The sequence below is a fragment of the Dromiciops gliroides genome, chromosome 2 (genome assembly GCF_019393635.1).
Source record: "Dromiciops gliroides isolate mDroGli1 chromosome 2, mDroGli1.pri, whole genome shotgun sequence".
Lineage (NCBI taxonomy): Eukaryota > Metazoa > Chordata > Mammalia > Microbiotheria > Microbiotheriidae > Dromiciops > Dromiciops gliroides.
The window spans coordinates 546,958,674-547,101,966 of NC_057862.1; the positions used below are offsets into that span (position 1 = coordinate 546,958,674).

General features: G+C 41.1%; 4 protein-coding genes and 1 long non-coding RNA gene across 6 annotated transcripts; 3 read left to right on the top strand and 2 right to left on the bottom strand.

Annotated features, from left to right (window-relative positions):
- Positions 1 to 1,772: 1,772 nt before the first annotated feature.
- On the top strand, positions 1,773 to 41,931 carry SNRNP200 (small nuclear ribonucleoprotein U5 subunit 200). The gene is made up of 45 exons (XM_043985047.1): positions 1,773 to 1,975; positions 2,668 to 2,831; positions 6,067 to 6,238; positions 6,756 to 6,948; positions 8,854 to 8,909; positions 12,151 to 12,249; positions 12,655 to 12,807; positions 13,542 to 13,641; positions 13,794 to 13,930; positions 14,530 to 14,613; positions 14,719 to 14,892; positions 15,327 to 15,464; positions 15,900 to 16,055; positions 17,346 to 17,516; positions 18,517 to 18,710; positions 19,821 to 19,944; positions 20,573 to 20,722; positions 21,036 to 21,146; positions 21,730 to 21,861; positions 22,028 to 22,216; positions 22,514 to 22,711; positions 23,493 to 23,645; positions 23,767 to 23,847; positions 24,119 to 24,202; positions 24,813 to 24,919; positions 25,179 to 25,297; positions 25,615 to 25,769; positions 26,427 to 26,616; positions 26,866 to 27,039; positions 28,463 to 28,623; positions 29,075 to 29,302; positions 30,093 to 30,284; positions 30,379 to 30,557; positions 30,849 to 31,000; positions 31,464 to 31,572; positions 33,404 to 33,512; positions 34,011 to 34,200; positions 36,117 to 36,281; positions 36,487 to 36,608; positions 36,823 to 36,966; positions 37,053 to 37,229; positions 37,544 to 37,704; positions 37,840 to 37,921; positions 41,252 to 41,344; positions 41,486 to 41,931. Exons 1-45 carry the CDS (start codon positions 1,931 to 1,933, stop codon positions 41,627 to 41,629), a joined length of 6,411 nt encoding a protein of 2,136 aa, XP_043840982.1. The 5' UTR covers positions 1,773 to 1,930; the 3' UTR covers positions 41,630 to 41,931.
- Positions 41,932 to 43,204: 1,273 nt separating this feature from the next.
- CIAO1 (cytosolic iron-sulfur assembly component 1) lies at positions 43,205 to 46,777 on the bottom strand. 2 transcript variants are annotated; one of them, XM_043981820.1, is made up of 7 exons: positions 46,598 to 46,777; positions 45,877 to 46,025; positions 45,417 to 45,528; positions 45,215 to 45,303; positions 44,546 to 44,747; positions 44,335 to 44,422; positions 43,205 to 43,617 (listed from the first exon to the last, which is right to left on the bottom strand). In XM_043981820.1, the coding sequence occupies exons 1-7, from the start codon at positions 46,734 to 46,736 to the stop codon at positions 43,533 to 43,535; spliced, it is 864 nt and encodes a 287-aa protein (XP_043837755.1). In that variant the 5' UTR covers positions 46,737 to 46,777; the 3' UTR covers positions 43,205 to 43,532. The 2 variants fall into 2 exon arrangements, with proteins under 2 accessions (XP_043837755.1, XP_043837754.1); XM_043981819.1 differs by having other exon boundaries at positions 43,205 to 43,724.
- Positions 46,778 to 47,201: 424 nt separating this feature from the next.
- Positions 47,202 to 68,640, top strand: TMEM127 (transmembrane protein 127). The gene is made up of 5 exons (XM_043981821.1): positions 47,202 to 47,354; positions 47,569 to 47,898; positions 60,820 to 60,984; positions 61,272 to 64,130; positions 68,308 to 68,640. Exons 2-4 carry the CDS (start codon positions 47,655 to 47,657, stop codon positions 61,577 to 61,579), a joined length of 717 nt encoding a protein of 238 aa, XP_043837756.1. The 5' UTR covers positions 47,202 to 47,354; positions 47,569 to 47,654; the 3' UTR covers positions 61,580 to 64,130; positions 68,308 to 68,640.
- LOC122740046 lies at positions 51,879 to 59,820 on the bottom strand. Its single transcript, XR_006354705.1, has 3 exons — positions 59,694 to 59,820; positions 59,258 to 59,306; positions 51,879 to 52,058 (listed from the first exon to the last, which is right to left on the bottom strand). It is a non-coding gene; the product is annotated as an uncharacterized LOC122740046 (long non-coding RNA).
- Positions 68,641 to 83,674: 15,034 nt separating the features above from the next.
- STARD7 (StAR related lipid transfer domain containing 7) lies at positions 83,675 to 101,384 on the top strand. The gene is made up of 8 exons (XM_043981818.1): positions 83,675 to 85,184; positions 91,367 to 91,575; positions 91,913 to 91,962; positions 93,224 to 93,334; positions 93,419 to 93,501; positions 94,004 to 94,103; positions 97,673 to 97,757; positions 98,993 to 101,384. Exons 1-8 carry the CDS (start codon positions 84,757 to 84,759, stop codon positions 99,175 to 99,177), a joined length of 1,251 nt encoding a protein of 416 aa, XP_043837753.1. The 5' UTR covers positions 83,675 to 84,756; the 3' UTR covers positions 99,178 to 101,384.
- The last annotated feature ends 41,909 nt before the right edge of the window (positions 101,385 to 143,293 follow it).

Genomic DNA, 143,293 nt, shown 5'->3' on the forward strand with positions numbered 1-143,293 from the left:
GACTCATGATGGAAAATGCTCTCCACATCTAGAAAAAGAACTGTGGAATCTGAATGCAGATTGAATCATATTATTTTCACTTTTTTTTTCTTTTTTAAGGTTTTTCCTTTTTGTTCTGATTCTTCTTTCACGACATGACTAATTCGGAAACATGTTTAATGTGATTGTACAGATATAACCTACATCAGATTGTTTTCTGTCTTGGGGAGGGGAGGGGCAAAGGAGGGAGGGAGGGAGAATAAATCTTACAAATATAAATGTTTAAAACTATCTTTACATGTAACTGGAAAAAAATACTACTAAGATTAATAATTATTATTATCATTATAATTATAATGGGTGAGGCTGTTTTTTTTTAAATGATGAGATTATAGATAGAGACCTAGAATAGAGGTTATTTAGTACAGAGTCCTTTCCAGATTAAATCCTATGTCCCTAAATCTGGGCTTTTCCTTTTCCTTAGCACTCTACTGGCCATCACCCAGGTGAGCCCTGGAGCTTCCAACATGACTCACCAGGTTCCCTCTTATGCGTGCATTGATTTATTGAAGGTTACCTGGAAGCTCAAGCTGCACCTGGAATATTTCTCAGGTTGAAAGTACCCTACTGCCCTTGCAAGTTTCCTTATTTGGCTGTTTCCTCCCTGAACTTCCATTTTAAGGAGGAGGCCCAGGCCCATCAATCTTTATTCCTCTTCAGGAAGTTCTGCTGATTCATTTGCACAGGATTTTCTCTACCAAAGCAATTATCCCCCTCCTACCTCTAGTCCCCCTGGCCCCTACTCCTCCCCCTTAAACTCCCTGAGGGCAGGACCTTTCATTTGTATTACCAGGGTTTATAGCACTATGTGCCTAGCACCATAAATGACTGACCCCACCATCTAAAGCCACTGAACAAACTACCAAAATTCCAAACTTCCAGGGAAGCTCTAGCATCCTCTAACAGGCCACTGGAGGAAGACACAGGTACAAAAAGGTGACGTCAGACTAAATAGCTGCAATGCGGACACCTCATTACCTCATTACAGAGCTGGGACTGGGGGTACACACAGTTTATGAACTCTTTTCGATAAGAAACAAAACAAACAAACAAAAAAACCCCAGCCAATATTTACACTACCGTCCACTTTAGAGGGGAAACTGTGGCACAGAGAGGTTATCACTCGCCCTTCGTCGAGTAGCTATTGTATCTTTCAAGAATTCGAATTAAAATTTTTAGAATATTAAGAATTCAAACTGAGGTCTTCCTGATTCCAAGAGCAGCTCCCCCTAACCACTATAAGGAAATAGATAGATAGATAGATAGATAGATAGATAGATAGATAGATAGATAGATAGATAGATAGATCGATAGATAGATAGATAGATCGATCGATCGATCGATCTTAGTTGTCTCAGTCATAGAAAAATTTACGAGGTCGGTCTTGTATAATGACTTGGTTTTATTGGTGTGTTATTTTAAAATTTGCCTCCAAGGAGGAAGAAGAGAGAGAAGCACTCAACCTACTCCAATCTATTCGCGAAGCTACTAATGCATAGGCGCACCAGCACGCTACTCGTCAGGACGCAAACGAGGTTCCCGAACAGCGACAGCTCAGGGCTTAACAACCGACAATGACATCACGCCGGACACGTGACTCTCGCGGGAAATAAAAGAAGCCAGTTTTCCCCTTCCCCGGCTCTAGACTCGGGGTTTTGTGCACATGCGCATTTTCTCTCTCCTTCCTCTCCCGCCCCCGAACTGAGGCGGAAGAGTTAACCCGGAACCGGAAGTGAGCAGCTTTCGGCTCCTTCCTTCCTTCCCCGTTTCTATCGAGCGTTTCTGTGGTGTGTGCGTTGTACTAGAAGTGTGTCGTAAAGGCAAAGCGGGGCCTTGAGAAGATAGATTCTACCCTCGGGGCCTCGGCCGAGGCACTTGAGCAGGTGCAGCTATGGCAGATGTGACTGCCCGGAGCCTGCAGTATGAGTACAAGGCTGTGAGTGTCGGGCCCGGCTTGGCCTGGGAGGGGGGCGGGAAGAATCTCTCCTGGGGCTTGGAGAACCGAAGGAGGGAGGAGTAAAAGGAGGAGAGAGGGTTTTGGAGTCTACCACATCCCAAGGATCGTGAAGGGGCGTCCCTGAAGCAGCCTGAGCCATGGAGACTACTAGGGATACCCATAAATCCTAAAGGAATTGGGGAAAGAAGGAAAGGTGGAGACCTAAGGAAGGGACGAAGAGACAGGACTCTGTTAATACATCGTCTCCAGCCGTCAGAAACACCTCTGTTCTTAGATTCCAAGTTGGGTATTTACCGAAGGTGCTGTTTTCAGTAGCCATCCCCGAGAATAGAGAATCTTCTTATTTGGCAAATTACAACAAAACGGCTGGTGTATTGTTATGAAGTGCCCGCGTATAAGTGCATAGTTATTCTTTCTTTTTAAAAGTTTTTACTTCTCTGTCTTTAACATTCATTAAAAGAATTTTTTTGCGTTCCAAATTCTCTTCCTCTCAGCCCTCCCCAATCCATTGAGAAAGGCAAACAATGTGATACCCATCATATGTGTGAAGTCCGCGCATAGTTATTCTCTAGAATTATTAGCTAGGGAAAGGGAAACGTTTACAAGAGTTGGGTCTGCCTGTACCAGATCCCAGCCCTGTTCTAGCTCGGTTCATATTGTGATTATTCCAGAACTCCAACCTTGTCCTCCAAGCTGACCGCTCTCTTATTGACCGAACTCGCCGTGATGAGCCCACTGGGGAGGTACTTTCACTGGTGGGGAAACTGGAGGGCACCCGAATGGGTGATAAGGCACAAAGGACCAAACCCCAGATGCAGGAGGAGAGAAGAGCCAAGTGAGTATATAGAGAATTCTGTCTTTTTCCTTGTACCTGAAAGTACTGAAGTTCATCCACCCCCTGGTTGTCATATATCTTTTGTTCAAATGATTGAGGCAAGGTTCAATATAGAACCACTTAACTGGAAATTTCTAAAGGATTTTCCGGATCTTTCTAAACTTTGTCTCCTATAGGTACTTCATAAATGTTTTACAAATGAATGAATTCGAGATCATGTAGTCTATCCCCTTCAGTATGCAGAATCAACCAGTAAGCTTTTATTGCCTACTATAGGATAGGCACTGCTAGTATCTGCTTCTGCAGGTGTTGTACCTACTCCTGAAGACCCATAAAAGAAAGTTCTTTCCATCAAAGTCCTTGGTGTTATCAAATGATTTAACATCTAAAACTGATAGAATTTTATTGGTAGCTATGACATTACTTACCTGCTTTGCTGCTGCACCCAAAAGACCATGGCACCTTTTTATTTGACTTGAAGCTGAAACTTTCTAGATATTTTGTTTCCCTTATTAAACAGTTTTTCCGAGAGCAGGAACTGTCTTTTCTATTTGTATTCCCAGCATTTTACATAGTACTTTGCACATATTAAACCCTTGATAAATGCTTCTTAAAATTCACTTATTCATTCACTGGGGATATAAAAAAAATGAAACAGTCCCTACTTAAGTTTACAATCTGGCAGGTGATACAAGTACTTATATAAGTATATACAGAATAAATATAAAGATAATAAATAGGAAGTGGGAGGGAGGGCATTACTCGTTGGAAGCTCAGGAAAGGCTTCATATAGAAAGTGAGACTATATCTTGAAGAAGGAGAAAAATTCTATGAGGTCAGGAAGAGGTCCATTCCAGGGAGGGGGGAAAGTGGGTATCAAGGCAGGAAAATGCAATGTCTCTTGTGCGAGGAACAAAGAAAAGACTAGTTTGGATCTCAGAGTTCAGAAGAGGGAGTAAAGTTCAGTGAAGCTAGAAAAAGATAGGTTCAGGCCACTTTGTGAAGGGTTTTAAAAGCAAAACAGAAGTTTTTATATTTGAAAGTATAGGCAGTAGGGACTCCTACTAGAGATGGTTGAGCAGGTGAGTTATATGGTTAGATTGTGCTGAAGGAAAATCACTCTCCCAGCAATAGAGGATGGACTACAATTGGGAGAGATTTGAGGAGGCTGTTGGAATAATTTAGGTGAGGTGATGAAGGTGAACTAAGGTGATACCTGAGTGAGTAGAGAGAAGGGCCCAGATGCAAAAGTTGTTATGGAACTGGAAATTTCAAGGTTTGGTAACTGATTGGATATGTGAGCTAATAGAAAGTGAGTGGTCCAGGATTATTCCTATTATGAACCTGGAAGACTGGAAGAATGGTGGTATCTTCAACAGAAATAGGAAAATTTGAAGGCAGGAAGTATTGGGAGTAATATAAGTTCAGTTTTGGACATGTTGAATATGACGTAGCTCCAGGACATACACTTGAAATGTCCACTAGGTACTACAAGACTGAAGCTCAGAGGAGAGGCTGCATCTGAATATATAAGGAGAAAAGAAGGCCCAGGACACAGCCTGGAGGAACACCCACCGTTAAGGTCTGTGATATGGGTGATGAGCCAGCACAGTAGACTTAGAACAAGTGATTAGACAATAAGAAAACCAGCCAGAGTGTGTCACCAAAACCCAGAGGAGACAGCATCCAGGAACATAGAGTGGGCAACAGTGTCAGACACAGCAGAAAGGTTGAGATGGATCAAGACTGAAAAAAGACTATTTGATTTGGCAATTAAGAGATTGATGGTAACTTGGAGAGAGCAGTTTCAGTTGTGTGAGTAGATGAGAAGCCAAATTGCAAAGGATTAAGAAGTGATTCAGAAGAGGAAGAAGAAAGAGGAGTTAGAAATATGGGGAGTGTTGCCGAACTATTTTATTTACTGGGGGGAAGAGGAAGATTGAGAAGCTTGTTTAAGAAGGGAGGCAATAGAGGATTGTAACTTGAGGGGATGGTAGAGTATAGCAAAGGATTTTTAATAATGGTGGAAACTTGAGACTTTGAAAGCAGTAGGGAAGGAACCAGTAGATAAAAAGAGATTGGAGATTTAAGAGAGCGGGGATATGATTTGAGATTACGGTCTGTTGTAGAAGATGGGAACTATTTGGATCTAGAGCAAATATAGAGAGGTCAACCTTGCCAAGGAGAAGTACCACCTTATTGTCAAACCAGGGGAAAGAAGTAGAGAGTTGGGGATGATGCCAAAGGGCTTTGAAAAGGAGAGAAAGAGAAACTGACATCAAATGGTCTCAGTTTACTTAGTAAAATGGGTGGGGTCCTCATCTTGGAGCAGGGAAGGAGGCAATATGGGAAGTTTATGAGAAGAGAATCTTTGGAGTAGTTTCTGTGGTGAATGAAATAGGGAACCAGTTAGGGAAGACTAGAAGGATTTTCTTGCTATAGTGAGGGCCCAGGTGAAGTTGGATAACACGAATCTATAAATATGTTCAACTTGTCTGCGTGACTTCCCCAAGCTCCTTTTCTTCTCAGCTTATCTTCCTCTCAGAAGATGTAACTGATAATAGTGACTTGATCATAGAGAGGGAAGTACTTAATGATGAGGCTGATATTAGAATCAATATCTTTATCTCTTTCCTGCTTCATATTTGGCAGTGAAATGATTTATCAAAAATGAAGACAAAACCGTACTTTCCTATAGCCAGTGTTCCTACAGAAAACAGTAACCCTTCATTAAATTTTTTTTTTAACATTAACATCTGTTTCTTTTGCAGAACTGGTTCTTTTTCCCAGCGCATTATCTTTAGGCTTTTTTTCCTTCCCAAAGAGACTTACTAGATCATTTATTTAATTTTCTTTTGCCCTCAAATTCTCTGATTATAAAAAGGAAATTCCTCACACATAGGAAAAAGTGATAAAAATAAGTTGCTTCATGCCACAGGGAAAAGGGACCAGAAAACATGATTCATAATCATGTGTTGAATCCTTAAGATTTTAAAGCATTTGGTGAAAAGCTGGCTTGGGAATTTTCCAGCTGTCATTACCATAACAGAAGGATGATTTCTGAAGTTAAATGAGACCAGTTGGATTCACATTGGGAAGACAAATTCTGTTGTTGTTTCCACAAAAAGAAGCTGAAATGGAGAAGGGTGTGTTTTTTAAATTGGTCTTATCATATGGGTGAGATTTGGTAGGGATAGGTCTTGATTAACTTCCTTTCTTGGTTCACCCTACTCAGACGAAGAAAGCGTGATGAGGACAGACATGACATCAATAAGATGAAAGGCTATACGCTGCTGTCAGAAGGCATTGACGAGATGGTGGGTATCATCTATAAACCCAAAACCAAGGAAACCCGTGAAACCTATGAGGTGCTACTCAGCTTTATCCAGGCAGCACTGGGGGATCAGGTAAGTTTCTAGACAAAGCAGCTGAAGAAAGATACCATGTTTTTGATAAGAGAGTCAAGGCATCTGAAATTCTGTTTTCTGATGTGAATGTCTTCCACATCAAACTGCTCCAAATTAACTGCTTAGGTTGGGGACCCTTACATGTTTTTAAGACAGTGCATTGAAGTAGATGGTGAAGTAATTGCTAATAAGTGCTTTGGAATTTTCTGGGGACTAAGTATACTTAATCCTCTGAAGACATGGGGTGGGTTGCTATGGGGAAGTTTCTGTACAACTTGTCAAGGTACTTTTGTGCTTTACTTTAAAACAGTGGTAGTCATATTTGTGTTTTGGAGCTGTAGTTGTATCTTTAATCAAAAGAACCACAACTCCCTTATATTTTATAAAATGTAGTTTAATCCAATAGAGAAATTAAAAGGTTTTGGTGGGCTCTAGGTTGCTTGTTAATATTTGTTGTGGCTTGGCTAGCTTAAATATTATGATTCTAAAACAACATGGTGTTTTTTTCTTTTGTCAGCCACGGGATATCCTTTGTGGTGCAGCAGATGAGGTCTTAGCTGTCTTGAAAAATGAGAAACTCCGTGACAAGGAAAGAAGAAAGGAGATTGATCTGCTGCTGGGCCAGACAGATGATACCCGATACCATGTGTTGGTGAATTTGGGCAAAAAGATCACAGATTATGGTGGAGACAAGGAAATTCAGAATATGGGTAATATAGTTCTTCAAAACCTCTGTTCCAGTCTTGTTGGCTTATTTGCTTGCTAACCCCCAGTACATTCCTGAGGTCACATATTTTCCTAGAACCTAGTAATGATTCTTTAGTCTAGTTGTTCTTGTAATTCATCTGTATTACAAAATCATTGACTCGTTTAGTGTCCTAGAAGTTTTAATACGATTAAGACTTCAAATATATCCAAGGTAGTTAGGAAAACAGCTTAAAAGCAACTCGGCTGGATGGTACTGTTTGGTTGCAATAGAAGTATTTGGGCATAAAAGAAGTCTTGCTTAATATATGTATGTAATAGCTATCTTCACATATTTAGAGTATTGTTATATGAAAGACTTGTTTTCCTTGGTCCTAGAGGTTGGAACTAGAAACACTGAATGTATACTGCAGAAAGGCAAATTTCACCTGGATAGAAGAAAAACATTTCCTAATTAGGAATTAGTGCTATGTAGGGCCTCTGCCTGGCTCACCAAACTGTAGGGCCTAAATTTAATATATGGAGTGTTAATTGGGTGACTTGCCAAAATATTGGGGTCCCGGAAATAATGAGGAACCTTAAGGTTCAAAGCTCCCTCCCCTCTGAACTGCCCTTTTAGGTATTTCTCCCAGACCAATAAAAAAGGAGCCTTGCAGCTTCTTTTCCACAAAAGGATCAGATTTTATTACTTGGGAATTAATTAAACAACAAAAGTGATATTAATAAAAATCAAAGATAAGGAAATAGGGAAAAAGAAATACAGATAAATTCTCCTAACTCTAACCTAAATCTATACAATCCCTAGATCGTTTCCAATTAAGCTAGTTCAAAGGAATGTAATGCTTTTGTGTTCACTCACCACACCTGGGACATCTGCTAGTTTCTGGCCCCACTGGGGAAAAGGGGGGGGGTGGTAGTAGGGGTAGGTAGGGAGAAAAACGAATTCCAGAAGCTACTCTCCCTCCCCTCACCGAGTATTCAATCTTTCTCTCCCAAAAGGGGAGGTCCTTCAAAAACTGCTCTATGGAGAGGTTTCTCCTTCTGACCTCAGTAGCATACATAACTTCAGGGTGGGCCACACCTCCCAAATGAGTCAGCTAAACTCCAATAATTTTTACCACAGCTAACCCAAAGTAGAATGGCTGCCTTGGAGGGTCATTAGACATCTTAGGCAAACATAGTGTAACCTCTTGTTGAGTCTGTCTTAGAGAGTCTTCTTACTCAGGTCAGGGTGAGACTTGATGGCCTTTTAGGCCTCTTTAAACCAGCAGTTCTTAGCCCTTCTTGTGTCTTTGGCAGATAGGTGAAGCTTTTTCAGAATAATGTATTGAAGGCATAAAATAATGTACATAGGTAGCATTACAGAGAAAACTAATTATATCAAAAGACAGTTATTAAAATATCTTTAAAGGCAATTAACTGAACTACAAGTTAAGAATCCCTGCTTTAAACCCTTAAAAAAGTATCATGGTATGGTGGAAGGAGCCTGGGAAGGAGCTGGATGAAATCTGGGTTCAATCCCGCCTTCACCACTTAGTAAAGCAAGTCACCTAACCTCTCGAAGCTTCAGTTTCCTTATCTACAAACTTGATAAAGTTATACCTGTAGCCTTTGCCTCAGAGGATTTGTGAAGGTTCAATGAGATTATGTATGTAAAATGTTTGAAAAACTTTAAGCTGGTATGTAAATTTTATTAAGAACATTTCTGAAATTCTGTGATTCTGCTATTTGATGAAGCTTAGTGACTTTTTTCTTCCTGATATCTATAGGGTTGAAGTGTTTACCATGAAATGATACATAGTGAATTCCCAACCATTGTTCTAGCATTCCAGAAGATAATTAGAGGTACCGAAGAGGGCAGTTCCCTGTATTTCCTTAGTCACTCTTAATTCCTTCATTTTCCTTTTTAGATGATAACATTGATGAGACATATGGTGTGAATGTGCAGTTTGAGTCAGATGAAGAGGTAAGTGATAAACTGTGAAATTGACCCATAATAATTCTGCACTGTTCTCTTTGATGTTATTGGCCTAATGAGGTGGCTAGGTGGCAGAATAGTTAGAGCGCTGGACCTGGAGGCAGGAAGACCTCGGTTCAAATTCACCCTTAGAAACTTAGTAGCTTTGTGACCCTGAAAAAGTCACTATCTATCTGCCTCAGTTTTCTCATCTACAAAGGAGGGATGATATTTTCACCTACCTTCCAGAGTTGTCGTGAGAATAAAGTGAGTATTTGTAAATTGTTTTGCAAAGCTTAAAGTGCTATATAAATCCTGACTGTTGTTATTATTTTAAAAGTGAAAATAGTATTCTTCAATTTGCATTCAGACTCCATAGTTCTTTTTCTGGATGTGGAGAGCATTTTCCATCCTGAGTCTTTTGACATTGTCTTGGATCGTTGTTTTGCTGAAAAGAGCTAAGTCTATCACAGTTGATCATCACACAATGTTGCTATTACTGTGTACAATGTTCTCCTGGTTCTGTTCATTTCACTCAGCATTAATTTATGTAAATCCAGGTTTTTCTGAAATCTGCCTGCTCATTATTTCTTACAATACAAATTTCATCACATTCATTTACCACAACTTATTTAGCCATTCCCCAATTGATGGGCATCCCCTCAATTTCCAATTCTTTATCACCACAAAAAAGAGCAGCTATAAATATTTTTGTACATGTACTTCCTTTTCCCTTTTTTATGATCTCTTTGGGATATAGACCTGGTAGTGGTATTGCTGGGTCAAAGGGTATGCACAGTTTTACAGCCTTTTGGATGGTTCCAAGTTGCTTTCCAGAATGGTTGAATCAGTTCACAACTCCAACAGTGCATTAGTGTTTCAGTTTTCCCACATTTTCTTCAACATTTATCATTTTCCTTTTTTGTCATATTAGCCAATTGGATAGGTGTGAGGTGGACTCAGAGTTGTTTTAATTTGAATTTCTCTAATCAGTAGTGATTAACAATTTTTAATATGACTGTAGATAGCTTTAATTTCTTCATCTGAAAACTGCCTGTTCATATCCTTTGACCATTTCTCAATTGGGGAATGACTTGTATTCTTATATATTTGATTCAGTTCTCTATATATTTTAGAATACTTCTTTTTTTTTTGGTGAGGCATTTGGGGTTAAGTGACTTGCTCAGGGTCACACAGCTAGTAAGTGTTAAGTGTCTGAGGCTGGATTTGAACTCAGGTCCTCCTGAATCCAGGGCTGATGCTCTATCCATAGAATACTTCTTGTAAAAATTGTTTCCCAGCTTTCTGCTTTCCTTCTAATCTTGGTTGCATTGGCTTTGTTTGTGCAAAAACCTCTAGCTATTATTATTTGATTCACCTGAAATTTTAAGACCTGAAATCATGGAGCTCCATGATTCAAAGCCCTAAGTATTGCCAGGAGAATACTATTGTTAAAAAGATAGGCTTTTGTGGCATGGAGGAGCTTGGAATCACCGAAGCACTGTGCTGTTAACTAGCTGACTTACCCAAATGCAGTTCATCTACTTCCTCTCCTGTCCCTATCCAGCTTGTTCTTTGGGAGTACTTTTCCAAGACATATGTTCTAATAGGATAATTCAGTGTGCTGCCTAGCCAACCACATTGTCATCTGTACAATGTGTTGTTCCATGGATTGCTAAGCCAGTGTTTTCTGAGTGACCATAGATCTCATTGAAGGAGTATCTGTAGTGTTCTAGAATTTGATGCAACTAGCATATTGTTATCTGCAAAAAAGAATATTAGGTGACTCTTACCATTTATAGGGAATCATATACTTTGTACTTTGCACAGGAAATGTTCCACAATACTCAAACGTACTTTTGACAAGTATATCCACCTCTTTAATGCTTCGCTTGTTGGTTGTACTCAGGCCCTTTGAATAAAGTTATCTCTGTATTATAGACATAAGAAGTACTGCATTGGAGGAAAGTTTTAAAGTCTGTGTTTGTTCTACTCAGTCTAGTGCTTTTGGGGTAACAAGCAGTAATAGTGGATATCCTTTATATTTTATAACTTTGAGAGTTCTGTGACTGAGAATGTCTATCTGCTATAGCAAAGCTTCTGTGAGGATTTGTTGGTTCTTTCTCCCATTGTTTCATGAAGTTTAACCTCAGTGTCTGCATAAAATATTCCCATAAGATTTAATAGCAAAAGGAAGGTAGATGAATATTAATAGTTGATGGTTTTGTTTTGTTTTTGTTGTTTTGTTTTTTTTGCTAATAATACTTTGCACAGCCCTATCCTGTTCCCTTGGAATCATCTCTTTGAAACTTTTGAAAATTGATTCCTATATTGCCTATATCCCAGGTTATTTTTCCTCTTCTTTGGTTAGTCTAACTACTATTCTCTAGTTAATCTTCGGCATCATTTTCACTTATCCACACCACTTGGGTTATACATCTGTTTTGTTTTTCCTTCCAGCTTCATATATAAAACCTACCAGGATTGATCTCTGACTTAGTGGGGTCTTCAAACTGTACATGACTTTGGATTTGTCTCCATTGCTTTCTTCAGTTTTGTGAGGCAGAACTACTAATAATCTTCCATCTTCCTTCACAATATTTAATAATGAAGCTTTTATTCCAAACTGGTGCTGCTCTTGACTGTCATCTCCTTCCTTGATGTGGCACCTTATGTCATGAAATGAGGGGCCATAATGTATAGTTCAAGAAGTGTGTAATCTTGAGTCTAGGGATTTGCCTCACACTAAATGTTGTGTGGGGCAGCAACCCCCAGACCTTCTCTTGGCTTCAGTTTCTTTCACCATACAATGAAGATGTTGAAGTAGATAATCTGCAATGTCCCTTACAACTTAAAGATTTTATGATTCTAAGATGAATTAGGCCAGAGGAATGCCATTGAATTCTAGTGTGATTGTTTTGCTCTTCCAAATGTATTACTGTATGACTTTTTATCTGCTTATTCTGAAAAACTTCATTAGTCCAAAATTTTAATATTGGAAGCCCCAGGCTATTAGGGACTTTGGCCCTTTGATGTGATTACTCCTTTGAGGAATGATACCCTATGGATTAAGTCCTTGGTGGGGAGTAAAAAAAAGAGGTGGAAAAATCAGATTAGTGAATTCGTAGGACCCTATCTTATATGCTTATGTAAAGATTCTGCTGTGAGAAGCTAATTTTGAGTGATTTAGGGTTGATATAGTTTTATAAAACTGCCAACATCTGCTCTGACTCATTAAATATGTCCATAGGAGGGTGATGAAGATGTGTACGGGGAGGTTCGAGAAGAAGCGTCTGATGATGACATGGAAGGGGATGAGGCTGTTGTACGTTGCACCCTCTCAGCCAACGTGAGTACAGTTTTTCTATCCTTACAATCTATGGACTAGATAGCTGAAGGTAGGGCTGATGACCAGTTTATTTCTTAGTTTAGTATAATGTTCTCAACCCCCTCCCTTCATCCCCCTCAAGGTGATAGAATTAAACTTGTAATGATAGGTATTTTCTGAGGGTGAACCCAAAGGTGAGCAGCTAATCTCTTGGTTCTCATAGGTTTTCAGGAAAGAAAGAAAAAACAAACTATGATTGCTTAGATCCTGGGATTGATGAATTCCTACTTCAGTTGACCAATAGAGAAAATTACATAACTGTTTTTGAAAAGATATCAAAGGCAAAGTTGGCTATGTGTTTGGTTTATGGCTTGATTTCAAACATATTAAGAAGTATTGAGTTAATGATCAAAGTTATTTTTATAGCTTGTGGCCTCAGGTGAGCTGATGAGCTCCAAAAAAAAGGATTTGCATCCTCGGGACATTGATGCCTTTTGGCTACAACGACAACTTAGTCGTTTCTACGATGACGCCATCGTATCTCAGAAGAAGGCAGATGAAGTGCTAGAGATCTTGAAGGTATGTTGGGGGTAGTTAAAGGATAGTGCCATTCCTTTATACAAGTGGCTACCTAGTCAATCATTTTAAATTCAATGACATGACTACATAGGGAAGGTGTATGAGATATGCAGGGAGGACTAGCACCTCTGGTGTTAGGGCTTGCCAAGCCCTTTTCAGAGCTGTTCATTTACCCTTGGTGTTCACCTGATTCACCTCATTCTCATCTGTGGTTCTAAGAAGCTATATAGTATGCTCAGCAGCCACTCTCTAGTAAAACCTTCTTGGCAGATGGGCTAAGTCAGGTTGAGGGTAACTGAAAGACCTCAAGCCCATTGGTTGAGTTTAGGGGGAATGTTTGTTCCAAGCATTTGAAGATTTCACTTGGTAGAATAGGTGCATGAGAACAGTTTGTTCCAATGGCCATTAAGATGGCTGAAGCAAGCACTGTGGAGAACTTAGAGCTTGGTTAGACATTGAAGACATCAGTCATTCACTGCATCCCAGGCCATCACCAGTAGTCTTGATTTTTGTCTTGCCACTGGACTTGGATGACTCTGGAAGAGAGAATGAGGCTAATGACTTTGTGCAACTCTGCGTCACTTAAACCCAGTTCATGTGTAAGTCAAGACATCACCCATAATGTCATTGGTCCTTTTTGAAAAATGAAGGCCCAAACAACAGCAACATAAGGAAAGCAGTGTGGTATGACGCAAGCTACTGTGTCAACTCTCATAGTACCTTTGTCTATGTAGACAGCCAGTGATGATCGAGAGTGCGAGAATCAACTGGTTCTGCTTCTGGGTTTCAACACATTCGATTTTATTAAAGTGCTGAGGCAACATAGGATGATGAGTGAGTATACATGTGGTTCTGTCTCATCATTTTGTATGTATGTTTGCATCTCTGTGGTTCCCATAACATGGTAACTTGGATTTCCCATTATCCTATTTTTCCTTCCCTGCCCCATTTTTTTGTTTTTTGTCTTTTTCTTTTCTGTCTGGCAGTCTTATATTGTACTTTGTTGGCAAGTGCACAAAGTGAAGCTGAAAAAGAGAGGATCATGGGAAAGATGGAGTCTGATCCAGAGCTCTCTAAGTTCCTCTACCAGCTCCATGAAACTGAAAAGGAGGATCTGATTCGGGTAAGGCTTGGGCTCAGATTTTTCATCTGTTTTCTGACTTTGGTGATTGCCTTTGAAAGAAAGAGAAATTGAAATATTAGATCATGAAATGCTTCCTAAAGAACTGAAGTGTGGAATAGAATGTTATTCTGTGCTATTTCAGTGCATGTTAGTGGGTCCAGATTAGAGCCAGTAAGTTAAAATTGACTGTAGTGGAATGACCACAAGTGCTTTACTGGCACTGTGTGGCTCCTTTTACTCCAGACTGCCATACTAGCTAGAGGCTGTCCACATGCTCTGATGCTTTTGAAGACGTGCTGTGGCAGGTGTCTAAAATCAGTACCTGTTTTGAATTGTTAGGGTTGAACCTTTCCAGGCTAAGTCTGGCTTAAACAGGTGCATTATAAAGAGCCTAAGTTTGGGGCACCTAGATGGTGCAGTGGATAGAGCACCGGCCCTGGATTCAGGAGTACCTGAGTTCAAGTCTGGCCTCAGACACTTAACACTTACTAGCCATGTGACCCTGGGCAAGTCACTTAACCCCAATTGCCTCACCAAAAAAATAAAATAAAATAAATAGCCTAAGTTTGTAGGTGATATTTGCATTTTTTCTAATCTAGGAGGAGCGGTCCCGGAGGGAGCGTGTACGGCAGTCCCGAATGGACACAGATCTGGAAACCATGGATCTAGATCAGAGTGGGGAGGTAGGTGAGCAAGACTGTTTCAGGCAGCTGACACAATGCAAGTATTGAAATTTAAGAGGGGAAAAGAACCTTTCTGGTGAGTTGTGCCTTCTTTGATCCTCCCAGGCACTGGCCCCAAGGCAGGTTCTGGACTTGGAGGATCTGGTCTTCACCCAGGGGAGCCATTTCATGGCCAATAAACGCTGTCAACTTCCTGATGGATCCTTCCGCCGCCAGCGCAAGGGCTATGAAGAGGTACATGTACCTGCTCTCAAGCCCAAACCCTTTGGCCCTGAAGAGGTGAGTTCTTTTATTAATAAGTTGTTACCTTGGCCCTACCTCATGTTTATTTTTCAGTTTGAGTGTTTGGGCCCTTTCTGTAATCTTAGTTTCGTACCAGAGTTGAAAAATCTTGACTCTGTCTGACCTGGGTTCAGATCAACAGGCTCTGAGTTGAGGAAACTATTAGGACTTATCCATAGTGACACCCCATTTTACTTACTTGGGCTCATCAATGTTTATGCTTTGACAGTAATGAAGTAATTTGAAATTCAAATATTAAATGCCATATCTCCTTTGTATATTTGACCATTTCAGCAAATTAATGTCTTTTCAGAAGCCAGTGGTTCTAGGAAATGCCGGCATTCTGCAGAGTCAGATTCTCTTTAACAAACTATACTACCAAGTATTTCAGACTTTGTCAATATGATGTGTCTGCCATTTTGTCTTTTTAGCAATTGCTGCCAGTTGAGAAGCTGCAAAAATATGCTCAGGCTGGATTTGAGGGCTTTAAAACACTCAATCGGATACAGAGCAAACTCTACCGTGCTGCCCTGGACACCGATGAGAATCTGTTGCTCTGTGCTCCTACGGTATGAGCCCTTTCTTCTTCCCCTTTCTTTTGAGATCAACTCTACCGTTTGGTCAAGGTGTATCTCCATTTTATTAATGGAGGGATTTTGAGCTAAAAAACAATAAGGGCAGCTAGGTGGAGCAGTAGATAGTGCACTGGGCCCAGGGTCAGGAAGACCTGAGTTCAAATGTGGCCTTAGACACTTAATTAGCTCTGGACCATGGGCAAGTCACTTAACCCTGTTTTCCTCAGTTCCCTCATTTGTAAAACGAGCTTGAGAAAGAAATAGCAAACCACTCTAGTATCTTTGCCAAGAAAACCCCAAATAGGGTCATGAAGAGTCAGACAGGACTGAAACAACTATGTTCTACGGACATGTGAGACGAGAACAAGGAATGTATTTAGCTTACTTTGTCATTTTACCTCACCTCATATTTTTTGCTATTTTTCCTAGGGTGCTGGCAAAACTAATGTAGCATTGATGTGTATGCTTCGGGAGATTGGGAAGCACATTAACGTGGATGGTACCATCAATGTGGATAACTTTAAGATCATCTATATTGCTCCCATGCGTTCCTTGGTACAGGAGATGGTGGGCAGCTTTGGAAAGGTAAGAGTATAGAGCCTTATAAAAGACTCTGGATTCTCCCACAGCCATTATTGTTAAGACTTAACTAGTGGTGCAGTGGATAGAGCACCGGCCCTGGATTCAGGAGGACCTGAGTTCAAATCTGGCCTCAGACACTTAACACTTACTAGCTGTGTGACCCTGGGCAAATCACTTAACCCCAATTGCCTCACCAAAAAAAAAGACTCAACTACAAATGTTAAGCCTTCAGAGTGACCTTCTGATTCATTTATTTACTAATAATAGTGAGATGTGACTTAGTATTGTTAACTCTGTTTCAAACTCATTGGCATGGATAGGGTAGGTCATGAAGCAAGTCTGATAGAAATTAGTTTTTAGCATTTAGATTCTTGTTTGAGGTTTTATAACTGCATCATGAGCTTGGTGTTCTGTGATATGGATTCTCACTTGGAAATTTTTGGATGTCAACAGTGAAAATTGCTTTGTGACTGTCTTTTGGAAAAGTTTTTCCCATTTTCTCATTCTCAGTCCTTTTTTCTTTACTAGTTAATTTATTCTCATCACCACCGTATTTGCTCATCACATAGCAGTGGAATAAATGTTATTAAACTATTTGCAAGTCCTCAATTTTTTTCTCCTTTTGATTGAAATTTATAGTGCTTCCAAAGGTCCTACCTTAGCTTAAATATGCCATATATAGATATAGATTTAATAGTATGAGGGTGTGGACAGGGTCAGGAAAACGGTTCATATTCTATATTAGGTGTGTGACCATGGACAACTCACTTAACCTTGAATTGCTAATCTGTGTTGGTGGAGGGGAATTTCCATGCTAAAAGAACCTGTACAGGTCTGGGCCAGAAATTTAGAGACAGTCTGCTTTCGCTGATGGCTTAGTCAGTGGATTAATTAAATGAGCTACAAGATTTGATTGGAGCTTCTTAAACTTTTTCCACTCATGACCCCTTTTCACCTGAGTAATTTGTATGCAACCTTGGGTATATAGGTATTTAAAATAGGTATACATAACCTTTTACTGTTGCCAAATTTTTCACAAGTCCCATATTCAGTTATGCAACCCCATGTGGGGTTGCTACCCACAGTTTAAGATGCTTTGATATGGATCGCCTCTAAACTTTCTGAGAGGGGGCAGCTGGGTGGCGCAGTGGATTCAGGAGGACCTGAGTTCAAATCCAGCCTCAGACACTTGACACTTACTAGCTGTATGACCCTGGGCAAGTCACTTAACCCTCATTGCCTGGCCAAAAATAAAATAAACTTTCTGAGATTCTTCAGTTCTTATTTCTTCAGCGCCTTGCAACATACGGTATTAATGTGGCTGAGCTGACAGGGGATCACCAACTGTGCAAGGAAGAAATTAATGCTACTCAGATTATTGTCTGCACCCCTGAGAAATGGGACATCATTACCCGAAAGGGTGGCGAGCGTACCTATACCCAGCTAGTACGCCTCATCATCTTGGTGAGTAGAAAACATTTTCTGGATTTGCCTACATTTATTATTTTTGAAGGAACAAGAAACAGTCCTTAGAGAAAATAAGTTGAGTCTAATATTGTAGCTGATACAAGCTTTATTCTATTTGTATGAGACTGAGGCTTAATAGAAAGTCTTGAACTAAAATTAGATCTTGACAAATGTTCAAGTTCAGGATAACTTCAGAAAATGACAAGGAGAATCAGGAAAAGAGCTCAAAATGAGGGTGTCTGAGTTGGAAGGGAGTCCTTTGCCTAATCCTTTCCTGAACCTGAATCTGTTCTTCAGCTTCTCTTGACAAGTGGTCATCCAGCCTTTGCTTAGAGAACTCCAGAGTAGAGAGCCACTCACTCCAGTGGTGTTCCAGTCTTAGAAAGCTGTTAGGGAGTTCTTTTGGATATCAGGCCTAAATCTGCTTCTTTGTAACTTTCCCCTCCAGTTGTCCTCTAGATCATGTAAACCTTTTGCTTCTGATGAGTCAGCTTCTATGTCCTTGGAAATACTAATTCCAGGAATGGAAACGTTTGAAAAAAACAAAATAAAATTTGGCAGCAAATTGCTTGATACCATATCCCCAGTTAAGAAATTTACCTTGTTAGATAAATTAAGAAATTGCCACGGGTATTGTCTTTCCTGTTGCGAAGTTTTCTTTCTTATAAATAAGTGGTAGCTTTATCTGTGCTTTTTCTAGCTTGTGTTGCTCTCTTTGGTTCAACAAAGATATATGTGAATACAGTTTATGTGCAAGACATTGTGCCTTGTACTATGTACATTCTTCCTCATGATCAAAGTGCAGGATTCCCTCTGATACTACACGATGATTGGTGCCTCTGCCTTTTAGTGAGAGATTGAGTAAGATGTCTCTTTTCTCCTTACAGACATTATAAACAATTGGTAGATATGAGATGTTTATTAAAGGGAAAAAATTGAGTCCAAGGAATTATTTCTCTTGTAATGACATTAACTCTTGTTTGCATCTCATCTCCAGGATGAAATCCATCTTCTCCACGATGACAGAGGTCCTGTCCTGGAAGCTTTGGTAGCCAGGGCTATCAGAAACATTGAGATGACCCAAGAACGTGTTCGGCTCATTGGGCTTAGTGCCACTCTCCCGAACTATGAGGATGTTGCTACTTTCCTTCGTGTAGACCCTGCCAAGGGCCTTTTTTATTTTGATAACAGGTATGGGATGGGAAAAGACCTTGAAGCTGTTGGCCAAGATTTTCCCCTCTACCATTTTCCATACAATCAGGTGTTTGCACAGGAGAATTCTTGGACTGGGTCTAGGGGGAGGAGTTTTGAGGAGAGTTGACTAAGCGTGGAAGGCATTTTGGGAAGTGGAGTTTTACATTTATTTTCTGAGAATGAGGGAAAAGACTTCACTATCTCTTCTCTCCGCTCCCCACAAAAAGCAAAACACTTATGTCACTATTGGTCTTTGTTTGTTACATCCTGTCTCCCTCCCTCCCTTCCCACCCTGTTATCAACGCTTTCTCTGGAGGTGGATAGCATCTTCCTTCATAGGTCCTTTGTAGTTGATTTGAGTATAATACTCATAATAACTTAGTCATTCACATTTACTCTTTGAACGATATTGCTGTTACTGTATAGAACATTCTCTTGGTTCTGCTCATTTCACTCTTCATTATTCATGCAAGTTGTTCCATGTTTTTCTAAAATCAACCAGTTTATCATTTCTTACAGCATAGTAATATTTTATTACAATCATATACCACAACTTGTTTAGTCATTCCCTAATGATGGGCATCCCCTCGATTTCCAGTTCTTTGCCACCACAAAGAGAGCTGTTTTAAATATTTTAAAATATAGGTTCTTTTCCTTTTTCCCTGATCACCTTGGGAAACAAACCTAGTAGTAGTATTGCTGGGTCAAAGGATATACACAGTTGTATAACTCTTGAGCCATAATTCCAAATTGCTCTCCAAAATGGTTGGATCAGTTCATAGTTTCATCAATGATGTGTCAGTGATCAAATTTTTCCATATCCCCTCCAATATATGTCATTTTCCCTTTCTACTTAGCCAATTGGATAGGTGTGAGAAGATAATTGAAAGTTGTTTTAATTTTCATTTCTCTATTCAATAATGATTTAGAACATTTTTTAATATGACTATAATTTTGATTTTTTTCATTGAAAAATTACCTGTTTGTATTCTTTGGCCATTTATCAATTGGGGAATGACTTGTAGTCTTATAAATTTGACAAAGTTCTCTGTATATTTGAGATGTGAGACCTTTATCTGAAAAAAACTGTCCACGCTCGTGTTTAAGTTTCCGTCCAGTGCCTCTTGAACAGACGTATGTGGGGATCACAGAGAAGAAGGCAATCAAACGTTTCCAGATCATGAATGAGATAGTTTATGAGAAGATTATGGAGCATGCTGGGAAAAACCAGGTCAGTTTCATGTCCCTTAGTTTTATTTCAGGTATCTTAAGCATCTTGAATTCTTTGGGTTTTCTGCAGACTTGTTAATAACTATAGAAGACTGAGATACATTTAATTTTCCTAAGTCCTAGATTTCTAACCCTGCTACATTCTAGGGGGCAACTCCTATTGAATTCATCTGGGCTGCCAGGATAGTAATTGGCAACTGAGACACCGTGGATGGAACGCTGATCCTAGAGTCAGGAAGACTTCTGTTCAGATCAGGCTTCAGACACTTAATAGTTGTTCTTGGGCAGCTAAGATTATTGCTTTTCCTTAGCTAGTCCTCAGAAAGCTTTGACTTCTTCTTTTTTTTTTTTTTTGGTGGGGCAGTGGGGGTTAAATGACTCGCCCAGGGTCACACAGCTAGTAAGTGTCAGGTGTCTGAGTCCAGATTTGAACTCAGGTCCTCCTGAATCCAGGGCTGGTGCTTTATCCACTGCACCACCTAGCTGCCCCTCAGAAAGCTTTGACTTCTTGACCTTTTACAGTATAGGATACTCTGGATACTGTGCTTCTCAGTAAGTTTTCTGGAAATGGTAAAGGTGGCCCTTGATACAGCAACTCTTGACATGGACATTATGTAATTTCCTTGCAGGTGTTAGTATTTGTTCACTCTCGAAAGGAGACAGGAAAGACAGCCAGGGCCATTCGGGATATGTGTCTAGAGAAGGATACGTTGGGCCTGTTCCTTCGAGAGGGCTCTGCCTCCACTGAGGTTCTTCGGACGGAAGCCGAACAGTGCAAGGTGAGAAGGGGAAATAGTCTCTATTCTTGGCTTTTGACTGCTGGGCCAGATCCTGGCTTCAGACAGCAGCAGTCAGCAGCTGTTCCATGTTGTGTCTGAAGAAATTGTTGAAGTGGTGACCCTGTCTTCCTTATGCTTGGGAGCTCGTCCTGAATATTGTTCTTTCCATATGTAAAGTTATTGTGTAGATGGGATTGTGCAGTGTGTGTTTGGAGATTGCAAAGACATTTTGGTGACATGAAAAGCATTAGGATTTCAAATCAAACTAGGACAAGAAGATGGAGATCACCTAAGTGTCTTTTTTGTGCCACAGAATTTGGAATTGAAAGACCTCTTACCTTATGGCTTTGCCATTCATCATGCTGGTATGACCAGAGTTGACCGTACACTTGTGGAAGATCTTTTTGCTGACAAACACATTCAGGTGAGGGAAAGTATGGCTGATATACGTACCTCAGTAGTGACCTAGCCAATTACTTTGTAAGAACTTGGGGGGGGGGCGGAATGGGTAGAATCACTTTTTTAAAGTATCTGACAACCTTATTTTAACTAGAAACTTGATTGCTCTGGTTCCAGAAGCCATCTATTACCTGGTCATTGTAGGGTATGTAAGATACCAGAAAAGTTGCTTCTTATACTTTTCTCTAGCATCATCTAGGCACATGTTGGAACCTGGCCGGCCTTATCCAGTGCAAAGCTCTATTCTAGCACTTATTAGCTGGGTGGTCATAGGCAAGTTACTTAACTTCTTTGACCTAAGTTTCCTCCTCAGTAAAATAGTGATGATGCTTGCATTATCTCAGAGGAATGATGTGAAGAAAGTGCTTTGTAAACCTTAAAGCACTATATAAAGGTAACACTGATACGTAACTTGATGTGATTATCCCTTTTCTAGGGCCAGTTCCTAGATACCTAGAGAAGTCAGAGCTATTTACCATCTGGTGTTGGTGCCTGTCACTGACAGAACAGTCTTTGATTCTTTTTAAAACCTTGTCTTGCCTCTGTAGGTTCTTGTCTCTACAGCAACTCTGGCGTGGGGTGTAAACCTCCCTGCACATACAGTCATCATTAAAGGCACACAGGTGTATAGCCCAGAAAAGGGACGCTGGACAGAATTGGGCGCATTGGACATTCTGCAGGTACTGGGACATTAACTTAGGAGTATTTCTGTTAGCACCCTTGCACAAAGTACTTTTTTCTAAGAGGATACCAAGATGGTAAAAACCCAGAGTTTTAAAACCTTTAAGCCAAACAAAGAAACTTTCTTGCCATCCTCAAATTAATTTCTTTTTCTGATTGGTACAGATGCTGGGTCGTGCTGGGCGGCCACAGTATGACACAAAAGGGGAAGGCATCCTCATTACGTCTCATGGGGAGCTGCAGTACTATTTGTCCCTACTCAATCAGCAGCTACCTATTGAGAGCCAGATGGTATCAAAGCTGCCTGACATGCTCAATGCTGAGATCGTCCTGGGGAATGTCCAGAATGCAAAGGTAGGAGTTGCTTTGCCCACTGGATTCCAGCTTCTCAGATTGATCCTGAACTCAAAATAAAGTGGTCAGAAGAATGAGCTAGCACCTTTAATCTTGGTCCTACTGATCACTCAGCATCCAGTGATGCTTTCTTCTTAACACCTCTTTCTTTTTTGTAAATGCTTACTTAGATTTTTTGAGGCTACTAATTCTCTTCATTACCACCTTCTTGGCCATTACCTTGTTAATGGTCTCAGTATCTTAACAACTGGTTGACAACTACTCCTTTTCCTAAAATCAGTGTTCTTCTCTTTGCAGGATGCAGTAAATTGGCTGGGTTATGCCTATTTATATATCCGAATGCTCCGTTCCCCAACCCTCTATGGCATTTCACACGATGACCTTAAGGGGGATCCTCTGCTAGATCAGCGCCGGCTAGATTTGGTGCACACTGCAGCTCTCATGCTGGACAAGAACAATTTGGTCAAATATGATAAGAAGACTGGCAACTTCCAAGTAAGTAGGATGGTTCTTAGGCCTAATGGCTTGGGCAAAGGTCCCTGACCTGGGGAAATTTTACTTTATTCAACATGGACTTTAACTTGGGTTGTACCCAATTCCTCTTATGAAAGTCTAGAAAGTATGGTAAAGTATAGAAGAGCATTTCAGTAGTGTGGTTGCTTCATTGAACCCAGAACCTCCTGACTCATTGTGATGACTCCTGAAAATCTTTCCTTTTATATCAGTTGAGTCGATCTGGAGAGCTTATCTATCTTTTCTTTCATGTGGGATTTCACCCCATTCTACCTCTCCCCTTCCCCCTCCCCCAGTGCATTCCTCTCACCCCTCAATTTTACCCTAAAGATGTCATCATGGAGCAGTTAGGTGACAAAGCACCCACCCTGGGCCCAAGAGAACGTGAGCCCCAGTCTGGCCCCAGTCACAAGATGCTCAACCACTGCTCAACCCCAGGCATGTCACCCAACTCCAACCACCCCGCCAAAAAAAAATATATATATATATGTGTGTATATATATATATATATATATAAACAAAAAATAAATGTTTTACAGATATCATTCCTTTATAATCAATTCCTACCTGTCCTCTGTGTCTAAATTTATTTGTCAACTTGTCTATCTTTTCACTGTGGGCACCAGAAATGTGTCCACTTTGTTGAGCTAGCTCAGGCACACTGGTGAACTCACTGTTGCCTGTGGCCCTCTCTGAAATAAACCTGCCACAAAAAGGGAATTGAACTATTTACTAAATTTAAATTGAACTTTCCTTGCCACAGGTGACAGAGCTTGGCCGTATTGCCAGTCATTATTATATCACCAATGATACGGTGCAGACCTATAACCAGCTGTTGAAACCAACTCTGAGTGAAATTGAGCTCTTTAGAGTGTTCTCACTCTCTTCAGAATTCAAAAACATCACTGTGAGAGAGGTGAGTCTCTAGAAGTCAATCTGAAAATGATGGGGATGTGATACTCTGTGCATTGGGGCCTAGAAGATTCCATTCTGTGAACATTGCTCTTCTTTCTGATTCATTTTCTGGCCTATAACAGGAAGAGAAGCTAGAGCTTCAGAAATTACTAGAGAGGGTTCCAATTCCTGTGAAGGAGAGCATTGAGGAACCCAGTGCAAAGGTAAGCCTCTTACCACTTAAACTAGAGCACTTAGCCAAGGGATAAAGAGCACATGGTGTTCATAGCTTCCAAAAGAAATGTTAAGATTTAGGATAACTGATTTTTGATAACCTGCTGAACTCTAACCTAATGCCTTCCACCTGTCCCTTTTGTACAAAGTAGCTACTACCTAGTATTGGGAGGGAAGCCCAGAGTAGGAGTGTAGTTCACTTGATACTATACATCAGACTGCGTGCCTTACATTGCTTTCCTCTACTTTTCCCTTTTATAGATCAATGTGCTTCTCCAGGCCTTCATTTCACAGCTAAAGCTGGAGGGTTTTGCACTGATGGCAGACATGGTGTATGTTACACAGGTGAGTTCAGAGTTTTGACTTGCCTGTAACAAGTAGAGTCAAGCACTTTCTAATTTCTTAATCTCCTGTGTTGGGAGGTAGGGGAGAGGATGGGGAGAAGTGTTAGAACTTCCTGGTTATGGTTCATTGTTGTTATCATAGTCTACTTTCTGATGCTTTATTGATCCTGAGCATCATGAGAAGGTGAGGCTGCTGGAGGGGATGGTGGGGGTGGGGGAAAGTCAGGGAGCTAGTTATATAGCTGTGCCTCTTGAGCAGAGGGCAATTCCTTCTTGCTAATGTCACAGCGTTTATTAATGATCAGAGGATGACAAAGAACCTCTCCAGTTTTATTGTTCTCATGTATTAAAGTCACTCAGTAGCCTCAGGCTGCTAGCAAGAGACATCTTTGCTGTATCGTGCAGTGAACCTTTAATTAAGCTACTGAGAGCTGCCCTTCAATAAGCATGGAACAGGAATAAGAACTATGTTATAGCACAGGAAGAAGAAAGAAGTGAGGTTTTTGGTGAGCAGATAAGGGTGGTTTGATGAGAGGATAAGCTCATCCACACATAAGCCAGCCAACTAGGTCTAGCACTAGTAAGAACTAACCATAATTTTCTTTTTCTAGTCGGCTGGTCGGTTAATGCGTGCCATCTTTGAAATCGTCTTAAATCGAGGTTGGGCACAGCTGACAGACAAGACTCTTAATCTGTGCAAGATGATTGACAAACGCATGTAAGGAGCTGGTGGGCTGGAAAGTTATTGCAGTAAAGAGTCTGAGGACTATGATTTCAGTCTATGAATCTGAAATCTGTTGGTTGGAATGGATATGAAGCAACACAGTTTACACCATCTTTGGCTTCTCTGGGCTCATTAGAACTTGTGGAATTAGGATTGACTGTTGGGTAGCAAGTATATTTGGCACAGTTTAGACTTTGTTAGTTTCTGTATATATCTTCTATAATCCAGTGACTTTCATTTCCTTTCTGGATAGGTGGCAGTCCATGTGTCCCCTGCGCCAGTTCCGGAAGCTCCCTGAGGAGGTGGTAAAGAAGATTGAGAAGAAAAACTTTCCCTTCGAGCGACTGTATGACCTGAATCATAATGAGATAGGTTTGTGGAATTCTGTTCTTTTTTGCCATGTTGGCAAATGGAAACTATGTTCTTACATCTCTGTCCATCCTAATTTCAAACCTCATTTCCTATACCCTAACTTAACTCAGTCCCTATTTACCTCTCATATGACTTCTAGGGCTTTATCTTTGAGCTTTTAAGTGATAGGAGTGCAAATTTGCATTGTGATCAAAAGAACCCAGTCAACCACTTCATAAAATATTGATAATCTACTGTAGTCCTTTGGTCCCTACTTAGTAGTGCATCAGGTTGACTAAGCCTTCAGCCACTGAACCACCTCTTGCCTCTTTTCATAGGTGAACTCATCCGCATGCCCAAGATGGGAAAGACTATCCACAAATATGTTCACCTGTTCCCCAAACTGGAACTCTCAGTACATTTGCAGCCCATCACTCGTTCTACCCTGAAAGTAGAGCTGACCATAACTCCTGATTTCCAGTGGGATGAAAAGGTGAGGTTTTATTTTATGAATGATTGTTCTCAGAGTGATTATGAGGAGACTGAATGAATACAAAAACATTTTTTAAGCACCTACTATGTGCCAGTCACTTTGCTAGGCTCTAGAAGTGCAAGGTGTCCCAAAAGTCCTACTACTGCTACTAAAACTTGGAATTGCACTAGGACTTTTGGAATGCCTTAAATAGCTACAAGAGTGAGTCATGTCCTGCCCTTGTGGTTAGAGCTTATGTTCTAAAGGAGGAGAAAACACATTGATTGGAAAAGAGAGGAGTGAACCAAGTTTTGATCTGAAGAGTCACAGGGGTTTATGAATGGAGCCATAGGGCTGTTGGTTGTCATCTTCTTTCCAGTAATAGTGTTATTATTGATTTGATTAGTGTACTTGGGGCAAAAAGCTTAAAAAAACAAAAAGGTGTGTGGGTGTGTTAGTGGCAGGGCATATGGCAAAATTTCAGGTTAAGTCAGCAAGATTTATTAAGTGCGTACTTTGTGTGAGGCACTGTGTTAACCAATGAGGTTCCAAAGGAAGGTCAAGACAATGTGTGCTCTAAAGGGAGGTTACAGTTTGCTGGAGTGGTGACTGAATAGGATGCCAGCCAGTGAGTGCAGGGAATTAACCTCTGCTGACCCTGTGCCCTTCTTTTGAAAGGTCCATGGTTCATCTGAGGCATTCTGGATTCTGGTAGAAGATGTTGACAGTGAAGTGATCCTACACCATGAATATTTCCTGCTCAAGGCCAAGTACGCACAGGATGAGCATCTCATTACATTCTTTGTTCCTGTGTTTGAGCCACTTCCTCCACAGTACTTTATTCGTGTGGTGTCAGACCGCTGGCTATGTGAGTATTGACTTCTCTTGAAAGCCAGCTCTTTCAACAAGAATATGTCCCCTTATGGCTACCGATCTTACAATTTCTTCTCCTTTTTTTCCCTTTTTTATACTGAGTTATGTTATGGGGAGGATGTGGTATTATGTAGTCTGTAGTGCAGGACTACATACCTGGAGTTTCTTTTGCTAACTACTAGCTTTGAAGGGGTATGTATTGGAGATTAATATGAATTCTAATTCCTGATTTCTTACATGGTAGCTTGTGAGACCCAGTTGCCTGTCTCCTTCCGTCATTTAATCTTGCCTGAGAAGTACCCACCTCCCACAGAACTTTTAGATTTACAGCCATTGCCTGTGTCTGCCCTGAGGAACGGTGCTTTTGAGAGTCTCTATCAGGACAAATTCCCATTCTTCAATCCCATCCAGACTCAAGGTGGGTATCAAATCACCAGGCAATACCTCCCCATTTGAACCTTGTCTTGAGATTAATTTAGTACTACACTTATCCTTGCCAAAGATAGAAGACATACTTCTCTTGAGACTTGTTATTCAGGAAAGCTAGCTATTGGGAAGACACAGAAAACTTTCCTTCACGGCAATGCTTGAATACAACATCAAAACTGAAGAGTTTCAGCAGCTTTGCCATCTCAACTGGTAGAACCCTCAAACTTTTGCTGCTTTCTGGGATTTATTAATTTGTTTGTTTTTTGTGAGGGGCAATAGGGGTTAAGTGACTTGCCCAGGGTCACACAGCTAGTAAGTGTCAAGTGTCTGAGGTCACATTTGAACTTAGGTCCTCCTGAATCCAGGGCCGGTGCTTTATCCACTGCGCCACCTAGCTGCCTCTCTGGGATTTATTACAGTAGAGCCAGTTTTTCTTCAGGTGCTTTGTTATTTCTTTGGTTCTCACAGCTAATGCCAAAGACATATGTAACAGTCATCAAATTTAGTGCTTGACTACATGCCCAGGGTGCCTGAATAGTTTATTTTGTAGGGTGACTGAGGGTTCCTTACCTCCCTATCCAGTGGTCACCAGAACCATTCTAAATGGTCCAGGGACTTAGAAATATTTCTAATGACCAGAGGTAGGGATGCAATTTCAAGCAACTTTTCCCTTTTTAGTCACTGACCTTTGGGATAAAAATAGTATCAAAAAAGCAGGATAGAAAATTGTTTGGTTTTTTGACTTGCTTTGGGGTTCATTGTTAAAACAGCAGAAATTCTCTTTGGATCTTCTCATCCATCCACTGTGCCTCAAGTTACCTGAGTTTTCTTCTCTTGTTCATTAACAACAACAAATAGCATTTATATGGCTATTTAAGGTTTGCAAAGCACTTTACATATGTTTTCTCATTTGATCCTCATAACGACCCTATGAAGTAGTTGCTATTATTATTCTCATTTTTCAGATGAGGAAACTGAGGTACCACAAAGAGGGCATGTGACTTGCCCAGTGTAACACAGCTAAAGTGTGTAAGGCATAATTCAAATTCAGGTCTTCCTGAGTCCAGCCCTGTATGTACTGTATCCCCTAGCTGCCTGGAGAGGGACAAAAGATGAGGGCAAAGTAGGTTGAAGTAAATTGAGTTCAATAATAATATAGTACGACATTGCCACTTGCCACTGAAATTTCTAGCCCATCAGTATTGGCAGTTTGCTCCCCCAGTTTTGTGTGCGTACAGGGAACTTAGTAACTTCTTGTTGAATGAATGAAATGACTGTTATACTACTAGTGATGATATAGCTTCATCTTGCCTCACATGGGCATATTTTTGTACAAATGTGATGGCCAGTAGTCTGCCTGGTCCTCCCTTCTTTTCTCTTGGCCTTAACACTGCCATTCTTTTGGCTTGTAGTGTTTAATACTGTATACAATAGTGATGACAACGTATTTGTGGGGGCCCCTACTGGCAGCGGGAAGACCATCTGTGCTGAATTTGCCATTTTAAGGATGCTCTTACAGAACTCTGAAGGTCGCTGTGTCTATATAACCCCCATGGAGGCTCTTGCAGAACAGGTAAAAGTACTGCCAGCCTTTCTCTGTCATCCCCTCCCCAGAAGCTATTCATAGGATCAGAGAAGGACCCTGGAGACCAACCCCAGAGCCTCAATTTGGATAGATACTCAGACATAACTGGCTCATGGTAGTTTGGTTAATAGGCATCAAGGTTGGATTTGAAACCAGGTCCCCAGATTCCAAATCCAGTCTTTCTTTTTCCCTTGTTAATTCATATAAAGGTTCCCTTGCCTCTGAAACCTTCTGCTGATAGAGTTTCTTCCTTTTGTTCATTTTCTTCATTTGTGCACTGTGGGAGAAGGGATTCTTCAGTGAATTGGTGAAGGTTTATAAAGTACTTAGACACCTGTAGCTAAAAAGGTAGTCTTATGACCTGTCTTCTGAACTTTCTCTCAGAATGATCGAAATGATGGCTTGAAGAGGCATATTTCTTCTTCTCTTCCCCTGCCAGGTATATATGGATTGGTATGAGAAGTTCCAGGAGCGACTCAACAAGAAGGTAGTATTGCTGACAGGAGAGACCAGCACAGACCTGAAGCTTTTGGGCAAAGGCAATATCATTATCAGCACTCCTGAAAAGTGGGACATCCTCTCTCGCCGCTGGAAGCAGCGCAAGAACGTCCAGAATGTCAACCTCTTTGTGGTGGATGAGGTCCACCTCATTGGGGGTGAGAATGGGGTATGTACATGATCTATTAGCAAAAATGAGGGGCTGGTACATCTCATTGGACTTTGTGGTTTGGGGATGCCCACAGGCATGGAGACAATTTCCTCATCTGATGGTCTCACTTAGGAGAATGTTATCTGCCATTTTACTTCTAAAAAATTCAATGGAGAGGGCAGCTAGGTGGTGCAGTGGATAAAGCACCAGCCATGGATTCAGGAGGACCTGAGTTCAAATCTGACCTCAGACACTTGACACTTACTAGCTGTGTGACCCTGGGCAAGTCACTTAACCCACATTGCCCCACCTAAACAAACAAACAAACAAATAAATAAATTCAATGGAGAGGAAAGGATCTAAGTGCTTTTTTATAGAAGTCATTCATGAAAAATGACCTGGATTATTTTCCTAGTGAAGATTGGCTGCTTTGGGGCATAAATAGTGGAAGAAATAAGACCCTTAGCTTTGAAGAAAGGATTAATAGTAATTGTAGCATATCTTTATTTATAAGCTTTATAAATATACTCATTCAAACCTGTGATTAGCATCATTTAGCTATTGGTAGACTTCTTTTGCAAGTGGGAAACTGCGGCTTGGGTTATAATTTGCTCCATATAGTATAGCTATTAAATGATGGAGACAGGACTGAAATCTAGCTCTTTGTGACTCTCAGGTGTCCATTGTTTTTTTCCCATTATGAATAGATTTGAAGCTGTTGGAAATGAAAAGTTGGGTTTCTAGAGGATTGACTAGGATAGTAAGTTGATAGCCTTTTCCTGAATTCATTCCCTTATTTCCTTTACAGCCTGTACTTGAAGTGATCTGCTCTCGTATGCGCTACATCTCCTCCCAGATAGAGCGACCCATCCGCATCGTGGCACTTAGTTCCTCCCTATCTAATGCTAAGGATGTTGCCCACTGGTTAGGCTGTAGTGCCACTTCCACCTTTAATTTTCACCCCAATGTACGTCCTGTCCCCCTGGAATTGCATATTCAGGTGAGAACTACTGTCATTCCCACCTTCCCTTTTGTGTACAGAAAGTAGCAGACTTTAGGACATCCATCTTTTCCCTTTTCCTTTTGGTTCTTAGGGCTTCAACATTAGCCACACACAGACTCGCCTGCTCTCTATGGCTAAGCCAGTGTATCACGCCATTACAAAGCATTCGCCCAAGAAGCCCGTCATTGTTTTTGTCCCATCACGCAAACAGACTCGCCTGACTGCCATCGACATCCTCACCACCTGTGCAGCAGACATTCAGAGGCAGAGGTATGCTACTTAAGTAGCAGAGCTCTTGCAGGCAGAGATTGCTTCTATAACCTTGCTTGGGGACAGCTCTGCATTTCCTCATAGGTGCAATCATGTCAGGTTCTATAGAACTCCCAAATTCTCAGGAAAGTTCTGTGTTCCTAGGTAGGTCCTTGTAGAGGTATAGGCACTCCTTGTATTCCTTTCTTGATGTTGGGCAAGACAAGTATACTGACCACCACCAGAGGCAGAAAGTATGAGGCTTCACATCTGAGAAATCCTTTGTTTTTTCCCCTTTGCTCCTCTGGGCAGATTTTTGCATTGCACAGAGAAGGATCTAATCCCATATCTGGAGAAGCTGAGCGACAGCACCCTCAAGGAGACACTGCTGAATGGTGTGGGCTACCTGCATGAGGGACTCAGCCCTGCAGAGCGGCGCCTGGTGGAGCAGCTCTTCAGCTCAGGTACAGAACAAGCAAAAACCGTCTTGGGACTTCATCAGCTTCCCTTTAAGCACTTCATTGCTGGCTTTGGTTTAACATTTGTTTTTCTTGTTTCTCCATCTGTAGTGCATATTATTTGTTCTTCACAATAGGCCTTCTAGCCTTTTAGGAAGCAGCCTGTTAAATCTTCCTTTTTCTTGTCTTTGGAATCTGTTGTAGGCCTCATTAAATTAAAAGATTTCCTCCTTTCTTTCCCTCTTCCCCCTCTCCCAAACCAAACCCCAGGGTAAGAGTGCCTTTGAAATAAATTTCTATGGTGCTGGGCACATTGCCCTGAAGCATTGGTCTTTTATCAGAGAGTATTATGTGGTAAGTTTGCCTTGACTGGATCTCTTGATCTTAGATGGCATAACTTAGAAAGGAAGCCACAGGTTCTGCCTTAAGGGAATTCTTGAACTCATCTCTTTTTTCCTCTGCTGCTCAGGTGCCATCCAGGTGGTTGTGGCCTCTCGAAGCCTGTGCTGGGGCATGAATGTGGCTGCCCATCTGGTGATCATCATGGACACACAGTACTATAATGGCAAGATCCATGCGTGAGTATAGCATTTCTCCACATACTTGGGCTTTACCTCCCTGCAAAACAAAGAAAATACAAAATCAGTAGCTATGGATATAATAAGATCATGGAAGAAATGGAATTACTGAAGTGAAAATGCAGCCCATTTAGTACTCATTTTAGTCAAGTTTGAGTGATAATTGTTTCTGTCCTTTTTACCCTAAGGGCCACTTTTGTGATAATAGACACTTCTCTGTTGCATTTTGAGAAATTGAAGAGCTTAAAATCATAAAATGTTAGACTTGGGAGATGGGTTATCTTATCCAGTGATTCCTACCCTTTGGGTTTGGTCTCTAGGAGACTGCAGAATTGTTGCATAAGGACAAGATGATAAGGGATTAAGACATAAAGAAATGCTGAGGATGTAGAGATAACAAAAACCTTTATTTTTTTTTAAGAGAAAAAAATGGGACAAAAATGTGAGGGAATGATTTTTTTTCTTTAGTATTGGGAAAACCTGAACACATTTCTAGGCTAATATGGACCCAGGGAAAAGAGAACTTGAAAATGGATCACTTCAGTTCAACTGATAACATGATACAAGACAGAAAAAGGGATGATGGCTGAGGCAAGATCCCAGGGGAGTCAAGAAGGGGATAGGATTTAAGTGCAGGGTTAGAAGAAGGATTAGCTTCAAGAAGTAAGAATACCTTATCTTTTGACATAAGATGGAGAGGACAGGAGAAGATCCTGAGAATTTTTTTGTGGAGGTTTGGAAGTTGAGCAGGCTTCTTTTAGATAGCTTCTATCTTTTGAGTCAAATAGGAGGCTTGGGGGGCAGCTAGGTGGTGCAATGGATAAAGCACTGGCCCTGGATTCAGGAGTACCTGAGTTCAAATCTGGTCTCAGACACTTTACACTTACTAGCTGTGTGACCCTGGGCAAGTCACTTAACCCCCATGGCCCTGGAAAAAAAAAAAAGAATTACACCCTCTCACACACAAATCCAATTACAATAAAATTATCTTTAAAAAAAAAATGGGGGCAGCTAGGTGGTGCAGTGGATAAAGCACCAGCCCTGGATTCAGGAGTCCCTGAGTTCAAATCCGGCCTCAGACACTTGACACTTACTAGCTGTGTGACCCTGGGCAAGTCACTTAACCCCCATTGCCCTGCAAAAAAAAAACCAAAACCCAAAACAAATAGGAGGCTTGGTTACTTGCTTTGGGAGTGAGGGGTAAGACTCTAGGGGGAAAGGTTTTAAGATAGTTACTGTGAGGAATGAGATAGGGAGTTAATGCGATTTCTGAACCCACACTAAGGGCCTTTTCATTTGCATATAGTGGGTTACATAGTACAGTTTTGTAACTTGTTACAAAGATATGCAGCAGCCTAAGAACAGAAATGGAGAAAATGGATGATGAGGATTACTCAGAGTTTTGAGGTTGTTGGGAATGGAAATGGGTCATGGGACAGAGGATGCTAGAATGGGGTCTAGTGAGTTCTTTGAAATGGCTATCCAAAGGCCAGGAGTAATTGTGGAGTGTTAAGAGGAGGTTTTGAAGCTTTTGGTTTGGGGTAATTTTTGCAGCTTTGGTTGAACTCCTTGGGGGCCCTAAGCCATGAAAATGTGAAATTTATCCTTAAACATTTTATCCTTAATTTGAAAATTGCTAAGATGACATGCAGATAAATGAAACTGTAAACCTAGAACTCATACATAATAGCAGTTTTACCTGTAACTCTTAACCTGCTATGGGAACATTTTTAAACCCAATTTGGCATTCAAGGAAAAATGATCAAGATGCATTCTTTTTCACATTATGTTTACACAATCTTATTTTCCTTCTTGCCTTCTATCCTGTTAGTTATGTGGATTATCCCATCTATGATGTGCTACAAATGGTTGGTCATGCCAATCGACCTCTACAGGATGATGAAGGACGATGTGTCATCATGTGTCAGGGCTCCAAAAAAGTAAGTCCTGGGTATATGAAGGACTCTGGAGAGTTAGGCCTCAGAGCACCCAGTCACATTGTTAGTTCTCTTCTGAATGATAGCTTCAGTCACGTCCTAAATTTCTGCTGTTGTCTACTCCCCAAACTCCTTTGAGTTCAGTTCCATGAAATCAGAGCAAGATGTTGGATTCTTGCCTCTCATGTGTTTTCTACTGCTATTTAGTGTTCCCTCATATTTAGCTCTTACCACTAGCTGCTTCTGGCTGGTTCTATCCCTGTCATCTGTTTCTCAATGTCTTGAGTGATGCTGCTTTCTCCTTTCCCAAGAAGGAGATGGTTGGGTCACTGATTGCTACTTTCATCTTGAGTTTCTTCTGGTCTCTCTTATCACCATCTCACAAGCAGAGTTTGTGCCTTACTGATTGGCCCTAGTAAAGTTCTTATTTTTCATACTACTGTTGCCTTTCCTCATAGGACTTCTTTTTTTTTCTTTTCTTTTTTTTTTTAAACCTCATAGGACTTCTTTAAGAAATTTCTGTATGAGCCACTGCCAGTAGAGTCTCATCTGGACCACTGCATGCACGACCACTTCAATGCTGAGATTGTCACCAAGACCATTGAAAACAAACAGGATGCAGTAGATTACCTCACCTGGACCTTCCTGTATCGGCGAATGACCCAAAACCCCAACTACTACAACCTACAGGGTAAGGGTTTTCTTTATTCTGTTTGTTTGTTTGTTTTGGTGAGGCAATTGGGATTAAGTGACTTGCCCATGGTCACACAGCTAGTAAGTGTTACGTGTCTGAGTCTGGATTTGAACTCGGGTCCAGGGCCTGTGCTCTATCCATTGTGCCACCTAGCTGCCCATTATGGGGTAAGTTTTGAAGCCCTCTTCAATGTGACATTTCTAGCATTAGTTCTGGGCATCTAGCTCCTTAGCTCTTCTACAGATCTTTTTAAAATTGATTTATCTTTTGTTTTTACATTACCTAAATTTCCCCTGATAACCACTGCACCCCTCCAAAAACCATTCCATATAACAGAATTTAAAATGAAAAAAGAGAAAAAGAAAATCAACAAATCTGAAATCTGACATCATATGTAATATTCCATACCTGTGGTGTTATTCTCTCTCCCATCTCCCATTTCTGCAAAGGGGGAAGGGGTACCTTATCTTTGGGACCAAGCTTGTTCTTTATAATTTTGTAATGATCATTTAAAATAAGTTATTATCTTTTGTTCTTACTTCACTGTAATTTCTCCCACTATCCCTCCTGTTCCCCCTCCCAGAAAGCCATCCCATTTAACAAATAATATTTTTGAATGACAAAAAAAGATAAAGGAGAATTAGCATAACTGATCAGCACATTTTTTTTTAAGATTTGAAAATATGTGAAATGATCAATGCTTGTGGACCTCCCACCTCTGTAGAGATGTTGGAGTATCTTTTTTTATGTCTTTGAGCCATGCTTGCTCTTTTAAATTTTTCCACATTTACTTTTGATTTTTATGTGTATGTTTGTTCTTTCTGTTTACATTGTAGGAATGTATGTTGTTTTCTTGGCCTTGCTTATTTCATGTAGATCAGTTTGCATCAGTTCATGTAGATCTTTCTCTGTATTCATCACTTCTAAAAACAATTCTTCATTTCTTTTATAGCATACTAATATTCCATTACATTTATAGACCACAGTTTGTTTAACCATTCTTTGATCAGTGAGCATATACTTTGTAATTCTGTGCTATCACAAAAAGTGCTGTTGTAAATATTTTGGTTTACATGGGGACTTTTTTCTTATCATTGGCCTTCTTGGAGTATGAGTCTAAGGGTATGGATATTTTAGTCATTTTATATGTATAATCCAAAATGGTTATGGTGATTTACAGTTCCACCAACAGTGCATTAGTGTGCCTGTCTTTCCACAACTCCTTTACCATTGATTTTTCCCATCTTTTGTTATCTTTGCCAATTTTCAGAATGTGACGTGAAACCTCAAGATTGTTTTGGTTTGGATTTCTCTTGTTAGTGGAGCATGCTTTCATGTGGTTCATAATTTTCAGTTCTTTTGAGAACTGTTTATTCATATCCTTTGACCACTTAACTAACTTGTAGCATTCAGTTTCCATTGTTTTATAATTATTATTTTTCATTTCCATTGTTGTAGTCATGATATATATTGGTTTTCTGTCTCTGCTTTCTTCATTTTGCATCAGGTCATTTTAAGTCTTTCCATGCTTCTCTCTAGTCATCATCTCTTACAGCAGAGTAATAGTCCCTATTATATTCGTGCTCCACAGTCTGTTTAACCATTCTCCAGTTGATGGGTCTCTGGTTTGTCGCCAGTTGTTTGCTACTGCCACACACACAAAAATGCTAATTTAAGTACTTTGGTGTTTGTGGAACTTTTTTTTTTTAAATCAGGAACCTCCTTGAGGTATATACCTAGCAGTGGAATTTCTTTCCAAAGGGTGCAAACATTTTTGCCACTTTGTTTGGATAATTCCATTTGCATTCTGGAATGGCTTTACCTATTCACAGATCCACCAGCAGTGTGTTAGTGTAACTTTGTCCAACACAGTCCCTCCAGCATTGACTTCAACTGATCTCTTAAATCTATAGGTATCTCTCATCGTCACTTGTCAGATCACTTGTCGGAACTGGTAGAGCAGACATTAAGTGACCTGGAACAGTCCAAATGTATCAGTATTGAGGATGAGATGGATGTGGCACCCCTGAACCTGGGCATGATTGCTGCTTACTACTACATCAACTATACCACCATTGGTAAGGGAACCTAGAGTCATCTGAGGGAAAATTGTGCAAGGAGAGTGTTGCCTAAGGAAAAAAGGTGGCCACAGGTGTCTTACCCAAGACCTTTAGATATGATAAATTTTGTTAAGTATCATTGTAGTTCCTTGGTATTGGGTATTTCTCTTCTGTTCCCTTATCCAGCTGTTCATGACTTTCTACCAACCCCTTCTCTCACTAGAGCTCTTCAGTATGTCTCTGAATGCTAAGACCAAGGTGCGTGGGCTCATCGAGATCATTTCCAATGCAGCAGAATATGAGAACATTCCCATCCGACATCATGAGGACAACTTGCTACGGCAGGTGAGGTGATAGAGAACACTAGAGACAACTCTGACTGTGTTCACACTGAGCACTGAAATCCATAGTTGCCCATCACAGAAAAATCTTAATTCTAGATGTTACTTAGTTATAAATTTAACCATTTAACTATAGGGCTGAATGTTTCTACATGGGTGCTTTGGTCAAGGAGCAGTGACACTTAAGCCTCACAGTGTTTCTTTCTTCTTTTTACCAGTTGGCTCAGAAGGTGCCTCATAAGCTGAACAACCCCAAGTTCAATGACCCCCATGTTAAGACCAACCTGTTGCTTCAGGCCCATTTGTCTCGTATGCAGCTAAGTGCTGAATTGCAATCTGACACTGAGGAAATCCTTAGTAAGGTACTGTGTTATTGGAAGGGTTGGGGAGTGGAGGGAGTTAAGGCAGTAGTTCTGTGCCTGATGTGTTCTTGTTTCTCCATCTGTAGGCAATTCGGCTTATCCAAGCCTGCGTCGATGTCCTCTCTAGCAATGGTTGGCTGAGCCCTGCTCTGGCAGCCATGGAGCTGGCTCAGATGGTTACCCAAGCCATGTGGTCCAAAGACTCCTACCTGAAGCAACTGCCACACTTCACCTCTGACCACATCAAACGGTGCACTGACAAGGTAATCTGAGACTCAGACTGGGAGCATTAGGAAGATACCTGAGGAGAGAAGCATCTTAGCTGAATTTTCTGGAATTAAGCTTTATCCAAGGGCAGAGGGAACCCAGCTGTAATTTGAGAAAATATCTGGTCCTCATTTGGCAATGAAGGGGCCACAAATCAAGATCTTAAACAAGGCCAGCTGTGGGCAGATTTTCCTCTAGTAAGACCTGGTGCCGTTAGTGAAATTAACGAGTTCCTACAGCAAGTCTTTTTTACTGGTATTTTTCCTCCTTCTTTCCTGGATATCTCTGAGCCTACTTTGTTCTTTTATAGGGAGTGGAGAGTGTCTTTGACATTATGGAGATGGAAGATGAAGAACGCAACACACTGCTTCAACTATCTGACAATCAGATAGCTGATGTAGCCCGCTTTTGCAATCGCTATCCCAATATTGAATTGTCTTATGAGGTGGTGGAAAAAGAGAGCATCCGCAGGTGAGTTGGGAGGGTCCAACCCCTGGCCCCAGAAGCAATAAGAAGCAATACACAGTCTTGGGTAGTTGAGAAACAGCCCTTGTGTCTGCTCTGAGCCCACTGCTTGAGTGGTGATGTCCTATTTCTTTCTTGCAGCGGTGGGCCAGTTGTTGTGTTGGTGCAACTGGAGCGAGAAGAGGAAGTCACAGGCCCTGTCATTGCTCCTCTTTTCCCACAGGTAAACTTTTCTGATTTTGCTAACATACAGGCCTTTTTATTAGCTAGAGTCCAAACATATCATTTAGGAAGAGGACATTTAGACTTAGTAATATTGCTTTAAGAAGCACAGTTACATAGTGGTTAGAAAGCCATCCTTGAAGCCAAGATGTGTTCATGTCTCAACTTTAACATATACTGTGTGACCTTGAGTAAGTGACATAACCTTAGCTTCTCTAAAACTCTAAGTTAGAGAATAGATACCAATCTGTGTTAACAGAGGTATTTTCTTACCAGGAGTGCCAAACAAATTTTAAAAATACAGATTTATGGGTGCTAGAAGTCCTGTGGGACTATTTTAGCAAGTCACTCCATAGCATTATTCTGTCTCTTACAGCTGAGGCTGGTCCAGGGAGAAATGAGAAAGTTCCATTTTTGTCTACTTTTCCTTCACCCACATTTCTAGAGCTGGTTCCAGGACCAGATTCTGATTGGGGGAGGTTATGGAAACTATGCTGGGGCTGGTATGAGTACACTACCCTTTTTCTAGGGCTCTTGGGGGATCTTGAAGCTATCTCCCTGCTTAATGAATGTTTCAGACAGCCTCTCCTTTCTCCTTTGAACCCCATTCTAGGAAGGGTCTTACCATCAGAGGTATCAGATGCACAGCTGTACATCTGATGCACAGTGCCACTGGAACTAGATTAAAATGTAATTGGGACATGTTTAGCAAAATGAAAATATAATACAATATAGATACTGTTAATGTATGGTTTTCAAAGTCAATATGCAGCTACAGGAATCTATTTCTATTTGAATTTGACACCTTGGTTCTACATGATAGCTTGCCTTGTCAGGAAGCTTTTTCTTGTAACTGATTTAGTACCTTCCTATAATTTAGGCTCATTTTCTAAGTGGATATGGAAGGTAGATGATTCCTGTTTTCTTCACCAATACTTCAGTTACCTGGCAATGTTAGAAACTAAAGTGTTCTAGATTTATGAGTTAAATAAATTCAGTTCAGACATTAAGTTTTGCAAGGCACTATGTTAGGTATTGGAGTTCTCTCTTTTAGGCATCAAAACTTAATTTAATTGTTTTTGATGGAAATTTGGAAATGATGAAAAAAAGGGTTGCATACTTTCCTGCCTTGATGACTTGAATTAATTGTAAATGTTATCATACTTTGCTGTTAAGATATGTTGTATGTCAGCCTCTTCACACCTTATTAGACTCTTAATGAGTTTTTTGTGGTCAAAACAACTCCTTACCTGGTGACCAAACTACTCTTCATGAACCTCTCTAAACTTAGGCTGGCCCTTAGACAGTATACCTAGTCCATTTTTAGGTCCATATCTGAAGCCATTTCCAGCTTCAGCACCATTGTCTTAGCCTCTGAGAACCCTGTCATCTCTATACCACTGAGTCACTGGAGTAGAACTTGAGTGGAGGACCATAATAACCCTCATTTAGATTTCTTTATCCAGCTGAGTGTTGTTCCTTCTTTGAGCCAAATCTGATGAGAGTAAGGTTCAAACAATGCTCAACCCACTCTCATTTCCCCCATTAATCTTTCACACCTCTTCAAGTGATATAATTTATTCCATTTTGCCTCTCTTCCCCCTTTTCCCAGTGTAGTCCTTTCTCATTCCTTAATTTTTTTTAACATATTCCTTCTCGCTGCCCTAATACTGTTATAATTCTTAAAAGTTACAAGAATCATCTTCCCATGTAGAGATATAAACAGTTTAACCTTATTGAATAACTTAAAGTTTTTTCTTTCCTGTTTACCTTTTATGCTTCTCTTAAGTCTTGTATTTGAAAATCAAATTTTTTTTTTGTTTAGCTCTGGTCTTTTCATCAGGAATGTTATTTTACATTTTCCTCTATTTTTTCATTTTTTAAACTTTTGTTTGACGGATTCTTGATGTCTCTTGATTAGCTTCCACTTGCCCAATTCTAATTTTTAAGGAATTATTTTCTTCAGCTTGCTTTTGTACCTCCTTTTCCATTTGGTCTATTCTACTTTTGAAGTAGTTGTTTTCTTCAGTGGATTTTTGTACCTCCATTTCTATTTGGCCAATTCTTTCTACCTTTTTTTTTTTTAAATTTTTGCAGGGCAAGTGACTTGCCCAGGGTCACACAGCTAGTTAAGTGTCAAGTGGCTGAGGCTGGATTTGAACTCAGGTCCTCCTGAATCCACGGCCAGTGCTTTATCCACTGCGCCGCCTAGCTGCCCCCCAATTCTTTCTACTTTTTAAGGGGAGTTGTTTTCATCAGTGAATTTTTGTACATCCTTCCCCATTTTTGTGCTTCCTTTACTAAGCTGTTGACTCTTTTCATGATTCTCTTGCATAACACTCAATTCTTTTCCCAATTTTTCTTCCACCTTTTATTTGATTTTTAAAATCTTTTTTGAGCCCTTCAAGGAGGACTTTTTGGGCCTGAGACCAATTCATATTTCTCTTTGAGGTGTTGCATATAGGCCTTTTGACATTGTTGTCCTTTTCTGAGTTTGTTTTGATTTTCCTTGTTACCATAGTAGCTTTCTATGATCAGGGCCTTTTATTTTGTTTTGGGTATTTTTTTTTTGCTCATTTTCCAGTCTATTTTGTGAATTTTAAAGTTGAGCTCTGCTCCTGGGGTACAGGAAGCATTGTCCTAAGCTGCTTCTATTGGGGGCCTGGTGTCTGGTCACTGGTTTGCTGCACCAGAACCTCGGGTTGGTGGCTTGCCAGGTGTGTGTGTTTGGGAGGAGGGAGAGGTAATCAGGAACTAGCAGCTTACCTGCTGTGCTGGTGCGCTGGGGGCCTCACACTCACAGTTGGCCTGCTGAACTGGGACTTTGGGGCCTTGGTTGCTGGGGCTACAAGCCTCCTGCTGACTTGCCAGGACACTGCCTGGCCTGGAATGCACTCCCCCTTTTACCCAAGTCAGACAGACCTTCCTGTAGTCCTTCTAAGTTGTCTTGGGCTGGAAAATTGTTTCACCTTGTTCATCTGTGGGTTCTGTTGCTCCAGAACTTGTTTTGAGGCTTGATTTTAAGCTGTTTGGAGGGAAATAGGGGAGAGCTCAGGCAATTTCCTGCCTTTTCTCTGACATATTCAATAGCCCCCATTTACTTTACATAGCACTTTAAAGAGCTATGGAAGTACTTTCCTTTTAACAACCTTGTGAAGTGAGTAGTACAAGTAGTATCTACTTTTTATGGACAAACTTGAAACATGAAGTAAATTCATCTAGTTATGGTTAGTAAGTATAAGGAGGTAGGATTCAAACTCCATGTTTCTTCCTGTTACAATAAATGGTGAATTCTGAATATTTTTGTCCCTTACTTTGTTCACTTTTATAGAAACGTGAGGAGGGCTGGTGGGTGGTAATTGGAGACTCCAAGTCCAATAGTCTCATCTCCATCAAAAGGTTGACACTGCAACAGAAGGCCAAGGTGAGTGAATTGTTCAAGCCTTACCTGATGGGGAAGAAGCAATACTGAGGGGAGGTGGGGTGAAGGGCAGGGTGGGACAAAACTAGGCTCTCTGAATTACAGAACTGCTCGACTTCATTCTTGCTTCCTTTTCTCCTCTAGGTGAAGCTTGATTTTGTGGCTCCAGCCACTGGTGCCCATAATTACACTCTCTACTTTATGAGTGATGCCTACATGGGTTGTGACCAGGAATACAAATTCAGTGTGGATGTGAAGGAAGCAGAAAGTGATAGTGATTCTGACTGAGTCCCAGAGCATTCATATATACTCACAGAAAAATGATAAACTAGGATTTGGAATGTGTAGTTGCTCGAGACTGGATTTTCAGAGATCCATTATGGGAGGGAATCATGCCAGTGTTAGCCTAGCCGTCAACATTTTTACCCTTTATCCTGTTGCACCCTAAGTTCCCTTAGTGATTTAAATGTTTGCTGGTTTTTGTTGGCTATGCTGAACCATGAAACTTGTACAGTATTTTTTAAATGTGGTTCTTTGTAGGTCTTTGCTGATTTTGAATATCCTAGTAAAATCATTTGAAGACTCCCTTACTTGACTATCTTTACTTTTTGAAATGATTCTGTTTGGTAGTAAAGGTTCATTGTCAGCGTCTTGGCTAAGATAGGTCTTCCATCCTGCTCCGTTGGCCCGATGAAACTCAGCACAGCAAGTGTGTGTCTTATGAGGCCAATTGCTACTCCCAGGTATCCCTCCAGACATTTTGAGTCAGGGTTCAAGTCCTATCAGAAACTGGGTTCATGGTTTAGGGGATAACAAGGATGGCTAATTCAATCAGGGTAACATGTTGGCCAGTTGTACCCAAACTTCCTTGGACTGACCATGCTACATGCATTTGGAAGTCCTAGTTTCTAAGCACCAGAGGGCAGCATAAAATGCCCAGTGAGCCCTACAGTACAATCACCTGTTGTTCCAGAGAGCTTTACATCCAGCTCCCTTCATTTCTTTTCAGATCATATGCACAGTATCATTTTAAGTAGGTGATGCAGGCAGGCTTGACAAGCCAAAGTAGCATGTGCTAAATCTGGATTTTCTTCAGTTGCTATTTTCTGCTACTTTGAAAGTATGTGGAGCTGGAAAACGTGCTAAATTTGATCTGAAGGGGATTTGAACATCTTTTTGGTAGTGGGTTATTCTTGGGTTCCAATTAAGAGGTTGTGGGGGCAGCTAGGTGGCACAGTAGATAGAGCACCAGCCCTGGATTCAGGAGGACCCGAGTTCAAATGTGACATATACTAGCTGTGTGACCCTGGGCAAGTCACTTGACCCCAATTGCCTCATCCAAAACAAACAAACAAAAAGGTTGTGGAATACAAGGCAAATTTTAGTGCTGCCCCTCCCTACCTTTTACAAGAAGCCTTGCCTGGTCCTCATTGTTAGTACCTTCACAAGATTATTTTACAAATTTATTTTGTATTTAACTTGTTTTTATATAGAGAGAAATGGATATGAAAGTGCTAATATGCACGAACCACTCTTTATTTCTAAATCTGAGCAGGACCAGCTCTATTGGGTGGTCCCCTTCCAGCTTCCCTGTAGTCCCCGGGAATTTTTCAGTGGGTCATAAACAGTGGTGATAAGACTAGCAAGAATGGCTTGGGAGACAGAGACACGGAGCTGAAATGAGAAGTGACTGAAGGTATTTCTAGCATGCAATACTGTTGCCATCTCTTAAATAGTCAATTTAATTCACACACCTTGGTGAGAGTTTTTCAAAATGAAACCCAGGCAATTGGATGCATGCACAGTGTAGATATTTGATTAATACTCTATACCCAACTTAATGCAGACAAAAAGCTGAGGATATTTTTAAAACATTTATTTTACACAATTTAACCAGGGCGCCCAAGTAACAGGATGATAAAATTATTAGTGATTCTGGAGTTTGGCTCTTGCAACCAGCTGACAAACCGAATAGGGGATTAAGTTCAGACACAAAATGAGTGAAGCTAGCACTGTGCCCCTTCTGGCTTTTTATGTAGACTAAGAAAACGGATTCTCGTGATTTTTTTCCCCTCTGGGGAATATCAGTGTTATCCCTCTGCCAGAAGGTCCAGGGGATGTGTGTGGTGGGGTAAAAGGGCCTTACAGATCTTCAGGTCGTTGGTATTTCCAGAAGGCCATCTCACCATCATCACTGCAGGAGGCCAGGAGGCCTGGCTCCTTGGGGTTCCAAGCCACACAGTTCACATCCTGGGAGTGTGCCTGGGGCAGATGAGCTGTTAGGGAAAAGGATGGCTGCTGAGGATCTGAGCTGGGGTCTTCTTCAAAGACCCGGATGGCATCATCACCACAAGCTGTGGCCAGGGCCCCTGTCAGGTGACACCTAGGAAAAGAGGGGTTGCTCTTCAATGCATAGGTCAATTCTGAGCAGAACTGGAATCATGATGTTGGGGAAAGGACTTGTTTTTTCAGCCTGGACTCAAAAGTCTTGCCCCTTTAGGATTCAGCCACAAGACTCAAGGTCTTTCTTGGGCAGAACTAGAGACTAACCCACATAATCCTAACATTTCAAAACCTCCATGAACATGCTTATATGCAATTTAAGAGGCAGGTTTAGCTTGGTAGAGATTGAAAAGTCCCTTAAGCCATTTTCAATACGGTGGCCTGGTGCTCAGCCAGAATTAGTGCTGAAACTACTTTCCAGTCTTAACATACTTCGTATGGGGAAACTAACTCCATATACTCCAGAGAGGCACTCAAGTATTTCTTGATGATAAGATACTAAATAAGCACTGAGAAATGGTGTTCATATCATCATAGCCCAAATCAAGCTCTCTAAATATCCCCAGACCAGAAGAAGTGACTGTGCACTTGTTACATCAGGAAGTTGGTATTGGCCAGATCTGGCAAAATCAACAGTCCAGCTCAATCCCAATGAGCAGAAGTCAGGGCAGGATATGTATGTCCCAGTTTCATAGATGAGAGCAACCTACCATGAGACATCATAGACAGTTCTAGAATGGAAGCCAGATAAGGTGCAGATACACTTCCAGGTAGGGTCAGAGCCGTTGCAGACTACTCCTATTACAAAAAGCCTCCAATTAGTTTGAAAAACATCCAAGTTGCTTCTTGTAGATATTCTCCAGAGGACTCTGATCCAAGTCTTGGAGAGGCCATTCTCTGCCTTGGTTTCTGGCAACTCACCTTGCTCATTGCCTGGCAGGTACTGGCGCCAGATGCGCACAGTGCGGTCATCACTGCAAGATGCCAGGCGCTGGCCACTGGGGTCAAAGGACAAGCTCCACACTGTGGACTCATGGCCCTCCAGGGTGGCGTAGCATACCCAGTCATCCTCTTCCTCTCGGTAAAGCTTTACTGTGTCATCATAGCTGGCTGATGCCAACAGCTAGGAGAAGACACAGGACATGTGAACACTGCTAGAGAAGTTAATGATAGCTGGCATTTGTATAGTGCTTTCAGGGTTGCAAATATCACAAGTGCTGCATTTACATGTATCTCTTTTGATCTTCATAGATCAGATGAGAAAATTGAGGTCCCGCAGCTAGTAAATGTCTGAGAGCTTTGAACTCAGGTCTTCCTGACTCCAAGTCTATCCAGTGTACCACCTAGCAGCCTATGTTATGAGGTTACAGTGTAACCCACTATCTCTTCCCACTATCCTCACAGGCTCCTACAGCCTTTAGGGGCTTCATTACATCTGTTTCTAAGAGTAGAATCAAGGTTTCAATTTACAGCACAACTACTTTGAGTCAAAGCTCAGGAGGGAGGGACAGAATTAAGACTTGAACATCAGAGATTCTCCCGGTCCCATATCTTTTTGTTCCAAGAGTTGCCCTTACCCCAGACTCTTACCTCTTGGTTAGGGTGCCATATCACATGTTTAACATCCTGTGTATGTGAATTCAAAACACTGACACATTCATATTCATCCTCTTCATCAACTGTAGGAAGTAATGGGACTGTGAGCCCAACAGCCAAGCCCATAAAGGCCATGTTAAGAAGGATACAATTGACCAGCTGTCTTAACCCTCTCCCCTCAAGACATTCCACTCACCTTCCCAGACCCAGACACTCTTGTCCCGGCTGCAAGTGGCCAAAAGGCTACCAGATGGCGCCCAAGCTACTGACTTTACTTCATTTTCATGTCCTTCAAGGGTGGTTACACACTGGAAAAAGTACAGTGGGTGAAGGTCAGCAAAAGGAGAGGGTCTAGGGAGGCCTTTCCTGACCCTTTCCATCAATGTTGTTTCCCTCACCTATCCTAAATGATTTATTTATTTATTTGCATTTATCTGTATTTACATTCCAAACTCATGGAGAGCCCCATTTTTGACTTTGTAGCCCCAGCACACAGCAGAATGCCTAGTACCCAGTTAATAAACAATAGTAATAATAATAACAAATGCTTAATTGAAATGAACTGAAACCGCCAAGCACAGGTGGGCTCAGGATTCAAGCATCCTCAGCCAGAAAGCTGGAAGAAATCCTACACACCTACTCTCCAGCCTAGTTACCTCGAAGTCATCCTGATTCTTCTTCCAGATGCAGGTGGTGGCATCAAAACTGGCAGATGCCAGGTAGTTCCCACAAGGGGACCAGGCCACCTTCCTCACAGTGCGCTGGTGACCCTCGGCCAGAACAGACTTACACACCCAGCCATCACCTAGAAAGAAAGATGATGCTGTTCAGAGCATCAACCTAGGAGCTTGATGTGGGGATGAAGGAGGCAGAAGGAAACTAGGATAGATTTTTCTTATATTACGGAAGATAATAACTGATGCTTTGGCACCAGGGATAGATACCACCCAGACTTTTTATAGAGTAGGGGGCGAGGGCATTAAGCTTCTTTCCAGTGGCATGCCTGGAGGGGGATAAGGGAGGGAAGGGGAAGAATTTGGGAACAATTTCTGGGTGGTGAATGGAGGAGGATAGCATGACATGGCAAAAACCTGGAGCCGGGAAGATCTGGGTTCGAATTCTGCTTATACTAGGCATCAAGAACAAATCACTATAACCTGTCTGAGCCTAACTATCACAACTGTAATCCCTGTGAATGCAAAGTTTTTCGCAAACTTTGAAGCGCTGATTAGTATAATTAGGCATTGCACCAGATTTGGGGGCTTCCCCTTGGGGTGTCACTGAAAGGGAAGGGGGGGGGAGAAGGGAAGGACGGGGAACGCTTCTAGGACCAAAGGCCCCAGGAGAGGGGTGCGGGGCGGCCGGATCCTTCCTTACCCTCCTTGCCCCAGATGCGAATGCTGCGGTCGCCGCCGCACGAGGCTAGCAGGGTCCCTGTAGGGTTCCAGGCCAGGAACCAGCAGCGGGAATCTGGGTGGGCCGGCACGCGGGCCAGCAGCACCAGGGAGTCCTTCATGGCGGTGCTCAGGCTCAGCCAGACCCCAGGCCCCCCGCCCCGTCTGCCCAGACTCGAACTATAAGTCTGCTACAGACTCCCGCGGCTGCCCTCAGGTCCCCGCCACTTCCGCTTTTGGGTTTCGAAATCTCCTGGGAAATGTAGTGCCCGCAGGGTCCGGCTGCCGTACAGCCTTCTGGGAGTTGTAGTTGTCGCCCGGCGCCTCGGAAACACGGTCGGCTATTCTACAGTCTCACGAGCTGCGTTTGGGTCGCACTCCGTTCGCGGATAAGCGGATCCTTCCCAAGACTGCATCTGACCGAGCCCGATTCCTGGACAGAATACAGTACCAGCAGAGGCGGGGCGAGGCTGGGGCGGAGAGGGGGAGTTCTCGGGAGGAGGGGAGGATGCTTACGAAACACGCACGCGACGTCATGACAAGTGGGCCGGGGAAAGGAGGGGTGCGGACGGGAGGGGGGAGCAGAGGGAGGAAGCCGGAAGTGGACCGGGCTCTGGCCGAGTCCGGGCGTTGCGGGTTCGGGCTCCGGGATCGCTCGGCCGGGGAACCTGGCGGGCGGGCCCGGGGCGGGGAGCGGAGGTGACGGGCCTGGAGCTGCGCGGCGCGACCACCAGTCGGAGGTGAGCGTAGGGCGGAGGGGTGGATGAATGGATGGATGGGCTGGGAGCTGGGGGCTGCCCTGGGATTGCCGGTTGTACCCCCCTCCCCCAGCTGGAGTGACTGTCCCCGGCCTCTCCCACCCCCCCCAGCCCAGCGCCGGGTCTCCGCCCCCAGCTGTGAGGGGTCACAAGCCGGGCCGCCCCCCGCAGCGTCCCCTTCTCTCTTCTCACCTAGGCTTTCGGTCAGCCGAAGGCAGGCAGCCGGAGAGCAGCGAGTGAGCAGTCCCCGAGGATCGGGCCCAGCCCGGCGGGCTCCCCGGCATGTACGCCCCGGGAGGCGCAGGGCTGCCCGGTGGGCGCCGGCGGAGAGGCCCAGGGGGCAGCGCCCTGCCCAAGCAGCCGGAGCGTAGCCTGGCCTCGGCGCTACCGGGGGCTCTCTCCATCACTGCCCTATGCACGGCGCTGGCCGAACCGGCCTGGCTGCACATCCATGGGGGTACCTGCTCTCGCCAGGAGCTGGGAGTGGCCGACGTGCTGGGCTATGTGGACCCAGACCTGCTTAAAGGTAAGGATGCTCCAAGATGTCCCGGGTGCTGCCTCCCAGCACCTGGGAAATGGGGTGGGGGTGCAGAGCCAGAACATCTGGAGTCTGAGGCTGGGCAACCTATTCAGCCGTCCTTTTCCTGTGCTCATGCCCACCAGGTGGCTCTATTTGAGAAGTCCCAATTCATTAATTTTAATTCTATTAAGCTAGCCCCTATAGCTCCATGTTAGGTTGGGAGAGGCAGATTTTTACTCCATCTAAAGAAACCGAAACCCTTACAATTTCAGAATTGTCATCAGACTTATCAGAAAGTGAGTCGGGCTCCTTTAGTGGGTTCCTCATCCAGGGAGGTCGCCACAGAAATCTGGGTGACCACTTGTCCAGGCTTCTGTAGAAAAGATTCATGTAAAGATATGGTTTAGACTAGGTGACCTCTGAGAACTCTTCCAACTCCAAGATTCTGATTGATTGGGATTCTTCCTAAAAGTGTTTATGTTTAATAAAAGATAAGTAAGAGAGAGCCCAATTAATGGGGTCTTTCTTAAGCATAATTAGGAACTTGCCAGGGTACTGGAGGAATTCCTCATGGTAATGTGATAGTGAGGTAGGAGTCTTACTCTTGTTACTTTAAAAAAAAAAATTCAATGGTGTTTAAGGTGTCTTGTACTTCAGTGATTTGTCATTTTCCTCTTTTCCAGGGATCATTTTCCACTCTAACCCCCTATAAATTCAGTCAGATGTTGCTGTTATTGGAAATACAACATTGTGCCTAACAAGTTCAGTTGATTGATTCATTTCACCCTTTCACCTTTCTTGTGAGATAGAAGAAAAGAGACTATTTTCTTTGTTCATAGAAGACCGCCAAAGCCCACAGGAGGATCTTTGTGTCTGTGGTACATATGCCTATGATTTGTGTGCTCTGGTGGTGGAGTCATGAATGGAATTTGGGCATTCTGCTTTTCACTCAAATGCTAGAAGCCAGATCTATAATAATGATTCATTGACAGTGAAGTCTACAACCTAAGGACAGCCAGTTGTTCCCCCTGACCCTTATGAAGTGTCCATACACAGTATAAGAATATAACAAATGTTATATTGGGTTATGCTCAGTTTGTTTTGACCATCATTGTTTCTGACAGTGGAATTAAGGACTGTTTGATTTGGAAGCATGGACATCTTCCCTTTGACTTTAATCTTAAGAAGTTATTTGTGACCCCACCCCACCCTCCAATATCCCAGCTTTTAACACATTATGGGCATTATGTCTATAAATATTTAAACCTATCTTAACCTTTCTTGTATTCATATTTATCCCATAACACTTTAGGAATCTGGTTCTTTCAAACTCAAGGAGTTCTTTCCTGTATTTTGAGAAATATGTGAGTTTCTCTGCTAGCCTTTGCATATCTTTGTTGTATGTTTCCCTCTCCTTTGCCCATTATTTTCTTATCAAGCTGAAGAATGATCCCTTTTTTCACCACATTTCATTTCTCTTGATTATTTTTGTTGTCTTTGGATCTTTCCCCAGCTTGATTATATCTTTATTTAGGAAGCTCAGACTCATGCAGTTGTCCAATGTAGACATACTAGGATTTCTGCATGTAGTGCATAACAGTTCAGTTTTTCTTCCTGGTGATACCCAGCACTGCATTGGTATTTTCAATTGATGTGTTCAGGAAACAATTTTATGACAGCATCTAGATCTTTTTTCCTAAGTACATATCTGATAGCTCAGATCAGAAACTAAGTATGTAATGTAAGTATGGCTTGTATAATTGCTTCACATTAAAAATCATCTGCCATTTTTCCAGCTTTGTGATATTTTGGTGTAGTTTATTGTTTTGTATTTGATTAATTGGGAGAGCTTAGCATCTGGTTGTCAAATAGGAAATTTCACTTTCTGTGCCCTTTATACCATCATTCATGGTAATGGAATAAAATTTTAGAACTGGAAGTGACATTAGGCACTGGGTAAAAGTGATGTGAATACTTATAATCCTGACTTCTCATTTTACAGATGAGGAAACTCGGACCCAGAACAAAATTGTGACTTGCCTAAGGTTGCACCCCTAATTAGGGCAACAGTAGGTCTTTTGACTCCAGTTTTTCTTCTAGTGTGGTATCCTATACCCTCTTTTTTGTACATTTCTTAATCCATTTCTCATTACCCTTTAAGACTGTCCCCTGACAAAAACAAAACTTCCTCATTGCCCAAAATGCCAGTTAATTCAGTTTGGTTGGGGATCCTTGTCACAGGCATTTTGACAGTCTACATAAATTAGGTTCATAGGTTTTCCCTTGTTTACATGTTTATTTGTCTAAAAAAAGAAATGTATAATACAGTATGATTTCATAAGAAGGAAGTGGTCCACTCATGTCCTGATAATGAGAAATCATAAATGAAGAGCCCCAAGGGTTCACTGATCCCTAGAGAAAGGCCTCCAGCACATTGGGTAGATCTTCTATGAAAGATGTATGTGAGGTCATAAGTGCTTGTCACACAGGGTAAAAGGTGTGGATGTATTGCTACCAGCAGTGTTGACATTACAAATCTTTTGAAATGTTGAAGGCAAATTCAGTATTGGATATCACTTTAGAATTGGTTCAGTATTAAAGACCAATTCAGTGAACTTTTCCCTCATTATAGTTTCTCCATATAATAACTTGGTAAATATGGCCACCTCTTTATCTTCTTCATGCTAGAACCATGTGTTACTGAATAAAGTTTACATTGGGGACAACATCCAGCTGTCAGTGAGACATTAGGAAAAAAGGCAGTAGAGGAGAGCCAGAAAGGACAAGTATTTGGTAGCGTATCTACCCATTACTTGCTTTTCTTTTCCTTTTTACTCTGGGGCTGTCTAGCCAATAGGAGAACAGGATTAATGAATATATAACCTAGTCTTGGTTCTAGCTCTTTTGTGGGCTCTAGAGGATTGTCTTAGTATGTCGTAGAGACCCAGGATTTCTCCTGTCCCTGAATATACCAACAAAAGGCAAGGATATTAAAGCCTCTGGTTGAAAATCTATTTTCATTTAATTGGTTCCTGAAGGAGGAAGAAACCCTGGGAAATCTTTGTAGATGATTGGGGAAAGATGGACAGTTGCCCCTTGAATTGAGTCAAAAGGGGATTCTTCTTCATTAAATTAGAGCTGTCCAAGGTTTTTTGTTTGTTTTTTTTTTTCAAATTTAGTATCTTCTAAAGCCAGCCAAGGCTGGCTGTATTCCTTATCTTCTTGAATACTTTGATGTTGAAGCTTAATGTTTTAGAGGGAAAATATTCAGCTTTAAGCAGTGGTTCAGGCAGCTTTAGCAAATACAGGCTAGCTTGATCTCATTCAGGTCATCCTAAATTGCTTCAAATCCCCTAATCTAAGGCCTGCCTTGTATAGAGAAACCAAGGTTAGGACCAGCTCAAAGGATATTTTCAGCTTTCCTATGCTCCAAAGGGGCTAGGGTTTCCTTCAAAGAAAAACTAAAGTGATGACCACTCTCAGATGTAAAAAGCCTTTTATTTCCACGTCTGTATGTTGGGTGGCATGTAGAATGCGGAAGGTCAGGATTTAGTGCTTGATGAATCATTGTTAACGATCAGTCATTGGAATTTCAAGTATCTTGCAGGCAGCTGACGGTGCATCTAAGGGCTAGTTGGCATATGTGTAGCTAGAGCTTTCCAGGTGCCTTTAGTTCATTTCCTTTTCACTTTTTGGTTGCTGTGGTGACAGCCTCCCCCAGAAGACTATTTGGATCAGGTGTCAGCTGCCTGTCATGGATTCAGACAAATCAAGGTGGAGAAAAAAGACTTAAGCAGGTGGATCTTCTTGGTGCTCAGAGGGATTGGGTCTGTCAGAGGCTTTTCCCATCTGTCTGTCAGGGAGTAACCTGGAGTTGTCAGGGATTCCAGTAAGACGGAGAGGGAAGAAGAAAAGGGAACTAGTCTGAAGCCAGTCTGAGGAAGGCAGTGGTTGGAGTAATGAGCAGGCAGACAGGAAGAGCCAGAGCTTTCAAAACCAGGCCACACTGGTGACTCACCAGTGACCTTGGGCAAAGTCAATTCCCCAGGATCCTGTCACAGATGACAACAGACCTTTTTGTGTGGCCAGAGGTGGCAGTCTAGTTATACTCACCAACTTAAAGAACTCAAGAATAAAATCTGATGACATCCACTAGGGACTTGTCTCTATGTCAGAATAGAATGGAATAGAACAATTAGTTTAAATTAAAGTAAAGAAGCCTCCTTCAATCCCCACTTCTCTCCTTGTATTTTTGAAAAATTACATTTTTATCTCCCCCCCAGCAGTATTTACTCTACTTTTGACCTTTGAGAGGAATAGATTTTATAGTAATATATCATGTTTGTATAGTCATTTCAGGTTTTCATAATAGTTTCATATTCATGAGCTCATTTTAATCCCAAAGAAAAGGCCTTTAAAATTTTTTATTCTGAATTTAACAAATGCAAAAAAATATTTCCATATACAGAATAGAAAGAAAAAGAGTGTTATATGTAAAAATGTAAATATCTAATATGTGCAGCTCGTTCTTTAAAAGTATCTAATAAGGGCAGCTAGGTGGCGCAGTGGATAGAGCACCGGCCCTGGAGTCAGGAGTACCTGAGTTCAAATCCTGCCTCAGACACTTAACACTTACTAGCTGTGTAACCCTGGGCAAGTCACTTAACCCCAATTGCCTCACTTAAAAACAAAAAACAAACAAAAAAAAGTATCTAATAAAATGGTCAAAGGATGTAAATAGACAGTTTTCAGAGGAAGAAATAAAACTATCAATAGTCATATAAAAATGCTCTAAATCACTAATAATTATAGAAATTAAAAACTCTGAGGTACTACCTTACACCCACCAGGTTGGCTGTTTGTTGTTCTTCAGTCATGTCCAACTATCTGTGACCCCATTTGGGATTTTTTTGGCACAAAGATACTGGAATTGTTTAGAATTTCCTTCTCCAGCTCATTTTACAGATGGGGAAATTTAAGGTAAACAGGGTTAAGTGACTTAACCCAGGTCATGCAGCTAATAAGTGTCTGAGACTGGATTTGAATTTAGGTCTTCCTGACTCCAGGCCCAGTGCTCTATCCACTGCGCCACCTAGCTGCAGTTTGACTTAGCTAGATTGGCTAAGATGACCCCCACCAAAAATGATAAATGCTTAGAGGGGTTGTGGGAAAATAGGTACACTAATGCACTGTTTTCTCATTGAGTGGGGGAGGGTGAAGAAGAAAATTTGGAACTGAAAATAAGATTGAATTTTTAAAAAATTTTAAGTATGTAATAAAGTCATCATGTTATTTTCAAAGACATCCTGCTTATCAGTTTCCTTCCAAACTTCCTTCATTTCTTTTCTGTGCATTTTAAAAATGTTTCAGTGACCCTTATTTTTTTTGCACTCTTAGAACTAGTTCCTTTTCCCTCCCCTAAATATCCCATCCATAAAAAAGGAAAACACAATCCTTGAGTAAAGTAAACACAAATAAATATATAATTTGCCATATCAAAAAAAATGTCTAATTCTTCCCCTTAAGTCCCTCTGTCAAGAGTTGGGTAGCATGCTTCTTTGCCAATCTTTGGAATCATAGTTGGACATTGCATTGATCAGAATTCTTAAGTTTTTCAGAGTTGTTTTTCTTTATTATGTTGCTATTATATAAATTGTTCTCCAGGTTTTGCTCACTTTACTTTGTATCAATTCATAGAAGTCTTCTCAGCATTCTCCAAGATTATAATACTGTATTACATTCATATACTATATTTTGGCAAACTATTCTCCAACTGATGGTCATCTATTTTGTTTCCAGTTCTTTGCTGCAATAAAAAGAGCTGCTATAAATATTTTCATACATATGGGTCTTTTTCCTCTTTGATCTCATTGGAATATAGACTTAAGAGTTATAGATCATTTGGGGGGCATAGTTCTAAATAACTTTACAGAATGGTTGAAGCAATTTAGTTACATGAACAATGCATTAGTGTATCTTTTTCCCCAAAGACCCTCTAACAATTGTCATTTTCCTTTGTTGTCTTCAGTGCCAATCTGATAGGTTTGAGCTGGAAGGCAAAGTTGTTATAATTTGCATTTCTTTAATTATTAGGGAGTTGTAACATTTTTTTCATATGGGTGTTCATAGCTTGGATTTTTTTCTTTTAAGAACTGATTATTCATATCCTTTGATCATTTATCTGTTGGGGAATGGCTGTCATTCTTACATATTTGAATTAGTTCCTTATGGATCTTTGATATCAGACCCTTATCAGAGAATCTTGCTGCAGAGATTTTTTTTCCAGTTAACTATTTCCTTTCAAATTTTAACTAAATTGATTTTGTTTGTTTTAACACTAATAGTAGGGCAGGGATTAATTCAGTGAGAAAGTGTACCTCAAAAAGGTTAAGGTATTTGTCCAAGGTTACAGCTTTTAAGAAGCAGAACTTTTCACTTGACACTTACTAGCTGTGTGACCCTGGGCAAGTCACTTAACCCTCATTGCCCTGAAAGAAAAAAAAGCAGAACTTTGTTTTCCTTTGAGGTTCATTCAATCCAGATTTATCAATCAATCTAAATTCAAGGGGTTACTACTTGCCAGTCCCAAGGACATTTTCCCTCCATTCTCAATTAGTTCAGTGCCAGGCTCACTGTCTTCCTCTTCACCCCAACTCCTTCCCCCATTCTAGAGAACTTCAACATACTTGTTAATGTTTCCTCAGCTACCCTAATTTCTCAGTTCATCAGTCTACCGTAGCTACCATTCCCTATTCCACTTCACCTTAACATGTCAAGGAACTCTGAATTTCCTTAATCTGATCTTTTTTATTTGTCCAGCTCTTCCTATGCTTCACACCTCCTACCATGACATCCAGTCACTCCATCCCGGGTCATCTTCCTTGCTCTGGCTACGTGGTCCTCCCTTCCCAATGTGGACCCCTTAAGCCACCCAGTTTAATTTTTATCCTCTGCTCTTGCATCCCAAATTCCTTCATCCTTTTGCCTGTTGCTCCCTGCCAGAACTGAACCTTGGATTATTCCCACTGTCTGTCTCTTCTGTGTCTATTCATTTGATGCTGAGCAAAGCTAGAGGAAATTTTAAAACTGTGCTAACTGGGCCCACTATAAATTCATGGTACCTAATCTCAACTGGGCCTTCAAATTATAGGAAGCCAGTCTTCTCCTTTTCCTTAAATGTTTCCCAGCTGTTTCAAACCTTTTTGTTTCTCCTCAAACTTCTCACTGCTAAGGTCCTCACCTCATACTTCACCAAAAGAATCAGACAATTTGCTGAGGCCACTCTTCTCCCTACCCTGTCATCTCTTATCCCTCTGCCAGGGTTCCCTACTGCCTCCTTTCACTCCAATCTTTGATGAAGAGGTGGCCCTCCTGCTTACCAAGGCCAATCTCTACCTGCACCCTTGATTCCATCCCTTATTGTATTCTCCAGCCCCCACCACTACCCCCACTCTGCTCTCTAATCATCAGTCTTTCCCTACCTGCTGGTTCCTTCCCTGCCACCTAGAAACATGCCCAATGCTCTCCCTTCCTTGAAAAATTCTCATTAGATCCTACTGTGCCTGCCAACCATAATTCTAGATTTCTCTTCCCCTTTGTGGCTAAACTTCTTGAGAAAACTGTGTAATTGGTGCTTCCACTTCCTCTCTTCTCATTCTCTTCTAAACCCTTTGCAGCTTTGCTTCCAACCTCATTGTTTAACTGCTCTCTCCAAAGTTACCAATGATTTCTTAATTGTCAACTCTAATGGCCTCTGTTTGGTCTTTATCCATCTTGACCTCTGCATCATTTGACTCTGTATATCAGCTTCTTCTGAGTGCTCTCTCCTCTCTGGGTTTTTGGGATTCTGGTATCTCTTCTTCTCTAACGAGTCTTACTGTCCCTTCTCATTCTCTCTCTCTTTTTCTCATTCTCTTTTGCTCGATTTTCATTCATGTTATGCCCAGTAACCTTATGTGTCTCCCAGAGGTCTGTTCTGGGTCCTCTTCTCTTTTCTCCCTAGCCTCTCTTTTAGTGATCTCATCAGCTCCCATAGGTTCAATAATGATTTCTCTGCAGGTCTATTTATCCAGCCCTAGCCTCTTTCCTGAGCCCCAGGCCTGCATCATCAATTGCCTGTTAGTCATTTCAAAACAGATATCCCATAGGTGTCTTAAACCCAGCATGTTCAAAACAGAACTCAGGAGCTTTCCCATAAAACTACTTCCCTTCTCCGGAGATTCTGTATTACTGTCAAGGGAACCACTGTCTTTCCAGTTACTCAGACTTTAAACCGATGTATTATCCTCAAACCCTCCCTATCACCTCACCCCCCCACCTCCCCGCCCCAATCTAATCAGTTGTCAACTTATGTCATTTCTACTTTCTTAACATCTCTCAAATATACCCCTTTCTCTCCTCTGACACTCCCACCACCCTGGTGCAGGCCCTTATCACCTCACACCTGGACTGTGACCTTCTGGTTCATCTCCCATACCTCAGATCTCTCAACCCTTCATTCTATCTCCATCTCAGCTGCCAAAGTACAGTTCTGACCATGTCAGCCCTTTTCCAATTCTATCCCCCCCTGCCATTCAGTAACTCCAGTAGCTTCCTGTCACCTCCAGCATCAAATATAAAACCATACTCCTTTTAAAACCCTTCATAATCTGGCCCCTTCCTGCCTTTATACTCTTTTTACACGTATGCCACTCCATGTCCTCTACTCTCCAGTGACACCGGCCTCTACTGTCTCTTGACTCTAAGCATTTTCTCTGGCTGTCTCATGCCTGGGATGTCCCTCCTCCTCTTCACCTCCTTAGCTTCCCTGCCTTCCTTCAAGTCCAAGCTAAAGTCCCACTTTCTGCAAGAAGCCCTTTTCAGTCTTCCTTAATTTTAGTGTCTTCCATTGGAGACCACTCGTAGTTTATCCTGTCTAGAGCTTATTGGTACAGAGTGGTTCGCTTTTGTCTCCCCCGTTAGACTGTGTGCTCTTTGAAATCAGAGACTGGGTTTTTTTGGGGGAGGGGTATTTTTGGCTTTTTTTTTTTTTTTGCATTTTTTATATCCTCAATACCAAGCACATAGTCAGCTTTTTTTTTTTAAGTGAGGCAATTGGGGTTAAGTGACTTGCCCAAGGTCACACAGCTAGTAAGTGTTAAGTGTCTGAGGCCGGATTTGAACTCAGGTACTCCTGACTCCAGGGCCGATGCTCTATCCACTGCGCCACCTAGCTGCCCCACATAGTCAGCTTTTAATACAGGCTAGATTTCTGACTGACAGACAAAACAAAACCTTGTGAGCTTTTGTTAAAAATATTTGGTCTAGGAAATGAAGTTTTCCTCTTTGACAACAGTTACATATATTTGTGCTTCTAACAATTAACCTCCCCAAACCCTCCTGGAAATAAGTCTTCCTCATTCTGTGTCTCTGTCTCTCTGTCTCTCTCGTGTGTGTGTGTGTGTGTGTGTGTGTGTGTGTGTGTCTATACATATAGACACACATATATATGTATGTGTGTATACATATAGATACACATATGTGTGTGTGTGTGTATTGGGGGGACAGGGCATTGAGGGTTAAGTGACTTGCCCAGGGTCACACAAGCTAGTAAGTGTCAAGTGTCTGAGGCTAGATTTGAACTCAGGTCTTCCTGAATCTAGGGCTGGTGCTTTATTCGATGCACCACCTAGCTGCCCCCCTCATTCTATAGCCTTAAAGATTTTCTCGGGAGCAGCTAGGTGGTGCATCGAATAAAGCACCAGCCCTAGATTCAGGAAGACCTGAGTTCAAAAATCTAGCCTCAGACACTTGACACTTACTAGCTTTTGTGACCCTGGGCAAGTCACTTAACCCTCACTGCCCTGCAAAAAAATCCAAAGAAACAAACAAAAAAAGATTTTCTCTTCAACTACCCAATTGGCAATTTATTTGGTTGAGCAAGCTTCATCAAAAGAAGGAAGTCACCTCCACACCCTGTTCCTACAACCCTGTCTACAAATTCATTTTCTTTTTGGAATCTGAAATGTGGTCACTATAATAGAAGGTCTTGTTAACCTGAACAGAATAAATTGCATTCAGCCATCCTGGGTGATGGTGATGGTGATGATGATAGCAGCTAACATTTATATAGTACTTCCTGTGTGACACTATACCAGGCGCTTTGCAATTATTATCTCAGTTAATCCTCACAAAAAGGCTGGGGGAGGGGAGTAGATGCTCTTATTATCCTTATTTTACAGATGAGGAAACTGAGGCAAACAGAGACTAAGTGACTTGCTTAAGGTCACATAGCTAGTAAGCATCTAAGGCTGGATTTGAACTCAGGTCTTCCTGACTCCAGGCCCTACACTCCTATCAACTACACCACCTAGCTACTTCCAACTGGATTAAAGTGTAACTACTCAAGTTAAGCCCACCTCTCAGAATTGGCTCATGCTATGGGATGATGCTGTAAAAAAGGCGACAGCAGGCTTCAGCCTGGGGGCCAAGGCTGGCCTGCTGCCTGTTTCTGTATAGCTGAAACAAAATGGGGTATTTTTTTTTACATTTTAAAATACAATAAAACTTTATTTAAAATACAAGAACCATTCTTAGTGTGCAGGAAGCTGGCCAACTCACATTTGGTCTGTGGGAGGTATCCTGCTTTAAGGCAAGTTAATTCAAAATTTGAATTTACAAACTAAATCTATTCAGAAATAACTAGTCACATTATAAAGAGAGTAAGAATTCTATCCAGAGATTCTGATGCTTTCCTAAAGTGTTACCCCATCTTCTCTCTAATTATTATAAATTATTTGACAGAAAATGGACAGTGAAACTTAACTAAAGCACTAGGAGCCATTGATAAAAAATGTTGCCATTTTTAAAAAATCTATTTCTGTGGTTATAAAATAAGTTGCTTGGAAAATGGATCCAGTTTGCAAATGTGAATTTCACACAACTTTTCAAGGATATATCTATTAAGGGCAACTAGGTGGCGCAGTAGATAAAGCACCAGCCCTGGAATAAGGGGACCTGAGTTCAAATGTGACCTCAGACACTTGACACTTACTAGCTGTGTGACCCTGGGCAAGTCACTTAACCCCAATTGCCTCACTAAAAAAAAAGAAAAAGAAAAAAAAAGCTACTTGTGACTTTACTTTCAGGCAATAGGTGTATTTTTTTCTTTTTCTTTTTTTTTTTAGTGAGGCAATTGGGGTTAAGTGACTTGCCCAGGGTCACACAGCTAGTAAGTGTCAAGTGTCTGAGGCCAGATTTGAACTCAGGTACTCCTGAATCCAGGGCTGGTGCTCTATCCACTGCATCACCTAACTGCCCCACAAGTAGGTCTTTAATTAGAGAGCAAAGATTTGCTGACTTGGGGAAGACTTCAATGTTCAGATACCTGATTGCTGTGTCTGTTGGGTGGTATCCACTTGTAAGAGTTCCCTCATCTGAAAAAATCAAATATATTTTAGGTTTTGGAGACTTAGACTGCACATTACTTCAAAAATTCTCCACTAGAATATTTAGACTAGGCCTATTAGAAAGGCAAGGAGTTGTTAGAAAATTTGCTTTCTGGTTGATGTTGATTGGTTTTTGTCCTGAGGATATCTTGGGCAGAGCCTGAGGGGTTCTTGTTTGGACCTGAGCCAGGATTAGCCTGGAGAAAAGAAGGTTTAGGAGCCATAAAATGATGACTCCAAACTTTTGAAAGCTCTCAAATGGTAAGAGATGGGTGATAATTAGAACAATTCAAGTTGATATTCCTAAACCAGTCTGACTCACTGTAGTGTCAAAAAGAAAAATTTAAAACCCTCCACAGTCGGGCTCCCATTTACCTTGTCAGTCTTGTCTCATTAGGCTTTCCTGAATTCTCCATTCCATCCAACTGTCCAGCTCGCTGTCCATTGTGGCTGACCTTCCATCTTTCCCCATGTTGTGTCTAAAGTGTATTCCCTTCTCACCTCCTGCCAGTAAAATGCCTGGCTCAGAGCCTAGCTTAGGTGTGGTAAGTCAAGTCAACAAGCATTGATTAAGTGCTTCTTATATGTCACACACTATACTAAGCACTGGGAATACCAATGTAAGCAGAAAGGACAGCCCCTGCCCTCCAAGAGAAGATGAAGGCACCAAGCCAGAGACATTGTAGGGGAAGCCCAAAGAGTCAGGGGTACAGCCTGGAGAGCGCTGAAGACTTACCTGACCTGGGCATCCTTAAAGTGCAGGCTCTCAGAGGAGCACATAGGTAGGCACAGGGTCGAGGGAACTTCCCCATATTTTTTACTCTCTTCCTCTTGAAGTTACTTTGTATATATTATAAGTCACTTCCCTGCTCAGGGCCTCAGTTTCTTCATGTGTAAAAGAAGGACTTGGTGAGCAAAGAATAAACAGTTGGTCCTCTAAGGAAGGAATCTGAGCTACCTTATACCTATCAGGTTATCATGCTGTAGGAAATAACAAAACATAGTTCCAGGGAGACCTGAGAAGACTTGTATGAAGTGATACAGATGAGGTAAGCAGAACCAGGAGAACAATTCATGAAAATCAATGGTCAGCAAACATGTATCAAGTCCTCCCTAGGTGCCAGGCCCTGTGCTAGGCACTGAGGAGACAAAGAAAGGCAACAGACAGTCCCTGCTCTTCAGACTCGCTTAGTGTAGTGGGGGAGAGAACCTGTAGACTCGGAGGTGCAGGATAAACTGGGAATAGCCAACAAAGGGAAGACACTAGGATGAAGAAGGGTCAGAAAAGCATTTCTGTATAAGGTGGGGTGTTCGCTGGGACTTGAAGGAAGCCAAGAGGGAGAGAGGGAGGGAGAGCGTGCCGAGCAAAGCAGACAGCCAGAGGAAATACAATGACCGTACATATCATGAAGAAAAACAGCTTTGGAAATCTTCACAGGGAGGTTGAGGAGGGAGCCAAGAGATAAGGGCCTGATCCCCAAATCACTTTCTCCCCAAACAGACTTCTGCATGAATCCCCAAACGGTGCTCCTACTCCGTGTTATTGCTGCCTTTTGCTTCTTGGGGATCCTGTGCAGCCTCTCGGCCTTTCTTCTTGATGTCTTTGGGCCCAAGCACCCTGCTCTGAAGATCACCCGCCGCTATGCCTTTGCCCACATCCTCACAGGTAACTTTATTGCCTGCCAGGAGAGGGGACCAGAGAGCTAACAAAAGCTGAGCAAAGAAACGTTCCTGTCTCCTGAATGGTGCTTGGAGTGACTGACTGGCAGAGATCAAGGGCTTTCCATACCTACTTCCTCTCCTCTTAATGAGTGAATGCCAGTCCTGGCCACCAAGTCCCATACTATACCATCTTCTCGCAGGGATTATTGTTAGTCAGCAGCTCAGATCTCGGGGGTTAGCAGCTCCAGGATGGACATTAACTTTGCCTTTTTCTTTTCTCTTCCTTTCTAGTCCTTCAGTGTGCCACAGTGATTGGTTTCTGCTATTGGGCTTCAGAGCTCATCCTGGCTCAGCAGCAGCAGCACAAGAAGTATCATGGCTCCCAGGTCTACGTCACCTTTGCTGTCAGCTTCTACTTGGTGGCAGGAGCAGGAGGGGCCTCCATCCTGGCCACTGCTGCCAACCTTCTGCGTCATTATCCCACTGAAGAGGAGGAGCAGGCACTGGAGCTACTATCAGAGATGGAAGAGAATGAGCCCTATCCGGCCGAGTACGAGGTCATCAATCAGTTCCAGCCACCTCCTGCCTACACGCCCTAACATGGCTGGCTGGGGCTCTCTCTCCAGCACCCTGTTTCCCTGAGCCCATATCTTTACTTTCCCTATAAGCAGAGGAGCTCCCTTCTTATAGCACTTAGTTCTGGTGTTCTGAGTCTTCACCAACTCCTCTACATGAGAGATACTACATCTAAGACTTTTCATCTGTCTCTTCTCTTCAGAATCTTGTCCTCGTTCTCTCCCCTCCCCCTCCAACCCCAGATCTTCTCTACTTACCAGAACCACCACCACTAGGGTGATCGTGCCAGTTTTCTCTCCTTTTGAGTCACATTTTTAGGATTGAGATATTCCTCCTGTGGCTCACAGCGCGTGCCATTCCTGGATAGAGTTGGCAACGTCTGTGAAAAGAGAGAACGGCTCAACAGCCCTGGGGCAAAGGTGATACCATTCTGTAGACTTGCTCTTTACAGATCCCCACAGCTATAGCTTTGGGATCAGCTGTATCTGTCAACCCACCCAAACCTGTTCCTTCTGATCCACCCCAGTCTATGATGCACACTATGATGGAGATCTTTGCACTTTAGTCTTTGGGTTTCCTTCTCCTTTTTGGCTGCATTTGGTGGGGAAGGTGAGACACTGGTAGGAAGCGCAGGAGTGTCGCTCTCTGTACCCCTTGGTACAGAGGTGACAGGAGCTGAGCAGATAAGAACAGAACTAGTGAAGGGACTGATGGGAGCCTGCCTCTAATGAGGATGAGAGCCAACTGGACCGAGTCTCTCCTACCTTTCACCTTTTGAAATGTGGTGGTTTTTAAGGGGGGAGTGGGGAAACTGTCTTTTTAAGTAGGGACAAGAAAGTTGTAATTTTTCAGATTTTTATCCTGGTCCCTTTGGCCTCAACAGTGTTTCAGGCCTGATCCCCTTATAAGTCCACCTTTCTTCTTCCTATAATCTTTCACATCAAAACCCATCCTTCTCCCCTCTCTGTTATTGTTTCACCTGCTTTGAGAAGGTCGAGTTATTATTAGGTGATACAAGATACTCTGCCTTCCTCGTGGGGTGCCAAGGACTGAGCAGCTGCCGGGACCTGGCCATGATGGTGCTCCTCGTGACGCAGTGAGGTATAAGTCAACCCCGCATCAGGAACAATGACAGCAGGAGGCCACAAGACCCCACCACCACCACTTTACACATAGGAACTGAACCAATGGGAGACCATAAAGTGAGGTTTCAGAACTACCTTGTTGGAGACCAGGTCAGTGAAGGAGCTGAGAGCTAAAATCCTTCCGGGTCAGACATGGTTACCAGGACTACAACTTGGGGTGGAGGCACTACAGCTTGCTGCATGCCCACCCTTCACCCCCTTCTTGAATGTACCGCTAGTTTTGCATTGTACAGCTGGTTCTTTCTTGCCCTTCCCCTTACCTTTGGCCACTGCTGGTCATACACATGTCTTTGGCTCTGGATGCATTTAGTAGCCAGAAATCCAAAGCAAGATGTGGGGAAAACTCAAGAGTTTCTTCCTTACAGCCCGGCTTGTCAGGAAGATCATGGAGGCAGCTTTCAGAGTGGATTACCAAGCTATTCTCTTAAATATGTGGGCTCCTTTGAAATCAATGTCCAGATAACACCCAGAAGGGAACCATTCAGATTGCCTGCCTGCATTCATTGCCAAGGCTTGGGGTAGTTCAGAGCAAAAGATTTGGGGAGCATTCAACTCTACTGGGTACTTGGTTGCAAAAGGAATGTCAGCTTGTTCCAGCACCGGGCATCCCTTCAGCCTGGAATGACCTGAGGTCAAGCTAACGAGAACTTGTTTGGATGATGAAGATCGTGCCCTCCATCCAGGCTCTCCAGCTGCCTAGAGTTCCTTACTCTGGTGTTCAATTGTAATGACAGTGGTGACTCTCATACTCCATTAGACTTTTTCTTCTTGTGAAAGAAAAAGTTAAATATAAATAGCCTGTGCATAAAACAGAGGACCTGTATTAAGTGTTGTATTTCTGTCAAGTACTTTCATTATTGTTGGCACCTTTCTGGAGTGTGGCCAACTTCCTGTGACCATCCATTTTAGAGAAGGCAGCCTGGGACACCTGGCATAGATAGCATCAGTATGCCTAAGGACCCTGGGCATAAACCTCTTGGACTCTTCCCTGTGGTCCACTTTTTATTAATTTTCCATGCATTCTCATTCTTCTTATTCTGGTACCCAATACTGATGGCTTGCCATGTAAATTCCCTCAGTGTTTTTTTTTCTAAAGAAAAATAAAAAAAAAAAATCAAATGAACAGGAATGTAAAAAACTCCCCCCATATTCTCATGATTTGTCTTCCAGATTTGGTCTATGTGTTCTCCACCCCAGAAGAATCTATGATTGTTTGGAGTTGAAAGAGTCCTATGTAAAGCTGGATACAAATGAGCTTTAGGCTTATGGGACGGAAAGGCACGTTTTCCTTGAGCTTTGTTGAAGAAGTCTCACTTTCTTTTGAAACCTCAAGGTGGGACGCCAACTAGGAGAGACAGAAGGGTTGAGTGAACATCAGAGCTGAATGTAATCTCAGTGTGGGCAGTCCTTGACTGGAAGCGAGTTCAGAGTGAGTGCTAAGACTTGCTGTTTGCCACTAGGCCAGAAAACCTATTCTGAGTTGTTGAAGCAGCCCCATTAGCCAGTTTTTCTCCTGAGGAGTCATAAAGTCATTGGATTTAAAGCAGGATAAACCCTAGACATCTAAGCCCCACAGTTTATAGCTGAGAAAACTGAGGCCTAGAGAGTTTATGACTTGGTCAAAATTAGACCAACAGCAAGCAGAGCCAGTATTCAAATCCAGGTCTTCCAACTTCCAAAACAGCCCTTTTCCCACTATGTCACCACAGCCCAGAGGCTGGAGGTTTGTGGTATGCAGTCCTGTGCGGGCCAGTTTCCTTAAGTTAACTAACTGTTGGGTAATAATGCTTTCAGCTAATACCACCCACAGACTATCTGTCTCTGGGGCCATGCCCATATGGATACATATTGATGAACTCCTGAAGTAGGTCTAGAGCATTTTATAAGTTTCCAAAATGAGGTATTAAGAAAATAGTATTTCATATACTTCATGGCCCCAATCTCCCACTTCTTTATATGTTTTAGGTTTGGGATTGCAGTGTGGAAACTTGGCAGTAAGTGAGGAAGGAGAGCATAGGGATGACTACTTACCACATATATACCTATAATTGGCAGAAAATAAATCTGGAAATGGGCACCAGAATCTTACCACTCAAACCACTTTTCTCACACATTTTGAGTTCTAAATTATCCATTCTGTTATCCTATATATATAGCAATAGCTAGCATTTACTTTATTTTTTTTTTTAATTTTTGCAGGGCAATGAGGGTTAAGTGACTTGCCCAGGGTCACACAGCTAGTTAAGTGTCAAGTGTCTGAGGCTGGATTTGAACTTGGGTACTCCTGAATCCAAGGCCAGTGCTTTATCCACTATGCCACCTAGCTGCCCCTAGCATTTACTTTAACGTTTACAAATCACTTTACGTGTTTTATCCCATTTGAGCCGAACAACAACCCTGTGAGGGAGGTGCTGCTATTATTATATCCATTTTGCAGATGAGGAAACAACCTGAGAGAGGTAAAGTGACTTCCTGAGGCAGGGCTAAAAGTCAGGTTTTCTGACTCCAAACAGTCCCCCTACGGTACCTCGATGCTTCTTGAGCTGATCTCCTCACTAATAACGGTGAAGTCAGGTTTGCTGGAATGGTCTCATTTGGTGTAATAACATCATGATGATGCATGATGGGGCCTCTGGAAAGTTAAGAACCATTCCACTACTCACCTAAGCTCCTCAGACAATGGAACAAATTCCTTTTCTATGCTTACAATCTGCCCACTGCTGTTAGATAGGAATCTTAAAGTCCAGGTCATACATCCCATTAGCCCCCTCCTCTTTAACTTGCTGTCATGTGAATGCAAGCCCCTTCTCACTTAAATAGCAGTCTGTGATGGGAACAGGGAACAGATCACAGATCACTTTTGAGCAAAGGAGTAGCATAATCAGATACATACAAAGAAAGATTATTCCGGAATGAAGCAGGAGAGAGTGGAGGAAGGGAGGGCTCTTAACAAAAGTCCAAGCATATAGATGAACGTGAAAGATGTTGCCAGTTGTACTTGATTAGATATCAGTGGTAAGAGAGAAGGAATAGTCAAAAATAAGACAGGAGAGTCAGGCTGAGTGGGGGTGCCATAGTCAGAAATAGTACAGCTAGGAGGAGCAGCTTTAGTGGGAAATGAAAGAAGCTGTTGGGAAGTGTGAGATGCTAGTGGAAGATCTAGGTGGAGATGCAGATCTGGAGGGGAGGAGTCCTGAAAATAAAGATAATGGAGTTTGATGAGGACAATAATGATCATTCATCCCACCTGATACTCCTCTAACAGTCCTTTGAGGTGGGCATGTCAAGTTTAATTAACCCATTTCAGAGATGAGGAAAGGAAGCCTAAAGGTATTAAGTAACTTGCTGAAAGTCACACAGCTAATAATGAGCAGAATAGGGATTCCAACCCAGGTCTTTGGACTGCCAAATATAGTGGTCACTCAGACACTAAAGACAGGGCAGTGGCCCTCATTTATTTAGGGACTCCAATTGCCCCTGAGAAGGCAATTGAGTCTAATGAGGTTTGATACCATTTCATGCCCTCCAGTACATTATCCCATGAATTTTGTCATTTCTTCTGCCTCAGGAACTGAAACTTTATTTAATCCACGTAAAAATAATATGACTTCGGGGGCAGCTAGATGGTGCAGTGGTTAAGGCGCCGGCCCTGGATTCAGGAGGACCTGAGTTCAAATCCAGCCTCGGACACTTGACACTTACTAGCTGTGTGACCGTGGGCAAGTCACTTAACCCCCATTGCCTAAAAAAAAACCAAAAACACAGTATGACTTCAGTAGTCCACAACTTTAGGTATATCTAGAGAATTTAAGACACAGGGTTGGCCAGATCTTTGAGGAACTGTTTAAGGTATTTGTTTACAGGAGACTGAGATGAAAATGGAATGGAAGTCCTTCAGTCTACAAAGGGAGAATGAGCAGGACTGCCACTGTCTAGCTGGGTGCCATTGAGCAAATTACAACTTCTCTGGGACTCAGTTTCCTCATCTGTAAAATAAAGTTGTTGAACTAGAAGATCTCTAAGGTTCCATCCTGCAGAGTCCATGATCATAAAGCTCATCTTCATTTCCACTAGGGACAGGATGGGGAAATGAAGTAAATGTTCAAAGCAATTCAACAAGTATTCATTCATGTTGGTGTACAGAGCACTGGAAAATTCAAGACAGATTACAAGGGAGACTTGGAATCATATCTGGTGATTTTTTAAAAAAAGTTAACCTCTTTTGGGGGCAAGATTAAACACAGCCCTGGCTAGAGGCAGGGGCAAAAATCAGATTACCTTTGAAAATGATAGAGACCAGGGGATGGGACTAGAGTGAATCGTGATAGGTTGAAAGCTTCCTTGGTACTAACCTGAAACAGATAGATGATACCAAACCCCACTTCAAGTTGCTGAAGGAAAAGACTCTTCTTCCCAGAGTCTCAAATGGGATTTGGCATCGTACATCTCTCTCTAAGCTGGAAGCCAGAAATGCCAGAAGGAAGAGACTACAGAGACCTGAAGAGACCGGAGCTCTCCTCTCTCCCATTATCACCAACTCTAGCCTACCTTGCCCCTTATGCAAGTGCAGGGCATTCATCTCCACCAATGAGAAGAGCCCTATACCATTGGGTTTTCAGACTTGGATTACAAAAAGTGGGGATGCCAATTGGGAATTTAGAGAGGCTTTTTTTTTTGTTTTGTTTTTTGTGAGGCATTGAGGGTTAAGTGACTTGCCCAGGGTCACACAGCTAGTAAGTGTCAAATGTCTGAGGCTGGATTTGAACTCAGGTCCTCCTGAATCCAAGGACCAGTGCTTTATCCGCTGTGCCACCTAGCTGCCCCTAGAGAGGCTTTTTAACAGAAGAGGTAGAGACTGCCAGATGTTTCTTGAATGATTGAATCATGAGTTTGGGTAAGAATAGTAAGGTATTAGTAGTTACTCATGGAGTATTTATCTCACAACCCATACCAGTCTTGGTCCTAGGGCTGCACATAGCTTTTTACAAGTATAGTGCTTGAAGAAAGTATACACAGAAAGAAATAGGCCCTAGCCACTACAAAGAATATTAACGTCATGGATAAAAGGGGAGGGTGACTCTTAAAGTACTTATTTCACAAGCAAATTGTAATGGAACAAATGGTGGGTTTGTTGTTGAAGGACCTGGATTCAAATTCTGACAGCCACTCCACAAGTCTTCTCTGAGCCTCAGTTTCCTCACATATAAAATAATGGGGTTGGGCTAGATGACTTCTGATGTCCCAGTTCTAAATCAATGAAACGGATAGATAATATGTCAGTTCTGTTCCATCAGATAATTAGGCATTGATCACTAAGATGTCATTGAACTGGTCATCTCCTTAATATGGGTACTGCCTCCAATGATGCATGTCCTCTCATAAAACCACTAAAGAGCTCAGGGTCGTCTTGTAGTTCTCTCAATGTATAATGGACATACTGGTATACTATATATGCCATCCATTAGTTATCCACTGCTCTTGCTAAGTGATTAACTCAGCCATAGATTAGATATGTAGATATGGCATGTAATCAAATTAGGTATTAATAATTTTTAAAAGTGCTGATTATGGCCTTGATTCTGATGAATTCTGGCTCTGCCTCTTAGGTTGGTTAATCTTATGAGAAAGTTATAGAGTGGAAAGAAGACCGAATTTGGCATCAGAATGAATGAGTATGTACATATGAATGGAAAAATGTTTATTAAGCAAGCAAAGCACTGGGAATACAAAAAAAGCAAGACAGACCTGGTTCTCATGGTGCTCACATTTTAGTAGTGGGAGAACACAGAGGAGGTTTCATTCATTCAACTCTGAAAGTCACATGGAATGATCCCGTGGTTCTGAGGGTACAGCAGCAAAGTAAGTGGAAATGTATCTTCTTTAGCATCATTTCCATTAATAAAATCATAATTGGTCTCTGATATTGAACCATATGACAAGGACTTGAGTGGTAAGAAGTTTCTTTTCCCAGACTTCAGCAGGCATGGCTGCTGAGGAGGTAGGGCCTATAATACCTACAGAAATATATGCCAGGTGGTGACTTTACAAGGCTGGACTATGGCTGGGGGGGGGGGGGACTGGAAACAGGCCTGGTGGTCTGGGGGACCTAGCTCTTAGGTTTGTCTGCCCCTTAGTGGCAGTGGGTCAGTGATTGGTATTGGTGCTGATGGGCTCCTCCACCAGGTCTACTCATGATGATAGCTGCAAGAGAGGTCAGAACCAGTGGAGGATGGAGTCATTTCTTTTACTGGGACTCAGGCCCAGAGTCCTAGCTAGACTGTCTGATTATCTTGGAACATGTTGCGTTCATATTCTCATTCTCTCTCTCATTCTCTCTCTCTCTCTCTGTGCCCTGATGCTTCCACTATCCCTGCCTTGGTAGTGGTAGTTGGTAGAAGTAGTGGAGGGGATAACAAGCCCCTTTTCCACAAGGTTTACTTGCCTGGGCTGTGGCTGTGGAGTCCAGGCTGGGTTTGAGTCTGGCTATACTTCTTGAGAACAATGTGATGTTGAACAAGTTACTTCACCCATCTTAGCTTGCTGGGATTGCAGGTTTTGAGCTGGAATGGATCTCTGGGAGCATCTCGGTCCACACCTTTTTAGAGATGAGGAATTTAGACCTAGACAGGTGGGAAGTGACTCACCTGCGGTTACACGGATAGCCAATTTAAAACCCAGGCCATCTGTCTGTCACTCCAGGACTCTTTCTACTACATCATGCTGTCCAAAAACCTTAGCCTGACATTCAAATCTTTTCACCATCTGGCCCCATCCTATTTTCCCACTAGCCAAACTGGACTAAAGTACATAAGTACCACCATACATAAGTAACACCCTCTTCCTCCCATCCCTCTTCCCTCACCAGCTGTCCTCACCTTTATCTATCTAAATCCCACCCATTCTTTAAGGCTAAGCTCAAGCCCCATCTTGCAGAAAACTCCCAGGTCAAAGCAAATCGCACCTTCACCTGAGCTCCTATAGCATTTACCACTTATTTGGGAATGATACGCTTCCTTATGTTATTGTTGGAAATCTTTTCAAATATGGGCATCTTGAGTCCCCAAACTTATAAATTCCTTGAGAGCATGGAGCTTGCCAACACAGTGTAGGGACTTCAATATTTCAAAATCAGGTCTACACTAATTTTTACCTGAACAAGAATTCTCTCTCCAACATGTCTGACTTCTGGTCTTTTAGCTTCCACTTACAGATCTCTAGTGATGGGAAACCGAATACTCCTGGAGGCAGCCTATTCTGCTTTTCGACAGCTCTAAATATTAGGACATTTTTCTTTATATTGAGTTGAAATCTACTCTTGTAACTTTCATCTAGTGCCCCTATGGTCAACCCTATTAGTTGTATATTAAAACAAGTCTAATAATTTAATAACCACTCACACTTATATCCCATTAGAAGAGGTTGGGTTTTGTTGTTTTCAGTTATGTCTGACTCTTTATGACCCCATTTGGGGTTTTCTTGGCAAAGATACTGAAGTGGTTTGCCATTTCCTTCTCTAGCTCATTTGACAGATGAGGAAACTAAGGCAAACAGGGTTAAGCAACTTGCCTGGGGTCACACAGCTAGTAAATGTCTGACTGAGGCCATATTTGAACTCAGATCTTTCTGACTCCAGGCACAGCACTCCATCTGCTGCGCCACCTAGCTGCCTCTTTAGAAAATGACAGACCTTCATATACTTGAAGATGTGTATTTATTGATCAATACATTGCATTGTAACAGAGGGGCAAATAGGATTCATTTGATGTTCTCAGTCAGGGTAGAATGTTCAACTTGGTCAGGAAGATCTGAGTTGAAATTTGGCCTCAGAATATGTGACCCTGGGCAAGTCAGAATCTCTGCCTCAATTTCGTTGGTAAAATAAATATAATAACAGCACCTATCTCCTAGGGTTGTTGTGAAGATAAAATGAGATATTTTAAAGTGCTTTGAAAACTTTAAAGTGCTATAAAATGCTATTGTTATCATCATTATTGTTATTACATGCCCCAGACCTTCCACCATAGTTCCACTCATAAGAATGGCATTTGGGTTGTTCCTGCTCTGTGGATAGAGTGCTGGGTTTAAAGTCTGATATCAAATGCCTTGAACATTTAATAGCTACATAATCTCATGTGACCCCTCAGAAGTTTCCTCAGAAAATGCCTCCCAGTTATTGTCTGGATCAAATGAGTTGGACGTGTGTTGCAAAGCATTTTACAAATAGAAATTATTTCTATATTGGGTAAGCATGGTAAGCATGTCTGTCAAGTACCTATCAGTGATAATATTCACAAAATCCATGATCTTTTAAAAGTGGTTTCCTGGGGCAGCTAGGTGGTGCAGTGGATAGGGCACCAGCCCTAGATTCCAGCCTCAGACACTTAACACTTACTAGCTGTGTGACCCTGGGCAAGTCACTTAACCCCAATTGCCTCACAAAAAAAAAAAAGAAAAGAAAAGAAAGAAAAGTGATTTCCTAAAATACTAACTTTGAACATTAGTACAACTAGCTAAACTTGCTTAGTAACTATATTTAAATTAATTTCAATGCTTAAAGTATCATAACTATGTTTCTGGTCAATGTCTCTAAGTCTTTATAAGAATCATTTGTCCATTTATTCTCATTCATTTTTCCTAGGTTAGGGTTAATAGTTAGTGTGTGCTCTGTTCTCGCTATGCCTCTTCACTTGTCCTTAGTTCATGTAGCACTTTCATAGCTTCCTTGTATTCTTCCTACCTTCCAGAACTAAATGATGGTATTCCATTCCATTAACGTACCAGAATTTATTTAGCCATTTCCTGCTGTTGGACATCGAGGTTGTTTCCAGTTTCTTGCAATTATCTATAATACCGTTAAGAAAATCTTTGTACAAATCAATCTCAATCTCTCTCTCTCTCTCTCTCTCCCCCCCTCTCTCTGTCTCTCCCCTCTCTCTGTCTCTCCCCTCTCTCTGTCTCTCCCCTCTCTCTGTCTCTCCCCTCTCTCTGTCTCTCCCCTCTCTCTGTCTCTCCCCTCTCTCTGTCTCTCCCCTCTGTCTCTCCCCTCTCTCTGTCTCTCCCCTCTCTCTGTCTCTCCCCTCTCTCTGTCTCTCCCCTCTCTCTGTCTCCCACCCCCCACCTCCACCTCCACCTCTCTCTTCTCTCTCCTCTATCCCTTTGTCTCTCTCCTCTTTCTCTTAGTAACACTTTCATGATATATTCCCTTCAATAGAATTATTGGGTCAAAAGGTATGATCATTTTTATAATTTTTACGCCTACCACCAATTGCTCCCCCTTCCCCAATTTTCAAGTTTGCAGTTCTACCAACAAGGATTAATAATGATAATGACAATTATTATCATATAGGGCCTTAAAATTTATAAAATGATTTACATATATTATCTCATTTGGTTGATAAGTATAATTGTTCTTTTATTACCTCATAAACATCGATACAAATTCATAACCTTAAAATGAAAACCAACTCATTTTGAGAGTAGCATTCGAACTACTATGCATAGCCTATTTCTTTTAGCCTTCCATCTATTTGACAAGATTCACATCCAGCTTTTCTCCTATTTTGTTCTTCTATTATTGGACGCACTTTGAGTATGAGCTTGTGGAAAGCATTACTGCCAAGTTCCAAAAACTAATGCCTAGATGATAACAATTGAGTACAGGAATGTGTTATTACTCAGGAAAGATGAACACTTCTGATTATATGTGTATTGTAAGTGATTGAAATGATGAAAATCTTAACCTATCTGGTTGCTTCCTTGCTCCTTATAAACAAGTCTGGCATTATACTAGCTATAAAAACAAAACCCCCTTCACTTCACCCTGACATCTCCCTCTACCTCCCTTTCCCCCCTCAAACTCAAAGAAAAAGCCAGTTATATTTCTTGTCTCTACTTTCTCACCTCCTACTCACTTTTCTACCCCTTATAATCTGGCTTCTCACTTCACCATTCAAGGGAAACTGCTTTAATTGTTAAGTACAATGAAACTTGAACTTTCTGCAGCTTTTGAAGCTGCTTACCACCCCTTCCTCTGCATATCCTTTCATTACTGAGTTTTTGTGCTGTTGCTCTCTTCTGGTCTTCTACATGTCTGAGCACTCTGTAGTTTCTCTTTATTGATCTTCATTCATGTCCCACTCTCAAATTGTGGGTGTATCAAAAGGATCTGTCTAGGCCTCTCTTTTCTCTCTCTACAATCTATCAATAAAATAATCTCAGGTCCCTTGGGTTCAATGATCAGCTCCAGTACCACCAACTATTCACTGGACATGTCCAGTGGATATCTCGTAGACATCTTAAACTCAACACATATCCAAACTGAATTATCTTTCCGAACTTTCACATTTTCATTAAAGGCACCACCATTCTTCCAGTCACCCAAGTTTACAATCCGGAAATAGCTGTTTTTCTGTCATCTGTGTCTAGCACAATGCTTTCAACACAGTAGATGCTTAAATGCATGTTGATTGATTGATAGATCCTAGATTCTACACTCTCTTTCACACCACCACCCCTCTCCTGCCCAAATCCAATTAGTTGTAATGTCTTTTCATTTCTTCTTTCATAACATTCCACAGCCATATCCTTCTCTCTATTCACATTACAATCATCCCAGTCCAAAATTTCATCACCTCTTGCTTTAACTGCTTCAGTAATAGCCTTCTAAATAGTCCCCCTGCTTCTAGTTTCTCCCTTCTCCTATCCGTCCTCCACTTAGCTACCAAAATGATCTTCCCAAAGCACAGGTCACTCTCCTATTCAACAAAGACATAATGAGTGCAGGGCAACTGGGGCTTTGCTCGAAGAAATTTAAATGGCACAAACATTTGGAAAGTCTAGAAATTTATCAGGTGATAACTGAGGAGCAAGACAGAGGAGCCTGGGGTTCTGGATGTCGGTGTCAAGAGCAGACCATATATCCCCTTTCTTTTCCTACATTCACTTGCCTCCCCAGGGCTTACACTTCCCTTGCTTCTTTGAGGGCAGGCCAGCCTCTTTCCCATTCTCCCTCTGTAAACAGTGACACTTCCCCATGAAGTAAGTAAGGTGAGTAATCCTAGCAATAATGTCTTCTTTCTTCAGTGCTATATTAGAGAGACTCTGGCCATGCCCTGTCTGGTGAAGTAGAAAAAGCATGGGAAGAAAAGAAAGAAGTGTCCATGGAACACTTATTTAAAAACCACACACAACAAAGTGGGAAGAAATTCAGAAGGGCACACAAACGGGGCCGTTTTTTTACTCTCATGTTAAATTTAATATATATGCTTTTAAATAAGTCATTAATAGAGGTTCACGATTTCATTTGCAGTTCTTTTTGTTCTTCGGATGTTGAAATGGTCATGTTCATTAATGTTTGTCAGTACAGTCCATTGGACCACTGGCTATAATGACCCAAAGAAGTTTAAAAAAAACCCCAATAACGACGAAAAGTTCCAATATACGAGAAACATATTTGTAGCACTTGTTTTGTAGTAGCAAAGAACTGGAAACAAAGTAGGTGACCATTATTAGTTAGAGCAGGGCTTCTTAAACTTTTTCCACTCAAGACCCCTTTTTGCCCAAGAAATGTTTCCATGACCATGAGTATATGGGTATATAAAATAGTTATGCAACATTTACTGCCAAATTTTTTGCAACTCCCACATTCGGTTATGCAACCTTGACCCACAGTTTAAGAAGCTTTGAGTTAGAGAATAGCAGAATAAACTGGCATATGAATGAATGTGGCATACTGATTTGAGGAATTCAGAGAAAAATGAGATTTATAGCCTCTGAAACCATGTAAAGTAAAATAAGCAGAACCAGAGCAGCATACATAATGACTATGACATTGTTAATGAAAAGATCACTAAAATAAAGCCAACTCTGAAGAATAAATGATGACATTTCTCTCCTCAAAACAGAGAGCCAGGGGACTGAAGCAGAATATTGAATACTTAATTAGTTGCTATTCCTTGACTGTTTTTCTTTGCTTCGAAGTAGGGATTGGGGAGGAAAGGCATGTCAGTAAAAAGAAAACAAAAGCCTGTGGGATCCAAAAGCCAAGGGTTAGATTAGATGCCTTCCAAGGCCCCTTTCAACTTGTAGATTCATCCTAAGTTACTAGATAGTAATTAATTCTCCCTTCCATTCAACTGTCTTAATTACTTGTATTATTTTCATAAAATAAATTACAAAGTTGATTTGAGAGTTCCTTTAATTCTGCTTCTCCTAATTCACACTGTTGTCCCTGTGTGCTGAAAATGTTAGTGATCTGCTCTGCTGTTCAAGAATCTTTTGTGGCTCCCTATCACCTCTAGGATAGATTACAAACCCCTCAGCCCCTGTAGTCCCTTCTCGATCTGGCTACAACTTACTTTTCCAGATTTATCTTACATTGTTACCATTTACATATTTGACATTCTGGCCATATTGACCACTTTAGAAATCTCTGAATTTGGTATTACATCTCTTGTGGCTATGTCTTGCACAAGCTGTCTGTTTCTCCTGCCTAAGAATGCACCTCTTCCTCATCTCTATTAAAGCACTTAGCTTCCTTTAAGATTTAACTCAGGAGCCAACTCATAGTGCAAGCCTGTTTTGATTCCCTCTGATGGTAAGTGCTTTCTTCTTCCTCAAATTATCTTGTATTTGCTTATGTTTATATTTGTATTCTCTACTAGAACATAAGCTCCTGTGTTAAGGTAAAAGAGGCCCTTTTTTGCCTTCTTTCTTACGTAGCTTTAATCACTGAATAGGTATTGCCTTAGTAAAGTTGAGACCTGTAAAAGGCCTTAGCTTAAAAGGCCAAGGTCTCCCATCTCCACTTGTCCTGATGTATATCTTGCCACTGGACCCAGATGACTCCAGAGGAAAGAGTAAGGATGGTGACTTTGCACAAACCTTCCTCATTTAAATCACCTCCAGATGTGATGGTCCTCTTTGAGAATGAAGGACAAACAACAGCAAGCTCCCTCAGTTCATAGTTCATTGTCTTTGTGTCTCTAGCACCCAGGAGAGTGCCTTACAAATAGTAGGCACTTAATAAATGCTTGTTGGATTGTATTAAACTGGATTGCAGGAGGTGAGACCAGAATGCAAGAACTTTAAAGTTCTAGTCCAAATCCCTCAATATTAAGATGAAGAACCTGGGGCCAAGAAGTGCCATATCCAAGGTTGCAAAGATAAACAGTGAGAGATGCAGAATTTGAACCCAGTTCTTCCAAATCCAATGCTCTTCTTTCTTCTGCCTCTGAGTGGCAGGTAAGTAATGTAATGGATTGAGTCTTGGGCCTAGAGCCAGGAAGCCCTGAGTTCAAATTCAGCTTCAAACACTTGTTAGCTATAAGCTCTTTCTACTCTGCTATAAGAGTGTGTAACCTCATGCAAATCACTTAATCTCACTATACCTCGATTTCATCTGTGAAATGGGGTATAGCACCTACTCCACAGGGTTTTTGCGAGGAATAAATAAAATCATATTTGTAAAGCACTCAGCATAGTGTTTGGCACACAGACATTATATAAATGCCCATCTTAGGTGATCTCTGAGATTTAAATCTATAAAAATAGGAAGAGGGGCAGCTAGGTGGCGCAGTGGATAGAGCACCGGCCCTGGAGTCAGGAGTACCTGAGTTCAAATCTGGCCTCAGACACTTAACACTTACTAGCTGTGTGACTCTGGGCAAGTCACTTAACCCCAATTGCCTCACTAAAAAAAAAAAAGTAGGAAGTTATAACCCTTGCTTTTAAGAGCTTATTACGGGGGCAGCTAGGTGGCGCAGTGGATAGAGAACCAGCCCTGGATTCAGGAGTACCTGAGTTCAAATCCAGCCTCAGACCCTTGACACTTACTAGCTGTGTGACCCTGGGCAAGTCACTTAACCCCAATTGCCTCACTAAAAAACCAAAAAAAAAAGCTTATTATGGGGCAGCTAGGTGGCACAGTGGATAAAGCACTGGCCCTGGATTCAGGAGGACCTGAGTTCAAATCTAGCCTCAGACACTTGACACTTATTAGCTGTGTGACCCTGGGCAAGTCACTTAACCCTCATTGCCCTGCAAAAACAAAACAAAACAAAAAAAAGAGCTGGGGTAGGGAAGAAAGGCCAACATGCCAATGTAAAACAAAGATAAGTTTATAAAAGTGCTAAGTTGTGACACATATTACAGATACTATGGGTATTCAGAGGTTAGGGAGCTTAATGAAATCAGGCTTCATGTAAGAAGCACTTTGAACTGGGCCTTGAAAGATAGCTATATGACTTTAAATAGAATCTGATCTCATGGGACACCATGTGAACAGGTGGAGCATCAGGGATTCTGGATTGCTGCTATGCTTTAGGCTTATGACTGAACAAATCCCTCAATGGGCCATCATTTCTCAGTCAGCAAAGAGGGCTAAGAATCCTTATTTTCTCCTTTATCTCATATTCAGTTACTCAACAAAGAGTTAAAATTGTTTGCCCCTTGAGGACAAGGACTCTTTGCATCTTCAGTGCTTAGCACAGCACCTGGCACTTAATAGGTGATTAGTAAATGTTAATTTAACTTAATTTTTTTTTCTGGGCAATGAGGGTTAAGTGACTTTCCTAGGGTCACACAGCTAGTAAATGTCAAGTGTCTGATGTCAGATTTGAATTCAGGTCCTCCTGAATCCAGGACCAGTGCTTTATCCACTGCACCATGTAGCTGCCCTGTAAATGTTAATTTAATTGAATTAAACTTTCTGTGTGCCAGGCACTCCACTAAATGCTGGGGACACAAAGAGAAGCAAAACCATCGTCCCTGCTTTCAAGGGACTCACATTCTAATGAAGAAGACAATATTCAAACAATTATTTAAGTCCAAGATAAATGCAGGGTAAATGGGAGGTTACACTCAAGGAGAAACCCTCAGGGAAAACCCTGAGGAAGAGAACAACCCCACAAATCCAATGAAAACTTGAGAGGAAAAAAATGTTCTGGCCACAAAGATTAAGATTATGTGGAAGAAATAAGAGATCCAAAATGGAATGTTGTTATTTGTCCCTTGTTCTCAAAGAGGATCATGACATCAGGGAGGTGATATCATGACTTGCAATGATTGGATTTAATTGAGGCAGGGCTGTGCGAAGTCACCAGCTTCACTCACTCTCCTCCAGCAGCATCTGGGTCCAATGGCAAGATAAATTATCAGGACAACTGGAAATAATCCAAGGATTCAGTGGGAGACCTTGGCCTTTTAAGCTAAGGCCTTTTACAGGTCTCAGTTTGCTTGAAGCAATGCCCATTCAGTGATGAAGGCTAGGTAAGAAAGGAGGCAAAGAAAGACCTCTTTTACCTAGTCAAAAAAAAAAAAGAAAGAAAGAAAGAAAGAAAAGAAAAAAGAGAGATAAGAGATAAAGGGGTTGGGGGAAGACACTCAGGGTTTCTGGCCAAAAGAGATACAATTACTATTTAGGCCCACTTTGAGCTATCGAAAGGCCAAACTAAATAAAAAAAAACCACACACACAACAATAACACAAAAATATAAGGAATATATATAAAAAACCCCAAACTGACCCGGAAGACAGGTCAAGGTGAGAGAATCTATGAATTATCAGACTATATGAAATCAGAACCAAGTAAAAGTCCAGATATTGTATTTCAAGAAATTATAAATGAAAACTTCTCAGAACTCTTAGAATAAGAGAACACATGGGGGCAGCTAGGTGGCATAGTGGATAAAGGTACCACCTCCATTTCCAAGTTTTTTGTTGTTTTTGTTGGTGGGGTACCCTGGATAGAATGCTGGGCTTAGAGTCAGAAAGACCCGAGTTTAAATCTTGCCTCAGACACTAACTAGCAATGTGACTCTGGGCAAGTCACTTATTTGCCTCAGTTTCCTCATCTGTAAAACGAGCTGGAGAAGGAAATGGCAAACCATTCCAGTGTCTTTGCCAAGAAAATCCCCAATGGGGGCCAGAAATGACCAAACAACAACATTCTTAATTATTGTCTGTTTTGCTTAAAACTAATCCCTTTCTTAATCCACCTTCCCTCTAAGTCTCCCTTCTCCCTTCTAAACTTTCCCTCATTTCCCTGTTTATTAAAATACATATCTAGGGGTAGCTAGGTGGCCTAGTGGATAGAGCACTGGCCCTGGAGTCAGGAGGACCTGAGTTCAAATACAGCCTCAGACACTTAATACTTACTAGCTGTGTGACCCTGGGCAAGTCATTTAACCCCAATTGTCTCACACACAAAAAAATACATAACTATACCTAACTCTGTGCGTGTGGTATTTGTATTCTTCCTTCCTTTGACAAGTTCAGATGAGAGTGAGTCCCAAGTGTCTCCTGCTTTACAACCTCTTCCTCTTGACTTGCATTCTGATTCTGATTCTCTCCTTTCCCCCCCTCCTAGTGTATTCTTCTTCCCCTCTCTTTCCATTCTTCTTTTAAGATAATTGAGATATAACAGAACCATTCCCAGGCCTTCTGTCTAATTAGATTCACTCTAAGACTCCTGGGGACACTAATGTCATCTCCCCATATTAAAATGTAAGCAGTTTTTCCTTGTTTATTCCCTTTATGGTTATTCTTGTTTACTTTTTTCTGTTTCTCTTGCCTCCAGTGTTTACATTTCAAAGTAACTACTTAGCTTTGGCCTTTTCATCAGGAAACCTTGAAAGACTATTTCATTAAATATCTATTTTTTCCCACTATAGGATTATACTCAATTTGGTTGGTTGTTTTCTTGGTTGTGTGACGAGTAAAACTAAATCTGTGGTCACTTTAACACCAGTCTTTGGGCATTAAGCATTTATTAAAGAGTAAAGAGAACACATGAAGTACAATAAAGCAAGAAAAGCCTATCTCCTTTCCTCTCTCTCTGTCACCAACCTGAAGTCCCCAGAACAAAAAAAGGCTGATCCAAGGAGCCAGCCTTGCCTTACCTTCCTGATTCCTGTCTCCCTCCCCAGAAGGGGAGGTCCTTCAAACTGAATGGTTGAGGGTGGTCTCCTGTTGATGTTGTAGTCCACAGCCTCTGAGAACAACACCCCACTCAGGGCTAGCCAGGTGTGTTCTCATTTAATCAATCTTAAGTAGGTTCTCAGTCAGGCTCTCAGTCTCACCCAATTCAATCAATTCCAAACCAATCTTCAGGTGGGGGCTCTGGGCATCTGCCAAATCCCATTATTTTCTCACAGTTGTAAGACTGTATTCTTTGCATTCTGGCATACTATATCCAAGCTTTCTGTTTCTTTAAAGTGGTTCCTGACTGTGGTTCCTCTGTACTTGAATTCTTTCTTTCTGGCTTCTTGCCATGCTTTTTCTTTGATTTGCAAGCTCTAGATTTTGGCTGTTTCTGGGAGTTTTTGTTTTGAGGTTTCTTTAGGGAAATAACCATCTCTATTTCCACTTTGTCTTTTGGTTCTAAGAAGTCAGGGAAGTTGTTTTTTGTTTTTTTAAGATTTACATGATTATAGCAGAGGGAAAAAGCAGGTAAAGGTTTTGACAAAATACAACACCCATTCTTATTAAATACATAAAAACCAAAGGAATAAATGGTGCCTTTCTTAAAATTATAAGTAGAATTTATCTAAAACCAAGGGCAAGCATTATCTATAATGAGGATAAAACTAGCAGCCTTCCCAATAAGATCAGGGGTGAAACAAGAATGTCTATTATCACCACTATTATTCAGTATTGTACTAGAAATGTTAGCTATAGCAATAAGACAAGAAAAATAAATTGAGGAATAAGAATAATAAGGGAACAAAACTATCATTCTTTGCAGAAGATATGATGGTATACAGAGAGAACCTCAGAGAATCAACTAAAAGACTAGTTGAAACAATTAACAACTTTCACAAAGTAGCAGGATATAAAATAAACACAGAAATCATCAGCATTTCTATATATCACCCCCCAAAACACACACACACACACACACACACACACACACACACACACACACACACACACACACACACGGTAGGAAAAGGTAGAAAGAGAAATTCCATTTAAGATAATGGCAGACAATATAAAATACTTGAGAGCCTGCCTGCCAAGACAAACAAAAACAGATCTAAATAACTAGAGAAATAATTGCTCATGGGTAGGTCAAGCCAATATAATAAAAATGACAACCCTGCCTAAATTAACGTATTCAGTTCCATACCAATCAAACTACCAAAGAATTATTTTACAGAGCAAAAAAAAAAAATGACAAAATTTTGTCCAAGTTGTGTTTTCTTTGAGGTTTTGCTCCTACCAGTTTTTATTTCATTCTCTTTTGGGTTTGTGCCTTGAGTATTTTGGTAAACCTAACAACCTTTTTTTGTTTTTTTTTTTTAATTTATGTTGCTCATCCAGCCTACTTGCTGATTTTGGACTTGATGATAAAGCCAGGCCCTGGACACTTTCGGAATGAATTTCTAGACTGGTCTTGCTGTTGCTTTCTTGGTTGTACTGAGTGCTATGTTTTTCTAGGATTGAAGGGACATCTCAGGCTGGGGACCTGCAAACTTTCAGTGCTGCCAAAGTGGTCTGAGCCAGGACAAAATTTGAGTACTGCTCTGCACTACCTCCCCCCACCCCAACCCCTGCAAATTCCTGACTCGGATATAAGCAACAGACCTGTGGAAGCTTACCTCCTCTGAAGTTTTAGTAGCCTCCCGATGGACTTAGCTCTGATCAGCCAGCTGAAAAGCTGTACTGGTTCAGAGTAATTGAACTGCAGGCTTCCCTTTGGTCTGAGATTTCTGCCCTGGTTATTCCCCTGTAGGCTTCAGTCTGGGCTGGAGCTGAGCCCCAAGTTTGTAGCTAAGGTCCAAGCCACACAGCTGCTGCTTGTTTCTGAACTGATTCTTGGCTGTGTACACAGTCGATAGCTAGCAGATGCTCTTCACCTTGGAAATGCCACCCCTGGGCAGTTCCTTAGTCCACCCTGGATATATGACCTGGTACTAGGTAGTAATCAACAGAGCTGCCTGTTGGCAGCTGTTCCTGAACCCTATACAAGTTTAGGCATCTCCATGCTGGGTTTGGAATTTCATATTTTCCTAGTACACAGCCTTTTCCTATGCTGGAATGTTACACATAGAACTTCCCATCCCCACTGTCCATAGACCTTTGTCTATGCTCACCTGGGCCAGAAAAATGACTTACTGTAATTTTCCCCTGAATTTCTTGATCAGGATTTGGTCTAGTGTTTTCTAGGTCTGGAGGAGTTTTATTAGGGGATGCTCAAATTTCCCTGCTACTCAAATCATTGGCTCTATGGGCATCTTAGAGTGTATTTTCCAGGATGAGAGAAATCCCAAGAAAAGGTCAGTTTTTCCCCAATTTTCCCTTCCTGATGTTTATCTATTCAAATGTCCATCTATTCATTTTGATATAATCTGCTGTTCTATTACACAGATGTTTTCAGTAAACTGAATTTTTGCCTCAACCACAAAAATAGGGGATACATGTACATATAATTGTAATGTTAGATGTTTTAGAGTCATTCTTCAAACATAAGATTAGGGATGAAAACACCAGATGTCAGGAATTTTCCTAAAGGGGGCTTGTAGTGATTGTTACAACTAAAAAAAAATGCACTTTTAAAATCTAAAATAAACTTCCTAATGATGTTGGAAAAAAGGAGGAAACCAAATGATTCTTAGGGGTCATCATATTTCTTCCAAGTTTGTGTAACCTGAGCTAATCAGGGCATGCCCAATTTAGGTAACATGGGGCCTGGGGACACCACTGAGAGGCCTTTTTCTGGCTGTCCAGTTTGCCCAACATGGGGCCCACCTTGTAATTGGGAGTAGCCTCCTTTGATTGGCTGCCTTTATGTTACCCAAATTGGGAATGCCAGACCAGCCCCATTACACTTAAAGTAACTTAATTGTAACAGGGTAACACTTTAGCTAGTCCCTTTGAGAAGTGGTGAAGGCCTAAGCTACCTGGTTGTGGTTTTGGTGTGGATGGAGAGAAGGGCACAGATTCGAGGTATGTTGAAGAGGTGGCACTTACAAGACTTGGCAACTGACTTGCATTTGAGTAATGAGAGTGGAACCTAAATTAGTGATGGTGCCCTCCACAGAAGCAGGGGTTGCTTGGCAAAGATACTGGAAAGGTTTGCCATCTCCTTCCACAGCTCATTTGACAGATGAGCAAACAGGCCAACAGGGTAAGTGACTACTTGTGTGACAGGGTCACACAGCTATTAAGTGTCTGAGGCCAAATTTGAACTCAAGATTAGTCTTCCAGAGTCAAGGCCCAATACTTTACTGCACTAAGTAGCTGCCGGTCTGACACACAGTAGGCACTTAATAAATGCTTGTTGGATGAACGGAGGAGGAATAAGTTTAGGAGTAAAGATAATGAGTTCACATTTTTTTCACGTTAATTTAGAGAAGCCTATGGGACATGTTGGTAGAGATTGTGAGAATGGAGCTCAGGAGAAAAGTGTGGGCTGGATAGCTGAATTTGGGGACCATTTGCATAGAAATGACGGTGGGATCCATAAGAACAGATAAGCTTATCAAGAGTAAGGATTTGCACCTAGGGATGGGGTCCTAGGACCCTTCTGGTCTTCCTTCTACCCTTGCGCCGTCAAGTGATGACGTCACTGCACCCCAGCTCTGGAGTAATCGCGCCAGAGCCTTTGTAGAGAACAGGGGAAACAGGGTCTCTTTGTTAACCTGCCATTGCTCGGTAACACTCTTCCCTTCCACAAGCACTTGAAAACAAAACAGGCACTCTCTCAGGCACCTCCATAGACAGCTGCGTGAGGAGGGCGGGTCGGGAAAAGAGCGCGAACATGGCCGCAGTCGGGGTCCTGAGTCGTCTCTAAGATGCCTTTGACTGGTTCAGGCAGCGCGCGGCTCCACCTACCTTGCTAGCGGAAGCCGAGGCTAGACGAATTGGCTCCGCGCTGCGTGACAAGCACTCCTCGGCTCCAGTGAGTGGAGGGAGGGCAAAAGTTACGGCCAATCAGAAGAGAGGTAGAGGCAGTCGGGGGGAGGGGGGGTGTGTGTGGTAGGTTGTAGGGACAAGAGCGTGTGGTGCCTGCTGTAGAGGGGTCGGGATCTCCACAGCGGCTGGGCCAGACCCCCCGGGAGAACTTGCCAGCGCCCGACCTCCATTTAGGCCTCTTCCGGCCCGCTGTGCACGGCGGCCCGCAGCTGTTGGTCCTGGCTCCTGCGGCTGTTGCGGAGAAGGAGGCCGAAGGCCTGTGCGCGCGGGGGCGGGGCCGAATCGGGCCTGTGGTGCCGGGGACCGAGAAGCCGAGACCGCGGGGGCCCAGCGAGGGGAGCCCTGGCCTAAGAGCCCTAACGGACTGGTTATTCAGGGCCCAGTCTTACCCGTCCCGTGGGTCCAGCCTCCACCCGAGCAGCCCTCTCCTCTTTGGGACACCCCCGCCACCACTTGCCTGATCAGTCCAGGCCTCCATTCCGAGGTCGCTCTGCAACTTGGTCGGGGCGGCCTCCAGGGGTGGGAAGTCACGCTTGTCCCTCAGGCCTGGGCCGCATGAAGCACCCACCCGTGTGCGCCCTCTCACTCTCGCTCACTGCCTCCTTCGGGGCCTGCCTTCCTCCTTTCTTTCTTCCATCTCTTCCTGCCCCTCACACCCACGCGGTTTCTCAGCAGCGATCCTAGAGTTTTCCTCTCGGCTGCTATTAGACTGACTCCCTCATTGCCCAGGACGCTTCCACCTGCACACGGGATTGTTCAGTCTTACTAGGAAGTCCATCGGTTATTTTTGTAGCAGAGAGCTGCTAGCCAACCATTTTGACCCCCATAATTACCTAAAACCGCCCGCCGGGTTACCTGTTTGTTTCTGGGAACCTCCTGTTCCTCTTCGTTAGCAGTTTTGGGTGGGTTGTTCCTTGGCCCGCTTATATAGAGAAAGAATACGTTTTTCTCCCCCGGAAGCTAAAATTTCAATCGCTATATTTGTAAATCAAATGCTGAAATTGAGGGGGAACCCTGGACTTGATGGTTTGAGAAAGAGGCTCCTGGTGAGTCCCTGTTTTGTAAGCGACTCGCTTTGACTAATCCTTTCCGTGGGAGGGAGTCGAGGGGGACAAACTGGTCGGACCGACTTAGCAGGAATGTTCCACTCACTGCAGAGGAGGTCGCCCTCCAGTGTTTATTCCTACTGTGTGAGCTCTGCAAGGTTTGCCAGTCTTGCAGATGGGAGTCCGGGCTGGGGGCATCAGGTGAGCTCCCTGAAGGGCAGGGTACAGCAGGTTCTCAGTTGGTTCCAGAAGGAGACTGAAAAAAGCCCTAGGCAGAATAAGAGCCTCCTCTCGCTTCTAGCTAACCAGTGTAGCTATGTTACCAGCTTGAGGGTCCGCCGTGCCCAGCAGATCGGCCAGCTCTACAGCAACATCTACTCGGAGAGGACGCGCTGGAGCCTCTTCAGTAGACTCTGGCGCAAGTTTCATAGCCGCCACGGGAATGCCTGTAAACTAATGGCTGCTCTAACCGGAATCTTTGTGTGGGAAGAGGAGAGGATCAAAGAAGAGGAGTTACAGAGGTGAGCTTGGGTTCTGATGTGAAGTTTTAGTTCTTGGTGGTGGTTGAGTGGAATATTGGTGGGTTTTAGTGAAATATCATAAAGGGATGGATTTATCTCAATTCTGTTGCTTTACCGATGTGCTCTCATCTCCAGCAGTGAACTTGTTTGGCAGTAAGTAACCCCCCCACCCCCACCCCCTCCCGGTTTAAAACTGATTCTCGTAAGTTAGGAATATGAGGCATGTTTGTCCTATGGGGAGAACTTAAGTGGGGAACCGGGATGTAAAGACTAGTGAAATAAGATTTCTTTTTTTGTGCTGGAAACATTCATGCTATTGTTAAGTCTTCAACACGATCTACCCTTCAAAACAGTTCTAATTAAAACTCTCAATCTAAGGGCAGGTCTCTGCGAAGGAAAAAACAAAACAAAAGTTCAGGCTAAAAATCTGGAGTTTGTAAGAAAGTAGTACAGTACTTTTCTGTTTTTATGGGGGGGGGATTAAGTTAGAAGGGAGTTTTCTTCCAATGTGAATTAGCAGTTCAACCTTTGAAAATCGGCTCACACTTGTGCTAAATAAACTAGGACTTTATGACAGTTGGGCATCATCAGTGACTCCAGTACGGCATCTCCCTTGTGATTAAATTTCCTAGGAGTTCTGAAGGAATTCCTGTTAGGGGCCTCTTTTCACTTGTGTCTCATTGTTCTGAGATGTCTTTATGATCCTAGAGATACGAAAAAGTCACCAGGCCTCTCCAAAGGTTTTCTTCATTTGTTTGCTGATTCTTGAAATTCTTGTAACAGGAATAAATTTTTTCCCCTACAATTAGGAATAAGGCTTAAAATGCAAATACATCTTTCAGAGTAGGTAAGTATAGTGGCAGCCATTGCTTATCTTGACCGAGATCTTGCCATTTGGTGACCAGGAAAAGTATTTTATCAACCCCTCCCCTTTGGACAATGTGAAACCTCGTTTGGGTGGCCCTAATCCATTTTTACCAGCTTTGGGGTTTGGTTTGTTCCTCATAACAAAGACTACCCAGAAGACTTTTTAAAAAATGACTAAACTAAAATCTGGAAAAAATTACTGCATTTCTTATGAATATTGTTCTTATAAAATCATATTCGATTTCACATTTAAAATTTGGTCTTCATGCTACAAGTCCTCTAGATTTAAGAACAAAAGACCAAAACTAATTGTTACCTTGATAACATAATAAATATGAATGAGATTTTTCATGAAGTTTGGTTGTACTGTGGTATTCTAGGTTCTGTAATCGGTAACTTAGAGTTTTGGTATTTTGTTAATTAAATTACTCCAGAGACAGGTTAAATTTTTTTGCTTAGTGTTGAATAGTATTCACACTTAATACATATTTGTCAATTGATTCCATCTGCTTTGAAATAAGCACTTGCAGGGATTATCATAACCAGCTTACCAGGGATTTTTATTTCCCAGAATGTTTTGGGGTAAACTTAAATAATGAAGCTCCGATTCTTTAGTAACAAAGCACTGCATATAGAACTATATATGTTTCCCACAGAATTTTTATTCTTTAGAGGGCACTATACTTGCAGCTAATGGAATAAAACCATTGTTTTTATGCTGCTCCTAAATCATTGATGACACAGCAGGCATTTTAAATTGAAAATGCATTCTAAATTGTCTTGTTTTGCATGACTGTTCTTTGTTTTTCTACTCTGAATGAAGGTCCCTTATCCTTGTAATAGAAGAACATTGACACTTTCTATTCTAAGTACTTACCTCCAGAGAGCTTAAAAGACTGTACTATCTCATTAATTTTAGCAGCATCAAGAGAACCTGAGAGAGGAAGGAACTTGTACAAGGTCACTTTGTGAGTCACTGCTGGGGCCAAAAAGTTTATAGCACATGCCTCTTAACTTTTAACCTGGAACTTTTATCCACAAAGCCTCTCTATTTTTTTATACATTTTGATTTTTGTTGCTGTCTACGCTTTCAAAATATTGACCTATGAGTCTAGTGCCCTTAAGGGAAAATAAAACTTTTTTACTTATATTCTTGTAACTTTGAAAAAAACAAAAAACCCAGCAGTAGGAGAGGAAGGAAATTAAGCAATATACAGTGTTCAGAACAGGCATGGGAAGAAACCATGAATACTCCATTTGGCTCTTGCTTTAATTTATACCAGAAACAAATATATTTACAGATTGGCAGCATAATGGAAAATATTGTCTTTTTTTACCCATTTCTAAACCCAATCCAGGAAATTGAGGGCTTGAATATTTCAGTTTAATATTTATTAGAGTGTCCTTAATAAAATAAAATCCTTTTGGCTTACTGGTGAGGAAGAAAGTGACTTCTGTAATTGAGATTAAAGCTTCTTTTGTTTAAGAGGCTTCTGTAATCACTGTGGCCATGAGTTCAGGTTATCTTTCTGATGCCTTTGTTCCATATTATCAAAACTAGGTAAAAGTTGACCTGAGACTTTTGAGATTATTTTCTCCATTCTACTGTAGAGCAACTAAATGAATTGGTCCATAATTAATAGTCTAAGTCTTTAGCGTCTCAGACTACTACCTGAAAATGACCAACTATGATGATAGTTTGGGAAACCGAGGAGGAAATTACATGAAATCAAGTATAACAAGTCTTCTAAGGGCAAAGTCACAACAAATGTGGTGTTGGAAGGGACCTTAAAGACCATCTTGTCCAAACTGTGCTTGAAAAAGCTTTTCAACAAAATACTTTAGAAATGGGTTTCAATTGAAAGGTCTGATGAGAAGGAATCTACTATGAATAAAGAAGTGTTTAGTAAGTGATAATTGAACCATCTTTGTCAAATCAGTGTAAGCATAAGGCCAAGCCAGATTTCTGGGGTGCTATATTATAGAGACCTTCTTTCAAGCTGACTCTGAAACATTACCGCTACTCTTAGAGATTTACTAAGCAATCATTTCCCAATCCACTGAGCTGCACTATTGTCTAACCAATATCTCCATATTTTCCATAAGAATATCATGAACAGTTTGGTCATGTTGCTTCAATAGACTAGCATCTAGGTGAACTGTTCCCATATTTTTTCTCTGATGTATGAGTCTAGTAGCCCCGTTTTGGGTCAATTCCAGAAGTTCAGGCTCTGAGACTGGATTTGAACTCAGGTCCTCCCAAATCCAGGGCCAGTGCTCTATCCACTGCACCACCTAGCTGCCCCTGAATTACTTCTTTATCTGTTTTGATAGCTGGATTTTTTTTTTTCAGTTCCCAGCACTTTTACATCTGCCCTTTTTTCCAAATTTTGAATTCACTTTTTAAAAATTGCCCTTATACTGAGACTTTAATGACTACATTTAGCCTTTTGCTAAAGCACTCCAGGTTAAACAGAAGTTTTTTTTAATTTGCTAAAGGCCACACAGGTATTAGAACTTATAATTTCTTTGTTCTTAAGATAACCAATGCTACCTTCCTATTAGAAAAGTTTCGTAAATGGGATCTGGCTTCTTGTGACTGACCTTCAGTACTTGTTAGTATTGGTACCACTCTTAATCCTTAATTTTGACATGAATACCCAGCAATGAGCTCAGATGCTACCTCCTTCATAAGATTTTTCCTGATTCCTCCAGTTGTTTACCCATATCACTTTGCATTTTATATATAGTATTTATTTTTCTATGAAAGTGCTATATTCTTCCATTAAAATGGAATTGCTTTGAGGTAGGAGCTGTTTTGTTTTGCTGTTGATATTCCCATTAGCATCTGGCTCTGTGCCTGTTACATAGTAACTGTAATAAATGCTTGTTTGAGTCCCTCTGTACCAACTAAAACAACTTTTAGGACCAAAGATGAGACACTAAAAAAATATTAGGCGTGATTAGGTGGGTTTTGGTTGTTGGGGGAGGGTGGATGGTACTTCCTAAAAATTAAATTTACATCTATATATTAAGTTTATATCAAAGACTAAAAAAATATAAAACCAAGAAAAATTATCATATAAAGTATTCCTAACTAATGATTTAAATGGAGTCTTTCTAATGGTTGCTTTAAATAAAATATAGAGTTATTGTAAACATATCTTGTGAAAGGGCACTCTCATGCCTTTTAAACTTTTCCCAGAAAATGTTTGATTCAGTTGGATTGATGCTTATAGATTTTGTATCATGGTTGATACCACATCCCAGAGCATACTTTTACTTTCTTTTTTTGTTTGTTTTTTTTCTTTTGTTTTTTTGAGGGGCAGTGAGGGTTAAGTGACTTGCCCAGGGTCATACAGCTAGTAAGTGTCAAGTGTCTGAGGCCGGATTTGAACTCAGGTCCTCCTGAATCCAGAGCCAGTGCTTTATCCACTTCACCACCTAGCTACCCCCAATACTTTTACTCTCAAAGTTAAGTTCAAAGGATGAGCCATCTGATTATATTTGTTAGCAAGTTTCTAAGGAGGGGGAAATATCTCCGGTGTTCTGCTTCCAAACTACATTTAATGCTGTAATCACCCTCTCTTGCTTGAAGGATAAGATATGATAGATATGAATTGTAATCCTTTATTCTGATATAGGTATTCAGATTCAGTGCCACTATTGTAAACTTTCATGCTGTACTTGATTTCATCTTGGACTTGGCAAGGGAAAGCACTGAATTGTGTAAATAAACTAAATTGCTCTTTATCTCTGTCTTGGGAACCTGTTGTATTGCAGTTATCCCTGTCCAGGAATTGAGTGGGAAGAATAGAATAAAAGAAAAATATCTCCTCCCTTTTATTTTTTGGGGAAACGGTGGAACTGAATCCTTGACAGACCAAGTTGTATGGCTTTTTAGTTCAATTAAATATCTTGTAGCATGATCACACAGGTCACTTTCTAGAGCACTGACTGCTTTATTGTAGAAGAAGGAAGGCTGATCCAAAAGCTTTTCATCAAAATTCTTTTGTAGAAGTTGAAGGAAAAGATTTACTTGTAGCATTTGGAGGTTTTGGTAAGCCAGGAAGGACAGCTATTTATTACCACTCCATCCAGACTGATTGGCAATCAGTCTATGTTCTTAGGTCAGCAGTCCACTTAAGAATACTTAGCACCATAAAAGAGCCTTTGTCATGTCCAAGAATAAGGACTTGATGCTTATGAACTGACATCTTTCCTATTCCTTCTAGTTCTGGAAATAATTAGTGTGAAATTAGCTCTGGAGTTAATACTGTCTTTCTGAACTTCTTTGTGTTACAGATAATGCCTAGAATTTCCAGTTTCATCTAATTAATTGGTTAACCTTTATTGAGCACCAGTGTGGGCTGAGCAGTGGAATGGACACTATAAGGAGTTAAATGGCTGAGTTTTATAGTAGATACGATGCTGGGACTTGGAGTCAGGAAAACCTAAGTTCAAATGCTGCCTGAGATGCTTATTAGATGTGTGATGCTGGCAAAGTCACTTAGTTTCTTTTTACTTTAGTTGTCTCATCTGTGAGAGGAGGAAGGTAATAGTTGGTTTCTCAATGGGTTGATGAGGGAATTTTATGAGATAATATATGCCAAACTCTTTGCAGATTTTAAAGCACTATGTTAGCTATTATTATTAAATAAATCAAATCAATGCTATAGTCCTTGGTGTTTATCAATATGTTTTTTGATAATTGCATTTTTCAGATGAGTATTTTAAAGTGCTTTAGTTTCCTTCAACTTGTAATGTACTAAATATATGCTGTGGGTTTTCATTTAGTGCAAACATTTAAATTCTAGCCAATTTCATTTCTGGGAGCATTTTGATATTTTGATTTTATTTCATTTCAGTGGCTCTAAAAATAGTTTTCATTTCTGAGTTGGTTTTGCTAGTTTTTTCGGGTGGTTTTTTGTTTGTTTTAAACAAACTACTTTTGGTTTCATTCATGTGCCAGAAAAAAAGGAGGAAAAAGGTAGGTTGAGCACTGGGTTTTAAAAACTTCTTGTAAGGGCTATGATTCATAGTTTGATTAAATTATTTGCTTCATTTAGCATCTTTTTTTTGTCTTATTTCTTTGTTAGTTTCTTTCCAGTTATTCATTTCTTAATGACAACTTTAAAGCCCATTGAAAATAGCATTGAAAGTGCTATTTCTCTTCTCAGAATGAGGATTTTCGGCCCCCCCCCCCTTATGTTCTCATGGTGTTTGTTTTTTATGTTGTTTATACTGGAATTTCTTTTGGATAATGACACTGATGATATGGTTCTACTGGGGCTCTCACCTTTCCTTTTCCCCAGATCTATTGATGAGATGAAAAGAATGGAGGAAATGTCTAGTGTGTTCCAAAACAGTGGAGTAGAGTGCCACCTCCCTGAACTGAAACCCCAAACAGAAGAAGCAAGCGATAAAGCCACCAAAGAGCAGCCATGGGAAATGGTAATGGACAAGAAACACTTCAAACTCTGGAGGCGCCTGATCAGTGGTACTCACCTGTACCAATACAGAGGTTAGTCCCAGGTTTCCTTTCTGGCTTAACATGGACCACATACCATTGTTGGCTATGAGTTCAGAACTCTAGAATTGCTCTTTGTTTCTCTTTTATTTGCTCCTTCCACACTACTTTATTCTTACTGACTTCTCTTTAGATTTGCCTGCCCCTTTTTCTTATATTCCAGATTTTATTATTGTCAGTGTTAAGGTTTGTAAAATGTGTGTTTCTTGTTCCACTGTGATTGTTGGTTTCTGCATCTGTCTTTAAATACTCAGTGATACACTTGTACCCTAATCACAGTTGAAATACAAGTCAAGTAACACTTGTGACATACCTTTTATTTTTCTTTCAGTTTTTGGAACATATACTGATGTGACTCCTAGACAGTTCTTCAATGTTCAGGTGGGTCAACTTTTTTTTCCCCAAAGGTTAAAATTAACTAGTACTGCTGAGAGGGGAGAAAAATTGTCCAGAAAAATCTTCCAATTTAAGAAACAATATATCAGGATGTTGAGTTGGCTGTTTTCGCTACAACAAAGTATCTCTGTGTGAGATAGGCCGTTCATGACCTCCCTATGCTTGTTTTCTCATCTGTCAAATGGGTATAATATGATTTCCTTTTTCTTTCTCAGATCACATGGTTCTTAGGAATATTAAGTGAGAGAATGTAATGAAGTTTATTTTTAAAAGTATGAACTATTACAGAAGCATTATTGCATTGTAATAATTGTTATTAATGCTATATAATATTGTTGAGCTTCAGCTAATAATGGCCTGAATAGATAAAATACTATGTTCACTATAGACAAAGAATTTTGCTGGTTCTTTGGGATTTGTTTTATATGGATCTGAACTGTAGCAAGATTTTTTAAATTTTTGTTTCATAGCTTATTTTTACTAAACATTGGTAAGTGACCTGGGTGCTATATGAAATATCAAAATTCCATGCTGTTCCACCAGAACCTGCTTCATGTACCGTACCATTTGGTTGCAGTGGTCTCTCTTTCCTCATCTCAGTCCCACTTTATCTTCTATAGCTAGGAGAGGCAGTATGATATAGTGGAGTTAGGAAAACCTTTCTGGTGTTAAGATCTGGTGTTAAGATCTGCCTTTGACATTGAGCTGTGTGACCTGGGAAAGTCATGTCATCTCACAGTGCTCCCCAGAGAGCTGGGGAAGTTCTATGCCAGTTGCCAGTTTGCATCAGCAGAGGAAATTTCTAAATGGGGAGTTCTTATACTAATAAACTTGCAGACCTGGACCAAAAAAAATAGAAATTACAAATGAAGACAACTCTAAACAGCAGCAAAACTGTTTGTACGGTAGTATTCAGTGAGAGTTTTAAGTTCTAGCATTTGGGTTAGGTTAAACAGTTTTCCACAAAAATATTTCATACTATGTATATGACAGAAATGAGTAACTCTGTTCCCATTTTCCTCCTTTCTTTATTAATGTATGACTTTTGTTGTGGTATACATTGTAACTTCCTCATTGTAACAGTTTCTCTTAACTTTTTAATTTAATTTACCGCTCTTTTAGCTAGCAAAAACAAAGGCAATGCTCAATGTCCCACTTTCTAGGGGCTGAGGTTTAGGGGACCTTTTTTTTGAACTTTCCAAAACTTTATTTGGGGTTTCTTAGTCTCCATGTTTTCTTTCCACAGCTGGATACAGAATATAGGAAGAAGTGGGATGCTCTGGTCATCAAACTAGAAGTGATTGAGAGGGATGTGATAAGTGGTTCTGAAGTTCTTCACTGGGTAACTCATTTTCCTGTGAGTACTTTTCTTTTCATGGATGTTTTTACGTGAATCTCATATATTTGATGCAGACACCTAATTCCCTCTCTATTTCTTTAGTATCCAATGTACTCACGGGATTATGTGTACGTACGGAGGTACAGTGTGGATCAGGAAAACAATGTGATGGTGCTAGTGTCACGGTGCGTAGTTTCAAAAAGATTTTGGGCAAAATATTCACTTTTGTTGATCCATATAAATATCCTTGAGCTACTTAACACTCTCAATGAATTCTATGCAGCAAATGTCCTAACTTTGTCAAGGATGATTTAAAGGGAAAGAATATTCCCAGTGATAATCATTCCAGAAAGACAAGTGAATTTCTTTAGAATGGTACCTTCTAATTGGTTACCAGAAGAGAAATTGGGGTTGGGGGGTGGTGCAGGACATTTTTGTGTCATTAATTAGTTCATATTTTACAAAGAAGCAGCATGGTAAATTGGGTAGAGGACTGACTTTGGAGCTGGGAAGACTTCCTCTTTTCACATGTCTTGACTTTGTGACTCAAAAGCCCCCTACCCCCCAATCATTAACCTCTTGAAACTTAATGTTGTTTTAATGTAGACATTGCCAAGACAGGTGTGATATTTAGGGTTATCCTTTCAACCTCAAGAGTTACCATTCATCTTGTCTTCTCTCTTACAGTGCGGTGGAACATCCTAATGTCCCAGAATCTCCTGAATTTGTTCGTGTCCGGTCGTACGAGTCCCAGATGGTTATCCGCCCCCACAATTCATTTGATGAGGTGAGCTTTTTTTTTTCCTGCCAAGAAAGTCTGGATGGTTTTGACCTCAAGGTAGAAATGAACTGCTACAGCATAGCAGAAAGGCATTGGTGAAAGAGGCCTCAGAATAAGGTAGTGATTAGCAGCTGTTTTTTTTCAGGAGCCAACTCATGGGGTAATGGTGAGGCATTGTCATACTGATGGCCAAGTAGATGGTTCATTGAGTAGGTAGCATCCTTTCTGTAGTCACACTATAGAATACTTTTCAAATGTAGCTTTGCTGTTCTTCTCTTCAAGTGTAATATAATCATCCCACTTTGTAGTGGGCATGCTTATGGGCATCTTTATTTACTTAGCTAAATATCTTGAATTTTATTTATCTTTGCCATAATTCTTATCTCTCCCATTTACTGCTTGGTTTTAAAGATGTATGAATAACTTGGGAGTATTATTTCAGTGTAATGTGTTATCTTCAAGGGGAACCTATCTGGCTTTCATTCATCTTAAAGTGTCATCATTCTACCCCTTGAATGGAATCTTAAAATGAACATTCAGTTTTCTAGTTGAAATATGCTTCTTAACAATTCTTACCTTGGAATAATGTTTTAAATTTCATGGGAAAGTTTTAAAATTCGTTTTACGAATATAAGGCATGACTCTTTCCTGCAGAGTATAGGAAATGGGGGTGTTGTAATGTGCTACTTACAGAATTGATTAGTTACATCTTTTTCTTTTTTTTTTTGGTGGGCAATGAGGGTTAAGTGACTTGCCCAAGGTCACACAGCTAGTACCTGTCAAGTGTCTGAGGCCGCATTTGAACTCAGGTCCTCCTGAATCCAGGGCTGGTACTTTATCCACTTTGCCACCTAGCTGCCCTAATGAGTTACATATCTTGAATGAAACTAAGTATTGAATATCATACATATAAAATACTGTATGGATATAAAAGAACTATAAGTCATAGTCCATGCCTGTGAGGATATTACATTCTAGTTGGGGAGATAAGACTTATTACATATACATGTAATAAGTGCCTTAGACATAGTAAACTCAAAGATGTTTATATTTTATTTGTGGGGCAAATATATTTGTATGTGCTCTGTTGAAGCCAGGAAAAGCTTCATGGAGGAAGTAGAAGTGGGATGGGTAGTGTTTTGGGGTAAATAGGGAAGAGAAAGGATTCAAGGTAATATGAGCAAAGACAGAGGTGAGATTGAATTAATGGAAGGGGAGACAGAGGAAAATGACATCTGTTTGGAGCAGAGGGTAGTAATGGGAAATAAAATTGAATAAGTAGAATGGAACCAAATTATGGTCGCTTGAAAACCAAGCGGAGAAATTTGGATATGATGCAGTAGGAAGCCATTGTAAACCCTCGAGCAAGGGAGTGACATAATAAGAATGGCCTGAGCTGGTAGCAGGATGAATTAGTTGGGAAGAGAGAAAGAGGAGGTAACTTTTGTAGCAGTATTGTGATCAGGGTCTGGACTCTGGTAACAGGAACCAGATAGTAGTCAAAAGAATGAACCCCAGAGATATTTCACAGGAATAAATGCTAAGCTGGGGTGACAGGTATGTTGGAGATGAAAAAAAAAGATGCAGAGATGACTGAGGTTTCTAGTCTGCAGGATTAGAATAATAGTGGCATTACTGATTCTCCTTAGATATTGGAGAAGGGAAACTAGTTTTGGGGGAAAAGACTTATAAGTTTGATTGTGAACACGTTGAACTTGAGGTAATGGGACTGACATTCCAAGTAGACTTAACCTTGTAAAGCATGGACAGTATAACCCTGGATTACAGGTAATCATTCAGAAAATCCAGAGTTATTTGGGAGTGCACTATATAAAAAGCATAGTTGAAATCTTGAGTAGATCATTTATCTGAAAAAATAGCTATTGAGAATAAACAGATGGCTAAGAAGAGAGCTTAGGGACTTTCTACAGATGATTGTAAAAAGAAAGAAGAGGGCCAGCAAAATATACAAAAGAAAGCATAAATATACAGAAACTAATGGGACAAGAGAGTTTGAAGAATGGGTGGTAATCAGTATCAAATGACCTAGAAGTGGAGATGAAAGAGAACTAAGAGACCCACTCCATTTGGTGAGAAGGAAGTCATTGGTAACCACTTAAAGAGAAGAGCTTTTTCAGTAGAATAGTGGGTACAGAGGCAAGGTTGCAGGGAATTAAGATGTTAATGGTTGGGGGCAGCTAGGTGGCGCAGTAGATAGAGCACCGGCCCTGGAGTCAGGAAGACCTGAGTTCAAATCTGGCCTCAGACACTTGACACGTACTAGCTGTGTGACCCTGGGCAAGTCACTTAACCCCAATTGCCTCACCCCCCCCCCCAAAAAAAAAGATGTTAATGGTTGGTAAAGAAGTAAAAGCAACAGATATAGACACCTTCAAGAATTTCAACAGGGAAAGGAAGTGAGAGTGGATGCTGAGATTTGGATGGTACCTAGAAAAAGTAATAGAGGTAGAATTTCTTGTTTATATCTCCTTAACTTCCAAATAGAGGTTAGGAAACTCCCCATACCAATCCATGTTAGTACCTTCTCTGCACCTTAGAATAGCCTAGAGCAGTGAGAGGTTAAGTATCTTGCCCAGGGTCACACTTGTCAGGGATAACACTAGAACTCTTCCTTGTCTTCCTGACTTTGAAGCCAGCTCTCTACCTTGTCACAAAAATAGTACCAAAGGTTTTAATTTATTTCATTAAACATAAGACCATAATTCTTTTTTAAAAAGAATTTTTATTCATATCTCCTTTTTTTACATCACTTAGATTTCCCACTGTAATTCCCTCCCCAACCCCTCCTAAAAGAGCTATTCCTTGTAATAAAGTATGAAGAAAGAAAGAAAAATTCTGCAAAACTAAGCAGTATATCAAAGTCTGGAGTTATATTCAGGATTCCACTCCCAAGTCCCCCACTTCTGCAAAAGGATCAGGGTGAAGTATCATCACATAAATAAATATCCTTTTCTAAAACAATTAAATCATGGTTTTCGTTTACTTTATACTGCAAGTAATAAAAGCCTCCTCATATTTCTCTGAATTCTTCATGATTGTTGTTTCTTGCAATACAGTAATATTCTATTACATTCAAGTTTCACTGTTACTTTAGCCATTCCCTAATTGATGAGGACCTATTTTGTTTGTAGTTCTTTGCTACCCTAAAAAAAAATGCTGTAATTCATATTTTAGTATACATGCGACCTTTCTTTGTCTTTGACTTCCTTGAAGTATATGCCTAGCAGTGTGTGAAGCTGTTTTTTTTTTTTAAAAGAAGCTTTTTCTTAAAACACAGGATGCTTAGCCATTCTGGGAATCACTATTCTAAATAATAAGCCTTCATTTTTCCTGTTTATGTATTGGTACCACCTTGCCTAGCAAAGTGCTTTACTTAAAGTTGTCCAGCACATATTCAATTACTGATTATCATCGCAAGACTTAGACCTTCATCTAAGCTGCCAGCATTGACTGCATGATGTACTCTCAAGAAATGGGACCTAGTTACTTTTTGGAATAGATTGGGGAACTTATGATGTGACAGGCCCTCATTCTGCACTATTGTACTTTTCCAGAATGGCTTCGATTATTTGCTAACGTACAGTGACAATCCCCAAACTGTGTTTCCTCGTTACTGTGTCAGCTGGATGGTCTCCAGTGGTGAGTATTCAGCACTTGTGTGTTTGGGAATGGAACCTGGGTTGGGTATGTTGTAGGTTGTGTACCTGAACATTAGGGATAATCTTGTTATTTCTTAGTACATCAAAGGTAATGTGGTGAGAATTAAATCTTTAATGACTTAGAAATGAACTTTAATACTCTTAACAATGTCAAGAATCTTGAAAGACCAGTGATACTTCTATTAAGTAATGAAGAGATTCTGATATAAACAAACCCTGAAGTTTTACCTTGTTGTTCAGGGAAGTTTTAAGGAGAATCATTGGCATCTACCTGAGGGGCCTTGAACGTGGACCCCATAATATGTATTTACTCATAAATATATACTTTGGTGGGCAGGTGGGGCAATCAGGGTTAAATGACCTTGTGGGTCACATAGCTGGCTAGTATATAAGGCCAGATTTAAGCTCTGGCCTTCAGGGATGGTACTCTGTCCATTGCACCACCTAGATGCCCATAATTTATATTTTTGTTTTTTGTTTTTAATTTTTGCAGGGCAAAGAGGGTTAAGCAACTTGCCCAGGGTCACACAGCTAGTTAACTGTCAAGTGTCTGAGGCTGGATTTGAACTCGGGTCCTCCTGAATCCAAGGCCAGTGCTTTATTCACTGCGCCACCTAGCTGCCCCCCAAATTATATTTCTTAGACGATATTAAAGGAGGCAAGATACGGTTGATGAAGGAAGATGTGCTTGTTGGGGAGACAAATTTGCCCTAGAAACATGTTACCAAAGCTTCATGTCATAGTATTCGTTTTGTTTCTCCTTTTTAATTTCTTCTGTTTAGGATTGTTCTCATATCCTTTTCTTTTTTTCTACTATCAACAAATAACTTTTTACCCTTTCTTGGGTAGGGGAGAAAATTGAGGTCAAAAGGAACATAGGTAGAGGGAAAACTTTACCAGTTGGTGCCATTTCCAAATATAGAGATATTACCTTGAAGAGAGCTTTCAAGACCAAAAGAAGGACTGTGTCTTTATTTTTGGGTCTGCTCAGGGAAGATAGTTGTTATTAATGTATGCAGGACTCCTGTCCCCTTTTCATCTTCCTTGCCCGCCTTACTGCTTGGCACCCCTCCTGTAGGTGAAACCATGAGATACCTTCATCCCTACAGTGTTCTGTATAAGTTAACTGTCAAGAGTTGTGATCTTGCTCTTAATGATATGAGTGCTTCCCAACTTTGATGTGTCACTGATACATCTCTTTCCTTTCTCCAATAGGCATGCCAGATTTCCTAGAGAAGCTGCATATGGCCACCCTGAAAGCCAAGAACATGGAGATCAAAGTGAAGGACTACATCTCAGCCAAACCCTTAGATGTTGGCAGTGAGGCCAAGGCAGCCACTCAGACCCCAGATCGAAAGAGTGAGAGCACCTGTGGCCCAGCTCGCATCGAATATGCTTAAAGGGAATTAGGTTGGGGGGGAGAAGTTGTTTCATACCTGCCTTGGACCCTTAACCCCCTGCTGCAGAACAGGGAAAAGCCGGGTATATTGGAAGAAGTCTGCTTTACTCACAAAGACAAGATAGCTTAATAACTGGAGTCTAATTCACTTGGCCCTGACTACTTTCAGTGCTTTTGCCATCCTTTTTTCAGAGCATTTGAGAAGATGGCATCTCTCCTGGGAAGCCTGTTATGTCCCCAGCTCAAGAATTTTAAATTCAGTGTTTCACTGAGGTACTCTGGGACAGATTTCTGGTACCTCTGTAAGGCTGAGAACTCTTTCATTTGTCCCAATGGAGCATTTTCCTCACGCCTGGATTTTCCTTTGTGCCATCAATTCTGCAATGACTTGGCTTTCTTTACTTCCTGAAGACTCCTCCTAACAAGACTGTTTGGGTTTTTCATCAATTTGTGGGGGAAAAGGGGTATTGAGAAATCTCTTGGCAGTAGGTCTTTGTATGTGCTGACTATAAATGAAACAGTCCGATGTGGCCCAAGTGCCTTCTCTTGATCTTTGTCTATTTAGGAATAACATGAAAGCTGTGCCAAGAAATGCCCTTCTTCTACCCTGAAAGTGTCATTCTTCCCGTGAGATTCCACTTTAAATCTACTTAATACCTTTGCTGCCCTTTCTGGTTTGGACTATGTCGTTTTTAGCCATCTCCTTCCCATTCTCCCCTACACAGGGACACCAGTAAAGGAAGCCCTTTTAGACAATAATACATTAACAGTATTCAGGTACGGTCAGACATGATGATGGTAAGGCAACTTACTAAAAATATTGAATTAAACTTTAATTTTTATTCTGTGTTAATTTTTGATCGAGAAAGTGGAATAGGGAATCAGAGTTGTTACTAGCTTTGAGGATTCCTCTTTAGCCTTAGTACAAAATATTCCTCCTTAACCTCACTGCAAAGAAAATGCCAAACTTAGTCCTCTTGATTTGACTTGTCAGTCTTATTTCTGAATGTTTATAAGGTTTGTATAGACCCTCTTCCTGTGGCGAAGCTCAGGCATGAAATCACCATGGAGACATTCTCCAGGGACTTGTCCTCAGTTCCCAGTTGGGAAGAGAACACAGAGGGAAGGGAAAATAATTTTCTTCCCATAGAGTTTTCAGAACCAATAGCCAAGGTAAGATATTTAGGATGAAAAACCTAGCCATAACCATAATTGCCAATATAAGAAATGCTGGCTGAGCTACTTATATACCTGTTCATCTGAACATTTTACCTAGCTTTGAAGCCAGGGGAGGAGTAAAACTAAAGAGAAACCTCATTCCTTTACTTTTCCTCAATCACTGCAATTTGACAAAACCTCTCCCATTAGCTTTCTTTCTCCTTGTTGCATTGAAATGCTCTCTTATTATATGATTGACTTGAATTTTGCTGGAATGTCTTGGCTCTGGCCAAGTATATACACCAATATGGCCAAAGAAAGGTCCAACTTTAAGGCTAACAGTATCTGCAGGGTGGGATGAATGATCTTAAAGTGGGTTTATTAGGTTTTGATTGTGCCTTGTTCTAGATGGATGTGTTGGCTATGATGGCTGTGGAAAGATCCTGCCTGAAGGCAAGCATGCGATCTCCAGATCGCATATGTTCTGACATACAGGGTATAGATTAGTAAGGGTGGTCTCATCTGGGCTATTACTGTGATAAAACTGCAATCTGGAAGGTGGTAGGGGATTTTGAAGTCTCCCTTGTCACCAAAATTTAGGTGGGAAACTTCCCCCATACCCTGTTTCTGTCATGGGAGAAGGGATCTAGCCCTAAAGGTAACTTCATGCTTTAGTACCTTAGCTGTCCATTTGGTCTTGTGCCAAAGTAGTGATCCCACCAACACTTTTCTTGGCATCTGTTCAGGTGATACAACACAGAGATACACTAAAGAGCCCAAGCTCCTTTTCATTGATCCTTAACTCATTTCAGGATGTGATAAGGGAGAAGTCATTGGATTCCTTTAGTATTCATTACCTACAGAAGTTACTGTGTGTATACAGAGAGCAATTAATTATAAAGGTGGTTAGGATACTTAGGGTGCTCTCTGAGATTCCATGATCTGATTTGGGGCTTATGTGAGTGTAGAAGTTACTTTGGGGGTTGTAATAATTTCACTAATAACTGGCATTTTTATCAAACATGAATAAATCTACAGATTGTTATGAAAGTGTTTGTCTTTGGAAGAGTGGTGGTGGGGAAACTGTTTTCAGTGTTGGAACTGTCTTTTCTTTCCTGGTTGCAGGGGCACGGCCCCTTTCTAAATTTGGGTATGGGTACAAAAATAGCTTGTTCTTTTCCAGTATTTATTGGCTTATACTCAGAGCAGAGCTTTTGTGCCTGAATTCTAATCCTTCCCCTTTGGTCACCCAGCTTGGCAACCAAAAATAAATCACCCATTTCTATTTCCTTGTCTTGTTAATTGCTGTGAACCTTTTCTGTTAAAGATAAGTCATTGTGGAAGAAATGATTCTGGATTTATGTAAATGACAAAGGTACTGTTCTCAGCAAAAGGAATGGGAGGTTTAAGATTATTGAGAAACAGAGTCCTAAGGAATTCTAGAAGTAGGTTGGGACAAGCTTATCTGGAAAATGTTTTCCCATGGTGGAGGAAATGTGATTGAATTTTGCCATAGTTTGTGAGAATTGAAGGAATGTACCTAGTTAGGTTGCAGATGTTTTGCTGCTTTAAAAAAAAGACATTATAGGTTAGGGAAATTATAACAGGAATTGGTAAAATTTAGAACTGCTATTTTAGTTGGGATTCTGGATCTTTTCTTCATCCCGTTAATCTTGATGCTTACTAAAAAATAATCAACTACCATTAAGCACCTACTGTATGTCTCAATGCTTATGTTTTAATGAATTTAGCATTAAGAACATTGTATCTTTGATTCTGAATAAATTGGGTATACTTTATATATGTGAGGGCCCTCCTTCAGTCTCCACAATGCCTTTGAAGATCAGAGCTGTGAATGGCAAAGGGAAGAACTCAAATAGGCCCAGAATCTATGCTTGTGTTCATAGAATCAGAAGAGACATTGAAGATAATTGTATAGGCTAATCTCTTTACAATGAGGGAACTAGAAGGCCTACAGTGATAAGCCTGAGGTCAGGTAATAAAAAGCAGAGCTCAGGTCTGATTTGAAAGCCAAGGGTCCCTTCTGCTCCCATGCCCCATAGTTCTTTACTTGGGACCCTTATTACAACCTGTACCTATTAAGGACCTCAAGAAGAACTGGTGGTTCTGTGGCTTAGGGACATGCTATGAGTTAGATAAATTCTCCTATAGGATAGCTCTATCAAACATCATTCCACACTTGGCTGTATCATGTTTCATAAGAGAAAAGCAAAACTATCTGAATGAGGGGAAAGTTCATGAAGGGAGATGATCCTAGTAGTTGCTCTTTCTAATCTTTCCTCCTAAGTCTGGAATCTTCTGTAATATGCCCAATAGGTGCTTTAAGTCCCTGCATTTACACTGAAAAGGGAGCTTTGAAGTTTTTGAGGCAGCCAGTTTAATTGTTCAACAATGGTAATGTCCACTAAGTTGTCTTGGTTCTTATCTGGAACAGTACTGAGTAAAGTACATTCTTTTCTCTCTCTGACAGCCCTTCAGATATCTGAAGATTGCTGCCATAAATCCCCTTTTTCTTTTATTTTCTAATCTTAAGTATATTCAGTTTCCTGGATAGTTACTCATGTAACATGATTTAGACCCTTCAACCATACTGATTACCCCTGTTCCCATGCATGGCTCCTTTGAATGATTCTTTACCTGGAAGAAAAACCCAATGTATATGTGTTCCAACCCCAGTCAGAATTGGTTGTTGTCCTTCATTTTTCAAAGAGGACCAAAATGATGCCACTGTGTTTGAGTCAGGGTACATTGTGTCTCAGACCAGTATGAGCTGGGAAGGCTCCACCACAGGTCTGGCACAAATAGCCCATATGAACAAGGTGATTCTTTTTTTTTTTTTTTTTTTTGGCAGGGCAATGGGGGTTAAGTGACTTACCCAGGGTCACACAGCTAGTAAGTGTCTGAGGCTGGGTTTGAACTCAGGTCCTCCAGAATCCAAGGCTGGTGCCTTATCCACTGCGCCACCTAGCTGCCCCTGAACAAGGTGATTCTTAACCTCCCTTGATGTGGAGACTGGGCTTCTGTAAGCAGCATGGTCTTAGGTTTCATTAGTTTGTTTTTTGGTAGTCTACCATGCTTCACACTTAGATTGATTAGGTCAGCTAAAACCTCCAGGTTTTCTTTACATGAATTAAAGATTCTTCTGAATTCTGTATTTCATATATTTGGTAGTGATTGTTTTTTTGAATTCTGAATTCAGCACCTTACCTTTATCTCAAATATAATTTTAAAAATTTGACCCCATTATTCTAGGGTCATAGGATCAGAGCTCCATTTTGTCCAACCTCGTTTAATAGGATCCTTCATGGGGCAGCTAGGTGGCGCAGTGGATAAGGCACCAGCCTTGGAGTCAGGAGGACCTGAGTTCAAACCCAGCCTCAGACACTTACTAGCTGTGTGACCCTGGGCAAGTCACTTAACCCCCGTTGCCCTGCCAAAAAAAACAAAACAAAACAAAAAAACAAAAACAAAACAAAACAAATAGGATCCTTCATAAGGATCCTTAGGCACCCCCTGCACCCCCTGGCGACTTGCATAAGGTTATGAAAGCAGTGATCATCAATGGTAGCATTTGAGTACAGATTCTCTGACTATTAAAGCCTTTGTGCTTTTTACTGTATCATAATGCCTCAATTTAACCTGTCCAGATTTTTAAAAAATACCAGTTGACATCTCCTGTTATTAGCTTTGTGTCATCTATAAAGTTGATAAGCAGAATTTGGTCTTTCAAGTCATTGATTAAAATGTCAAACAGGACAAGGACAAAGTTCTGGGGCATTTGGCTTGTTAGACTTCCTCCAAGTTACTGTTAATCCATCAATCAACACTTTTTGAATGCTAAATCATTCAACCAAAGCCTAACTCACCTAACTGTACGATCAAGCTATTGTCTAGCCCACATTACCGTGCCTTGCTGAAATCAAAATACACTTTCTATACTGATTTGATAATTTTATTTTTAAAATGAGGCTTGACATAACTTCTTAGTGAATCTGTGCTGCTGATTGGTTCCTTGACATCAGTCTGTCTGATGCTTACAAACAAGCTGTTGAATAATCTTTTCAACAATTTTTGCCACAGATTGACATCATTCACAAATCTGTATTTCCTGAATATATCTTTTTCATTTTAAAATTAGGACATTTTAGGGGTAGCTAGGTGGCACAGTGGATAGAGCACCAGCCCTGGAATCAGGAGGACCTGAGTTCAAATCTGGCCTCAGACACTTGAGACTTACTAGCTGTGTGACCCTGGGCAAGTCACTTAACCCCAATTGCCTCACCAAAAAAACCCCAAACAACAAAAAAAAATTAGGATATTTTTCTGTCTGTTTTCTGACACATCACTTGTTTATCATGATTTCACACACTACTGAAAAAGCTTGCCGATGATTTTGAAATATTTCCAGTTCCCTGTGATGTAAGTTTTCCAGTCTAGGGACTTGATAGAAATAATTTTAAATTTTAGGTGCTCTCTTTTCATTTCTTGGACTTCAATACTTTTGGGGGAGGTATAATACATTTTGTTTATTTTACATTTTAATAGCACCTATATTTCCCAATTTATCTTGCCAAAGAGCATTCCCTTATAACAATTTTCAAAAAGGAAAGAGTTCAGCAAAACCAAAATAATGAAAAGGTGACATTGTATGCAGTGTTCCATACCTGTGGTCCCTTATCTCTGCAAAGAAGGGTAGAGGAGAGATGGGAGAGGTACCTTTTCATGTCTTTGGAACCAAAATTAGGCACCATTCTGTTTTGATTATTTTATGGTTGAACTTTGCATTTTATATTGTTGTCATACTATTTTCTAAGTTCTGTTTTAGTTTACTTCTGTTCTTATGTCTTCCCATGTTTCTCTTCATAAAATTTTAGCATTTCTGACAACTCAATCCATTCATTACATTCATGTATCACAAACTTGAGTCATTTCCCAGTCAGTGGTTATCTACTTTGTTTCCAGTTTTTTGTTGCTACAAAAAGTACTGCTAAAATATTTTTTGTTTATATGGGACCTTTTTGTCATTGACCTTCCTTGGGGTATATGTCTAACAGTGGAATCTCTGGGTCAGAAGGTATAGTTGCTTAATTTGCATAATTCTACATTACTTTTCAGAATGATTGTATCAGTTCACAGCTCTACCAAACAGTACGTTAGGTCAGTGATGCTACAACCCCTCGTAACATCTCCTATTCCTAGCTTGTGTTATCTTTACCACTTTGCTATGTGGAAAGTGAAACCCCAGAATTGTTTGATTTGCATTTATTTCTCTTATTAGTGATTTGTAACATTCTTTCATGTGGTTATTAATAGGGTACAGTCCTTTGTAAAGAACTATTTGCTCATATCCTTATATTTATCAGAGAATGGCTTTTGGTCATATATGTGCAGTTAGTTCCCTCTTAACAGTGTTTGATCTCTTAAATTTACTTTTTACAGTTTGAGTGTTCTCTTTGATAAAGATGAAAGCAATGGCTATTTTGCTTTCTTGATTAACATTCTTTCCTTAAAACAGGAGCCCTTTCTCTTATTCTTACTGTGGACATAACTTTTAAAACTTTTTATTGATACCTTTTCTTTTTACATTATATCACAGTCACTTATATCACTTCTCTCTGCACCATACTTAGGAGACAAATACTAAATAGGATTAGGGCTTGGAGAAGAAAGTCTGAAATGGTCAGCCTCCATTAGCCTATGAGAAGGAAAAAAAAACCTAGTTCAGCAAAACCAATCAAGACAATCCCCAAACTTCGACTATGTCTGGTAGTATGCATAATATTTCACACTCATAAACCATCACCTTTGCAAAGAAAAGAGGGGGGAGGTACATTTTCTCAACTCTACTTGGGGCTAAATATAGTCAATGTAATTGCATTTTTCAAAAACTCTTAGTTGTCTTTAATATATGTGTATTTTTGCAAGCCTCAGCTCACTGGGCTTTTTGGAGTCTCTTCTTGAAGCAATTCTTACAAGTTCCTTCCATTCTTTAAGATTTTTTGTTGGTTATATATCCATCAATCTTTTATATATGTTCTTATTTTTTACTCCTGAGCTTTTATTTCTATCATAGACCTTTTATCTCACATAAAACTATATTGAGTTTCCTTTGACTGTCTTTGTTTTTGTTTTTTTGTGGGGCAATGAGGGTTAAGTGACTTGCCCAGGGTCACACAGCTAGTAAGTGTTCTGAATCTACTGTACCACTTAGCTGCTCTTCTTGACTCTTACTGATTTGATTTATAATAAAACCACTTATAATTGTGAACACAGTGACACAGAAACCTTCCCATCCTGAACTAACTCCTAGACATGGAACACATTTTTTAAATGTCCTCTTCTAGGAAATATACCATATTTTCCATACATTCTCTATTAGAAAAAACTACCCCCCCCCCCAATCTGATTAAAAGTGGATGCTGCCTTCAAAATTCTCTACTTGGGCCTCTATTTTTTCTTTATTGTCAAGAATTTATTTTCTTCCCCTCCCATCTCCTCCACTGGAAAGTAAAAACAAAACAAAAAAAAAACATAACAAATAAGCAAATTCCTCTATTGGCCAAAAACATGTGACTCATTCTGCTTTAGTCCATTACCTCTCCCAGGAGATCGGTAGTGTTCATCACAGCCCTCTGGAATCATGGCTGATTGTTTTATTGATCAGAATTCTTAGTCCTTCAAAATTGTTTATGTTGTTCTGTGTAGCCCAACTCTTTCTTTTGTACCTGCATGGTATTTGTGATTTTACAGATAGTGAGGTAATGAATTAGCAGAGGATTTAACATGAGTGGTTAAGAAGCCACTAAGCTTGTCTTCTAAGATACCCCTCCTCCTCCCTGTGTGCCCGGGGGAAAAATGTTTCACTTCTCTCTGGGCCTTAGTTTTCTCCTCTGTAACCTGAGGGAAGCAGTTTGGAGCCAGTGACCTCTTTTCAATCCTAAATCTGTTCATTAGGCCACCAAGCCTCCACCTTGAATTCTCCATGTAACTACAACTTGGGTACAGCAGGTGGCAGAGTTCTATCATCCATGTAATCGCCCTGTCTCACTAACCTTTGGACGAAGAATTTTGCACAAAACATTGTCCTGACTATTGTATAACTTGCCCAGTAGAGGGTAGATTTGAGCCCTACCACTCCTCAAAAAGTTAAAAAACTTGCCAAAAACACAAGGTGACAAGCAAAGGAAGTGGGTCAGACAACCACAGCACAAGTGGGTGCTAGATTAGGTGGCTTTGGTAAGAAAAAGCAGGGGTTGGGGTTTGTGCTTCTTGATACTTATTGATTAGTAAGGTTTAAAAAAAAGTGCATGTCAAGGCTTATTTTCAGATATTTAGTACTGAATGGAAGGAATTTTTTTTAAGGGGAGGGGAAAGATACCAACTAAAGAGTCACATATATAAGCTGGGAATGACTTTAATTTGTTTTTCTCTCTTATTCTCAGATCTGCAGACCTACCTTTCCCTTACTTAGGGCTACCCCTGTCTCCTGAAAAGCCTGAGAACTTAAGGGATTGTTGCAAGTGCTTGCATCCATCTTGCATTCTTCCCTCTCTTCCTTTTGTTATGGGCCTGGGGTCCCTCAGAAGTTTTCTGGGGGAAATCAAGGAACCTTCTCCTTGAGAAGCTAAACCAAAGGACAGACACACCTAAAGAGATTAAGTGGCACCCGTTCTGGACTGAGTTAGCTCCCCCCCGACCACCACCATTCCAGTCTCTCTCACTCCTGGAGATAAGATTAGGGGTGGCTGCTGCCTTTGTGGCCTGAGGGGCACAGAGATGGCTTGAGAGATCAGAGCTGCCTCTCCCCAACTTCTCCCAATCACCACCAGTGGAGGACGGTCCTCCCCTAATAAGGGAACTTTCCACAGTCAGATGATCGCCTCATTGGACCACCATTGGTCCTCTATAAAAGTATTTGCCTGTCTCCTCAGAGAAGCACACCTCTGTGCCTTACCTTCTCCCCGTGAGAAGTCCAAGGACTTCTCTCTTGGTTTCCTTTCCCTAGCACTTAAATAAAATATTTTATTCTAATTAGATTCTTTAAAATGGAATTCCTAAGAACCCCAACCCCCCACCAGTTTCCCTCATAACACTTTCCTCTTTCAGATCCATCTGTGAATAAATGTTTTGATACAGGCAATAAAATAACAGAATTAGGATTGATTAATTCCTCCCTAGCCTATCCCTCTTTGCCCTGTTATAGGCTGAACCAGTGAATATTAGAAACAGAAAAATGGAGAGTCCTCTATTTGAGCTCCCCCAGGTAATTGCTGTAAAGAACAATATAGTAAGTACATGTGTGGTTTGTTAACTCATTCTCCTTGTTTTATAGTCTTTGTATATCATATGCTTATTATAGCAAACCATCATTTGGAGTTAAAGGAGCTGGGTTTGAAACCTCACTCTCTTACTGACTCACTACTGTGTGATGTTGGGCAAATCACTAAGCCCTCTGGGTTTTTATTTTTAGCCCAGTGGGGAACCATAAATTGAAGAGATTTGGACTACATGTCTGTGGTCCCAGTTCTAATTCCTATGATCCTGTAGTACAAGGACTCGGAGAAAATATCAGTGTGAACAGACACTGATAGAAAAAGAGTTGGCACCTGAGCTTGGTCTTGAAGCTTGCATAGAATATGGATAAACTAAGAGGTGAGAGAGGGAAGAACATTTAGCTTGGGAAAGCAAGTTAAATGATGTAGATTCCAGCAAGAGGATGGTAGATGGCAGACACGAGATTGGTCTATATGAATCAGAGATTTTTGTGGTCATTGTTGTGGAATTTAGTAGTAGAAAATAAGTCTGAAGTCAGGCCTTGAAAGTGAGGCAAAGGAGGTAAGCTTGAAGATGAGGTATTGTAGATTACAGATAATGATAAAATCAGTCTTTCAGGAGGATTAACTTTGAGTGTAGGTTTCTTTGAAGAGAGTAAAATGAGGCAGGTCAATCAGGAGACAATTTCTAAGAAGTGGGGGGTTGAAAGGAGACTGAAATAGCCATGTGGAATTAACCTGGGAGTAGAGAAGAAATCAATAAAAAGAATGTTGAACAGTATTGAGACAAGATGAAATTGGACAATGTGAATTTGGATCAAGTCTCCTAAACTACACCTCATGGCTGTGCACACTGGGACCAGAGACGATAGATGACAGAGGTCATCTAGGGTTTCCGGGCAGGTTCAGGAGGCCTGCCTCGGGAATAGAATTAATGTATGGACAATTAAAAAAAATACCAGTGGCACCAGTGAGCTGATATCCCTTAAGATATTACCAACAAAAAAGAAATTGTACACCTCAGAAAGAGAAGCCAATATGGCTATGTTAGCATATAAATCCTGTAAGTGGTGGTGTAACTGAGGGAGGGCAGGAACTTTGAAGGGGAGAGGGGTACCATGGAAATGGGGATATACCAAGTGGCTTCTAAAAGACACAGTTCAGAACTTGTTTGCTGATTCCCCTTTGTACCCTAGTTCAAAAAAAAAGGACTCAAAAATCCCGATTCCTCTCCTGTCCATGATAGACCACGTGCTACTCCATGTGCCTTGACTATCAGAAAAGAACCTTTATTTAGCCCATCAGAAAAACCTCGGAGCCTATGGAGCCACATTTTGAAACATTCTAATAATACCAAGACTGTCCTGGACGGAAGTATACATTTCCTCAGGTTCTCCCCACCTCCACCCCCATGAAGTTAAAAATAAAAGTAAGATACCCCCAAACCCATTATGGGTCTGCTAGGGCTGAGAGGTTTCAGACTGGTGGAAACAGGATGTGAGTGGAGGAGGTGAATGGGGAAGGTGAAGGTGGCTTTTGTAGTACTTGGTGTTCTGAGCCACAGCAGAGGCTCAGGGCTGGTGTGGGAGTCCTTATATCCTGCCTCCCCACTAGGCCCCAAGCCCTGCTCTTAACCCCTCCTTGGCTTGTGGCCATTTGTTTAATGAATCTACTGCTCACACCAGGCTCTGTGGCCTTCCTTCTCAGCTACTTGGGTGCTTGGCTGATGGGGACAGGGTCTAGTGTCCTGCCAGAGCAAGTCTGTCAATGTCTCTGGTATTGTTTCCTCATCCCTAAAATTTGGGGAGATGGAATTGTCTGTGTTGGTGACATGATCTTTAAGATCTCTTCCAGCTAAGATGCTGTGATTCTACCTGAATGATGGATCTCCCTCTCTGAGGAGAACTTTCTACAGTAGGTCCCAAATTTCATAGGAGAGGATGGCTGCATGTTATAGTGAACTGAGTGCTGGTTTTTGTTAGGAAGCACTGGATTCAAATCCTGCCTCTTTTGCTTACTAGCAGATTGCTTAACCTCTGTTGAATTGCAGATGGCCTCTGAAGTTCCTTCTGGCTTGAGATCTATGATCTCAGAGACACTTATACACAGGCCAACTAAAGATGCTTTGCTTGGGATAGAGCCCAAAGACTAGAGTCCATTTCTTTCTTCCTTCTTTCCTTCCTTCCTTCTGTCTGGTTTTGGTATGAATGGGTTTTCTCAAAAAGGCATGCCTGTGTACACATCATGCTTGAAGACAGATTTACTGTGTGTGTGTGTGTGTGTGTGTGTGTGTGTGTGTGTGTGTGTGTATGTGGTGTGAGGGGTTAGTTTTAGATATTCATCTTCATCTTTTGTGGACTTAGGTAGGTGAGTGGTTGATTGTCTTAAAGTGATAGGTAAGACTGGCTCTCACCAAAGGGTGCTGAACTACTCATCCTCTGGGCCTGGAATTGCCTGTTGCAGAGGCCCTAAATGGTTTTACTAAGACAGGAGAGAGTGACTCATGTTTCCTGAGTGATGATATAGGTCTTCCCATCCCCCACTTTCCCAGTGTTGCCCTAAACGTATCACCATTACCAGACTGAACTCCCCTTGAAACAGCAGATGAAAGGGCTACCTGTTACTTCCATTGCTCTCATCTCCTAGTCAGGTTCTGATTTCTAGAAAGACCAGGAGCTGCGTGGGTTGGCATGAGGCTTTGGCTAAAAGCCTTATCCTTCTTAGCAAGATTGGTAGGAGTACACAGCTGATTAACCCCATAATTGGCCAATGGAGTGGAGCATAAGCAAAGCCAGCCGGGTCAGTCTGGCTTTTCTTTCTGACAGGAACCCTAGCATTATTTTGTAGGATGGTGTGGTACTATGAATATCTCTTTATCAAATCCCTGACTTCCCCCTTACTCTCCTGCTATAGAGATTGTCTGTTTGTGATTTTTATCTAAATCCTTTCTCAATCTCTTTACATCATGACTGTCACCCACCATCTGGTATTATGAATTTACTTTGTACCTGGTTGTTTTCAGGAACCACAGTATAACACCATTTATCATAGTTGCACAGGGAGAGTACTCCCAGGAGTACTCTCTTCCCTATTCTTTACACCCAACATCCAACCAATCTTTGAGCCCTACTGATTTAATCTCCATGTTCTTTTACATTCTTCCCTTCCTTACCATTTCCACCACCATGTTCCTTATCACCTCATATCTCAGTTACTGCAATTGTTTTCTGACTGAGCTCTGCTTTCATTCTCCTTTTCCAACCCATTCTATATCCTGATACTGGATTAATCTTCTTAAAAACACAATTTTAATCATGTCTCTCCTGTGTCCAAATCCCATTATCTAAGGATGAAATCCCCCAAACCTGGCATTCTAGCTGATCCACAGTCAGCTCCCAACCTACCCCTTCACCTTTACTTCATGCTTTTCTGACAGGAACTCTGATTCAGTCACTGCTTCCATCATTCCAATATGTAGTCTCTGCTTCTGAACCTTTTCACATATTATTCTCTGATCCAGGAATAACTTGTTCCCCTTGTCTCTCTCTATATCTTAATCTTCCTTCAAGTTCTGTCTCATCCATGATGACTTTTTTGACCATGCAACTCAAGCCCCTATGCAGTCGCTACACACAAATACTTATAAGGTATAAAAAAAGGGGAGAGAATGGGAGCAAACCAATCCCTCTCCCTCTTTCCACCAATGGCTCTGGGTGAGCTGAGTATGAGCATCAGGTCTTCCAACAACAGTTGGAAAGTTTTAATTGGTTATTATACTGTCACCAGCTTACAATGCTGACTGACAGCTCAACTGGCCAGTTGTTGGTCTTGGTTTTTTTGTTTTGTTTTGTTTTTTAAGAGGAGCAGTGACATCAGGGGGTGATATCATGAATTCCTCGTGAATTAAAGTCAGCCTCATTCTCTCTTCCCGAGTCATTCAAGTCCAGGGGCAGGACAAAAGGCAAGACAATTGGCAATGGCCCAGGATGCAGTGGATGGTCTTGGTGTCTTTGATGCCTGAATAAACTGTGAGTGCTCCGCAGCACCTGCTTCAACCACCTTCATGGCTGTTAGAACTAATTGTTCTCATCCACCCATTCTGCTGGGGAAAGTCTTCAAACGCTTGGGGTAAACATCCCTCTGACACACTGACAGGTTTTAGATCTGCCAGTTACCCTCAGTCTGGTTTAGCCTGTCTGTGTGGAGACAGTTTTACTGGGATGTGGCTTCTCTGCATGTTACAGCTTCTTGGAGCCACCAGTTCAAATTGGGTGAAGGCGGACACTAAAGATGGATAAACATACCTGAAAAGAGTTCACTCAGCAAGCCCTCACACCAGAGGTGCTCATCCTGCCTGGACATCCCATACACTCCTATGGGGCATCTAGGTGGTGAGGTGGCTAGAGCAAGCACTGGGCTTGAAATCAGAAAGTCTCATCTTCAAGAATTCAAATCCAGCCTCAGACACTTATTAGCCATGTGACCCTGGGCAAATCATGTAACCGTTAGTTTCCTCCTCTAAAATGAGCTAGAGAAGGAAATGGCAAACTATTTCAGCATCTTTGCCAAGAAAACCCCAAATGGGGTCACAAAGAGTTAGACATAACTGAAATGGCTGAAGAACAAAAAGCTGGCCAATAAAAGGGTGATATACCCTGGAAAACTGAACACAAGAAGATAGCCCAGGAAGAATGTTAATTGTCTATTGCTGCTCCAGAAATTCTAGCAAAGCATCAGCAAAAATTAAAAAATCCTCAGGCTGCTGACTAGTGTCTTGTCACTTCATAAAGCTCCAAAGTAATGTTCCCAAAGCCATAGGGTGGTATTAACCCTGCAATGATCTTTTCTTTCCTCTGAACTCATAGACTTTACTGTCTGTATCATTCACTTGGCACTTATGCTGCCTTGTGACATCTTTTTGTATTTCACTTTAACTCAGATGTCATGTCATGTCTCCCTAATTATAGTGTAAACTCCATGAGATTGAGAACCATGTTTTATTGTTCCTTCGAGTTCTCCTAAGCACTTGTCACTTCACTGGGCATTGAGGAGGTATTCAATAAATGCTTGGTGTATAATTGATTGGTCACAGCAACTCTTTGTTTTTGTAAAAAGAAGGGAAGTCATTGTATTTGGGCTTGTTGGAACCTTCCAAAATGGGGTTAGTAATAGAAGTATCCAAAAAAGAACCTAGTTAAAGGATGGTTTCACTTGAAGGCCAGGGAAGTGGACTGAAAAGAGAGAGATTTTTTAAAAATGCCTATTACCAATAACAAATAATGTAAAACTGATTAAAAGTAGACATTTTCCCATTGATTTTTCTCTTGAACCCAACACTATCATTAAGGCATTCATATGGGGATGCTTTTTCATGTGCCCATTCAGTTCATGAGATGCTTCACAGATCTTTGTAGGAGATAGGAAGATTGAGTACATTGCTTTTTTCCCACCAAAACACTGAGGTTTTGTTTTTAAATTTGCTATTTTTTGTTTATAAATGTCTTTGTAATTTTTCTAGGACTATAGAATGTTTTTATTTTTATGGCAACACATTTGTACATCAAGGTCATTGGAAGTAAACCCAAGTTGGAGATAACTTTGAGTTATGTTTGTTCTTTATCTGGTATTTGGTACTCAAACTAGGTTAATGAATATTTATTTACTGTCAGTCTTGGTTATTAACACTTTTTGGCTTCTTCTGAACTTCCCATTTCTACTCAATTACCCATAATAGGCATTGGTACCAAAATCTTAATGGTTTAAAAAAAATAAGCAATAATGGACACATTTAATGGCTAATTCTAGGCCAGCTTGTTAATAGCAATCAACTTCAGTCATCATCAGTTTCAATTTATGTCCAGTGGTTTTTCACATCACCTGAATGCTAACAGGCATTGTGTGAGATCAACACAGACGGTAAGTTAGTCCCCAGAACTATCACTATTTCCCCAGACACAGCTGGAAATATCTATAGCTTCCTTTCTTAGTCAAGATTCTTCTTTTTAGTCACACAATAGATTTGGTTTTGATCTTATTTTCCCACACTCAATGAGGCGGACCAATTATCTTCACTAAGAGGAGGAGGTATAGGCATATAGAGATAGCTAGAGTTGACTGATAGAATTGGGAAGTTTGAAGAGAGGAAAACAAAAGTGATAGTAACCAAGTGATTTAATAGTCATTTGCTTCTGTGGCTTTTTTTGTGGGGGAGGCGGGGCAATGAGGGTTAAATGACTTACTCAGGGTCACACAGCTAGCAAGTGTCAAGTATCTGAGGATAGATTTGAACTCAGGTCCTCCTGAATCCACTGTGGCACCTAGCTGCCTCCTCTTCTGTGGCATTTTAACTTTATTCTTTATGGGCTATTAGGATTCCATGGAACACAGTTGGAGAAATGTTGTTGGAGATATATTGAAAAGAATATTGGACTGAGAATCAGCAGAACCCTTGGGATTCTGAGCTCCTCTCTCAAGCTAACCTTTTCCCGTCAGGCCACATCCATACAATGATGGAGAATGGATTATAGCTCTAACATTGTGGGAGTATTTTGGGATTTGGTGACTCAATCATGTTCACCCTGTCTCTGTTCTATATAGGGTTCTAGAATTCCTATCAGTCTATGCTTTCCCCTTCATTTTATCTTGGACACCAGTTCTCAGAAATAGGTTGTCTTGAAAATGAGGTCATTAACTAAATTATGACAGAAGTGTAATAAACAGTGGATCCTACAGTTCTGCATCTGGTGTACTCTGTGGTCTTAGTGCCTCAGTTGCCCCATATGTGAAAGGGGATGAGAGGAGACTTCATATATGATCCTTTATGCTTGGATATAAGAAGATGGGAACCTTTCTTAGTCTCCTCAGGAGGAAGTAGGAAGAATGCAGCCAGGTACAAAGGACCTTGGATCCCCAGAGGGGCTCAGTTGAATTTCATTCCTTCTCATGCACACACCTACTCTGGTACCTGATGTGTGTGGTGGAAATTATGGATCTGTGGGAATCAGAACACAGTGGAATTCTAGTTCTATGGCTGCTCGGCTGATATGTTGATCAAGTCTGTCTGCCATTTTGGTGCCTTGGTTTGCCCATCTGTAGAAGGGGGGATAAGGATCTCTGCCTGATGAGAAAACAGATAGGAAAGTTTAAAAGATTTAAAACATCATGCTGATGAAAAGAGAAATATCTTTAAGACCTTCCTCTCACTCATTTCCTCCTGACTCTACTCTTCACTGTCAGGCTCTTAACTACTGTGCGGATCTCCTTTCCTCAGTCTGTCTGGGTGATGTTAGGGCTAGAATAGCAGGAGAGATCCAGCTAAACCATCTCTGCCCCACATTGACATAACATTTCTTTACCCAAAGCTCATGGTGGTGAATTGACAAAAAAAAGTAGCTCAGATCACATTATGTGGACCAGGGAGTGGGCAGGTGTGAGTTAGAGGAAGGCACACGTAGGATGATGATAATTCAATAGCAAACTTTAAAGTGCTATTTACACGACAACGTGTTTTACTTATGCTGTTAATTTGAGCATCACAAATGTGAGGTAGGTACTATAGGTATTGCCATTTAGCAGATGAAAAAACTGAGGCCTAGATAAGTTAGATGACTTGTCGGTGGTCATACAGCTACTAAGATGGGATTTGAACTGTTGTCTTTCTGACTTGGGACCCAACACTGTATCCAGAACACCTAACCTTGATTCTATTAATATTTTTCTCCTAGTCTGGGTCATGGACCACCTCTCTAGTTGCTCTTTGTGTCTATAGTGCTTCGGATCCCTGAAGAATTATGGAGATCTGAAAGTCTGGAGAGAAGAGAAGAGATTTGGGTTTGAGAAACAGTAGAGTATGATACTTGTAGCCTCCTTTTTTTCCTTGAGGTCCCTGGAAACTTTTGTCTTGTTATCCAGTCTTAAGAAACTCCTCCACCACTTTTAAGAACGCTCAATATTCTTAATTCTCCCTCTGGATTTCCATGTTTAGGGCTGCCTCATTTATTCCCCAGTTCTAGTCACCAGCTACTTCTGCCATAGAGGAAGCAGGAGAGTTCATAGCCAGACCATCCTGTGGCTCTGCCTCATCCCACAACTGTCTATGCCAGGCTAGAAAGGTGGAAAGTGCTAGGCAGGTAGGCCTGACTAGTTCTCTCCCTATCCCCCATTTTGAATTAGTTGCCCATGGGAGAGGAAAATTCTTCTGCTTGGGGCTTAAGGTCCAAGTTTCCTATGGAGACACCAACCAGGTGATGCTCTTCTGTTTCTTGGGTTTACATCTCAAGGATAGGTTCCTTGGTCCTAGTATTCTATCCTGGAAGCTGTGGACTACCTGTCCTGGCCCTCACTCCAGGGCTGGGTCATTGACATATGATTCAGAGCTGGAGGGCACTTTAAGTCTCACCGAAGGTCAGCCCCTCATTTTACAAATTAGGAAACTGAGGCCCAGGAGAACTAAGTAAATTGCCCACAGATAGTCAATGCTTCTATAGCATTTCTAAGGATTTCTTCCTTACTCTAGTCCCATTCCAAGTCACTCTTCCCTGTTTCTTGTGGAGAGCTGAGAGAAAGGGAAGTTGCAACCTGTGGGGAACAGTTTCTGCTTTAGGCTAGACTTGAGGGCTTGGCCATCTCTTTCTGAGCAATGGGAGCTTGGGGCATGGTTTATTGCTGGGGGCGGGTAATACGTCAGCTGCTTTCCTGAGTCTGGCAGCTGTGAGGCTCTTCTGTGGGGAAGTCTGCGTAGTACAGAGAGGGTAGGCATGTGGGAGGTGAGTCACCATCTGGGTCTTTCCCCCATAATTTTCTGGCTGCGAGATTTTCAGTTCTGGGACCTCCCCTCTCTATAACCAGGACTGTATCCTGCCCCACTCATCTGAAACTCTTAGCACCCACCCCTCTCCCGAACCCGAAATGCCAGAGTCGCCTCCCCTTCTGTTTCCTCTTCTCTATAGGGGCTTTGCCTGAGCAATGAGGCGGGGAAATAGGGGAAAGGATTAAACAAGACCCTGACCCTTTTCCTCCCACTCTCTGTCTGAGTAAGGATGCCTAGGTTTCCTAAATCTAAGGCTTGCTTTTTCTTTCTTCTTCCCTGAAGCTTTGAGGAGGAGTAGTTAATGGGGTAGAGAGAAGCAGCATATATATGTTCATTGTCTGGCTCTGACTCATTGGGTCTCCTTCTGTTCTTTGTGCCTCAATTTCCCCATCTGGGAAGTAAGATTCATTAAGTACCACAAGGCTTGGGTTATGAGTCAACATCCTACCCCCCAAATCCCTGGAAATGTTCCATTCACACCCAACTCCAAAGATTGAGTCTTTTTCCACCTCTTAACTCCTGGAAGCCCATAGCCTTGTTGAAATGAGATGATAGCTGGGCATGTGTACTCCAGGGCCTATGGCTGTTTGTACTTTTTGTTTCTCCAGAAACAGCCTCATGCCAACTGGCATAGAACTCTGTGAAAGTCCCAGAATTTCAAGGTTATTTCTTTTCCTAGAAACCAATTCTACTATGCCTACCAAAAGTGTGAGGTTTGTTTTTATATCGCTGTCCTAGAATCCTAGAATGTCATCAATCCTTAGAAATCATCTCATCCATATGCTGTATTCTACAAAGGAAATAGGCCTAAAGACATCTTTTTTAATTTTTTTTTTTTTTTAGTGAGGCAATTGGGGTTAAGTGACTTGCCCAGGGTCACACAGCTAGTTAACTGTTAAGTGTCTGAGGCCGAATTTGAACTCAGGTACTCCTGACTCCAGGGCCGGTGCTCTATCCACTGCGCCATCTAGCTGCCCCTAAAGACATCTTTTTTAAAATTATATTTTGTTTTTATATCACCTTAATTTCTGAATTTACCCCTCCCCTCACCCAGTGAACCTTGTAACAAAGTATAAAAAGAAAGAGGACATTTTAGCAAAATCGGCCAACATATTGATCTTGCCTAACAGTATATACTATATTCTACACCCATAGTCTTCCCTTCTCTTCCTCCTACCCCACCTCAGCAAAGAAGGGAGGTGCATTTTTTGAAGTCTTTTTCAAGGCCAAGCTGGGTCACTATAATTATACAACATTCAGTTTCATTTGTTGGGGAAGGTTTTGTTCCATTTACATCAGAGGTTCTTAACCTGTGGTCTATGAACTTGAAAATATATAATTTTTAATAACTATCTTAATATAATTTCTTTTATAAACCTATGGATTTAATTTTGTGCATTTAAAATATTCCAAGAAGGGACCCATAGGCTTAAAAAATATTCTGAGAAGGGACCCATAGACTTTATCAGCGTGCCAAAGGGGTCCAGGACCCAAAAAGGTTAAGAATTCCTGATTTAATGTATAGCAGCTCTCTTTATGGTGGCAAAGAATTGGAAATCGAGGGAGTGCCCATCAATTGGGGAATGGCTGAACAAGTTGTGGACCCAGCCACCTACTTTTCTAACTTCATCTCCCTCTGTTGCCTCACATGGACCCTCCACAAAACAGCAACACCAGCCCATTCAATTCAATTTAATAAGCATGTATGAAGTACTTACCAGGTTCTAGGCTAAATGCTCTTTACTCATACGGTTCCTCTCATATGTAATGACCTCCTCTTCCTTCAGTGACTAGTGTGAGATCCTTCTCTTGTTTAAATAAAAAAAATTAATATCTTTAGTATTTATAGCCCCTTCATTTCCAAATATATGTTTCTCCCCTCTCCTGCCCAAATGAGATAATTATCAATTGCATAGGAGAGCGTTCGGCACATAGTGGGTGCCTAATAAATGCTTGTTCCCTTCCCCAATCCCTAGAACCATGCCTTATAACAAAAAATAAAAAAGAAAGTGGGAAAAATTTAAACAAAATCAACCAAGTCTGACAAGTATATCTGATGTTCCACATACATAGTCCTCCATTTCTCCAGTGGTTGGAGGCAAGTATATTTTCTCATCTCTTCTTCAGGGCCAAGATTTGCCTATTTCCTCCTTGAAGTCCTCCCTGACCACCTTGCCTTAGCTACTTCTTCCTTTAGTGAACTATAGGACTCTTAGTCTAGCTTCTGATTTATCTACTTGCTCATTTCTCTGGTGATCTTTTCACATATGCATCTAGTCTTCATACTTAAAAAGGGGTTGTGTCTTCTGTCTCTTTTTGTTTGTTTGTTTTTTGCAGGGCAATGAGGGTTAATGACTTGCCCAGGGTCACACAGCTAGTGTCAAGTGTCTGAATCCAGATTTGAACTCTCCTTCTGAATCCAGGACCGGTGCTTTATCCACTGTGCCACCTAGCTGCCCCCCTCCTGTCTCTTTTAATACACAATATCTATCATATTGTCTTGCAGAATTACATAATCTCAGAGTTGGAAGAGACCTCTAGTTCAACCTCTGTGTAAGCAGGTAGCTCCCTACAAGCATGGTTAACAAATAATTATCCAGCTTCTATCTGAAGACCATGAAGGATGGGGAACCCATTGAGAGAATCCATTGCACTTTTAGAAAATTCATATTTTTAGGAACTTTTTCCTTATATTGAACCCAAATTTCTTTCAGCAATTTCTGCCCGGGGACGGGGGGAACGAAATTGTGAGAAAACCCATACTTCAAGATCATGCTGTACAAAGATATGTTAAAGTGGGGATCATGAGCTAACAAAAGAGAAGAAGATTTAGGGCTGATGTGCTAGTTGGTTTTGTAAGGTCATCGTGTGGAAGAGGGACTAGACCTGTTCTTCTTGGTCTCAGAGAATAGAACATGGAATAATAGTTAGAAATTGCAAAGAGAGGGGCAGCTAAGCACTGGCCCTAGATTCAGGAGTACCTGAGTTCAAATCTGGCTTCAGACACTTACTATTTCACTTACTAGCTGTGTGACCCTGGGCAAGTCACTTAACTCCCATTGCCCTGCAAAAAAAAAAAAAAAAAGAAAAAAGAAAAAAAAGAAATTGCAGAGAGGCAGATTTAGGCTTAATATCAAATGGGATCTTGGGGCAAGAAGCTCAGGACTGCCTCACAGAGCTCTAGAATTTTCAATTTACTATGAGATTGGGCCCCTACCATTCAGGACTGGAAGTGGGATGGGAAAAAACTGGAATTAGCCCAGTCCTCCAAACCAACCATCATCATGCCCTATCCTTGAAAAATATGACCATTCATCCTTCTTGAATTTTTTTGTTTTGGGGTTTTTTTTTGCTTAGCAAGGAGAAAAATCAAATTAATAGTGACAGGTTACATTTATATGCCATTTCAAGGTTTCTCTCCACTAAGAGCCTACTCTAGCTTTTACTCTCTCTTTACTTCTCCTTTCTGATCCTTTAAAAAGTGATATCCTATTCTTCTCATTCTACCCTTGATCCATGCTCTCCTGCCTCCTGTAGTCATCATCTGCTTCCAGTCATCTTTAATCTCTCCTGGCTTCTGGCTCTATCCTACAAATGTGCTCAGTTCTCTCCAATCCTAACATCATGGTGGTGGTGGTGGTGATCAAAATCTAGACCTGGAAAAGGTTTTATAGGTCACCTGATCCAAGCCCCTCATTATGCAGATGATTAAGCTAAGGCCCAGGAAAGTTAAATGACTTTTCCAAGGTTACATGGCAGTGTAAGAGGTGAGACTTGAACCCAGGTGTCCTCACTCTTCCCAGTACACCCCATCCCCTCCTAAGCTTCCTTTCCTAATCCTTTTCTCTACAACCAGCTACTACCTTGTTGTCCTTCATTTCACTAATCTTATGGGAAAAGTTTCTTTCTGATAATTTTTCTAGAAAAAGTTATCTACAACAGATACTTCTATTTCCTCATTACCCACCCACTCTTTTCTACGCCTCTGTCCCCACCACTACAGAAACTGTTCTCTCTAGGGTCACCAATGACTTCTTAATTACACACTCACACAGAGACACATATTTCTTCCCCTTTTGAATCAATTCCAATGAGATAGAGGTTCAGGCATTGCCCCTCCCTTTCCCTCTCCATTATAAAAGCTCTTCTTTGCATACCCCTTTTATGTGAGATAATTTTCCCCATTCTGTCTCTCCTTTCCTCCTTCTCCCAGGGCATCCCTCTTTCTCACTCTATTTTTTGGGGGAAGATTATTCCTACATGATCAACTCATACTCATGTCCTCTGTCTATGTAGATGACTTCTAACTGCTCTAATAATGACAAAGTTCTTAGGAATTACAGGTATTGTATTCTCATATAGGAATGTAAACAGTTAACTTTATGAAGTCCCTTATGATTTCTTTTTAAGATTTACCTTTTTATATTTCTCTTGAGTCTTGTGTTTGAATGCCAAATTTTCTATTCAGTATTGGTCTTTTCATCAGGAATGTTTGAAAGCTTTCTATTTCATTAAATATTCACACACACACTCCTTCCCACCCCCCCCCCCAAAGGATTATACTCACTTTTGCCAGGTAGGTTATTCTTGGTTGTAATCCTAGCTTCTTTTCCTTCCAGAATATCATATTCTAAGCTCTCTGCTCCTTAATTGTGGAAGCTGCTAAATCTTGTGTGAACCTAACTGTGGTTCCATGATACTTGAATTATTTCTTTCTGGCTGCTTGCAATATTTTCTCCTTGAAATAGAAGCTCTGGAATTTAGCTATAATATTCCTGGGAATTTTCATTTTGGAATCTAATGAGATGATCAGTGAATTCTTTCAATTTCTAGTTTACCTTCTGGTTCCAGGATATTAGGGCAGTTTTCCTTGATAATTTCTTGAAATATTATGTTGGAGCTCTTTTTAATTTTTAAATCATGGCTTTCAGATAGTCCAATAATTATCTCTCCTCAATATATTTTCCAAGTCAGTTGTTTTTCCAATAAGATATTTCACAATTTCTTCTATTTTTATTTCATTCTTTTGACTTTGTTTTATTGTTCTTTATGTCTCATGAAGTGATTAGCTTCCCCTTGCCCAGTTCTAATTTTTTTTGTGTGTGTATGAGGCAATGAGGATTAAGTGACTTGTTCAGGGTCACACAGCTAGTAAGTGTCAAGTGTCTGAGGCCTGATTTGAACTCAGGTCCTTCTGAATCCAAGGCCAGTGCTCTATCCACTGTGCCACCTAGCTGCCCCCCAGTTCTAATTTTTAAGGAATTACTTTTTTCAGTGAGTTTTTGTACCTCCATTTCCAATTACATTTTCTGCTTTTTTGAGGAGTTCTTTTACTTTTTTTTTTTGAGAGGCAATAGGAGTTGAGTGACTTGCCCAGGGTCACATATCTAGTAACTGTATAAAGCCAGATTTGAATTCTGGTCCTCCTGACTTCAGGGCTGAGTCTCTATCCCCTATGGCATTTAGCTGCCCCCTAGGAATTCTTTTCTTCAGTGAATTTTTATGCCTGTTTTACTACTAGGCCAATTTTGTTTTTTAAAGTATTATTTTCTTCAATACTTTTTATGTGCCTCTTTTACCAAGCTGTTAATTCTCTTTACATAATTTTCTTGTATGACTCTCATTTCTTTCCTCAATTTTTCCTCTAGTACTCTTATTTCTTCCCAGGAATTCTTGTTGGGCTTTGGTCCAATTAGCATTTTTATTTGAGGCTTTGGTTTTAGCTGTTTTTATATTTTGCTGTCTTCTGAGTTTGTCTTGGTCTTCCCTACCACCACAGTAGCTTTTGATGATGAAATTTTAATTTTGTTGTTGTTTGCTCATTTTTTCCAGCTTATTTCTTGACTTTGAAATTTATGTTAAATTTATACTCTGCTCTGTTTCAAGCTTTAGAATTAATATTATGCTGATGTTTTCAGAGTTTGTTCTGGGGAGCTACAAGTTTTCAGTGCTTCCAAGGTGGTGTGATCTAGGGAAAGATATGGTCACTGCTCTCCTGTTCTGCACTCTGATCTTTATCCAGGAAGGGCCCCTGTTCCTCTGCATCCATAAGCACTTGTGCTTTTCTTGGCCTTGGAACTGCAACCAGAGCTCCTGCTCCTTTGTGACCAGCCACAAATGCTCCTCTCTGCCTTGGAACTATGACTCAGGATTGCACACAGGCAATAGAATTGCTGGTCAGTACCAGCAAAGAGTCCCCTATAATCTCTTTCTGAGCAGTTGTCTGACTCCCTTACTGTCTCTGGGCCAAGAGCTCCCATAGCTGCTGTTGGCACTGCCACCGCCACCTGCCCATTGCTGGTGCTGCCACTGCCACTGCTCTGGACTGGCTCCTACCCACCCCGGTGTCACAGACCTCTCCAGCAGAACTCCTAAGTTATGTTAGACTAGAAAAATGTCTCACCCTGGCTCTGCCACTCCAAAATTTGATTTGAGGTATTATTTTTAAATTGTTTGGAGGGGAATGTTGGGAGAGTTTGGCTGGTTGACTCATCTTGGCTCTGCCTCTACCCTCCTCACCCCACCCCCATGAATTTATGAGAGGATATGGGTAAGCATTGAATAAAGATGGTCAAGCATGGATGGGTCTTGACCTGCATCATTGAAGGGTTTGCTTGCATTAATGAGATCACAGATACATTGGAGTATTTATTATAATCTGACTCCTCATTGTGATGTGGATGTAGCTTTGAGTCCTCAAACGGCTACGTCAGCAGAATGTACCCCAGACTGGCAGGTCCTATTAACTAGGGAAGGCTTTGAATATGAGCCCAGTGTTGGACTAGATAGATGTCTTTTATTGGAGGATTGGTCTAGCTAAGTTCAGAGAGGCTCATCGTAGGGTGACAGGATCATAACAGGTAGAGTTGGCTTTCAAACCCAGGTTTTTTGACTCTGAATCCAGAACTCTTACCAATGACACCATTCTGCCTCCATGGGAAATTAAGTTGTCACATGGCTTAATGGATAGGGTTCTGGACCTGGAAGACCTGAGTTCAAATCTGGCCTATGACACTAGCTCTGTGACCCTGGCCAAGTCACTTAGCCTCTGTCAACCTCAATTTCCTCATCTGTAAAACAGGATTTATACCACCTACTTCACAGAATTGTGAGGATAAAATGAGATAATATTCTTAAAGTACTTTGCAAACCTTAAAGTATCATATAAAGACTAGCTGTTATTGTTGTTGTTGTTATCACCCAGTGATGAATTGTTTGGACCACAATACTTCATGCAGCCCAGAAGGTATGGAGACATTATTATCTTTCTCACTGGGAAGTGTACCTATCCCCAGTGAAATCATTGATCTACAGAAGTATTGATTATTTATTTATTTATTTATTTTGGTGAGGCAATGAGGATTAAATGACTTGCCCAGGGTCACACAGCTAGTAAGTGTCAAGTGCCTGAGGTCAGATTTGAATCCAGAGCCTGTGTTTTATCCATTGTGCCACCTAGTTGCCCCCCAAAGGTATTGATTTTTAAAAGGCATTTTCCTAAATAATACCTAGCATTTGTAGAGCACTTTATAAATGTTATCTCATTTTATTTTCACAACAACCCTGAGAGGTTGGTGTCATTATCATTCCTATTTTACAGATGAGGAAATTGAGGCAGATGGCAGTTAAGTGATTTGCATTTTCACTGGCTATCCCCTGTTCCTAGGCTGTTCTCCCTTCTCATTTCCTGGTTTCCCTGGTTTCCCTCAAGTCACAGGTAATTACTACTTTCTACAGGAAGCCTTTCTCAATCTCCCTTTATTCTAGGAACTTCCCTCTATTGATTCTTTTCAGGATTTTGTCTCTAGCCTGTTTGTACCTAGTTGTTTACATGTCGTCTCCCCCATTAGACTGTGAGCTCCTTGAGAGCAAAGTCTCTATTTTACCTTTCTTGGTATCCCCAGGGCCTGGCACTTAATAAATTGGCTCACATGGATTGGAAGGATCTGAGGCAGGATTTGACCTCCAAGTTTGACATTCCATCCACCATATCATCTAGCTGCCTCCTTAGAGCAGCCCTGCGAGGTAAACAGGAGAACAAGTATGAGCCTCCTTTTTCAGATGAGCAAACCAGAGCTCAGAGAAATTAAATGATTTGCGCCAGTCTATCACATAGGTAAAAAACAGCTGGGACTAGAACCTAGGTTTTCTGCTTCTAGGTTGTCACAGGAGAAATGATCTAGAAATAGAGAATTATTACATTATAGTACATTACATTATATTACATTACTAAGTTACAGTAGCTTCTCTACCCGCCTCTTCCTCCCATCTCCAGCAGATCCTCTCTGGGTCCTTAGCCTGTAACCTCCTATTCTGCTGCCCTTTGACTAAGGATTCCAAAGCACTTTATGAGCCTGCTGGGCCACCTGAGTCAGAGAGGGGGAATACGGGTTACTTCTCCAGGGTCACCTGAAGTGGCCCTTGAGTTCTGTCCCTCAGATAAGATTATATTCAGGAAAACCCACAGTCACTTCCTTTGGCTGACCTTGGACTCACCCTCATTGGGTTGGAAAACATAGTGAGTCTGTCTGGGGGGAATGAGAATTAAGGAAAGAAGGTGAGAGGGAAGGGAAGTTGTATCAAAGTGCTCTGGATGTCAGGACTCCTGAGTTCCCTTATGAGACCAACCACTGACTCACCATGTGACCAAGGTTGAAGTCATTCTTGCCCTCTGTGGCATCATTTCTGTAAAGGAACTGAGATTTTGTGAGCTTTAGTGAGCAAGGGGTCAGCCTGGCTAGCAGAGGCCCCAGCCATAGACTCTTAGACCTTTCAAGTACGTGAAACAGGGAACCCTGGGTTTCATTTTGTCCAGCCTCCACTCATCCTGTTGGTCTGTGGCTTGTTGATCCCACTCATTGATCCCCCTAAAAGGAGATTTATTTCAGACTTCATGGTGCCAGGATGTCTATAGTCTGCACTGCTCTCTTACCTCGTGTGAGGAGCAGGGCAGCTCCTTAGATGATGGATTCTAAAAAAACATGGGCAAAGTTTCACGTTGTCAGTCAATCAATAAATGTGTGTTAAGTGCCTACTATGTGCTGAGCACTGTGCCAATCTACAGTGGGGCTACAAAAAAGGAAAAGGACAATTCCTGCTCATAAGAAACTCACAATCTAATGGTGGAGGAGGAAGGAGGAGGAGAGAAAACATGCAAATAACTATGTAGGAACAAGATCTATACAAGATAAATCAGAAATAATCAGCAGAGGGAAGGCAATCAAATTAAGAGGAATTGGAAAGGGGATCCCCTCTTCACTTTTCCTGTGACAGCATGGTATTATGGAGAGAGCACTGGAATTAGAAGCAGAAAACCTAGGTTTTAGTCTCAGCTCTTTTTACCCAGGGGACTATGGCAAATGGAGTTTTAGTTGTGACTTGAAGGAAGCAGAGAGGAGGAGGGAGAAAAGTTCATGCATGGGAGACAGCCAGTGAAAATGCCTGGGGTCAGGAGAAGGAGTGTCTTGGGTAAGAGCTTCAAGGTGTAAGAAGATTGAAAAGGTTGAGAGGAGCTATTTTGCCCAACAATATGCCAATAAATTTGATAATCTAAATGAAATGAATGAATATTTACAAGAAATATAAAAATTGCCTAGATTAATAGAAGATGAAATAAAATTCTTAATTAAGCCCATTTTAGAAAAAGAAATTGAACAAGCCATCAATGAACTCCCTAAGAAAAATCTCCAGGGCTAGATGGGTTTATGAGTAAATTCTACCAAATATTTAAAGAATAATTAATTCCAATACTATACAAACTATTTGGAAAAATAGGTGAAGAAGGAATCCTACCAAATTCTTTCATGAGGCAAATATGGTGCTGATCTCTAAACCAGGAAGAGCAAAAACAGAGAAAAAATTATAGAGCAATTTCCCTAATGCAGAAATTCTAAATAAAATATTAGCAAAGAGATTACAGCAATTTATTACCCAGATAATACACTGTAAAGAATTAATTGTTATTTGAGGTTTTTATGCCTCTGTGTGCACTGGCCTGGGGCTACGCAGTCCGCACAGTGCTCCACCCACTGGTTGTAGCTGTTGCCATAGCGCTGGCACCTCGCAGATGCCTACGTGGACCTGGCAAAATTATAATGATTAGAAGCCTAGTGAGGGCAGTCATGTGACTGTCAGAGTGACCATCCAATTGGCTGGGGGCTGGGGGGTTCCTGGGATTGGGGGAGGAGAATTCGCCATTCTAGCTGGAAGCTGGAAGGTGACAGGATCGAGGCTGTGTATTCTCAGATGATTCCTGGGCAGTGGTATTTTTTTCAGGTTGTATAATTTCCCTTTCCCCATTTTATTTCCTTTCCCTTGATCCTACTGATCCTGTTTGTGTTTTTTTTTTAAGTTCATTCTTGTTAAAATAAATACTGTTTTGTTTTGAGGGAGGCTGCCAGTCTCCTTCCTTGCCCCAATATTGTGGCGAGCCGCTTAGCTAATACTCCCAATTAAAAATTGGTCCCCACAATACTATGACCAGGTGGGATTTATACCAGGAATGCAGGTCTGGTTCAATATTAGGAAAACTATCAACGTAATTGACCACATAAATAACAAAACTAACCAAAATCACATGAATATCTCAATAAATGCAGAGAAAGTTTTTGACAAAACACAATACCTATTCCTATTAAAAACACTAGAGAGAGGGGCGGCTAGGTGGCGCAGTGGATAGAGCACCGGCCCTGGATTCAGGAGTACCTGAGTTCAAATCCGGCCTCAGACACTTGACACTTACTAGCTCTGTGACCCTGGGCAAGTCACTTAACCCCAATTGCCTCACTAAAAAAAAAAAAAACCCACTAGAGAGCATAGGAATAAATGTAGCTTTCCTTAAGATGATAAATAAAGTATATCTAAAACCACCAATAAGTCAGGAGTGAAATAAGGATGTCCATTATCACCACTATTGTTTAATATTGTACTAGAAATGTTAGCCTTACAATAAGAGAAGAAAATTAAATTGAAGGAAATAGAATAGGCAAGGAGTAAACAAAACTCTCACTCTTTTCAGATGATATGATGATATACTTAGAGAATCCTAAAGAATCAACTAAAAAAACTATTTGGGGGACTTCCAGGGTGGAGCCAAGATGGTAGAGGAAAGGCAGTGAGCTCCCGAACTCATGACACGATCGCTCCAAAAAACATCCAAATAATGCCATAGGAAAATGCCCAGAGCAGCAAAACCCACAGAAGAATGTGCTGAAATCATCTTCTAACTAAGAACGGCTTGGAAGGTCAGAAGGAGGGAGCTGCTGTGCTGATATAGGAGTTGGGCCCAACCCCACAGTCACCCTGACACAGATCCAGTCCCAGGAAGGCCTCACAAGGAAAGGAGAACCCCAGAGCCTCTGAATCAGCTAAAGCGCCAGTGTCGTCTGGAACTAAGCTCATAGTCTGGTGAGTGGGCTGAGCCCTGGGCAAGGGGGAGACTACAGGGGTCTATGCTGGTGCTAAGGCAGAACTTGGATTTTACACCCCTGCTGAGAATCAGGAGGCAGGCTTGAGTAGCAGTGGTCCAGGTGGGGATGGGGCACAGGCTTGTCAGAGCTAACAACCACAACACACAAAGCTGGTTGATTAGCAAGTTGGTCTGGGGTCATCTAAGGACCAGGGAAGAGGCCGGGTGAGTGAAGAACCTGATTCTCCTTAAATCATACAACTTGGGACTTCTTAAGCTTGGGATACTGCAGCCTGGAAACAGTGCCCCACTTTATGTAGCTAAAAGTCAAGTAAAAGCAAGGCAAGATGAGCAGACAGAGAAAGGTGAGGACCATAGAAAGTTTCTTCAGTAACAAGGAAGACCAAGGGGCACCCTTAGAGAAAGATGTCGACATCGGGGCCCCTATATCTAAAGCTTCCAAGAAAAATATGAATTGGTTTCAGGCCATAGAGGTGTTCAAAAAGTACTTTGAAGACAAAGTTAGAGAGGTAGAGGAAAAAATGGAAAGAGAAATGAGGGAGATGCAGGAAAGACACGAGAAAAATGTCAACAACTTGAAAAGTCAAATTGGCCAAATGGAAAAGGAGGTACAAAAGCTCTCTGATGAAAATAATTGCCTAAGAATCAGGATTGAACAAATGGAAGCCAATGACTTTATGAGAAACCAAGACACAATAAAGCAAATCCAAATGAATAAAAAAATAGAGGGCAATGTGAAATATCTTCTGGGAAAAACTGCTGACCTGGAAAATAGGTCCAGGAGAGATAATTTGAAAATTATTGGTTTACCTGAAAACCATGATCAAGGAAAGAGATTAGACATCATCTTCCAAGATATTCTCAGGGAAAATTGCCCTGAAATTCTAGAAGAAGAAGCTAAAATAGAAATTGAAAGAATCCACTGATCACCTCTGGAGAGAGATCCCAAAAGGAAAACTCCTAGGAATGTTATGGCCAAATTCCAGAGCTCTCAGGTCAAGGAGAAAATATTGCAAGCTGCCAAAAAGAAAGAATTCAAGTACTGTGGAGCCCCAGTCAGGATAGCACAAGATCTTGCAGCTTCTACATTAAAGGACCAGAGGGCATGGAATATGATATTCCAAAGGGCAAAGGAAATGGGATTACAACCAAGAATCACCTACCCAGCAAAACTCAGCATAATCTTTCAGTGGAAAAAAATGGGACTTTAAGGAAAAAGACTTTCAAATATTTGTGATGAAAAGACCTGAACTGAATGGCAAATTTGACTTTCAAATACAAGACCCTAGAGAACCATAAAAATTGGAGCTGGGGGATATACCTAGGGTCATACAGTGGGTGACTGTCTTATGTAAGAGGCCAGGTTTTGGCTGGGATCCCCCTGGGTCCAGGGGTGATGCTTTGTCCACTGTGTCACTTAACTAGGTGATGACATCTTTAGGGTTAAATTGAGGGGTGAAGGGAATTCACTGGGGGAGGGGGAAGGGCAGAGGTGAAATCCTACATGAAAGAAACAGGAAAAGGCTTATGGAGTGGGGGAAAAGATGGGAGAAGAGCAGGGCAGTAAATGAATTTTACACTCATCAGAAAAGGCTCAGAGACCTTAAACTCATCAGAGCTGCCTCAAGGAGAGACTAACAGACACACCCAACTGGGTGGAGTGATCTATTTAATATGGGCAGTAAATGAGCCTAACACTCATAAGAATTGTCTTAAAGACCTCAATCTCATTAGAATTGGCTCAAGGAGGGAATAATATTCACACTTAATTGGTTGGAGTAATCTCTATAACCCTGCAGGAAAATAGGAGGGGAAAGGGATAAAGAGAGAGGGGCAAAAGAAGGAAGGGCAGAGTGGGGGAGGGGACAGACAGAAGCAAATCCCTTTTGAAGAGTGATAGGATGAAAGAAGATGAATAATAGAATAAATATCATAGGGAAGGGATTAGGATGGAAGGGAAACAGTTAACAATAGTAATCATGAAAAAGAGTAAAGGGGGGAAATTGTACAAAAAGTATTTATAGCAATTCTTGGTGGAGGCTAAGAATTGAGAATCAAGGGAATGTCTATCAATTGAGGAATGATGGGAAAATCTGTGCTATATGATTGTAGTGAAATGGTCTTTTGCTACAGGAAATGACAAACAGGATAATCCCAGAAAAACCTGGAAAGACTAATGACCATTGATGTATAATGAAGTGAGCAGAGCTTGGAGGACATTGTGCATAGTGACAGCAGTATTGTTCAATGAACAATTGTGAATGACTTTACTCTCAGCAATGCAATGATCCAAGACAATCCCAAGGAACTAATGAGGAAGCTTACTATGTACCCCTATAGAAAGAACTGATAAAAAGAACACTTGTGGATTGTATATTGGTTGCAATCTTGTGGAGGGGGGAGGAAAGGGAGGGAGGGAGAGGGAAAATTTGGAACTCTAAATCTTATGAAAATGAATGTTGAAAAGTACCCTTACATGTAACTGGAAAATAAAATAAATGTTTGTTGCTGAAAAAAAAAATAGTGCATCCTCAGAAAATGAGGAAAGACCTTTCAGAGGGACCTAGAAGCTGGAGGGATTGTTATTGAACAGCAAGACTAGTAAAAAAAAAAAAAGCTATCATTTGTTGATATAAAAAAATGCTTGGCTGAAATACTGAAGATTTTTAAAAGGTAGTTTTTGCTGCTAAAAATCACCCTTTCATTCAAGATTATACCAAACCATTGTCAGAAGTGCAAGTAACAATGTAGATTTGGGCATCTTCATTAGACTATAAAACATTCACCCAAAAAATTCTGGGGAATTTTTTTTTACTTCCTACAGCTGGAAATATTATCTTTAGAAGAAAAATAATGAACTCTGATCATATTTTATAACCATGCAACAGAAATATTCCAGAATTACAAAAATTCTCAAATGGAGATGGAACACTACATAAACCTATACTGTGCCATACATTTTGAAAGCTGAAGAGATTCATCCAAGAGATAGTGATGATATGTTTCAATGGCCAGGAAATGTGCCTAATTTAAATCCAACTGAATGTAGAAATTTGTTTTGCTTGACTTTTGTGATTTTTTGGTTTGTTTCTTTTCATTGGGGGTGGAGGGTGTGTGTGTGTAGGAGTGGATAGGAAGGGAAAGGAGAGCTGTTGGTCGTTTTGCCAAAAACAGAAATAAAAATCAAGATGAGAAAAAAAACAACAAAAAAACCCTATTTGGAACAATTAACAACTTTTACAAAGTTGCAGGATATAAAATAAACCCATACAAATCATCTGTATATGACCAAAAAAGCTCAGCAGCAAGAGATAGAAAGAGAAATTCCATTAAAAATAACAGTAGACAACATAAAATACTTGGGAGTCTACCTGCCAAAATAAACCCAGGAACTCTATGAACACAATTACAAAACACTTTTCACACAAATAAAATCAGATCTATGTAATTGGAAAAATATCAATTGCTCATGAACAGACTGAGCTAATATAATAAAAATGACAATTCTACCTAAATTAATTTAGCTGTTTGGTGCCATACCAATCAGATTACCTAAAAATTATTTTATAGAGTTAGAAAAAAATAACAAAATTAATCTGGAAGAACAAAAGGTCAAAATATCCAGGAAATTAATGAAAAAAAAATGCAAAAGAAGGTGGCCTAGCTAAACCAGATCTAAAACTATATTAGGCAATATACTAAGGAGGCAATCATCAAAACTATTTGGTACTGGCTAAGAAATAGAGTGGTGGATCAGTGGTACAGCAGTAAATGAATATAGCAATCTCCTGTCTGATAAATCCAAAGATTCTATTTGATAAGAGCTCAGTATTTGACAAAACTGCTGGGAAAACTAGAAAATAGTATGGCAGAAACTAGGCATAAATCAACATCTTACACCACAGACCAAAGTAAAGTCAAAATGGGTGCATGATCTAGACACAAAGAGTGATACCATAGGCAAATTAGAAAACGAAGGAATAGTTTACTTGTCAGAACTATAGGGAGGGGAAGAATTTATGACATTACTAAAGGCAAAATGGATAATTTTGATTACATTAAATTAAAAAAGGTTTTCCACAAACAAAACCAATGCAACCAAGATTAGAAGGAAAGCAATAAGCTGGGAAACAATTTTTACAGTCATTGTTTCTGATAAAGGCCTCATTTCTGGAATTTATAGAGAACTGAATCAAATATATAAGAATACAAGTTGGGGCAGCTAGGTGGCACAGTGTATAGAGCACTGGCCCTGGGTTCAGGAGGACCTGAGTTCAAATCCAGACTCAGACATTTGACACTTATTAGCTGTGCGACCCTGGGCAAGTCACTTAACCCCCATTGCCTCATCAAAAAAAAAAAAAAAGAATACAAGTCATTCCCCAATGGAGAAATGGTCAAAAGATATGAACAGGCAGTCTTCAGATGAAGAAATTAAAGTTATATACAGCCACATGAAAAAAAAATGTTCTCCATCACTACTGATTAGAGAAATGCACACCTATTGAATTGGCTAATATGACAAAAAGTGAAAATGATAAATGTTGGAGAAGATGTGGGAAAATTGGAACACTAATGCACTGTTAGTGGAACTGTGAACTGATCCAACATTCTGAAGAGCAATTTGGAGCCATGCCCAAAAGGCTATAAAATTGTGCATACCGTTTGATCCAGCAATACCACTACTAGGTCTATATCCCAAAGAGATCATATAAAAGGGAAAAGAACCCACATGTACAAAAATATTTATAGCTGCTCTTTTTGTGGTGGCAAAGAATTGGAAATCAAGGGCATGCCCATCAATTGGGGAATGGCTAAACAAATTGTGGTATATGAATGTAATGGAATACTATTGTGCTGTAAGAAACAATGAGCAGGCAGATTTCAGAGAAACCTGGAAAGACTTACATGAATTGATGCTGAGTGAAATGAGCAGAACCAAGAGAACATTATACACAGTATCAGCAACACTGTGTGATGATCAACTGTGCTATACTTAGGTCTTTTTGGCAATACAATGATCTAAGACAATGCCAAAAGACTCAGGACGGAAAATGCTCTCCACATCCAGAAAAAGAACTATGGAATCTAAATGCAAATTGAAGCATATTGTTTTCACTTATGGTGTTGTTTTTTTAGTTGTTGTTTCTTCTTCTTTTTTTTTTCCCTTCTGTTCTGATTCTTCTCTCACAACATGACTAATGTGGAAATATGTTTGACATGAATGTAATGTATTAACCTATATCAGGTTGCTTTCTGTCTTGGGGAGTCGGGGAAGCAAGGGACAAGTGGGAGAAAAAATCAGAACTCAAAATCTTACTAAAATAAATGTCAAAACTATCTTTGCATATAATTGGAAATAAAAGAAAATAAAATACAAAGAAAAAAAGTTTGGGGTTGTGGGTGGTTATAAAGAAAACCAGAGGATTTTATATTTGATCTAGAAGGTAATAGGGAGCCAGTGAAGTTTAGGAGGGGAAACATGGCTAGATTATGGCTTTAGGAAAATCATTTTGATGATTGAATGGAGAGTGAGTTGGAGAGGGGAGAGGGGAGAGACTTGTAGCAGGCAGACCCACCAACAGGCTGTTACAATAGTTCAGGGTGGTGGCAATGCCAGAGGAGAGTTCACCTAATTAATGTGGATCATTGATAATGTCTGAACCAATTTAGTGTAAATACTGATGGAAGAAAGATAGGACTGCCATCAATAGGGAAATGACTAAATGAACATCAATGGAATGGATTATTATTATGCCATAAGAAATAGAAAATATGGAGAATGTGGAGAAGAAAGGAAAGAGGCATGAGCTGATGATTACAATGATTACAATAATGGAAATGGAAATAAAAAACCAAAAAATCCTGAAAAGGTTTTATTATAATAATAATGTTTGTCCCTGATGAAGAGGTGAGAGATTATGTGTGTGACATTTTTTATATTGCCAGGCTTGGTTAATGCATTGTTTAGTTTTGCTGAATTGCTCTATCTCTTTTGTATTCTTTGTCACAAGAAATGACTCTTTGGGGGGCAGCTAGGTGGCACAGTGGTTAAAGCACTGGCCCTGGATTCAAGAGGACCTGGGTTCAAATCCAGCTGCAGACACTTGATACTTACTAGCTGTGTGACCCTGGGCAAGTCACTTAACCCTCATTGCCCCCCCCCAACAAAAGTTTGAAAATATTAATAATGAAGATTAAATTTAAAAGTGTATTGGCTATCCCCCACCCCCACCCCGGCCCCATGAGATCCAGTTGTTAAACGTTTACTAGCACACCCTTGGTTTTATAAGGAAGGAGAAGAAGGGAAGTGAATGCTCCAATTGATAGCTCTGGGGTAAGCAAATTAGATCTCTCTTCAAATATACCATTCATGGGTAAGGTGGATAAGGTTACTCATTGAGGTTAGAATTCCCAGGGCTGCCTTCATGGATCAGTCATGTTAGCTGTCTGTCCCTCATAGGATCCCAGATCCAGAGCTAGAGGGATCCTCAGGAGTCATATAGTCCAACCCCTTCATTTATAGATGAGCAACTGAGATCCTTGGAAGTTAAAAGACTTGTGAAAGGCCACACAGGTAGTAATATCTCTTCTCCTTGTGAGTGAAGAGGCTTGCACTATCTCCATGAGTATGAGAAAGTAGCTTTGATTGGACCTAAATCCCTTGAGGACAGAGGATTGTTTTATTTTCCTTTTAGTTTGTCCAGGGCCTATCATAGTGCTTGGGACATAGTAGGCCCTAAACAAAAGCTTCTTGGATTGAATTCGGTTAGTCGATAAGCATTTATTAAGCACCTCTTGTGTAGCAAGCACTGTGCTAGGTGAAACCTATTTTCACTACAAGAGGAACTTTGGTAAAAAGAAGGCCAGTTCTCACTGTCCCCAGAGGGGAGGGGGAGCCACAGTAGGAAGAGAGTCAGCATGCAGAAGCTCCAACCAACAGGTCTTTATTAAGCACGGTACTAGACAGAACAAAAAATAGCCCTTCCATCAAAGATGTTGCATTCTACTGGGAAATCTCCCTAAGGATTTCCCTGTTGCTAAACCCCAGCTCAATTTCTCTCCTAGACCTTCCACCTTCATCCCCACTCCCCAGTACTGGTCCACATAGGAAACCTCTTTCCGGGATGCTGGTTGGCCTTACAAATACGTCCTTATGGACTTCGCACACACAGCAAGTTCACGACCCACGCCCACTGTAGGCTTTCATCTCCTCAGCACATTTTAAGCCATAAAAACCAAAGGCCAAGAGTTAGAAGGGAGATCCAAAACCATTTAGTCCAAACTCTCCCGCAAGTAGAAAAAGTGAGTCACAGAGATAGGACAAGACGTGCCAAAGGTCACACAGCAAGTGAATGAAAGAGTTGGGACTGGGATCTGGCTCCTTGGTTCCAGCTAGAATGTCCTGGTAGCCACATCTTCCTCAGTGGCTGCTTATTCCAACTCAGAGCTGGGATGATCGATGCTTTGCTCTCAGGTGACAGAATTGAAGAACAAGCTTACAACATTTAAACTCCTTTATGGGACAGAAACAATTGAGTTTGTCACTTAAAATAAAGAGTCCCTGAGGTGGGGCCTCCTACTCTCTACCCAGAGGTGAGCTCTTTCTCCTACTGTTTCTGCTGGTGGTGGCCAGGGGTTGATGCCTCAGGGTCTCTGTCACTCCATGACAAGACTTTATATTCTGAGGTCTCTCCCCAACTGAATTTGTTTTAAAGGTTAATTTGAGACCATCTTTTTTTTCTTTTCTTTTTTTTTTTTTTTTTGCTCACCCTGGGTTGGTGAATTGGGTGGTGCTTCGTGCTAGTTATGGTTAAAGTTCAAGTCATCTTGTTTGGGAGAACCCAGGTGGTATCAATTTAAGAATGGCAGCACTTTAGGGGGCAGCTAGGTGGCGCAGTGGTAAAGTACCGGCCCTGGATTCAGGAGTACCTGAGTTCAAATCCGACCTCAGACACTTGACACTTACTAGCTGTGTGACCCTTCGCAAGTCACTTAACCCCCACTGCCCCGCAAAAAAAAACAAACAAGAAAAAAAAAAAAAGAATGGCAGCACTTTGTATGAGAGCTGGGGTTTGGGAGTAGCTAGGTGACACAGTGGATAGTACACTGGCTCTGAAGTCAGGAGGATCTGAGTTCAAATCCCACCCCAGACACTTGCTAGCTGTGTGGTCCTGCTAAGTCACTTAACCCAGAATGCCTCCCTCCACCCCACCCCCCAAAAAGAGCTAGGGTTTTGTTTTTTGTTGGGATAAGTTCCACAGCAAACGGTACATACTAGTGTTTATGTTTCCTGAGCATACTGGAGGGATGTCAACACATTGAGGCTGGGTGGGTTAGGGAGTAAACAATGAAGGAAACTGACTGCTGTGCTTTGGCCAGTGAGAGGTTTGTAGAAAAAGAAACAGAACCAAGCACAGGATCCTCCTGGGGCAGGGAGGCAGTGTGCTACAGGGGAAAGAAACTGGTGTCTGGAGGGAGGAACAGGGAAGAGAGAGAAAGAGGAAGACAGCGAGCACTTATTAAGTGCCTAATGTATGTCAGGCACTGTGCCAAGTGCTTTATAATAGTCAGATGACTTGGGTTCAAATCCTATATATTGCATAGAGCACTCCACTGGAGGTCAGGAGACTTGGGTTTAAATTCTACTTCTGTCTCCTATTGGTTATGTCCTTTGACTTATTAGCAATGCATTTAACCTCATTTTTCTTTTTTTCTTTTCTTTTCTTTTTTTTTAGTGAGGCAATTGGGATTAAGTGACTTGCCCAGGCTCACACAGCTAGTAAGTGTTAAGTGTCTGAGGCCGGATTTGAACTCAGGTACTCCTGACTCCAGGGCCAGTGCTCTATCCACTGCGCCACCTAGCTGCCCCCTCATTTTTCTTAAATGGGGATAACAATACATTCAATACTGTCTACCTTCTGTGTTCACTGCGCAGAAAATGCTTTGTAAATTTTAAAGTGCATAGAAATATGAATGTTTAAAGTAGAAGCACTGCTAAAAAACTGGCTTAGTATTTCCTGGGGAAGTCCAGCCGCTAGGCAAAGATTCTAGGGTCTTCAAAAGCTGCTTCCCTTTCCCTTCACCCACCTGGAAAAGTGAAAGAGGTGTCAGTCACCCTGCAGATCCAATCCATCATCACGACAAGTTCCCATGTGGTTTTTAGGTTGACATAGTGCTTTCTCCTACAACCCAGGAAGTAGGTTGTGCAAATGTGATTGTCCCTCTTGTGACAATTGAGGAAGTTCTTGAAGATCAGGAAGGTTCCCAGGGTCACACAGCTGGGAAGAGTCAGAATTCAGTCAGTGAATAAACATTTATTAAGCACTTACTGTTCTGTGCCAAGCTAAGTGCTGGCAATGCAATGAAAGGCAAAAAAAACCCCAAACAACCCCGCCTCCCAGTATTTGTTCTCTAAGGAACTCACAGTCTAATTGGGGAGACAACCTGCACAGCAATATGCAAACAAACTACAGGCATGATAAATCGGAGACAGTCAACAGGGGTAAGGCACTAGCAATAAGGGGGATCAGGAAGGGCTTCTTTTAGGAGATGAAACTCAAGCTGAGATTTGAAGGAAGCCAGGGAGCAGAGAGGAGGAGGGAGAGAGTGCCGACATGGAGAACACTTAGAGGGTCTTGTTGCAAGGTCACTGGACTGAAAAGTATGAAAAGGTAGGTGGGTGCCCAGGTAGAAAGGGAAATCATACCCTACTCTCTTCATTTCCATTCAGGGAGCTCCTCACATTAGCCCAAGCTGCATCTCAGTCACCAAAGGTTTATTAAGCTCAACGTGGGGCCAGGGGCTTTGTGGGTCCCAAAAGTTTTTGATCTGGTTCTTTTCTTTTAAGAAGCTTACAATCTAGTTGAAGAAGGAGCAATGGGGGTCAGCTAGGTGGCACAGTGGATAGAGCACCAGCCCTGGATTCAGGAGTACCTGAGTTCAAATCCAGCCTCAAACCCTTGATACTTACTAGCTGTGTGACCCTGGGCAAGTCACTTAACCCCAATTGCCTCACCAAAAAAGAAAGAAAGAAAGAAAGAAAGAAAGAAAGAAAGAAAGAAAGAAAGAAAGAAAGAAAGAAAGAAAGAAAGAAAGAAAGAAAGAAAGAAAGAAAGAAAGAAAGAAAGAAAGAAAGAAAGGAAGAAAGGAAGGAAGGAAGAAAGGAAGGAAGGAAGGAAGAAAGAGAAAGAGCAATGGGATGGTAGTGCAAGGGGATACAGAATCAACCAGTGATAGTTGGTGTACAGTGTTCTCCTGGTTCTGCTCACTTCACTATACATCAGTTCATAGAAATCTTTCCAGGCCTTTCTAAAATCATCTTGTTTATCATTTCTTACAGCACAATAATATTCCAATTGATGGACATTCCTTTAATTTCCAATTCTTAGCCATCACAAAAAGAAATTGTAAAGTCATTTATGCACTCAAGGCCTAAAGTTTCTCCAGTTCAGTGTTTCTATTTCTCCTGAGTCAGATCTACAGGGTCCAGATATGGTTCCCTCCTCCCTCAACACCCCCCAACACACACAACACAGCAGGAAGCAGGGAAGCTGGAATTTGCTATACTCTGTCCATTATGGACATTAGGTGCGAAGATACTTTCCCATGTGAGAATTATAGACTTATAGAGTGTTAAAGCCGGAAAGAAACTTAGAGATTGTATAAGCCAACCCCCTTATTTTATAAAGGGAAAAAAAAAACAAAATAAGGAAGGTACATCCTTGTACCTGACCCAAGTCCCTTGGAATCCAGTAAACACTTATTAAATGCCATCTGTGTTCAGGGTACTATGCTAGGCACAGGTGATAGACAAAAATCATCAAAGATCCCATGAATAGGGTCATCTCTCCTGTTCTCACTATCTCTTAAGGAGAAGAAGAGCTGAGAACCTCTTCTAATGAAATCTGTCCCTGGAATGAGGTCTTTTATTTCTTTATTCAGATTTTTTTTCCCCTTCTGTAGGATTGTGTTGAGTCCTCACATCTGACTTACAAAGCCAGGGCAAACAAGAACCAGACTGTTAGAAAACCATTGTTTATTTTCAGTATGAACATTCACCTTAGAAATTGATCAATGTTACAAATTAGAACTTGATTTATCATTTTATTGATTATATAGACTTAAGAAGTGATGGAGAAAATGTTAATGACACAAATTAATCTTTAAAAATATCACATATACACACGCACATATTTTTGGCAGAGCTAGCATACCACAAGTTACAACCCTGATTCCTGTTGTCATTATGCTATGCTTTGGAGCTTACCCAATCAAATCAACACATATTTATTTTTCATTTGAAAAATAATTTTATTATGAACTTTAAAAAATCAACACACAACAATATTTCAACATATAAAGAAAAGGTAAAAAAAAAGAGGGATTGAATGTGAAACTGGGAACTTGTTATGTATAGTTTCCCCCCCATTAGGTTTAGCTTGTTTTATATCGTATGATTCAAATTTAATATGATATATCCAATGCTACCCTGTTTTGTCTCTCCTGAGCTTTCTTCTGCTCTCTTCTATTTATTTTACTAATGAGTCATTGACATGAATTTCTTTTTCTTCAATTTTTTTGGTATAACTATCACTCTCCTATATCCCTAACTCTTAAGACCCTGACACCCCAACCCTCCCCTCCCTCCCACCCGAAAAATAAAAGCCCTCTATTGTAACAAATAAGTAAAGTCACCAAGGACAGATTCACACATTGGATGTAACTGTAAATGTATGTTTCATTCAGCAGCTAGATGGCTGGATCTGGAGTTAGGAAAACCTGAGTTCAAATTCAGCCTCAAACACATATTAGCTGTGTGACCCTGGGCAAGTCACTTAACCTCTGTTTGCCACTCCAGTAGCTTTGCCAAGAAAACCCCATGGACAGTATGGTCCACAGGGTCATGAAGAGTCAGACCCAACTGACCAACAACAACAAATGTCTCATTCCACATCTCTAGGCCATCACTTCCCTGGCCGAGGTAGGAAGCATGCTTCATCAGCAATCTTTTGGAGTCATGATTGGTCATAGCTTTGATCATAGTTCTTAAATATTTTACAGTTGTTTTTCTTTACAATATTGTAGTCATTGAATAAAATGTTCTCCTGGCTCTATTCCCTTCATGCTGCACCGCTTCATACAAGTTCTGAATTCATCCCTTTTGTAATTCCTTATAATAATATAATATTGCTATATTATATTACATTCTTATACCATAATTTGTTCCATCATTCCCCAATTGATAGGAATCTACTTTGTTTCCAGTTCTCTGCTACAATGAAAAAAAGTGCTATAAAAATATTTTTTTATATATGAGTCTTTCCCCTCTTTTTTGGTCTCTTTGGAGTATAAGCCTAGTAGTGGTGTCTCTGGGTCAAAGGTTATACAGAGTTTAGTATCTTCTGGGGCATAGTTCCAAACTGCTTTCCAGAATGGCTGGACTGATTCATAGTTTTACCAAATGAGCAACTGTGTGTCCATCTTCCCAAAATTCTTCTAACAATTGTCATTTTCCCTTTTTTTGTCACTTTTGCCAATTTGATTTATGAGCATTATTTATCAGCATCAGCAAACATTTATTAAATATCTACTGCTTACCAAGCACTGTATCAGACACAAGAATACAAAGAAAAAAGTAAGACAAAGCCTCTACTCAGGGATTGGCTGGTACCCCTTTTCTCTGCCTTACCGAGGGGCCACATTCCCTTCCTATCATGCAGACAATGCCTGAGCATGGGAAAATTGAAGACCACAAAAATAGAAAGGAATTCTGGAGACACCAAAAAGGAGAACCTAGAGAGAAATGATAACCTCTTTAAAAAAAAAAAAAAAGGGAGTGCAGAGTAGGGGAGGGGACAGTCAGAAGTAAAACACTTTTGAGGAGGAATAGGTTAAAAGAAGATAAAAAATAGAGTAAATATCATGGGAAGGGAATAGGATGGTGGGAAATAGTTATGATGATTGATTATAATGGCAAAACATATGGTACCTACTTTGCTGGGCTAATATGAAGAAAATTCTTTGTCAAGTTTAAGGTACTTTATTCAGGTTATGATGAACAGGATACTACCAGAAAAACCTGGAAAGACCCACATGAACTGAAGCAGAGTGAAATGTACTGTATACAAAATAACAGCAATAGTGTAAGATGATCTGCTGGGAAGCATGTGGTTATTTTCAGCAAGGCAATGATAACCTCTTTCAAATCTGATTCTGAGGACCAATTGATCGATCAGTCAATGAACAGTGTGTATTATTTCTTTGTGTCTGTGTGGCATCCTTTCAAAAGAATGGTAGGCTTCTTGAGGACAGACTACTTTTCATTTTATAATTGTATCTCCAGCTACATGAGTGATAGGAGAAGTCATTTCAAAAGAGGGAAAAATCCCTGTGGGCCACTGACAGTTAAGGAAGGCTTTCTGAGGAAGAATTTAAGCTGGTTCTGGAAGGATTAGTAGAATGTAGAAAGGTGGAGGGGAGGTGAGAAGGCCCAGAATGTACATGGTATATAGGGGGGAAGGCAGTAAATAGGCAGACCTGCTCTGGCTGGCATGGGGCAGTTCGTGTAAGAAATTAGTAGGAAGAGGTTGGAGAGGTAGATTGGGACCACAAAGACTTCTAGGCTAATTAGTTTCATCTCTAACTATAGAAAACAGTATGGTATGCAGCGTCTTTGGAATCTGAGGTCCTGGCTTCGAATACGCTCACTGTTGCTTACTACCTGTATGACCTTGGGTAAGTCTTTTAATCTCTGGGCCTTGATTTCCTCATCTGTAAAATTCTGAAGTTGAACTAGATGTTTTCTAAAGTCCCTTCTGGGTCTAAATATATGATCCTATGAATCATGGAAGGATTCGGAGCAGGTCACAAGGCTGTTGTGACAGAAGTGGTGTTTGGGGAAAACTAGGAAAGGCTTGGGGATGGCAATGACAAGAGAGTGGGGAAGAAACCAGGGAGTAGAGTTAGTTAGGAAAGTGGTGTAAAGGGGAGGAGAAGATTTCGAAAAGGGAAGTGGAGATGACCCAGAGGTCATCTGTATGTCTAATGGAAGAAATAGGATAATAGGTCCAGAGCAAGAAGGAACCTTAGAGACCAGCTGGTCCAAACCTCCTCACCCCTTCCCTCCTTCTGACAGTTGAGGGAAACTGAGGTCAGAGTCACTGATCCGGAGCCACTATACCAAGATGTTTCTTGAAGTAAAGGAATGAATTGGGAAGAGAAAGAATGAAACTTTGCCTTAAGCAGTGTCTCTAAATTAGGTGTCTGGGATCTGAGCCAGTGTACATTTGGGGTGGGGAGATCGATGTACTGGGTGGACTATGAAGTACTGGTGCTCAGGCCTCCTCCTGCCCTCCTCACTCAGGCTCCTAGTCATGTCTCTGCAGGTCTACGACCTCTCTGTCCTTGCACCCCCTTTAGGATCCAC

Excerpts from the sequence above, each read along its gene's own strand:
- SNRNP200 (XM_043985047.1), top strand. The coding sequence starts at position 1,931 with ATGGCAGATGTGACTGCCCGGAGCCTGCAGTATGAGTACAAGGCT. Across the intron at positions 12,250-12,654 it reads GTTGCACCCTCTCAGCCAAC|CTTGTGGCCTCAGGTGAGCT; the intron begins GTGAGTACAGTT and ends TTATTTTTATAG. Across the intron at positions 20,723-21,035 it reads CGGAAGCCGAACAGTGCAAG|AATTTGGAATTGAAAGACCT; the intron begins GTGAGAAGGGGA and ends TTTGTGCCACAG.
- CIAO1 (XM_043981819.1), bottom strand. The coding sequence starts at position 46,736 with ATGAAGGACTCCCTGGTGCTGCTGGCCCGCGTGCCGGCCCACCCAGAT. Across the intron at positions 45,304-45,416 it reads GAGTGTCTGGGTCTGGGAAG|TTGATGAAGAGGATGAATAT; the intron begins GTGAGTGGAATG and ends TACTTCCTACAG. Across the intron at positions 44,423-44,545 it reads CCTGCCAGGCAATGAGCAAG|GAGTAGTCTGCAACGGCTCT; the intron begins GTGAGTTGCCAG and ends TTTTTGTAATAG.
- TMEM127 (XM_043981821.1), top strand. The coding sequence starts at position 47,655 with ATGTACGCCCCGGGAGGCGCAGGGCTGCCCGGTGGGCGCCGGCGGAGA. Across the intron at positions 47,899-60,819 it reads GGACCCAGACCTGCTTAAAG|ACTTCTGCATGAATCCCCAA; the intron begins GTAAGGATGCTC and ends CTCCCCAAACAG. Across the intron at positions 60,985-61,271 it reads CTTTGCCCACATCCTCACAG|TCCTTCAGTGTGCCACAGTG; the intron begins GTAACTTTATTG and ends CTTCCTTTCTAG.
- STARD7 (XM_043981818.1), top strand. The coding sequence starts at position 84,757 with ATGTTCCACTCACTGCAGAGGAGGTCGCCCTCCAGTGTTTATTCCTAC. Across the intron at positions 85,185-91,366 it reads AAAGAAGAGGAGTTACAGAG|ATCTATTGATGAGATGAAAA; the intron begins GTGAGCTTGGGT and ends CCTTTTCCCCAG. Across the intron at positions 93,502-94,003 it reads GTGATGGTGCTAGTGTCACG|TGCGGTGGAACATCCTAATG; the intron begins GTGCGTAGTTTC and ends TCTCTCTTACAG.